General features: G+C 46.1%; 3 protein-coding genes and 1 non-coding gene across 12 annotated transcripts; all 4 read right to left on the bottom strand.

Annotated features, from left to right (window-relative positions):
* Nucleotides 1-4,470: 4,470 nt before the first annotated feature.
* On the bottom strand, nucleotides 4,471-13,760 carry ITPRIPL2 (ITPRIP like 2). Its single transcript, XM_003830566.4, has one exon. The coding sequence runs from the start codon at nucleotides 11,631-11,633 to the stop codon at nucleotides 10,026-10,028; it is 1,608 nt and encodes a 535-aa protein (XP_003830614.1). The 5' UTR covers nucleotides 11,634-13,760; the 3' UTR covers nucleotides 4,471-10,025.
* Nucleotides 13,761-46,749: 32,989 nt separating this feature from the next.
* COQ7 (coenzyme Q7, hydroxylase) lies at nucleotides 46,750-58,468 on the bottom strand. 4 transcript variants are annotated; one of them, XR_008621444.2, is made up of 7 exons: nucleotides 58,313-58,468; nucleotides 53,909-54,087; nucleotides 51,963-52,077; nucleotides 50,145-50,284; nucleotides 48,642-48,710; nucleotides 47,113-47,929; nucleotides 46,750-47,025 (listed from the first exon to the last, which is right to left on the bottom strand). XR_008621444.2 is itself a non-coding variant. In XM_003830567.7 (6 exons), the coding sequence occupies exons 1-6, from the start codon at nucleotides 58,383-58,385 to the stop codon at nucleotides 47,852-47,854; spliced, it is 654 nt and encodes a 217-aa protein (XP_003830615.1). In that variant the 5' UTR covers nucleotides 58,386-58,468; the 3' UTR covers nucleotides 46,750-47,851. The 4 variants fall into 4 exon arrangements, 2 of the variants coding, with proteins under 2 accessions (XP_003830615.1, XP_034795858.1); XR_004666794.3 differs by having other exon boundaries at nucleotides 47,113-47,373; XM_003830567.7 differs by having other exon boundaries at nucleotides 46,750-47,929.
* A 5,583-nt stretch (nucleotides 58,469-64,051) lies between these two features.
* Nucleotides 64,052-143,043, bottom strand: TMC7 (transmembrane channel like 7). Of its 6 annotated transcripts, XM_034939960.3 has the most exons (16): nucleotides 140,651-141,513; nucleotides 116,802-117,045; nucleotides 109,635-109,783; nucleotides 104,451-104,618; nucleotides 103,045-103,127; nucleotides 95,886-96,031; nucleotides 90,062-90,209; nucleotides 87,843-88,016; nucleotides 85,455-85,612; nucleotides 80,894-81,011; nucleotides 80,459-80,556; nucleotides 78,650-78,836; nucleotides 74,076-74,206; nucleotides 69,197-69,352; nucleotides 66,399-66,477; nucleotides 64,052-64,247 (listed from the first exon to the last, which is right to left on the bottom strand). In XM_034939960.3, exons 1-16 carry the CDS (start codon nucleotides 140,715-140,717, stop codon nucleotides 64,182-64,184), a joined length of 2,172 nt encoding a protein of 723 aa, XP_034795851.3. In that variant the 5' UTR covers nucleotides 140,718-141,513; the 3' UTR covers nucleotides 64,052-64,181. The 6 variants fall into 6 exon arrangements, with proteins under 6 accessions (XP_034795851.3, XP_034795852.3, XP_034795853.3 ...); XM_034939961.3 differs by lacking the exon at nucleotides 104,451-104,618 and having other exon boundaries at nucleotides 140,651-141,514; XM_034939962.3 differs by lacking the exon at nucleotides 140,651-141,513 and having other exon boundaries at nucleotides 116,751-117,045.
* On the bottom strand, nucleotides 113,969-114,075 carry LOC112437506 (U6 spliceosomal RNA). The gene has a single exon (XR_003026103.1). It is a non-coding gene; the product is annotated as a U6 spliceosomal RNA (small nuclear RNA).
* Nucleotides 143,044-143,495: the final 452 nt, after the last annotated feature.

Genomic DNA, 143,495 nt, shown 5'->3' with positions numbered 1-143,495 from the left:
GCCCATGAGTTTGAATCTGCAGTGAGCTATAATGGTGCCACTGTACTCCAGCCTGGGCAACAGGGCAAGACCCCATCTCTAAACAAGCAAACAAACAAACAGAAAAATGAACTGCTTCTATTTACTGCAGTGGCAGCCTTTTTATGCCAGATTTTCCTAGGCATCCATATCAGTTAGTTATTGCTGAACAATAAACCACCTCTAACTCAGTGGCTTAAAACATGAAGTATCTGTCTATTATTGCTCAGAGTCTATGGGCCAGCCGGGTGGTTCTGCTGATCTGGGCCAGGCCCTGCTGATCTTGGCTAGTTCACTTGAGTGTTTCCATCAGTCAGTGGTCAGGTCTATTTGGGCACTGGGGAGGAGGTGAGGAGGCTGGTCTAGGATGTCCTCATTCCCATATCTCCCAGTCGGCTGGCTGGCGGCTCTGGGGACAGGGTTGAAGGAACCATGTGATCGCTCATCCCCCAGCAGGTGAGCCGTTCACATGGTAGCAGTGGCCTTCTAAGAGAACAATAAGAAATAGACAAGACCTCTTGAGGCCTAGGCCAGGAACTAGCACCATGTCCCTCTGCCACATTCGATTGATCAAAGAAACTCACAGCTGGGCGCGGTGGCTCACGCCTGTAATCCCAGCACTTTTTGAGGCCAAGGTAGACGGATCACCTGAGGTCAGGAGTTGGAGACCAGCCTGGCCAACATGGCAAAACCCTGTCTCTACTAAAAATACAAAAATTAGCCAGGCGTTATGGTAGGCGCCTGTAATCCCAGCTACTCAGGAGGCTGAGGCAGGAGAATCACTTGAACCTGGAAGAGGTTGCAGTGAGCCGAGATAGTGCCACTACACTCCAGACTGGGCGACAGAGTGAGACTCCATCTCCAATAAATAAATAAATAAATAAATAAATAAACAAACAAACAAACAAACTAACTCACAAAGCCCTTCCAGATGTAAGGGGTAGGCAAAAGGGCAACCCTTCTTGATGGAAAAGATTGCAAAATCACTTTGCAAAGGGCATAGGTGTAAGAAAACTGGAGAACAGAGACTATTGTTGTAACCAGTCTACCATAGTATCCCGAATAAAACCTTTTCATAGTGGAAAATGCCCTGGACATCACGGAAGGAGATGAACAAAAACTGGGTAGCAGAGAGATGATCAGGGGTGGACGACAGGGAAACAGACCCTGCAGAGGAGAAAGAATGAGCTTGAGCAAAGTGAGCAGAAGAAGAGGTTAGAGACACAGATTATGTGAAAATGCCACTCTAGTTTTAATTATTTGTAGAGATGGGGGTCTCGCTATGTGGTGCAGGCTGGCCTCGAACTCCTGCGTTCAAGTGATCCTCCCACCTCAGCGTCCCGAAGTGCTGGGATTATTAGAATGGCATTTTCAGGCCATTCTAATAATTGCTTCTACACTGACGTGTACTGGGCGCTTAATCTGTGCCAAGCACTTTGCGTGCAAAAATCTCACTTAATCCTCAATCACTCCTATGGGCAAGGTTCCATTATTAATCCCATTTTACAGATGAGGGAATCAAGATACAAAGAGGATTAGGTAACTTGTAGAGACACGTACATAAGAAGTACAGAACACAAGATTTGAAGACAAGTCTTTTTTGCTTTTGTTGTTGAGATAGAGTCTCACTCTGTTGCCCAGGCTGGAGTGCGGTGGTGTGATCCCAGCTCACTGTAACCTCTGCCTCCTGGGTTCAAGTGATCCTCCTGCTTCAGCCTCCCGAGTAGCTGGGACTATAGGCATGTATCACCACACCTGTTTTTTTTTTCTTTTCTTTTCTTTTTGTATTTTTGGTAGAGACAGAGTTTCACCTTATTGCCCAGGCTGTTCTCGAACTCCTGACCTCAAGTGATCTGCCTGCTTTGGCCTCCCAAAGTGCTAGGATTACAGGCATGAGCCACCACGCCCTGCCGACAAGTCTTTGCATTAATGCATGCCACTGTCTGTCTCTAACTTGTCTCTCTGTCCCTACCTCTGGCCCCCTGCCCAGGCCTGGACCACTGCAGCATCCAATTCCTTATAGTCTTGCTCCAGAGCTTGGCTAACTTTTTCTACAAAGGGCCATAAAGTAAATATCTTCAGCTTTGTGAGCTATTTGGCCTCTGTCACAGTTACTCAGCTCTGCCCAGGTAGCACGAAAGCAGCCATAAACAGTATGTTAATGGACGTGGTTGTGTACCAATGACACTATTTACAAAAATAAATACTCAGGTGGTAGTTTGCCAACCCCTGTATAATCCACTCTCCACACTAGCCAGAGTGAGCCAAATTCAAACGTGACCTTGCCACTCCTTGTCTAAAGTGATTCAACAGTGCCCTCTGATCAGTTCAAACTCTCTGTGTGGTCTGTAGCTGCGTGTGTGCGTGTGTGTGTGTGTGTGGACTCTGTACCAGTGGCATCACCATTCCCTGGCAGCTTGTTAAAGAGGCCAAATCTCAGGCCCTGACAGTCATGGTGGCTTACGTCTGTATTCCTAGTGCTTTGGGAGGCCAAGGCAGGAGGATGGCTTGAGGCCAGGAGTGTGAGACCAGCCTGGGCAAGAGAACAAGACTCCATCTCTACAAAAAATTTTTTAAGTTAGCTGTGCATTCCTGTAGTCCCAGCTAGTCAGGAGGCTGAGGCAGGGGGATCTCTTGAGCCTGGGAGGTTGAGGTTGCAGTGAGCTATGATCCTGCCATTCCACTCCAGCCTAGGCAACAGAACAAGGCCCTGTCTCAGAAAAATAGATAAATAAAAAAGAAGGCAAGACCTGTGGAATCAGAACTTGGGTTTTTTTGGGGGGTGTTTTTTGGTTTGTTTGTTTTGTTTTTGCTTTTTTGAGACAGAGTGCCGCTCTGTTGCCCAGGCTGGAGTGCAGTGGTACAATCTTAGCTCAATGCAACCTCCGCCTCCCGAGCTCAAGCAATTCTCGGGCCTCAGCGTCCAAAGTAGCTGGGACTACAGGCATGCGCACCATCCCTGGCTAATTTTTGTATTTTTAGTAGAGATGGGGTTTTGCCATGTTGGCCAGGCTGGTCTCAAACTCCTGACTTCAAGTGATCCCCCCGCTGAGGCCTCCCAAAGTGCTGGGATTACAGATGTGAGCTACTGCGCCCAGCTAGAACTTGCATTCTAACAAGGCTCCCAGGTGATCTGCACACTCCAGCCTGAGAAGCTCTGGCTTCAAACTCCCTCCCACCTCATCCTTTCCATTGAATCCTCCTCCCCTCCTCTCCACCTGCCCCTACTTTCCAGCCAAACTGGAATGTTCTTTCATCTCTGCGTTCAATATATTCTTCTCCAGCCCAACTCCCTTCACTTGGCTAATTCCCACCTATCTTTGGATCTCAACTTAGATGTCACTTCTTCCAAGGAGCTTTCCTGAAAACCCTAAAGTGCACGAGGTACCCTTGTTTGGTTTTCAAAAACTTTCTCCTAGCCAGCACCTACCATGCTGTACGGTAATGGGTTCTTTCATTGCCTGTCTGCCTGTCTCTGTGAGCTCATAAGAGAGAAGCCATGTCTGTCTTGGCCACTTCTGTGTGTGTGTCCTTGATGCCGTGGGACAGTATTATTTGTTGAAAACCAAGCAAAACACACCCCACCAACATTCCCCTGGGCAAGTGCCCTACACAACTACTGTTTCTTTTCTTTTTTTTTGAGATGGAGTCTCACTCTGTCGCCAGGCTGGAGTGCAGTGGTGCAATCTCGGCTCACTGCAACCTCTGCCTCCCAGGTTCAAGTGATTCTTCTGCCTCAGCCTCCCAAGTAGCTGGGACTACAGGCACATGCCACCACATTCAGCTAATTTTTGTATTTTTAGTAGACACGGGGGTTTCACCATGTTGGTCAGGATGGTCTCGATCTCTTGACCTCGTGATCTGCCCGCCTCAGCCTCCCAAAGTGCTGGGATTACAGGCGTGAGCCACCGTGCCTGACCACAACTACTGTTTCATCATGGCTGCAGGTTTCCCTGGGCTTCTACCTGGCTCTGGGGCTCTGAACGACCCTTAGTCTCCAAGATTCTATCTCCTGCTAAGCCTGGTGGTTTTTCGTATTAGCAAATGTTTACCATTTCACAAGGGCCTGAGGGCCTAAGAGATTTCTGGACAAAATTCTTGAGCCACAGGCCAAGACGTAAATTGTGTTTGGGTATGTGTGGGGGAGCAGGGGTGGGAGAGTCAGGCAGAGAAGAGAGGTGGGGGCAGAAGGTTCTAGGCCAGGAAGACTTGAAGATTCAGGATTCCAGGGAGCACACCTGTAGCACTGTGAACTAGCATTTTTTCCCACCTGTATACAGAGCTAATTCTACACAAGAATGATCCCCAGCCTTAATGCATGGGAAAAGTTTCCCATACACCCAGATGCTCAAAGCAGTTGAGGCTTGTGCAAGGAACTACAAGCCAGCACAGGCACAGGCTGCCCTCCGGGAAGACGAAAGCCCTCCCCAGATCTGACATTCAGTCCAGAGGTTTCTACAAGTTCCTTTATTAATAAAGCAAAATAGAAAAGAACAAGGTCCCCAAACGACCCACATGATTCAAAGTGCAAATTTACTCCAACCTGCAAGAGAAAATGAATGGCAGGTCTTGACTGTGGGGGCCATGGAAATTTGGGGTGATTAAATTGCCTTTGAATCATACAATTGTAGCAGCTGAACCATATCTGATTAACTCTTTGGTCTCTGTTATTGGAACAAAACCGACGCTATACCTGCAGCCGCCAGACTGCAACCAAAAACACAGTTTGGGGTCAGAAGACATTAAAAATCACAATAAAATAGGATGAATGTTCTAACTCACGCAACTGAATCAAGGCACCTTTTTTTTTCAAAAGCAAAAAGTTGTTTAACAATATTCCAGAATAGTAGATACTTCAAAAACCAGATTACAGTATATATCATTTTGCGCACATTTTAGTCTATTTTCTGTATACATAGTCACACATTCTTTACCCTCTCCCAACTTATACATGCTTTATCCCCCCTAGTCATGTGCTATGTAGGTATAAAAAAAAAAGTTGTATCTAAACAAGTGATTTAAAAAAAAAAAAAAAAACTAACGAATGCCACAATGATAACACTGAACTTGTTTCCCTCTTGAAGGACATTGGAAATGTTACCGAGGTTCATTTTCCCCACCACTGAATCATCTTCCTCCATGTAGACAGGGATGAGAAGTCAAAGTCTTCATCAAGGTCAAAAGCCACATGTTACAGAAAAAGTGACTTACTCCATAGAGGTTACATGAGATGCTCTGGAAGCACTTAGGTTAATTCCTTCACAGTGTTTGCTAGGATGTCAATTTTGGTGGAGCTGCTGAGTCAGAAAATGATAGAGGCCGGCCGCGGTGGCTCACTCACACCTGTAATCCCTGCACTTTGGGAGGCCGAGGCAGGTAGATCACCTGAGGTCAGGAGTTCGAGAACAGCCTGGCCAACATGTTGAAACCCCATCTCTACTAAAAAAAATATATATATATATTAGCTAGGCGTGGTGGCAGGCACCTGTAATCCCAGCTACTCGGGAGGCTGAGGCCCAAGAATCACTTGAACCTGGGAGGAGGAGATTGCAGTGAGCCAAGATCATCCCACCGCACCCCAGCCTGTAAAACAAGAGCAAAACTCTGTCTCGAAAAAAAAAAAAAAAAAAGAAAAGAAAATGATAGAAACATTCAGGGGTGAAGTCTGATCAGAACGACGCTTTTAGGCCAGGTGTGGTGGCTCGCACCTATAATCCCAACACTTTGGGAGGCCGAGGTGGGAGGATGGCTTGAGTCCAGTAGTTCAAGACCAGCCTGGGCAACATAGGGAGACCCTGACTCTACAAATAATTTAAAAATTCGCTGGGTGTAGTGGCACATACCTGTGGTCCCAGCTAGTTGGGAGGCCGAGGCAGGAGGATCGCTTGAGCCCAGGAGGTCAAGGCTGCAATGAGCTGCAATCTTGCCACTGCACTCCAGCCTGGGCAACAGACCGAGACCCTGTCTCAAAAAACAAAAACAAAAACCTGTGTTCTTGGTAGTTGAAATGGTATGAGCCTAAGAAGCTTGCACCCCAAATCTAGCCACCAATCATCCCTGTAAAGGCACGAGCTAGGATACCACTAACCCCCCAAAATTAATTTAAATGTAAGAATAAAATACAAAGAAACAAGTTATTCTGCAATCCTTCCTGATTACTCATCTGCAAACTCCGACAGAGCAAAGAAGTTTACCCCAAATCACCAGGAAGGAAATGCCAAAAACTGGCCCTAAGTGGTTTGATGTAGGATCTGACTCAAAAAGAGCAGCTTCGAGATCAAGTGTCCTCCTGGGAACTGTGAGTTAAGTGTTATCTATGGCTGTGTTAACTTTTTTTTTTTTCTTCTACAATAAAGCTTAACTCTGAGAGATAAAGATGACTTCAAATATCACGCCCCCAAGTATATATAACACTACCATATCCAAAACAAAAAATATGACTGTATACATACTCAGGGTGTTAACTATGTAAGGCAGTGGTCGCAAACTGGTGGCCCCCAGGCTCAAACAAATGTTTGGCCCACATGGTGTTTTGGACATTTTTTTAACTACTTGTTTAAAAATCATCAAGTTTCACTTTAAAAAAAAAAAAAAAAAAAACCTGATTTCCAGCTTGTTGCCCCATTTTTTTCTGCATGGCTGAGCAATGGCCCCCTCTTTAAAGGTGGGCACAGCTTCCCCCCCCACCTCCCACCCGTTTCTACAGGCTGCTGAGTTTGCGACCCCTGGTTGGAAATAGCACTAAAAACATGTTTCCTAACCCAAACCTCTCTCACACCCTCACGCCATTTTCACTTCATTTCCCCTTCCCTCTCTTGCTTCACTTTCATCTTAAGTCCTCCTTCCCCAGGTCTTTGGATTTCTCTTGGTTCACTCGAATTCTCCTTTCTTTCACCTTCAGTTTCATTTTGCAAAAAACATCTCCGCTCAGCCCACGATCATTCCAGGAAGGCTCCCAAGACTGGTCAGTGGGAGTTACCAAAGGGTGTCTCGCCACAAAATGACTGAGTCATCTTCCCCAGAAACATTTTCCTCCAGCACTGGCTGGACAACTAATTTTTTCTTTTTGCTGTTGTTACTGTGGAACTTCTTGCATGAGAATATTTGCATATATGAATCTCCAGTACCAAGCATACACCAAAAATGTGTACATTTCAGATGAAGGACATAACAGAGCCCTAATAAAACACAGAATTGAGCTTAATTTAACTGTCTTGGGCCACCATCATGCCTGGCTAATATGCCATATTATTTCCGTTGTACACAGTACATGTTTTGGTTTACTAAACATTGATCAAAATTGATCGAAATCTCTAAGTTTTGGTTACCATGTACAGAGAACAATTGCTCAGCATGGCATTTAAATAAAACAGTAATATTTTAAAAATTCACAAATACAATGCACAATTTATTTTAAAAAAATAAAATTTAAAAACCTTGAGGATGGATGAGGCTTTGGGTAATTAACCTGAAAAACAAAACTAACAAAAAACTACAAGAACAGTATGTTACCAGATTTATACTTTAAAACACTATTAAAAGAGGAACTCACTGACACTGCTAGAAATATTTCTAAAATTCAGCTTTTTAAAGCTTTTTTTTTTTTTTTTTTTTGAGACGGAGTCTCGCTCGGTCACCCAGGCTGGAGTGCAGTGGTGTGATCTTGGCTCTCTGCAACCTTCACCTCCCGGGTTCAAGTGATTCTCCTGCCTTAGCCTCCCGAGTATCTGGGATTATAGGCGCCCGCCACCACGCCCAGCTAATTTTTGTATTTTTTAGTAGAGACGGAGTTTCACTATGTTGGCTAGGCTGGTCTTGAACTCCTGACCTCAGGTGATCCGCCCACCTCAGCCTCCCAAAGTGCTGGGATTACAGGCGTGAGCCACCACGCCCAGCCTTAAAGCTTTATAATCCTTCCAACCCTTGATGTCCCCCACTGTAGTAAACAATGAGTACAGAGGAAGTTGTGGTTGAGTATGGAAATATATATATATATAAAATATGTATACATATATATATATATAAGATCTACTCTTGGCATTTATTTTAAAAACTAATTTTAAAAAATACCGTGCAGTTTCTATCTTTGCATAAAGTTAGCAGACTGACTTCTTTGCACAGTGCAGTACCTTATGACCCAACATTGACCTCAAAAGCTAGGAATGACCTTTGCGGGGAACTGTCCCCAAGACAACCTCAAAGAGACAGCACAACATTTGCAGCTGTTTCTCTTTCAGCCCAAGGTCGCAAAGGATATAAGAAGCCAATGCAGCTTGGAGGAGAAGGATTCCCTTAAATCACTCACTGTGATTTCCCACAGCGGGCAAGTGGATCCCCTAAAGAAAGAAGGCTTATAGAGTTCCCTCAAAAGAGCTCAGAACTTCAACAATGATTCTATTCACATAGCCATTTCTGTCTTCCAAATTTTAGCTTCAGGAGTCGAGGAAGTACATGTTTTTATTTAGAAAACAAAAAAATCCCAATTTGTAACACTTGGACTGGCTGCATTTCCAATCAGGCAAGCAGATGAGGGGCCATGCTGAACTTAAACTGCAATTGAGGACTGTTATAAATTTGGGAGAACAAGGAAGAATTCCAGGACCGGCTCCTCCCGGCTGCAAAATACACCCAACCTGGTGATACTGACACCTAAAGAGAAAAGAGACAGACTGCCGTCAAGGGCTGTCTCCCTTGCTCTTTTCCTAATTTGTCTCCTCTGCCCACGACCAGGGAGTAACTGATCTTCAAGCACAGAGCCCAAGATACTGAACTATAAGTGAAATGTTTTGCAAGACCTGTGCTGAATCAACAGGTCTCTTGGACCACGTAAGACTGCCTGGACAAGGAAGAACCATCAATGGTTAGAGACCCAGCACAAACCACATGCTAAGCAGCAGGCATTTCCTCTTCATTAGCTCATTAAGCTCAGAAAGAAATCTCTTTGTGAAGGAGTTTGCTAAAAACCTTAAAACAAAAAAGTTTTCTGTCTCCAGCCAGCAGCCAGCCTTGGAGAAACACCTTTACAGGCAAAGCCTAAAACACATCTTTCTCCAAAGCCAACATGTTTTATGCCTTCACCAGTGTTGTCTTGAATATGTATTTGGTTGCTACTTTGGTTCCAGCCATCTCTGGCTGGTAGTAGGTAGTTTAATGAATGGATGTTGACGGACAGGTACATATCCCAGCTTGTGGCCTGCGGCGATGTTAGTTAGGCAAGCATGCTGGCCGCTTTTCAAGGTTGTACATTTAATAATAAATATAACTGGCTTCCCTTTCAGATGCAATGCTTGGTGCTAGCAATTACCACAAAATGAGTGAATTGATCAATATAAAGTGCTATTTTCTCTGGAAGTTTCTCTAACCAACTCTCGACTGCCTTTCCATCTATGTGACTTAACTTTTTGACAATCTTGTCAAACACCTGTGATTGCACCATTTTAAAAATACATTAATATTAATTTGAACAGTGGAAATTATGTTCCTCTGAACATTAGCCCCTAAAATAGAACTTCAATTCCAGTTGCAAATAAAGATTCAGATTTTTCTTTTTAAAGACAATCAGGAACCCAGTACCTAGCAAGTAATTGTGTCAAAAACTTTAGTGTTTTGTTTTTTTTTTTTAATTTGGGCAGAGAGATCTGTGTCTAAAAACCGACAGAAGGAACTTTCCCTGCAGCTAGTTCTTGCTTCTTCTACTGGACTTCTCTAAAAGCCACATCCTTCTACAGAATCCGTCTACACAGAACAATATTTGAACCAATTCTTGGGGCTCCTGTTGGATGTCTTCCCATGGTTTGCCCAGGACACTCTAGTGGGTGTGAAGATGTCATATTATACTGGACTGTGAAGCGAGAAGGTGATATTTAAGCCACTAAAGCTTGTGGCAGCCACCAAATTTTCCAATGCCTTCTGCAATCTTGCATTTAACTGGCTTCACCGCCATTCCCACCCCCACCCAGTGGGAAAGGCTTTAGGAGCATTTGGTCAGGTGGGGGTGCTGTCAGGGTTTACGGTTCACCTTCAAGGAAGCCCTGGGTGCGCTGACTCCGGGGTGGGGGGCACCTGGCAAGGTAGCGGGGACCCCCGTAGGCCCGGAGAAGCTGGGGCAGCCTTTGCCACGTGGACAGCAACCGCGCTGCTGCAAGTTCCCGGGCGTGCCCGTCGAAAGCGGCCAGGAGGTCAACTGGGGCGGCTTCCCTCAGTGCCTTGGGCAGGGGACCCACCTCGGCAGCCGCCCCACCAGGGCCCAGGACGCAGTGGAAGAGCGTATGGCGTCGCAGCAGGCAGTCCCTAAGGAACTGCACCAACTCCTCCAAACACCTTCCCAGGTGCTCCTCGTCCCAGCCTTGCCCAGGGGCCCCCTTGCGCAGCAGCACTGCCAGCAGCACTGTCTTGAGCACATATGAGGATAGGATGCGTCCCCACTGGGTGGCGGCCGCTGAGTCCAGCCCACGGGCCCCCAGATCGCGCAGAGCCTTAAGCAACTGCAGGCACTTGAGGTAGCAGGCACCTGGAGCTGCCCGTTCCTGCAGCCAACTCAGCAGCTTCTGCTCCTGGCGTGCTGTGTTCACACCCCACAGTGCCTCCGCACGCAGGCCCTCAGGGAGCTCCAACAGGGGCGCGCTGGGCAAGGGTGGCGGTGGTGGCGCCACAAGGAAGACCCCATCTCCCAGATGGACAGCGGGGATGAGACGCACAGCCATGGAAAGGCGGCAGCAGCCGTAGTCAGTGCGGCAGGGCAAGATGTGTAAGGTGGGGGGCTGTTCCAGGCCACCTGGGGTCAAGGTGACCCGACAGCGCCCCTCCAGGCTGTAACGCACAGTGGCCAAGGAGCGCTGCAGATGCGACTGGAACCAGCGCAGCACCAGAGTAGCAGAGAGGTGACGCCGCCCGCGCACATCCACGCAGAAGGCATCAGCAAAGGGTTTGCAGTCCCGAAGCCAGTGGCCCCCCGAGGCCCCCGATGGTGAGGGTGGTGCCTTGAGGGCGCACAAGAAGCAGCCGCGGAAGGCCGGGGCCAGCGCTGGCTCCTCGCCCAGGCTCCGTGGCTCCAGCGCCACAAGCGGCGGGAGGCGCAGTGGCACCAGCACGTCGAAGCTGTCGGGTCGGCGGATTTTATGTTGCTCGTAGGCGCTGCCCACCTGGATGAAGTCTCCGCGGAAGGCCAAGGCCAGCGCTCCCCCAGGAATGAGACCGGGGGACCCCCGGGCGCGGCCAGCCCGCACCAGCTCGCCCACGATCCGGCTCACGTGCGCCTTGCTGTGGCCCAACACGTGCGGAGACAGGCGCACCTCATGCTCGTAGTAACTCTCCAGCAGGATGCTGAGGCCCGGCTCTCGGAAGTGTCTCGAGGAGAAGGCGGCGTGACCCTCCAGACGGGGAGACCCGGGCAGGAAGCGCTGCCGGACAGCGTGGCGACAGCGCAGGAGGACATAGCTGAGGAGGAGCAGGACGGCCACCTTGAGCAACGGGAAGCCGCCATCCACGCCGTCGGCGGGCTCGGCCCGGGCGCCCCCGCTTCCCCGCAGGACATGGTAGAGGCACACCAGGGCGGTGCACAGGCCGGTCACCAGGGGCCAGAAGACGCGTAGATTGAGGGTGTAGTGCACCGACATGCCGGGCGCCCGGGGCGGCGGTGGCCGAGCAGCCCAGGGGGCAAGCCCCGGCGGCGACCCCAGCCCAGCATGCGCACAGCGCCCGGGCAGCCCCGCTGTCCCCGTCTCCTCCTCCGCGGCGGCTTCCCGAACGCAGGCCCGAGGGAGGCCGCCCTCCAGCTCGGCCTCCTCTCCCAGCTCAAGTGTTCCTTCCAGCTGCGGCCCGCCCTGCGCTCTCGGGCCCCGGGCCGCGCCCTGCCCCGGCTGCGCGCTGAGTCCGGCCCAGCGGCCCTCCCCGCCCGGCGCCCCCGCGCGCCGCCGTCGGCCAGCTTCTGGCCCGGCCTGGCTCGCCTCCTACCCTGGGCGGCCCTCCTGGCTCTCCCGCCGCTCCTCTCCGCGCCTGACCCTGTTACTCGGACCCCGGGAGTTTCCTCTTCCGAGGGGGAGGCGAGGCCGCGCCAGCTAGCGGGGAGGAAATGCCGGAGTCTGGAGCCGAGCGTGGAGCTGGCGAGCCGGGTCGGCCCCCTCCCGGGCCTCCGCCTTAAAGCGACGCGGGGCGGCGGGAGGGACTTCAGGACGCTCTTGGAACTGGCCTCCCGCGGCCCACCCCCATCCTCCCTCCCCGAAGGCAGAATTGGGAAGGCCCTGATTCCGGGGCGGTGGCTTCGTCCAGGGAGCCTCTGAAGTTGCGCTCCCTTGAAGTTATACTGGCACGTTGAAAAGGAGAAAAGGGCGCACAGCCAGACTGTCCAGTCCTCCCCACCCCCACCGCACAAGCTGCGGTGGCGTGGCAGGCCCTGGCACAGGAGTGGCCCTTGCCGTCTGCCGCAGTCGTCTGTTCAAACCAGTATTCAACGAGCACCTACCATGTTCCAGGTCGGAGCCACAGTGCTGGGGAAATCATAGTTGACAAGATGGACGAGGTTTCTGTCCTTCGTGAAGCTTACGGCCTTGTAAAAATGGGAATCAAAAAAGGAAGGGGCTGGGCGCAGTGTCTCACGCCTGTAATCCCAGCACTTTGAGAGGCCGAAGTGGGCGGATCATTTAAGGTCAGTAGTTCGAGACTAGCCTGGCCAACATGGTGAGACCCCCCCCCGCCCCCCATCTCTACTAAAAATACAAAAATTAGCCAGGCGTAGTGGCACGCGCCTGTAATCCCAGCTGTTCGGGAGGTTCAGGCAGGAGAATCGCTTGAATCCGGGAGGCGGAGGCTGCAGTGAGCCGAGATCGCGCCACTGTACTCCAGCCTGGGTGACAGAGTGAGACTCCGTCTCAAAAAAAAAAAAAAAAAAAAGTGGGGGGAAGGATTCCACAGCGAGAAAACGCTCTAAAATAAACAAAAGTGCCCGAGGGAGTGAGAAGGTGCTGGCTACCCTGTGGAAACCAGAGGATGACAGGGTTGACATTTGGCCTGAGACTTCATTGGAACATGCTGGTTCACCCCTGTAATCCCAGCACTTTGGGAAGCCGAGGCGGCGAGAAGATCGCTTGAGTGAGGCCAGGAATTCGAGGCTGCAGTGAGCTATGATAGCATCATTGCACTCCAGCCTGAGTGACAGAGCAAGACTCTTGTCTCTGAAAAAATAAAATGAAATGAAATTAAAATAAAATTATTTTCCCAGTGGAAGAAAGGGGCACAAACAGGTTCAGCTCAGGCAGGTTCAGCTGCCCCCCTTCCCCCCTCCCCCACAAGGTTACACAGCCTTTGTAGAGCTGGGCAGAAACCAAGGGGCGGAACTCCCAGGAGGGGGCCCAGGGAAGGAAGGTCTCTTCCTCATCTGCTGGGAATTTTGGGGGTCCTTTGTCTGGGTCTACATTGGAACCTCAGTCCTAGGAAGCTTGTTTTGTTTCATAACAGGGAGCACTTCCTGAAATAATCTGATCTATTTAAATAATTGTCTTTCTTTTTTCACACTCATTACACCTTTGCTGGCACTGACCTTTAAAGAGAGCAAGGGTGAATATATTAAAACATGTTAGAACCCAGCTGCCACCTGGGAACCAGGACTCAAAAGATGGCTCCTGGGTTATTCCCAATAAATCCTAAATTGGGCCCCTGAGAGCTAAGCAGATCTGCCTTCAGATCCCATCTACTAATATTAGCTATGAGATCATCATCTACCAGTCAAGATTCTTAGGTTTGCAAGTGACAGAAACACAGCTCCAACTGGCTTAAGTGCACGCACGCATAGACACACACACACACACACACACACAATTGTATCATGTTAACTGAGATCCATGAGGGGATTTCAGGTACAGCTGGATCTAGGTGCCTCAATGCTATGCAGACCTGTTCTCCCTTCACTTCTTAGCTCTCTGCTTTTTAAGTGGGCTGTCCTCCCCACAGGTCCTCCATATGCCCTTGGCTGCTCTAGTCTCACATTGTCTTCAGTGCAGAAGAAAAGAGAGCCTTTCCTGTTTTTGTTTGTTTGTTTGTTTGTTGTTTGTTTGTTTTAAAGACAGAGTCTCACTCTGTTGCCCAGGCTGGAGTGCAGTGGCACGATCTCAGCTCACTGCAACCTCCACCTCCTGGGTTCAAGTGATTCTCATGCCTCAGCCTCCTGAGTAGCTGGGATTACAGGCACGCGCCACCACGCCTGGCTAATTTTTGTATTTTTAGTAGAGATGGGGTTTCACCATGTTGTCCAGGCTGGTCTTGAACTCCTGACCTCAGGTGATCTGCCCACCTCAGCCTCCCAAAGTGCTGGGATTACAGGTGTGAGCCACCGTGCCTGGCCAGAGAGGCTTGCTTTTCTCAAAGTTGTGGTAAATGCCATGACTTGGGATAGTTTTGGGTCATATGCTAAAGTCACCAAGCAAGGGAATGCACTGATTAGCATTGCCCAGGTAGTGCCCCCACCAACTCCAATCCAAATCTATGTTGAAACCTTAACGGCCAGTGTGACTGTATTTGGAGATAGGGCTTTTCGGCAGTAATTTAGGTTAAATGAGGTCAGAAAGATAGGGTCCTAATCTGATAGGACTGGTGACCTTATAAGAGGAAGAAAGAGAGAGGGCTCTCTCTCCATGTGGTTGGACCAAAGAAAGACCATCTGCAAGCTTGGAGAAAAGCCCTCACCAGAAGCGGAATGCTACCAGACCTTGATTTTGGACTTTCTAACCTCCAGAGCTATGAGAAAATAAATTTCTGTTGTTGGAGCCACCCAATCTATGGTATTTGTAGAGGCAGCCTGAGCTGACTAATACAGCTGGGTACCCAACCCTGGAACCAAGAGGTGGAGTCAGCCCTGTTCAAACTGTGGGAACTGTGGGAAGGGGTGTCTCTCCCCCAAGGAAAGTCATGTTGCTGCGGCTGGAAAAAGATGGATGAGATGTTTTGACATGCAGAGATGACAGCTGGCCACCTCTTTTGGATAACTCTCTTAACCTATCTTTGCTTCTATCTCCCGATCTATAAAATGGAGAGCTACCAACAGAGTGGTTTATTTTTCCCCTGGCAGATATAGTGGTATGCTATCTCCAACTATACAAATAATGGCAATGCTCTAGGTCAGAGTTAGGAAACACTATTTTTTTTTTTTTTTAAAGAAATAGGTCTTGCTCTGTTGCCTAGCCTGGAGCACAGTAGCACAATCACAGCTCACTGCAGCCTTGAGCTTCTGGGCTCAAGGGATCCTCCTGCCTCAGCCTTCCAAGTAGCTGGAATTGCAGGCATGCACCACCACACCTAGCTAATTTTTAAATTTTTTGTAGACATGGGGTCTCACTATGTTGCCCAGGCTGGTCTTGAACTCCTGGCCTCAAGCGATCCTCCTGCCTTGGCTTCCCAAAGTGCTGGGATTACAGGCATGAGCCACCGTGCCTGGCCTGGCTCACACTTTTTGTAAAGGGCCACAGAGTAAATATTTTAGGCTTGGGTGTCATAAAATCTCTACTATAACTACTCAGGTCCACTGCTGTAGCCCCAAATAGCTGGGTTTGAGGCTGTTGCTTGGCAAACTTCGGCTTGCATTAGGTTGGTGCAAAAATAATTGTAGTTTTTGCCATGACTTTTGTTACTAATAGCTGCATTCCTCTACCTCTGACTTTTTTTTTTTTTTTTTTTTTTTTGAAACGTAGTTTTGCTCTTGTTGCCCAGGCTGGAGTGCAATGGCATGATCTCGGCTCACCGCAAGCTCCGCCTCCCAAGTTCAAGCGATTCTCCTGCCTCAGCCTCCTGAGTAGCTGGGATTACAGGCATGTGCCACCACGCCCAGCTAATGTTGTATTTTTAGTAGAGATGGGGTTTCTCCAGGTTAGTCAGGCCAGTCTCGAACTCACGACCTCAGGTGATCCACCCGCCTCGGCCTCCCAAAGTGCTGGGATTACAGGAGTAAGCCACTGGACCCGGCTACCTCTGTCTTTATTTGGCCTTCTTCCCTGTGCATATTTCTAGGTCTTTGTATCCAAATCTTCCCCTCCTTTCTCATATAAGGATACTATTCATTGAATTTAGGGCCCACCCTAATCCATCTTAACTTGATGACCTCTACAAAGACCCAAATAAGGTCACCTGCACATGTCCAGAAGTTAGGATTTGAACTTACCTTTTAGGGAGACACGATCAACCCACTACAGCAGCTAGAGATGATCTGTCAATGAGTGGATAGGGCTGTTCCTATCAGATTTATTTATGGATGCTGAAATTTGAATTTTGTAAGATTTTCGTGTGCCATGAAATACACTTCTTTTGATTTTTTTCAACCGTTTAAAAATATAAAAACCTGCTGGGCACAACGGTTCATGCCTGTAATCCCAGCACTTTGGGAGGCCAAGGCAGGAGGACTGCTTGAACCCAGGAGTTCAAGACTAGCCTAGGCAACACAGTGAGACCCTGTCTCTAGAAAAAAACAAAACAAAACAAAAAAACTAGCTGGGTGTGTTGGTGCACACCTGTAGTCCCAGCTACTCAGGAAGCTAAGACAGGAGGATCATTTGAGTCTAAGATGTCGAGGCTGCTGTGAGCTGTGAACTATGATCATGCCACTGCATTCCAGCCTGGACAACAGAACGAGACCCTAACTCTAAAAAAATATAAAAACTAATCTCAACTCGAGGGTCATACAAACACGCTCAATGTACCTTGAGGCTACTGTCACAAAATACCACAAACCAGGTGGTTTAAGCAACAGAAGTGTATTCTCTCAGAGTTCTCAAAAGCAGGAATCTGAAAGGGTGTCTGCAGGGCTGTGCTCCCTTTTGAGGCCCCAGGGGAGAACCCCTCCTTGCCTCTTACAGCTTCCGGTGGCTCCAGGTGCCCCTTGGCTTGTGTCTGTCTGACTCCCATCTCTGCCTACATCTTGCATGGCCTTCTCCTTTTCTGTTTCTTTTCTTTTCTTTTTTTGAAACAGGTTCTCATTCTGTCACCCAGGCTGGGCTGGAGTACAGTGGGTGATCATGGCTCTCCACATCCTTGACCTCACCTCCTGGGCTCAAATGATCCTCCTGCCTTAGCCTCCTTGAATAGCTGTGACTACGGTGTGCACCACCACACCCAGCTAATTTTTTATTTTTTGTAGAGATGGGGTCTCACTCACTGTGTTGCCCAGGCTGCTCTTGAACTCCTGGACTCAAGCAATCCTCCTGTCTCAGCCTCCCAAAGAGCTAGGATTACAAGTGTGAGCCACCGTGCCTGGCCTTCTGTTTCTTATAAGGACACCTGTCATTGGATTTAGAATACACTGGGGTTATCCCATTGATCTCAACCGGAGATCTGTAATTTAAGGATCCTTAATTTAAAGATTCTTAAATGAAATCATGTCTACAAAGACGCTTTTTTTCAAAGAAGGTCACATTCACAGGTTCTAGGGGTTAGGATGAAAACATATATTTGGGAGGACCATAATTCATCCCCGCTACACCGAGTAAATGACGTATTACTATTGCTATTTTTCCTGCCTGTAATCTGTTTCCATAGGTCATTTCCTCTAAAGGGCTCAAGGTGCAGGCCTCAGAATTTTGCACTTGGCAAATCTACTATATGTGTCAGAGCAAATACAAATTTATTCATTCGTTAATTTACTGCTCACATTTGTGGCTTCTTAACATGTGCTAGGCCAAGGGAAATGTGAAGGAAAACACAGGGCTTTGAGCTTACAGACGAAAATGGTACATACACAGTGTGTGGGTGGATTAAGAAAATTGTCACTGTTGGCCAGGCACAGTGGCTCATGCCTGTAATCCTAGCACTTTGGGAAGCCAAGGCAGGCAGATTGTCTGAGCTCAGGAATTCGTGACTAGCCTGGGCAACATGGCGAAACCCCGTCTCTACTAAAAATACCAAAAATTAGCTGGGCATGGTGTCACACACCTGTAATCCCAGCTACTCAGGAGGCTGAGGCACGAGAATTGCTTGAACCTGGGGGGCGGAGGTTGCAATGAGCCGAAATCGTGCCACTGCACTCCAACCTGGTCAACAGAGTGTGACACACACCTGTAGTACCACCTACCCATGAGGCTGAGGTGGGAGGTTCACTTGAGCCCAGGAGGTTGAGGCTGCAGTGAGTCATGATTGCGTCATTGCATTCCAGCCTGGGCCACAGAGCGAGACCCGGTCTCAAAACAAACCAAAAAAAAAAAGGAACCAAAAACCAAAACTCCTTTAGCATTTAATATTTGACAAAGGTCACTCCTATGGCTTTCGTTTTCAATAGCTTAGCAAGTATATATATAGACACTCCTCCCAGAGTTTCTGATGTCTTGGAGGTGTGTCTCACAGAGGATGAATGTGAGCACTGATGAGAGGAAAAGAGGGAGAAGTGATTCATTTCCCACAGTGGGAGCAGGGGGAGCTCATGGACAGGTAACATGTAACCAGGTTTTGAAGGACAGGAAATGATAGCCCATTTGATGCCTGTATCACACGCCTCCTAGATATGGTGATTCCTCAGCAGTATCTCTTGAAATGCTCAGAACAAGCCCAATGAGGCAGGTGCTGTTATTATTGCCATTCACATATGAGAAAAGTGAGGACCAGCCTGGCCAACATAGTGAAACCCTGTCTCTACTAAAAATACAAAAAATTAGCTGGGCGTGGTGGTGCACACCTGTAATCCTAGCTGCTCGGGAGGCTGAGGTAGGAGAATCACTTGAACCCAGGAGGCAGAGGTTGCAGCAGGCCGGGATCGCTCACACCAGCCCGGGTGACAGTGCGAGACTCCGTCTCAAAGAAAAGAAAAAAGAAAAGTGAGGCTGAGAGAGGTTAAGTAACTTATTAGAAAACACTGCGGGGGCCGGGCGCAATGGCTCATGCCTGTAATCCCAGCACTTTGGGAGGCCAAGGTGGGTGGATCACTTGGGGTCATGAGTTCGAGAACAGCCTGGCCAACATGGTGAAACCCTGTCTCTACTAAAGATATAAAAATTAGCTGGGCATGGTGGCACATGCCTGTAATCCCAGCTACTCAGGAGGCTGAGGCGTGAGAATCACTTGAACCCAGGAGGTGGAGGTTGCAGTGAGCCAAGATCGTGCCACTGCACTTTAGCCTGGATGACAGAGCAAGACTCTATCTCAAAATAAATAAATAAAAATAAAAATCACACTCCAGCCTGAGCAACATAGTGAGACCCTGTTATAAAAAAAAAAATTAGCTGGGTGTGGTGGTGTATGCCTATTGTCCCAGCTGCTCAGGAGGCTGAGGCAGGAGGATCACTTGGGCCTGGGAGGTTGAGGCTGCAGTGAGCCTGATGATTGCACCACTGCACTTCAGCCTGGGTGAGAGGGAGAGACCTGTCTCCAAAAAGTCACACAGCTGGCAAGTCTGACTACAGAGCTGGACTCTTCGTCCCTGTACTTCACTCTTTTACATTGTAAAGGGCTTAATAGGACAGAAAGGAAAAGAGCAGTGTAGTTTATGTTCATGTCTATTTCCCTAACCAGATGATGAGGCTCTTGAAGTCAGGGACTTTGCCATATTCATTTTGGTATCCCGAGTAGCCTACGCCATGCCTGGTACTTTACAGAGATTTGTTGAATGAATGAATGAATGAATGAATGAATAGGATTTTGACCAGCAGAAATTCAAGGAGACCATTCCAGGTAATACAAACAAAATGTGCATATGCTTGTGGTCAAGGAGCATGTGACCGCTTGGGGGAACAGGACATCAGTCCTATTGTCACGGAAGTGTAGAATTTTTGAATGGACACCGTGGTTCCACTTACTAGCCATTCATTTCAGCTTTCCTCTAGGGAGCTTCTACAGCAGGAGCTGGGAAGCCAAACACATTCCCACATTTCCTGGCATGAAGACAGGAGCCACCGGAGACACCCGCTTTGCTAGTGTGGCTGGCAGCAGAGGTGGGGTGGTTCTGAAACTCTGCAGCTGGAGCAGGGGCCCTGGTTCTGCAGGCAGCTTCCTGGTGGGGACAGAGGCGGCGGCTTCCTTGGTGGCCCAGTTTGTGCTCTGTGGCTTAAGAGTTATTTCTGGAAGTTCCGCTCAGATTCCTTTACTGCAGCCTTCCCAGTGATTCTCAAACTCTCTGTGATAAATGACCTGTTGCTGGTTTGTTATTTAAAATTTCCTGTTGGTTCTACTCTACGAGACTATTACATAGCTCATGTCATGTGCAATTCACAGACAACTTAGACTTTTGACGATTATTTTATTAAAAATCTGCTTTTGGCCAGGTGAGGTGGCTGGCGCCTGTAATCTCAGGGCTTTGGGAGGCCAAGGTGGGAGTATTGCTTGAGACCAGGAATTCGAGATCAGTCTGGGCAAAAGAGCAAGATCCCATCTCTACACACAAAAAAAATTGTTAATCACCTTGCATGTTCAATATTTGACCAGGCCTATCTTTATTTAGAGATTATCCACACTGACCTGTGCCTAGAAAGATGAGCCTGTCAGTCACACTCTTGTAAATGTCACAGCAATGTCAAGTTGATGCAGATGTTTCTAAACACTCTCAAGGGACTGGACCAGGACCACCAGTAACAAGGGAGCCCAATGCACAACTTTGCCAACAATGCCACCCAGTAATGAATGGCAACCAAGCAACCCATGCCGATCTCTCTTGGGGAGTCTGAATGAATGGGACACAGAAGCCCTGAGGAAGGAGAATTCAGAATTAAGCAGAAGCCGTAAATCAGCAGAAGCTATAGAGTAGGCAAAGGCCAGGGGGCAATGGAAACCTCGGCGGGTCAGGGGAGAGTAGGAAGAAGCAAGGTGACCAAACAGCTGAGTCCAAGAATGTTGGGCTATCGGAGTTTATGTGGGGGCACAAAAGCTGCCGTGGGGCCTGAATGACCTTACAGCTCTTTTTCTGGCTTGAGTAAGTAGTGCTGTCTGGGTTCCCTGTGATCCTTCTAACAATCCCTGCTGGAGTCTGAGATCGTCCGAATGTGTCTCTTCCTTGCCACCCAGACTGGTTGGATGGTGGCAGCATGGGGTGGGGAGGCTCTTCAGCCCAGATCCTCAGAAAACAGAACCTAAGGGTATGGCTTGCCTATGAGTGTTTTATGGGGAGTGGTTCAAGCCCAAGGAAGCTTTGCAGCAAACACAGCTGGTTCCTCCAACCCCTTCAAAGAGGCTGCACAGAGCCTCTTAATCTCTAAACAGTTGGGGAGAAAAAAGGGCAAACAATTGAGCTGATGATTCTTCCCATCTCCTGTCTCTTGTTGGTCAAAGGATACCCACAGGATATTTACTGCCCCCACTCCGGGCCTTGTCATCGGCTGATGCAGAAGCCAGCGTCCCTGAAAGTCCCTGCCTGTACATGTGGGTGGTCTCTCCTTATCGGTCAGCACCACACAAAGAAGTCCTTAGTCTGTGGCAGGAGTGGCAGCAGCCAGTTCTTTCCAGCTGTGAAAATAGAATGATCCCTTGCTAGAGCTGCGCTTGTTAAGAAACAAGGCAGGCCAGGTACGATGGTTCACACCTGGAATCCCAACACTTTGGGAGACAGAGGCGGGAAGATCACTTGAATCCAGGAATTTGAGGCTAGCCTGGACAACATAGTGAGACCCTGTCTCTACAAAAAATTATTTTAAAAAAATTAGCCAGGCGAGGTGGTGTACACTTGTAGTCCCAGCTACTCAGGTGGCTGAGATGGGAGGATTGCTTGAGCCCTGGGAGGCTGCGGCTGCAGTGAGCCCTGATCATGCCACTGCACACCAGCCTAGGCAACAGAACAAGACCCTGCCTCAAAACACACACACACAGAGACACACACACACACACACACACACGAAACAAGGCAAGTGGCTGAGGCCCAGGAGTGCAGATGGGGCCAAATGGATCTGGGGTGACCCAGAAGCTGGGTCTGGTACAAAAGGCTTCCTGGAAGAGATGTCTGCTAAGCTGATTTTGGAGGATGAATTGATCATTGTTAGATAAAGAGATGGAGAAGGACATCCTGGGCAGAAGTCACGTCATGCATGGAATCCTGGAGAAATGAAAGACCATGGTTTGAAATGCAGTGGTTCTGAAGTTTGGGACTGGAGAAAGCAATACTGAGATATGAGACTGGAGAGTGTGCCACAAGGCAGGCCACGATGGACTCTGTGTACCATGCTGTTTGGTTAGGATGCTCTTGTCTGCAAGTAACAGAAGGCCCTCACTCTTCTAATTTAAACAACAAAGACAGGTTACAACCTTACCTAACTGGACATCTGGAGGTGGAGTGGCTCCAGGCTTGCTTATTAAATGGCTCAACCATGATATCAAGTTCCTTCCATCTTTCTGCTCTGATATCTTCAGACTAACTTTCCTCCTGGTTACACAGTGACAGCCATGGATCTAGGCACATCCAGACATAGCAACATCCATCAGAAAATGGACCTAGCACCATGCCTGGTACTTTACTGAGTTGACTCTCTTTTTTTAGTGGGATCTCTATTTTACAGCAAGGAAATCTTTTGCAGAAATCTCGTAACTTAGACACATGACCACATATAACAGCAAAGGAGGCTGGGAAATATACTCATTATCCTAGATTCTATGTATCTTGCTAAACATAAGTGTTTCATTACTGTAAGAAAGAAAGAGAATAAATATTGGGGGACACTCATCACCCTTTGCCATAGTAGGCAACCAACAGTATCTGCTCCATGAGCCACTGTTGGATCAGTCCCATGCTAATTGTGATTTCTAATTAAGTGTATTTTCAAATATATTATAAGTTGCTTTGAGAGCAGGGTCCATGTCTGTCTTATAGATGCTCAATTACCTATAAGACCAACAGAACAAAAGAAGGAATGAATCTTATTTCAGTAGTCCAGCAAAGTAGCCCTGGATTGCTAAAGAACCTTTCATTAGAAAAATGCTCTTCCGGCCAGGCACGGTGCCTCACACCTATAATCCCAGCACTTTGGGAGGCCAAGGTGGGCGGATCACCTGAAGTCGGGAGTTTGAGACCAGCCTGACCAACTTGGAGAAATCCCATATCTACTAAAAATACAAAATTAGCTGGACGCAGTGGTGCATGTCTGTAATCCCAGCCACTTGGGATGCTGAGGCAGGAGAATCACTTGAACCCAGGAGGGAGAGGTTGCAGTGAGTGGAGATTGTGCCATTGCACTCCAGCCTGGTCAATGAGAGTTAAACTTACTGTCTGAAAAAAAAAAATGAAAAGAAAGAAAGAAAAATGCTCTTCCCTGGTCTCTATTTTAGAGGCCACTGTCTCTATAAGAGTCATGAATAATGAAACCAACATCAGTCAAAGGAAAGCTTTGGTGTGGCAGAGATGAAGGGCCATGAGAGAGCTAATGAGTCTGTAATGCAATTTGGTGCCAATAAACTGGTACGATATTAACTCCAAGGCCATGAGATTTACACTATAAAGCCAACACAATTAAAGACTGAGAACCCGATCCCCCACCTGGTCCAGTTCTTCTAGTTAGAGTCATTTTATGGACGCCGACTTCCCGCTGACTTTGTCTGGTGATGTCATGGTGAGAATTTTGACAGTCATTAAATTTCTGCCTGGAGGGCCAACAGGACCAAAGAAACTCAGATGTGAGTGGGACATAAAGCTACCAAGGGCAGAAAGCCGTTGTCTACAAAGTTAACATGTCAAACATAAGACCCCCTCTTCCTGGTCTCCTGCTAGCATTGTGGTGATGAGAGCCAGCTGTCTTGAACATTTACTAGGGGACAGGCAGTGTTCTAATTAGGCACTTGATTTAACTCATTCAGCCCTCCCGGAAAAGAACAACGTTATGGGCCAGGTGCGGTGGCTCACACCTGTAATCCCAGCACTTTGGGAGGCCTAGGCGGGCAGATCACGAGGCCGGGAGTTCAAGACCAGCCTGACTAACATGGTGAAACCCCATCTCTACTAAAAATACAAAAATTAGCCAGGCATTGTGGCGTGTGCCTGTAATCCCAGCTATTCAGGAGACTGAGGCAAGAGAATCACTTGAACTGGGAGGTGCAGGTTGCAGTGAGCTGACATCACGCCACTGCACTCCACCCTGGGCAACAGAGCGAGACTCTATCTCAAAAAAAAAAAAAAAGAACAACTTTATGGACATGCACCACCACTCCCCACTAATTTTTTAATTTTTTAAAGAGACGAGGCCTCACGCTGTTGCTCAGACTGGTCTCAAACTCCTGAACTCAAGTGATCCTCCTACCTTGCCTCTCAAAGTGCTGGGATTATAGGCATGAGCCACCTTGCTGGCCGTAGGTTCTATCTTTATCCCCATTTTGCAGACAGGGAAACTAAGGCATAGCCAGGATACATACGTTGTATGAGATCAGGCAGCCAGATTCAAACCTATGCTTCCTACATTATACCTTTAATCACCCTAAACACTGCTTCAAGTAAGTTTTTCCAAATAAATGTCTGATGCTTTTTTTCCATGGTTTGAGGCAAGAGGAACAAAATAAGACATATGATGGGATTTTTTTTTTTGTAAAGCTCAATTTACAGTGGAGTCTCATCTTACAGGTCAGGGACATTTCTAAGTCAGCACATAGAAAATAAAATGTGTATTTACTTCAAATTACCTTTGTTCTATCAGTGTAGGAGTTTGAATTACAATTTGTCAAAACTTATTGAATGGTCCACTTTAGACTTGTGCGTTTCATGGTATCTAGATTTGATCTCAAAAAATCATAAACACATATTGGATTCTAGCGAGTGATGTGCATGCTGAAGGGGTTAGGGGTGAAGTATACTGACCTCAACAATTGCTTTTAACATGCATCAAAAAATAAGATGAATTGATGAGTGGAGAGGGGGTGGATAAGGGAATCGACATGAGATAAGGCCAGTTGAGTTCAACGTTAATGGTAGAATCTAGGTTGTGGGTATATGGGTGTTCACTACACAGTTCCTTCCATTTCTCTCTATTTGGGGAAAAATGTAAATATAATGTTAAGGGAGAATGATCAGTTGAGCATTTGATGAAGAAGTTGGTTTGAGTTTAGGAGCCAAGTTGTGTGAATAATATATACCTTTAAACACTCAGCAAAGTGTGATGCTGACAATGTAAGATAATGTCAGACCAGCAATGCAGACTGGGAAATGTAGTCTATCCTGGATTCCATGTGTCCTGCTAAATGTAAGTGTTTCATTAGCATAAAAAAGAAAAAAAAAACAAATATTGAGGGACATGATCCCTTTACATCAGTAAAAAGATGAGGGAGATTGCCAACACTATTCAAAGCGTTTGCGGCTGAGTGTGGTGGCTCACGCCTGTAATCCCATCACTTTGGGAGGCCAAGGCAGGAAGATCACTTGAGCTCAGGAGTTTGAGACCAACCTAAGCAACATGGCGGAACCTGTCTCTACAAAAAAATACAAAAATTAGCTGGGTGCAGTGGTGTGTGCCTGGAATCCCAGCTACTCAGGAGGCTGAGGTGGGAGGATCCCTTGAGCCCAGGAGGTTGAGGCTGCAGTGAGCTGTGATTGCACCACTGCACTCAAGCCTGGATGACAGAGTGAGAATCTATCTATCTATACATACATACATACATACATACATACATACATACACACACACATACATAAAATAAAGCATTCTCTTCCTACCCCAGAGCATTTTTGTTTGGGTAGCTGAATCCCAATAATTTAAATCTGTATGGGATGTGGTTTCAGTATAGTTATTTCAAAAATCTGTTCTTTTTGGATAATTTGCTCCAGAAGAAGACAGCTGTCCTGTTGTGAGGGCACTCAAGGACCCCTGTGAGGAGGCCCACATGCTGAAAAACTGAAGCTGCCTGCCAACAATCAGCACTAACGTGCTAGGTGTGTGCTGAGCCATACTGGAATCACTTCTGCCAGCCTCAGTCAAGCCTTCAGATAATGCAGCCTCAGTTGAGATCTTGACTGCAACTTCATGAGAGATCTTGAGCTAGAGCCACTCAGTGAAGCTGCTTCTAGGCTTCTGACCCACAAAAACTGCGTGAGATAATAAATGTTTATTGTTTTAAGCCACTAAAAAAAATACTCTAAGAATATACACTTCCACTCTGTTGGACATGAAAATAACCATTTTCTTCTAGGGGAAAACTGATACTAATGACAGTCAAAGCAGCTTCTCTTCTCTCCTTAAGTCCTAACTTAGTAAAATGAAAAGTTGGCAATTCTAGGTTAATCCCTCAAATACTTTACCTTCTGCCACTCAAAAATGTGGACAGGGCTTTTGTCTGCTTTGTTCCTTGTTACCTATCCAGTGCCTGGCATAGATAGTCACTCAATACATAAATAATTGTTGAATTAATTTTAATGCTTCATGAAATCTAAAACATTGAGGGAAAGAAAAACCTGCATCAACACACCAGAAGTCACTCAGTCATTACTAAATACATGGATGGTTAGACAGATGTCCCTAAACTATAGCCCAGCCACACACAACCTGTGACTATGTGTCCATAGACATAGTTGTCACGGCCTCCCAACCAGCAGGAACAGAACCATGTCCCGTCCAGGATTCCCTTTATTGCAAGTAATCCCCCATCAGTTTCATCCTAAGGAGAAAAAGAATGACTCTTTTATATTCCCAAAGCCAAGAGGACCCTGTGTGTTTTGATGCCTAAAAAAAGGATCACTTGACGTTTGCGTATTTCTGGTGGAGAAGGAAGAAAAGACTCTGCAGCAGTGGGTGGAGACACAGCAGAGAAGCCCTGAACCATCATATTTCCTGCTCTCTAGATAGGCACAGTGGCAAATTCTGCCACCTACTTACTGAGACCTGATTTCTTGGCACATGGGTGCATCCACAGTTCATGATTCAACTCATGCTTAACAGTTGTCCACATTCTCAAGCCCTTGCTATGTGTCAAGCGCTGTGCTTTGCATATGCATTATTACTAAAACTCATAGCCAGTTTTTTTTGTTGTTGTTGTTTTGTTTTTTTGTTTTGAGACAGTCTTGCTCAGTCACCCAGGCTGGAGTGCAGTGGCACAAACACAGCTAACTGCAGCTTCGACCTCCTGGGCTCAAGTGATACTTCCACCTCAGGTTCCCAACTAGTTGGGACTGCAGGTGCATGCCATCATGTCCAGCTAATTTTTTAACATTCTGTAGACACAGGGGTCTCACCATGTTGCCCAGGCTGGTCTTGAACTCCTTGACTCATGCGATCCTCCTGCCTTGGCCCCCCAAAGTGTCATGGCCAATTTTTAAGGTCAGTATTAACATCATCACCCATTTTACAGATGAGGAAACTGAAATTCAGAAGGATTCTAAAATGTGTCTGTGTGCATCCAAATATGGGCAGATGGAACCAAAACTTGAACTCAGTTCCACCTGACTCCCACACCTGTGCCCTTACTTCTACATCATGAGGATTCTTTGAATTGAATATCAAAGTGGGTGGCACTGTCTTTAGGTCTATTTTACAAATGAGAACTAGAATTGAGACCATAAATTCAAACTTTCATCAATTACTATTATGGGGTTAGAATACTCCAGTGGATGTCTCTTGTTTCATTCTCTTTGGCATTCTTTCTCCCTTTTTCTGGTGACAGCACCCTGATTTTTCTCCACTCCTCCCCAGTTCTCAGTTCATTGATCTGGCCCCAATGGCCAACTCCAGGAAAAAACACATGACCTAGGCCTGTCCACTACCCCTCTGCTCACTGTGTGTTTCAGAGTGGGAAAGTGATCCAAGCTGACCCAATAAGAGAGTATCAGTTAGCTTCTGCTGCATAACAAACATCCCCAAGCTTGAAGTCTTCACTAACAAATATTTATTATTTTTAGTAATTCTGTGGGTTGGCAGAGTGGTTCGTCTGGCCTAGGCCAATTCAACTGATCTGTGTGGTCTCTTGGTGGCTTGGCTGGAGCTGAGTGATCTAGGATGGTCTCACTCTCATGTCTGGTGGTTGGTAAGCTGGCTGGTCTAGGGGTTCCACACCTGGGACTGCTTGTCTCTGCTCCATGTAATTTCCCATCCTCTAGTAGGCTATTTCAGTCTTGTTTATGCGACAGCAGCATTCAAAGAAATCCAGAGCAAAGGCTGAAAAGCATGTTGTCTTAGGCTTGAAACTCATATATTGTCACTGTCACTTTTACCACATTCTATTGTTCAAAACAAGTCACAAATCCAGCCCAGATGCAGGGACTGGAGTAATACATGCCACCTCATAGTGGAAGGAGCTGCAAAGAATTTGAGGCCATGTGCAATTTACTCCAGAGTCAATCTTGAGGCTTTTGCTGGAAAATTAAGAAAGAAAAGCCCTTTTCCCATCAAGGGTACTGGTTGAGTAAGCCTGGAGATGCTGCCAGGTGTCCTGTCATTGCAAGGAAATACCTTGCTGGAGATGAAAGGATCACAAAGACTAGAGATAGAAATCGGCTTCACTGGAACTTCTGGATCCAGTCAGACCTGAAATTGACACACACCTGTAAATCTCAGTACTTTGGGAGACCTAGGTGGGAGGATCGCTTGAGCCCAGGAGTTTGAGACCAGCCTGGGCAAATTTTTGTCTCTTCACAAAAATTTAAAAATTAGCTGGATGTGAGGTGGGAGGATCACTTGAGCCCAAGAGGTTGAGGCTGCAGTGAGCTGTGATCACATCACTGCACTCCAGCCTGGGCAACAGAGCAAGACTCTGTCTTAAGAGAAAAAAAAAAAAGAAGATGGTGCTGAAGTTGGGTTTCACAGAAGATGGTGCTTAAGTTGAGTTTCACACAAGTGTCTGCTTTTGCCTTCAGCAGATATGGGATAAGACTGCAGGAATTTTCAGAAAAGATGCAAGAAGAGTTGTCACATACTCATTTTTGTTTGTTTGTTTGTTTTTTGAGATAGAGTCTCACTCTGTTGCCCACGCTGGAGTGCCGTGGCTTGATCTCAGCTCACTGCAACCTCCACCTCCCAGGTTCAAGGGATTCTCCTGCCTCAGCCTCCTGAGTAGCTGGGATTATAGGCATGTGCCACCACACCCAGCTAATTTTTGTACTTTTAGGAGAGATAGGGTTCCGCCATGTTGGCCAGGCTGGTCTCGAACTCCTGACCTCAAGTGATCAACCCGCCTCGGCCTCCCAAAGTACTGGGATTAGAGAGGTGAGCCACCCCCTGGCCTTGTAGCATACTAATTTAATGATGAGCAGGTTAACTGGAACCTTCTGATCTGGAAAAGGTGGCTGGTTTGGAATATCGGTCACTTTTTTTCGTGCTATGTTAATGCCTCCATGGGTAACCAAATGGCTTCCAGTTTTTCCCTTAGGGTGAAACAGAGAAGCCTCATCACAAAATCCAATGACACCTAAACACAATGCTCTTTGTTTTTTGTTTTCTTAGAGATGGGGTCTTGCTATGTTGCCCAAGCTGGTCTCGAACTCCTGGACTCAAGAAATCCTCCCACCTCAATTTATTTTATTTTATTTTTTGTAGAGATTAGGTCTTGGCTATGTTGCGCAGGCTGGTCTCTAACTCTGGGCTTCAAGTAACACCCCCACATCCCCCCAACGGCCTTACCCTCCCAAAGTACTGGGATTATAGGCAGAAGCCACCACGCCCAGCCCACAATGTTTACAATTTGGTAATTTGTACCTCTAAGACTCTTCAGAAGAAAATACTTAGAAATGAAAATGGAACATATGGAAATGGACGGACATTGTCGATGTCTGGAATATAGTAAAGTCAAATTAGGGACACTTTTAATTTATGTGAATTCAGCTATAAGTATATGGCAGAAAGAGGACAGAGCGAGAAAGGAGTGGGAGGCTGGGCGCGGTGACTCACACCTGTAATCCCAGCACTTTGGGAGGCTGAGGTGAGTAAATCACTTGAGGTCAGGAGTTCGAGACCAGCCTGGCCCACATGGTGAAACCCTGTCTCTACTAAAAATACAAAAATTAGCCAGGCGTGGTGGTGGGCGCCTGTAATTCCAGCTACTCAGGAGGCTGAGGCGGGAGAATTGCTTGAACTTGGGAGGCAGAGGTTGCAGTGAGCCGAGATCACACCACTGCATTCCAGCCTGGGTGACAGAGCAAGACTCTATCTCACAAAAAAAAAAAAAAAAAAGAGGGAGAGAGAGAGAGAGGGAGAATATGGAAGAATGTGAAAGTCACAAACATTGCCGGGGAGCCCATCTACCTGTGAATCTTTGAAAGGCCTGTGAGAAGGGAACTGAAATTGGCTGTTGGCCCCTCAGGCTAGGCCAGTTTCCCCACCTGCTGGGTATGACTCACGTTTAAAGATTTCTATTTTCCTTCAACGTCATCCCTAGAAGCAAATGTCTTACAGAACTATTAAATTAAGTTTAGCCTAAAGCCACTTTGGGAGGCCAAGGTGGGCAGATCACTTGAGGTCAGGAGTTCAAGACTAGCTGGCCGACATGCTAAAACCTCGTCTCTACTGAAAATACAAAAATTAGCCAGGCATGGTGGTGCGTGCCTGTAATCCCAGCTACTTGGGAGGCTGAGGCAGGAGAATCGCTTGAACCCAGGAGGTGGAGGTTATAGTGAGCCGAGATCGCGCCACTGCACTCCAGCCTGAGCAATAAAGTGAGACTTCGTCTCAAAAACAAAACAAAAAATAATAATAATAAAGATTTCTATTTTCCTTCAACATCATCCCTAGAAACAATGTCTTACAGAGCTGTTAAATTAAGCTTAACCTAAAGCTGCCTCCTAACATATTTTTAGTTCTGTGTAAAGGTTTCTCCATCCATAATGGACTGTAACCTAACTGGAGGTATAAACAGACCGTAAACTACTCATGTGCCAATCACCGAGTTTTGCCCAATCACAGACGGCCAACTGTTCAAGCCGTATCAAATAAAGCAAACACTGAGCTGTAACCAATCCAGCTGTTTCTGTACCTCACTTCCGTTTTCACTTTCCTTTCTCTGTCCATACATCTTCTTTGACCACGTGGCTGCACCAGAGTCTCCCTGAACCTATTCTGTTTCAAGGGCTGCCCAATTCATGCATCTTTCTTTGCTCAATTCAACTCTGTTAAATTTAATTTGTCTAAGGTTTTACTTTTGATAGAGCTCAACTGAAGAAATGCAGTGATGTGTTCCGGCCCTGGGAAAAAATAAACTATGTGTATGGAGTTCTTGGGAGACTCAAGGGCGTCTTTGACAGTAGTGATTTTCACCATCCTGGCTGACCTTGGAACCTCCCCCGACCTCAGCTCCACATGGAAAGAGATGGAGAGAATGAACAGGTCTTTTACTCTGAAACCTTCAATAACTCTCGCTTTGAAATACTGGAGTCCATTGCAGTTTCAAATACTCTTGCTAGAGGGCATAATATCCTTCAACCTACCCCAACCCATTGAATTCATGGAAATGTGGATGTGATTTCTAAATCCTCAGAAGCTAACTAACCTCGGGCTGGGCATGGTGGCTCTCACCTGTAATCCCAGAACTTTGGGAGGCTGAGATAGCAGGATCACTTGAGCCCAGGAGTTTGAGACCAGCCTGGGCAACATAGTGAGACCCTGTCTACAAAAAAAAAAAAAAATAGCTAGGCATGGTGGTGCCCACCAGTAGTCCCAGCCATTCGAGAGGCTGAGGCAGGAAAAATTACTCGAGCCCAGGAGGTTGAGGATGCAGTGAGCCATGATCACGCCACTACACTCCAGCCTCTGGGATGCAGCGAGACCCTGTCTCAAAAAAAAAAAAAAAAAAATTAAAAAAGCTAACTTCCCAGTGATCTGGGACTCCTTGCTCCAGAACCTCTTGAGCAGCTTTTCTAAACCACCTCCCTGCTCACCTGATTGTGCTGCAAGATTGGCACTAACAAGATGCTCCTCTCTGCTGACAGTCGCACTGGCAGCTTCTCACCTAGACACATAAGGCTCCCCCAAGCCTAGCCACCTTCTTTGTCACTTCATGCCCTGACCATCAGCTTGACAAAATGCCGAGTCGCCTTTGTGTACCTGGCACTTGGACACAGAGGTCCTTCATTTTTCCTCCTTTGTTGAGGGCACTTTGTGAGCAAAGAAGGAGTGAATTTGGCTCTCTTTTTATAGCCCTATCTAAAGGTCAGCCTTTTTTTCCTGCAGCTGGAGGTGATCTACGCCACACCGTGTGCTTAAAAGGGATGGATCGTCAGCCCTGCCCTCGTGTCAGGGCTGTGCGGAGCACATAATCTACCTTCCATTTCCTCTGCAAAGCCACCTGAGGTTTAATTTGATGCGTTTCATTTCTGACCCTGCATGAAGGACCACCTCAACACCTGCATGTTTTAGGAGGTTTTGAACAATATCCACTTTGTCAATCACCTGGGATCTCCAGTCCACACCGTGCCCAGTAGGAAGCCAGTGTTCACTTTGCATGAGTAAAAACTCAAAGCCCAAACTAGGCACAGCTTATCTTAACCACACAGAGGGATGGAAAAGGCAGGCAGCTATGTTTACTCAGAGTTATTTTAACAGAATGATCCTTGTCCTACTCTGTGACTTTTGTTCACCTAACAGGTATTTGTGTTTATTATAGATAATTCATTCAATATTCATTGATTCAAAAAATAGTGATTGTCCATTTTCTGTTGCTTATTACAGAATACCTGAAACTGGGTAATTTACAAGGAAAATAATTTATTACTTACAGTTATGGAGGCTGGGAAGTCCAGGGTTAAGGGGCCACTCTGGTGAAGGCCTTGTTGCTGGTGGGGACTCTCTGCAGAGTCCCAAGATGGCACAGGGCATCACAGAGCAAGGGGGTTGAGTGTGCTAGCTCAGATCTCTCCTTCTCTTCTTATAAAGCCGCCAGTTCTAAAGCCTGTAGTCCCAGCTACTCAGGAGGCTGGGGGAGGAGAATTGCTTGAACCCAGGAGGCAGAGGTTGCAGTGAGCTAAACTCCAGCCTAGGCGACAGGAGAGAGAGAGAGACAGAGACAGAGAGAGACAGAGAGAAGAAATGAAAGCAGGAAGGAAAGAGAAAGAAAAAGAAAGGAAAGAAAAGAAAGAAAGAAAGAGAGAAGGAAGGAAGGAAGGAAAGAGAAAGAAAGAAAGGAAGGAAGGGAGGGAGGGAGGGAGGGAGGGAAAATAAATGAGAAAAGAAAAGAGGGAGGGAGGAGGGAAGGAAGGAAAGAAAGAAAGAGGGAGGGAGGGAAAAGAAAAGAAATGAGAAAAGAAAGGGAGGGAGGAGGGAAGGAAGGAAGGGAGGAAGGAAAGAAGGAAGGAAGGGAAAAGAAAATTGCAGATCATTTTTCTTTGGACACTATCAGATCCCTCAACAAACAATATCATCAGCCACACCCTTCTTCATCACCTTAAGAAGTATGGAGATGTGAAGTATATTTTATGTTCATGTGCTTTGATCAATCCCAATAACTTTCAATTTCCTAATTTCACATATGATAAATCTCCAAATGCCTCAAATAGGTCCATGGTCCTTCTGACCTATAAGTGAAATCATTACAAACTGTTGTGGATCTGAAAGGGAGACACAGTGACTCCAACGAGTTGAGGATCATCCTTCAAAACCTCTCTACCTGTCAAGGAAATAGATTTGAAAGCAATGCAAGCAGGTGAAATTACAGGTTTTAAGATTATTTAGATGTTGAGGGTGAGGCTGAAGAAAGAGTCAGGAATACATGTTGGCCTCTAGTTTAGGCAACTGTGTGGAACTTTCAATCCCCAGTGGCTGGAATTCTATCTGGCACAGGGCACATGCCAAATAAATGTTTGTGAATGAAAAAATAAACAAAAAAACTTCCCCTGAAATGAATCACTTCCCTTGACTTCCTTATTTTTGTCCTATATTTTGATCGTTTTCCTAGTCATTCAGCCTTAAACTCATCACTGACTCATCTTGAGGTCTTGTAATTGTTGGGGTTCTCTGGAGAAACAGAATCACAGAACCAATCAAATGCACACACACACACACACACAGAAAGAGAGAGAGAGAGAGAGAGAGATTTATTATAAAGAATTTGCTCAGAGCAATTATGAAACCTGAGAAGTCTCAAGATCTGCAGTTGGCTAGCTGGAGACCCAAGAGAGCTGATAGTGTTGTTCCAGCCCAAACGTCACTGACTTGAGCCAGGCATAGTGGCTCACGCCTGTAATCCCAGCACTTTGGGAGGCCAAGGCAGGGTTGGATTGCTTAAGTCCCTGTATTAGTCTGTTCTCATGCTGCTAATACATATTGGAGACTGGGTAATTTATAAAGAAAAGAGGTTTAATTGACTCACAGTTTTGCATGGCTGGGGAGGCCTCAAGAAATTTACAATCATGGTGGATGGGGAAGCAAACACGTACTTCTTCACATAGCAGCAGGGGAGAGAAGAATGAGTGCCCAGCAAGAGGGGAAGCCCCTTATAAAAACATCAGATTTCATGAGAACTAATTCACTATCACAAGAACAGGATGGGGAAAACCACTGCCATGATTCAATTATCTCCACCTGGGGGAACTACAATTCAAGATAAGATTTCGGTGGGACCACAGCCAAACTGTATCAGTCCAGGAGTTCAAGACTAACCTGGGCAACATAGTGAAACCCCATCACTACAAAAAAAAAAAAAAAAAAAAAAAAAAAAAATATATATATATATATATATATATATATACACACAAAAAAAAAAATTAGCTAGGCATGGTGGCACGTACCTGTAGTCCCAGCTACTCAGAGGGCTGAGGTGGGAGAATTGCTTGAGCCTGGGAGGCAGAGGTTGCAGTGACACAAGATCACACCAAGATCACTGAACTCTAGCCTGGGTGACAGAGTGATACCCTATCTCAAGAAAACCATCAGCAACAACAGCAAAAGTCACTGACTTGAGACCCAAGAAAGACCAATGTTTCAATTCAAGTCTGAAGGCCAGAAAGAAAATGATGTCCCGGCTTGCAGGCTGTCAAACAGGAGGCGCTCCCTCTTACTCAGCCTTTTTGTTCCATTCAAACCTTCAACTGATTGGACAGGGCTCATCCACATTATGAAGGGCAGTCGGCCTTACTCAATCTATTGACTATAATGTTCATCGGACCCAGAAACACCCTCACAGACACACCCGGAATAATGTTTGAGCAAATGTCTGGGCACCCTGTGGCCCAGTCAAGTGGACACACAAAATTAACCATCCCAGGTCCTTCCCAATTAGTCACCAACATCTGTTCTTTTCTGGAGAGTTGATTTCTATCCTGGCAGGAAAGAGAGGCACATGGAAAAGAGGCTTATTGAAGGGAACTGAATGAGGGGACTGGTCAGAAAGGTCAGCACAGGATGAAGGGAACTTAAGATTGAAGGCTGGTGATGCTTCCAAGGACCTGCATCTGTAAGAGGATGCTATGACCTGTGGATTGAGAAGGCATGCAGAGGGGGTGGACTAGGCACTCACTGTCCAAAGCACTTAATACATTAACCTTCAAATAAAGTTGTATTGAGATATAATTACATACCATACAATTCACCAATTTAAGGTGTACATTCAGAGTCATGCAACCATCATCACAGTCTATTTTAGAGCATTTTCATTGCTCCAAAGGTAAATCCTGCACCCTTTGCCATTAGCCTCTGATGCCCCAGTTCCCCCTAGCCCTAGGCACTCACTGATCTACTTTCTTTTCTTTCTTTTTTTTTTTTTTTTTTTTTGAGACAGAGTCTCACTCTGTCACCCAGGCTGGAGTGCAGTGTCGCGATCTCAGCTCACTGCAACCTCCGCCTCCCGGGTTCAAGCGATTCTCGTGCCTCAGCCTCCCAAGTAGCTGGGATTACAGGTATATGCCACCACACCTGGCTCATTTTTATATTTTTAGTAGAGATGAGGCTTCTCCATGTTGGCCAGGCTGGTCTTGAACTCCTGACCTCAGTTGATCTGTCATCTCGGCCTCCCAAATGCTAAGATTACAGGCGTGAGCCGCCATGCCCAGCCTACTTTCTGTCTCTACAGATTTGCCTATGCCGGGCATTCTAGGTAAATGGAATCATGCAATAGGTGGTGTTTTGTGACTGGCTTCCTTCACTTAGCATATTGTTTTCAAGGTTCAGCCATGACAACCCAGGTGTTCTCATTTTACAAGTAAGAACATTAGAAGTTGGGTAACACTTGGTAAGTGGTAAGCAAGGATACCTCTCCCATCCCCGCCACTGGTGGTGTAGCCCATTACACTATGCTGCCTCTGGGTCCCCATAGAGCTCTCACCCAGGTCTTCACCCACCCTCAAGGCCAGCACTACCTAAATGTCCCCCACTGGGTTCCGTCTTCCTGTCTCCAGGCCATCCTGACCCCACTGCCTAATTGATATCCACTCTCAAGTCCTGACTACATCTTGACCTCCTGGGCTCAGGGGACATCAGGCCTTTTGATCTGCCCACCATCTGTTCTCTCTTCTGGGACACGACTCTGGCTTCCTCTGTGGGAACCACCCCTACCCAACTCTCAGCCCACCGGGCTTGGGTGGAGTTTTTCCCACTCCACCTGCTGCAGGAGCAGCCATGTGGCCAGGCCTGGCCAATGAGAGCTCCACAGGCCTCCCCAGTCCACAGTGATTGGTGGAGGGTCAGGAATGTAACCTGATTGGGGAAAAGTAAGGCTAGAGATGGGGAAGGGGTGTGTGTTGTGGATTCTAGCAGCTTCCCTGTGTTCTGCAGAAGCAAGAGGAAGAGACTGTCATCTTTCTTGTGGATGGAGGAGTGTTAGGATGTCCTATATAGAAGTGCTATGGCCATTTTGCTGCCATAGGTGAGGAGGACCACGGTGGGGGGAGGTGGGGGAGAGAGTCACTGTGAGCCTAATATCAACACTGTGGAAAGCAGTGAAATGAGAGAAAGAGAAAGAAAAGTCGAATGTTTGGTTTCAGTTCCTGGATCAAGCAATACCTGAAGAAAGAGCCCTCTGGATCCCTGATTTAGCAGAGCTAATAACTTCCTATTAGAAGCAAAGGTGGCTCACGTCTGTAATCCCAGCCCTTTGGGAGGCTGAGGCGAGCAGATCACTTTGGGCCAGGAGTTCAAGACCAGCCTGGGCAACATGGCGAAACCTCATCTCTACTAAAATACAAAGATTAGCCAGGCATGGTGGTGCACGCCTGTAATACCAGCTACTTGGGAGGCTGTGGCAGGAGAATCGCTTGAACCTGGAAGGCCAAGGTTGCAGTGAGCTATGATGGTGCCGCTGTCCTCCAAAGAAGCAAAAGTGAAATGTTTTGTGTTGCTTTTAAGTGATATAAGGGGAAAATATGAATTTCATGTTCTAAAATTCTTTTATTCCTCAGCACTTAGAATAATGTGTGCCCTTAAAGCGGTCAAATGAATAACTCCAATAATTATTCTTTAAATGCCCATGTGGTCTTATTTAAACATACACACATACACAGAGCATCAACAAGTAAGTGCAACAGGTGTCATTCCCGTGCAGGTTTTTTTTTTTTTTAATTGTTGCAGTAAAGCCACTTAGAAATTAGGCATGGAAAATACCATAGAGAGGCTGCCGCCCCAGCAGAATGGGAAGCATGGGTGTTTGCCATTGTTTCCACCTGGCAAAGACAGCTTGGTCTGAAACATGTTTCCAGCTGTCACAGCACTGAATAAGTTACAGAAAATTGGAACAACAGGTCATATCTTAGCAGAAAATAGTGCAGGAAAAGCGGGACAGAATGGACATCCTGAATCAGCCCAGGCAAGTAGGATGTAAAGTGGGGAAAGTACATCCAAGCAGAAGCAGATTTAGGATGAATGCTTTTGTGGAATTAAACTATTGCTTCTTCTTTTTAAAAAATTATTATTAATATTATGATTATTATTATTATTCATACGGAGTCTCGCTCTGTCACTCAGGCTGGAGTTCAGTGGAACCATCTTAGCTCACTACAACCTCCACCTCCCAGGTTCAAGCGATTCTCCTGCCTCAGCCTCCTGAGTAGCTGAAATTACAGGCACCTGCCACCGCACCTGGCTAATTTTTGTATTTTTAGTAGAGACAGGGTTTCTCCAAGTTGGTGAGGCTGGTCTTGAACTCCTGACTTCAAGTGATCCACCCGCCTTGGCCTCCCAAAGTGCTGGGATTACAGGCGTGAGTCACCGTGCCCGGCCAAATTTATTGAGACAGGGTCTCCCTGTGTTGCACAGCCTGGTCTCAAACTTCTGAGCTCTAGTGATCTGCCTGCCTCGGCCTCCCAAAGTGCTGGAAACTGCACCCGGCTTAAACCATTGCTTCTTAACCAGGGCTACACATCAGAGGTCCTGTGGGAGTTTTTATAATATGTTCATCCCTTAGGCCCAGCCCCATAGCTGCTGCTTCAGTAGGACTGGATAGAGCAGGAGCATCCATAAATTTTTTTTTTTTTTTTTAAATCTAGGGTTTATTCTGACTGGCATGCCCAGTTAAAAATCCAGGGTTAAACATTGGGAAATTCTAATTTTGGAAATATAATTGGATTTTTTTTAAGTGGAGGGAAGAAAGTATCATAAAGAGAAATTCTCAAAAGAAAGAAAGAAAGAAACACTTTGGGAGGCTGAGGCAGGATCGCTTAAAGCCAGGAGTTCGAGACCAGCCTGGACAAAATAGTGAGACCTGGTCATTAAAAATAAAAATAAAAATGAGATGGGCGCCGGGCGTGGTGGCTCACGCCTGTAATCCCAGCACTCTGGGAGGCCGAGACAGGTGGATCACCTGAGGTCAGGAGTTCGAGACCAGCCTGGCCAACATGGTGAAACCCCGTCTCTACTTAAAATAAAATTTAAGAAATCAGCTGGGTGTGGTGGTACACACCTGTAATCCCAGGTACTCGGGAGGCTGAGGCAGGAGAATCGCTTGAACCTGGGTGGCGGAGGTTGCAGTGAGCCGAGATCGTGCCATTGCACTCCAGCCTAGGGGACAAGAGCGAGACTTCGTCTCAAAAAAAAAAAAAAAAAAAATTAGATGGGCATGGTGGTTCACACCTGTAACCCCAGCACTTTGGGTGGCTGAGGAAGGAGAATCGCTTGAACCTAGGAGTTCGAGGCTGCAGTGAGCTATGGTTAGCCTGGGCGACATAGCAAGACCCTGTCTCTTACAAAAAAAAAAAAAAATCAGTGCAGCCCCTTGGATGTTGTCTGATACCTGAAGCTGGTTTTTCCACGTGGCTCCCCTAGATAGAGACTAATCGTCCCCCTGTTTTCCTGTTTCCCTTTTCTGAAAAAGAAAAATGTATCCTCCGGGATAGGACACCCGAGACGCATGGACGGCGCAGACTGGAGCAGCCAGCCGAGCCCTCCGCCTCTGGCCGTGCACACACGTGACATCAGTTCCCGTTCAACAAAGTCGAGATCGCGGGACGGGAGGACTGTGGCCAGGTTATCACATGTATCATATATAACGCGCAGCAATGACCCGGCTCTCCTGCCGGGCGTTGTCCCGCCGGCCTTGCAGCAGAGCCTCGCAGGGTTCGCAGCGTGGGGCGCGAGCGCCCTCTGCCGGACACAGGCGGGCGCCGTGGGCCCGAGACCTTCTTTGCCCTTGGCGCGCCCGGGAGCCGATCTCTACGCGATCCAGGATGAAAGAACCTGCAGTGTTCGGGCTCAGCCCCTCAGGGTTGCCGTTTCAGAGGCAGAAGTGGGAGGACGCACGTCCTGGGGGCGAGAGGCGCCTTTTCAAGCTCTGAACACATGAGGTGGGAAAGTGCTCTGCGCTCCGGGATGTTTCTCGGAACCCGCAGAAGCCAGACATGAGCGGTGTTGAGGCTGAATCTCCACTTTGAAAGGTGTCTTTGGTTTCCCTGAGTTGGGAAAGGTTTGTTTTCTTGGCCTCAAATCACCTGGATCAAGGGATCTTAAGGAGGACCTTAATGAGGGTCTGGTGTTTTTATCAAATTATCAGAGGTATGGGATCTTCCCAAGGGTTAAAACCTTCAGCTCGTCCTTCCTTCCCTGGGGTCCCTCCTTCTGAAAGATGGTCCTTCTAAGCGTTAGGGGGCCCCCAAAAGCCTGTGTTAGAAGTAACCCAGGCCGGGCGTGGTGTGGCTCACGCCCATAATCCCAACTACCTGGGAAGCTGAGGCAGGAAGATCGCTTGAGCCTGGGAATTTGAGGCTGCAGTGAGCTATGATCACCCCACTGCCCTCCAGCCTGGACGATAGGAGACCCTGTCTCAGGAAAAAAAAAAAAGGCAACCCAGATGTCCACCAAGAGGCAAAAAGAGAAGATAAGCGGAGGAAGAATGGCTTAGTGGTTAAGTTTACAGCCTCTGGAACCAGGCCAAGGAGGTTCAACCACAGGCCTGGGCTGTGGTAGGAGCTGGGTCGGGTCAGCAGTGGTTCATAGAAGAGTATGGCAGCCAATTAAAGGAACGAGATGGAGCTCTATGAACTGACTTGGGAAGATGGCCAGTGTGGGTCACCGAGTGAAATGCACAGATTGCAGATCCAATGCATAATATTATTCCATTTGGGGAACAATACAAACTCAAACATGTATGTGGATAAAAGATTTCTAAAAACCATCCAGAAAGATACACATTGAATTATTAATAGTAGTTGCTTCTAGGGAACATTTGGAAGAAGAGCCTATTTTTCTCTTTCCTTTTTCTACTTATATGCAGTTTATATTTGATTTTGAGGCAAGTATTACTTTTGGAGGTGGAAAAAAAGAGAAAAATGCACTTAGTGGTAGGTTGCTACTAGCTTATCTCGAAGGAAATTGGTAACAGAGATTTACCAATTTACTGTTAATCAACAGTCTACAGGGAGATTTACTTGTCACTGTAAATACCCTTTAGCACTGTTGGAATATTTTCCTATGTGCATACATGCATTTTTATTACAAAAAAAGCTTTAATGTTTTAAAAACAGGGCAATTTAACCTTGTCTTTAGTCCAACAAAAATGTACTGCATGTCAGGTACTCCGCTAAGCCTTGAAGACATGGAAACGACCAAATTGGTGTCTGCCTTGCAGGAGTTTATGGTCTGGCTCAGTGCGCCTCACAGTTTTAATGTGCTTCGACATCACCTGGAGCTGGTGTATTGGTTACCTATTGCTGCATAACAAATGACCCCAACACTCAGCAGCTGGAAACAACATTTATCATCTAAAATAGTTGCTGAGGGTCTATCTAATCACTCCTGAGTGATTCAGGAGTGACTTAGCTGGTTGATTCTGGCTTGGGGCCGCTCATGAGGTTGGAGTCAACATGTTGGGGGCTGCAGTCATCTGAAGGCTGAATTGGAGCCAAAGGATTCACTTGCAAGATGGTTTACTCCCATGGCTATTGGCAGGAGGCCTCAGTTCTTGGCCATGTGAGCGTCTCCACAGATTAAGTACTTGAGTATCCTCATGACATGACAGCTAGCTTCCCCAAGAGTAAGTAATCCCAGGGGGAAAGATGGAAGCTGCAGTGTCTTTTTTTTTAAAACAGAATCTGGCTCTGTCATCCCGGCTAGAGTGCAGTGATATGATCATAGCTTAGTGCAGCCTCTAACTCCCGGGCTCGAGTGATCTTCCTCCCTCAGCCTCCCAAGTAGCTAAGACTGCAGATACCTGCCACCATGCCCAGCTAATTTTTTATTTTTATTTTTATTTTTTGTAGAGACAGGGTTTTGTTATATCGCCCATGCTGGTCTTGAACTCCTGGCCTCAAGCAAACCTCCTGCCTTGGCCTCCTGAAGTGCTGTGATTACAGGTGTAAGCCACACACGCCCAATCTTTACAGTGTCTTTTATGACCTAACTTTGGATGTCACACTTCATTTCCACCGTGTTCTGTTTGTTAGAAACAAGTCACTGAATACAGCCCACACGCAAGGCAAGGGGAAGCAAGCTCCACCGAACATAGGTGTATCAAGGAATTTGTGGACATACTTTAAAACCACCACATCTTTCTAAAATGCAAATTCTGTTTGAGTAGGTCTGGAGAGATTCCCAAATTCTGCATTTCTAACATGCTCCCATGTGATACCACTGCCTTTGGTCCATGGACCACACTTTGAATAATGAGAGAATCAAAGACTTGCAAAGAACTATAGTTCAGATCGCCTCCTTGGAACTACAGTGCTTGCAAGAATAATATCCTTTCTCATCCTGCCATCATCTTTGGATAGTGTCCAATTTTAAAATCACATTTTCCCTAAAAGGTCAGATCAGGAAAGTAAGAGAAATACAAGATTACCTTGTTAATACACAAGGACAAGCTGTAATGGAATTAAAAACAATCAAAGGGAGATTCAAAAAATCTCTCTGGCCTTGTTCTGGAAGCTCTCAGAAGCATAAAACATCAGCCATCAATTCTGAAGGGGAGGCTAAACAAACAGCCTGGGTTTTTAATAAGAATTGTACAAACTGCTTTATGGGACTAAGACTCCCGGCTGCAGTACTTATAAAATTAGCTTTGATATGGGAGGGCAAGAAATAGCACCCGAGTCTCAGAAGATGAAAGTTTCTTCATGCTCTGCTGGCTTGAAGGGTAGTAAATGTACAAAATCGCTTTCCCATTTAACAGCCAGAATTAAAATTTGCATAAAACTAGCCTAAAACAAAGAAACAAACAAACAAACAACTAAACTAAATCACCTGTATTTTTCCTATTGCTTTGCTCTGTGCTACAGTTTCGATGTGGTTTGTCCCAACCAAAACTCATGTTGAAATTTGATCGCCAATGTGGCAGTGTTGGGAGGTGTTTGGATGATCGAGGCGGATCCCTCACGAATAGATGAATGTCCTCCTGCTGGAAGAGCGAGTTCTCGCTTTCTTGGGAATGGCTTAATTCCCAAGAGAGTGCATTGTTAAAAGGTGTCTGGCTTCCTCAGTTTGACTCTTTTGCATCCTGTCTCAATCTCTTTGACATGCCCACTACCCTTCCTCTTTCCACCATGGGTGGAAGCAGTGCGAGGCCTTCACCAGACACAGTTGCCCAATCCTGGACCTTCCAGCCACCAGAATTGTGAGATAAATAAATCTCTTTTCTTTATAAATTACCCAGTCTTGGGTATTTTGTTATAGCAACACAAAACAGACTAAGACAATTTACATGCCATACAATTCACAATTTTAACATGTATGATCCAGTAAATTTAAGTATAGGTTGTGCAACTATCACCGATTCTAGAACATTTTTATCACCCAAAAACACACTCTGTATCCATTAGCAGTTACACCCTATTTCTCCGCATCCCCGCCCCTCCAGCCCTAGATGACCACTAATCTACCTTCTGTTTCTATGGATTTGCCTATTCTGGACATTTCATGTAGGTGGAATAATACAATACGTGACCTTTCATGTCTGGCTTCTTTCACTTAGCATGATTTTTTTAAATTGTGGTAAAATATACATAAAAGTTGCCATTTTAACTTTTTTTTTTTTTTTTTTTAGACAGAGTCTCACTCTGTTGCCCAGGCTGGAATGCAGTGGTGTGATCTCAGCTCACTGAAATCTCTGCCACCTGGGTTCAAGCGATTCTCCTGCCTCAGCTCCTGAGTAGCTGGGACTACGCCCGGCTAATTTTTGTAGTTTTAGTAGAGACGGGGTTTCACCATCTTGGCCAGGCTGGTCTTGAACTCCTGACCTCGTGATCCGCCTGCCTCAGCCTCCCAAAGTGCTGGGATTACAGGCGTGAGCCACTGCAACTGGCCTAAACTTTTTTTTTTTTCTTCTCAAAGTCACCCAGGCTAGAGTGTTCTGGTGCTCTCATAGCTCACTGCAACCTCAAACTCCTGGACTCAAGCGATCCTTCCACCTTGGCCTCCCAAAGTGCTGAGATGACAGGCATGAGCCACTGTGCCTGGCCCCATTTTAACCATTAAGAATACATTCCATTGACATTAAGTACATTCACATTGTTGTTCAATAATCAACGTCATACATTTCCAGAACTATTTTCATCTTCCCATACTGAAACTCTGGACCCAAGCATAATGTTTTTAAGGTTCATCCATGTTGTATCATGTATCACTACTTTATTCCTTTTTATAGCTGAGTAAGATTGCCTTGTTTGGGTATATTGCCATTTTGTTCATCAGTTGATGGACATGGGTTGTTTCCACTTTTAGTTATTATAAGCATTCATGTACAAGGATTGGTTTGAACATGTTTTCTTTTTTTCTTTTTTTTTGGGATGGAGTTTCACTCTTGTTGCCCAGGCTGGAGTACAATGGCGTGATCTCAACTCACGGCAACCTCCGCCTCCTCTAGAACATTGATCCAGATCCAGATTTCTATATTAACCATCCCTTGTTTCTTCTGAGCTTCAGCCAGAGATCACTGGTTGGTTCACAGAATAAGTAGGGTTAGTCTAAAATACAGACAAAAACTTAAAAACAACTAATAAAACTAGAATTTAATGACAAGTGTGATAAGTTTTGAAACTCTCCAGTCTTCATTTCTGTTAAAAACAAATCATAATAGGATTGTTTGCAAAATAAACTTTAGTCTTATACTTGGCCTGATTATTTGCATAAAGTACAGCAGGAATAATTATTTTTCACATATGCTTTTAAAATTGGCCCTGATGGAATTCTGTTCCATAAGGAATATCAGAAAAGACTTTTTAAAGTCAAGCCCAGCAATGGGTTTGTACCCTCAAATACCTATGAGTTGGGTAAATTCCTCTCTTCTTGAGGTCCCAAGATAACTTGGGGCTCCTGGACCTGTTAGAAAGTGACATTCTTTACTCATCACAGGTTAGGAGCCCTGTACAAGGACTGTGTAGACAAGGTATGAGGCCAGTTTCTCCTTTTTTTTGGCTCTGCAAGTCAAGCTTGATTCCTTAAAGGGAAGCACACCCTTCTATCAGAAACTGGTAAAACCACCAGTTTCTCCAATTGTGTCCTGTTGCAAAAGAAAATGGATTCTTGTTGCACTTATGCAAATAACTACATTGCCATAAGAATACTCACAAATCGTTTCTGAATTCTAGAGAAACCAGCAGAGGAACAAATACACTCCAAATTTTGTTCACAGGAGTATACCTTACTCAATTGTTAAAAGCTGTAAATAGCTCAAAATAAAAGTTTTCTTGACTCTGAAAAACAAAACATCAGCAAAGTTTTAAGCAAAAAGTTAAACAGATTACATGTCTTCTATTAGTTCAGCCCATTCAGTTAACTCTTGCTCTGCTTGATATTCATGAATATTTCAGCTCTTCATGAGTCCTGAATGTTTTTCCTTTATTCTAATATCACAATCTAAAGATATTGGAAATATGCATTTAAGAGCACCTAAGTTCTACAGCTGATTATAAACCACCTTTTGAAGAGGATCAAAACAAGACTACGATTGTCTGTGAATCACAAGATGTCTTTAGAGTCTAGTCACAGTCAAAAACACAATTGACAAAGAAATTTCGTTATTTCTGTGGTTTACAATAACTTAACATAATAACCCTAATTATAATTGATATCATATACTCAGATATTAGAATTTTAGAAATCTTATACAATTTTGGAACATATATTAATATATATATTAATGTTATTCACTAAAATGTAACCTGAATAAGATTAAACATTATTTTTATTTTGGCAATCCCATGTAATTAAACATGTCAAATAATCCAGGGGCCCTCTATGGCATCCAAAAGTTAGGGGTCAAAAAAGACAATCTTGAAGCTAAAGTTCGATTTGGGGAAGCCTACTGAACATGTTAAAGGTTTAAAACACTTGATATTATAAAATAGAATTCCAGGTTATCATTAGCCAAAATGATGACTCAAAAACTTTTTTAGAAAGCACAAAACCTTTACTCATTAAAAGGGAAGACAACTTTCCAAACAATTTGTCTCTTGCCTTTCCCTTCTTTTTTTGGTAGTTTATTTGCAAGGCAAACAAAAATCTTTCATTATCCTTTACTATTACATAAAAATCTTGTTCAAGACAGAGTCAAATTTCATCCTTGCATCAGTCTACTACTAATGTCATCCCCAATTTTTAATAATACCTTATAGATAAATCTATCCAATCTTAACTAGTTTGACCATGAGGTGAGATTCTTGTAAATCTTTTATAACCCTTTACAAATTCTTGTTAAACAGCAGATCAGTACCTTAAGAAAACCTTGTTGTGCTTTTATTTCAAGGCTCAATTTACAGAAAAACCAAATAATACCCTTTTGAATTTAATCAACGTGTTCACACAGAGCATTTATTTTGTAAGATTAATTTTTACAAACCATCCACAACTTGTTCAAACCTTTGGCTTTATCCTATCTAATTTCAAACAAATGCCCAGCCTTAATTTATTACAATTATGATTCATAGACTTTCACTCAATTACATAAATTCACTCTCGGTTGAGGAAAAGAGAGAGGTGGCAGAGGATTAATCCAAAGGATCCTGGTGTCCACTACCCTTCAAAGCCAGACCCTGGTGGGGCAAGTCCTGCCAAGTCATCAGGTGCTGATTAAATGCAGGGCACTGGGTGGGAAGCAAATTCCTAAAATGTGGTTCTTTCCCAGAAGCATCTTATAATCTAGCTCAGGGGCTTGCAGCTCCAACTCACTCCAGAATCACCTGGGAGCTTCTGAAACCATTCTGATCCTGAACTCCACCCTAAATAAATCAAAACTCTTGGTCCATAAACTGAAAAAAAAAAGTTTAATCTCCACAGGACATTCTAATGGGCAGCCAGAGAGGAGATCCACTGATCTAGGTTTTTCATAAATTACTTAAAAATTTGCAAAGTATAAAATATTTCATTAAAGTATGAAAATCTGAATCAGTTTTGGGGGATTTTTTTGCGGGGGAGGTGGTAAAAGACCTTAAGGAAAAGATTGTAATTCAATTTCACAAATAATCCACAACTTAGTACATCCTTTGATGGAAGCAACACCCCCGTCTCAGTCTGTTCAGGCTGCTAAAACAAAATACCAGAGTCTGGGTGGCTTATAAACATCAAACATTTATTGCTCACAGTCCTAGAGGCTGGGAAGTCCGTGATCAAAGTGCTGGTTGATTTTGCTTGTGAAGGGTCTGCTTCCTCAGAGAAGTCTCACACTTCCCCTTGAAGTCTCACACTGTGGAGAGGATGAGGTATCTCTCTAGGGCCTTTCATAAGGCACTGATCCCATTCATGAGGGCTCCACTCTCATGACCTCACACTTCCCAAGGGCCCCACCTTCTATCAACTTGAGAGTGAAGATTTCATCGTATGAATTCTAGGGAGACACAGACATACAGACTGTAGCACTCTCCCACCCATTATCACCCACAATTCAAAACAGAAACGATGATCTTTGACTTACTTGATGGACTTCATAGTTCTGCTTGGCCAATCTCAAATACTCTCATGTTTCCAATTATCTTTTGTTATCAGTAAACCAAATTGTTTTTTCTCCTAAAGATTCCTGTTACATTATTAATGATTTGTCCTTGATGTTTTAGGAGAAAATGGGCCTGGTGAAGTGGCTCACACCTGTAATCCCAGCACTTTGGGAAGTCGAAACGGGAGGATCACTGAGCCCAGGAGTTAGAGACCAGCCTGGCGACATAGTGAGACTTCGCCTCTATAAAAAAATAGAATTAGCCAGCTGTGGTGGTGCACACCTGTAGTCCCAGCTACTTGGAAGGCTGAGGTGGGTGGATTGCTTGAGGCTACGAGGTCCAGGCTGCAGTGAGTTGTGACCTGGCCTGGACAAAAGAGCGAGGCCCTGTCTCCAAAAAAAATAAAATAAAATAAAAAATATATATATGCATGTAAAAGAAAAACATGTATATAAAAGAAAATTAAATATGAGACCAAACAAGGCCCAGCTTCGTTTGCTGTAACTTGAACAAGGCTGGTGACCTGTTGGTCTCATGGCAGAAAAAACAACCCAGAGAAAAATCAACACTGCAGAGTTTAAAAAAAAAAAAAAACCTTATAATTTATTAACAAAATTCACATTGTACAAAAGTACAATGATAACTGTACACCTGTTTCTCTGCAAATGTCACTTGGTAAATTACTATCATCTTTTATAGACAGGCAAAACTGGACACACTTTATAATCTTTCTGATAAATATATCGCCACTCTGCATCCAGCCTGGATAATGCTCTTCAGGACGGCATAGGCTGGAGCCTGTTAAAAACAATAAGCAAACAAAGAAACATGTTATGTGCTCATTTTTGGTTGTAAGATTCAGGGCTGGCAGGGCAGGCTTTGGATTTCTCTGGATAAGAAATAGATCTAAGGAACAATTTATTTTAGTTTCGAAGAAAGCTATTCAAAAGGTCGGAATGCCTCTGCTACTACTGCCAAAGCATTGGAGTCATCCAGATTCTCACAGGAAAGGAAATGAAGCTCCTGGGAGGCCAAGGCAGGCAGCTCACCTGAGGTCAGGAGTTCGAGACCAGCCTGGTCAACATAGTGAAAACTCGGTCTCTACTAAAAATAAAAAATACAAAAATTAGCCGGGCATGGTGGCACGCACCTGTCATCCCAGCTACTCGGGAGGCTGAGGCAGAATTGCTTGAACCTGGAAGGAGGAGGCTGCAGTGAGCTAAGACTGCACCACTGCACTCCAGCATGGGAGACAGAGTGAGACTGTCTGAAAAAAAAAAAAAAAAAAAAAAAAGCTTCTGGGGAAAAGGAGAAGGGATAAAGCAAGAAAGGAGATTCCCAATCTGGAGCAATAATGCGTTTGCTTGCTTTTTGTCAAAGCAACGTCATTGGTTTTCTCTCCCTTTCGCTGTCACTTTAAAATGTATTTTTCTGGCAATAGAAACCTCCTGCCCCTTCAGCCTCCCAAATAAGGAGTCCCAAAGCAGAACAGGTAACAGTAGGGCCCTACCAATTCTGCATCATGGTCGAGGCCTATGTCATGGTGCTCAAGCTCTTCATCCCGAAATTTCTTTATCAGCTGGTTAAATAAAAAGACACCAAAGCAAGTTAGCCTTCCAACTCTCCTGCTGTTCCATTTCATTTTGGAGGCTAAAGCCTCTTATTATGGCCTAAGACAGGGAGGCCAGCTTTTCCTCTAAAGGGCCAAAGAGTAAATACTTTGTTGCAACTACCCAACTCTGCCACTGTAACCAGAAAAGCAGCCGGAGACATGCAAACAAATGGACGTGCTTGTGTTCCAATAAAAGTTTATTTAAAGAAACAGGTGGCTGGCCACAGGCCATAGTTTGCCAACCTCAGATTTAGACTCTAAAAAACTAAACAGTTCCCTTATTTGCTGTGGAAAATTATCTCAGGATATCTATTCATTTATTCAATCTAAAGGGTTCCTGCTCACAGCATCTGCTCAGAATCTGCCAATGATAAAGAAGTGGGCTGGGCGCGGGGGCTCACGCCTGCAATCCCAGCACTTTAGGAGGCCAAGGCAGGAGGATCACCTGAGGTCAGGAGTTCCAGACCAGCCTGGCCAACATGGTGAAACCCCGTCTCTACTAAAAATACAAAAATTAGCTGGGCGTGGTGGTGCATGTCTGTAATCCCAGCTACCTGGGACGCCGAGGCAGGAGAATCGCTGGAACCCAGGAGGCGGAGGCTGCAGTGCAGGCGGAGACCACTGCACTCCAGCCTCGGGGACAGAGTGAGACTCCATCTCAAAAAAAAAAAAAAAAAAAAGTGAACAGCACCAGGTGGTGTGGCTCACACCTGTAATCTCAGCACTTTGGGAGGCCGAGGCAGGAGAATCACTTGAGCCCAGGAGCTCAAGACCAATCTGGACAACACAGAGAGAGACTGTCTCTACAAAAAATTTTGAAAATTAAAAATAAAATAAGTGAACAGGACAGGGCTCAAGAGACAAGGGTTCTGGCCGGATGTGGTGGCTCATGCCTATGATTCTAGCACTTTGGGAAGCTGAGGAGAGAGGACTACTGGAGCTCAGAAATTCAAGACCAGCCTGGAAAACATAGTGAGACCCCATCTCTTAAAAAAAAAAAAAAAAAATTAGCTGTGAGTGGTGGCTATGTATGTAGTCCCATAGCTACTCGGGAGGCTGAGGCAGGAGGATCACTTGAAGCCAAGAGTTTGAAGATGCAGTGAGCTATGACTGTGCCACTGTACTCCGGCCTGGGCAACGGAGCAAGACCTCATCTCTAAATAGAAAGAAAAAAGACAAAGGAGACAAGGGTTCTAGTCCCAGCTCTGTGTGTGCTGTATGGCCAGGGCAGATGGGTTCACCTCTCTGTTCCTCAGTTTGCTCACCTTTAAACTGAGGCACTGACCTGAGCCTCTAAACCCCCATCATCCCCTAACAATCTCTAATATGTTTTCCTCTTACCCAATTGCTATCTGCCCTTTTCCTCCTTGAGCAGCCCCGTTCTAGAGCACGGATAAATACCTGAAGAAGTTCCTCGTATTTTTCAGGGTCCTCCTCCATCAGCGTCCTGATCTGGTTGTTGTAGTGATGTGCTATGCTCTCTTCCACCGCCACGGTGCAGGCCATGGCACCTTCCTTCCCGAGCAAGGCGGTCCCCGCCCCTGGGATTGTTAAACCCAGACCAGAAAAGTAAGAGACAGATATGACCGGTAATGGAGACCATCTGTGGCCAGGCTTCTCAACCTCTGCACCAGACATCGGGCCGGGTCATTCTTTGTGACAGGGGCTGTCCCATGCATGGTGGGATATTTAACTGCATCTCTGACCTCTACCAACTAGATGCCAGCAGTGCCAACTAAGTTTTGACAACCAAAACTGTCCCGAGGGCTGGGCACAATGGATCACGCCTATAGTCCCAGCACTTTGGGAGGCCAAGGCAGGCGGATCACCTGAGGTCAGGAGTTCGAGACCAACCTGGCTAACATGGTGAAACCGTCTCTACTAAAAATACAAAAATTAGTCAGTGTGGTGGTGGGCGCCTGTAATCCCAGCTACTTGGGAGGCTGAGGCAGGAAAATCGCTTGAAGCCGGGAGGCGGAGGTTGCAGTGAGCCAAGATCACGCCACTGCACTCCAGCGTGGGTGACAGAACAAGACTCCATCTCAAAAAAAAAAAAAAAAAAATGTCCCTAGGTATTGCCACATGTCCTTATCAGGAGGACAAACTCACCCTGAGGGAGAACCACTGTTTTAGGAGACACTGGATCCCAGTGTTAAACCTGGAATTACACAGTAAGAAAAACCATTCTCTTTTCAATGCTGTTTTATCCTGACCATGGCCAAGAGAAGTCAGCATTTGGGGTGAGTATATCTTTGATCTTTTATACCATTTATTCTTCTCCGTTTTTTAAAAGAGTGAACAGATCTCAGGTTGAGAATCGTTGTCAGGGAACAGTATTTGGCTGCAACTGAATTCTACTAGCTTTTTTTCTCTGTTGTTTATTTTTACTGTATTTTCTATTTATAATACTGACATTAGGCCAGGTGCAGTGCCTCATGCCTGTAATCCTAGCACTTCGGGGAGGCCAGAGAGGGAAGGTGGCTTGAGGCCAGCAGTTTGAGACCAGCCTAGGTAACATAACGAGACCCCATCTCTACAAAAAAAATAGAGCTGTGCGTGGTGGCATGCGCCAGTAGTCCAAGCTACTCAGGCTCAGAGGCTTAGGTGGGAGGATCACTTGAACCCAAGAGTTTGAGGTTTCAGTGAGCTACGACTATACCACTGTACTCCAGCCTGGGCAACAGAGTGAGACCCTGGCTCTGGTTTGTTTTTTTTTGTTTGTTTTTTTTGAGACAGACTGTCGCTCTGTCACCCATGCTGGAGTGCAGTGGGCCAATCTTGGCTCACTGCAACCTCCAGCTCCCAGGTTCAAGCGATTCTCTGGCCTCAGCCTCCCAAGTAGCTGGGATTACAGGCACGCACCACCATGCCCGGCTAATTTTTGTATTTTTAATAGAGTCGGGGGTTTCACCATGTTGTTCAGGCTGGTCTCGAACTCCTGACCTCATGATCTGCCCGCCTCGGCCTCCCAAAGTGCTGGGATTACAGGTGTGAGCCATCGCACCTGGCCTTTTTTTTTAAAGTACTGACATTAAGATTCTATCTTAAATAAATTTAAGCCACACACAAAAAAAGGCAGTCAATTTAACCTCGGAAAAATATGAAGTAAACAGAATGAGGTCATAAGAGGACACAGCAAGAATTGTGAACATGATACCTGAAGGATTTAATCATCCTAGATCCCCAAGCTTGCATAAGCTCTTCTAGAGAGACACGTACCCAGTGCAAACCCCAGCACGTTCCACAAGGGCATCAGAACTGTCGGCCGGACCCTGAACGTAACCATCAACTCATTGAACTTTTTCAAATGGTCCTTTTCTTGATCCCACATTTTCTGCAAGAAACATAAAAATAAAGACATGCAAGCATTCCATAGAGGCCTCCCACTCATCCAAGCGGCATACAGGGAGCAAAGCAGAAACGGAGAAAATGATGGAACTGCTGTCTCCCCCATTCCCCTCAAAACGTCAATGGAAACAGTAAAACATCAGACTAAAGGAATCTGTGACAAAGAGAAGAGAGCACCAAGAATACAAAACAGTCTATTATCTCAATTCCAGGTAAGACTGCCACGAGCCATGGTTGCAGCAGAAGTCTCTCAGGCCCACAATGTGCCCAGTAAATGACAAGGGTCTACACACATAAGAAATGACATGTTTAACCCATTTCAGAATCAGGAAGGCAGAACATTGGCTGTTGTGTAATTTCCTTCCAGATTACTAGAATAGCATCATCTTGTTGTTGTTGTGGTTTGTTTGTTTCCAGACAGGGTCTCACTCTGTCACCCTGACTGTAGTGCAGTAGCAAGCTCATGGCTCACCGCAGCCTCAACCTCCAGGCTCAAGCGATCCTCCCACCTCGGCCTCTCAAATTAGCTGGGATTACAGTCACATGCCACTACACCTGGCTAATTTTGTGGTGTGTGTGCATTTTTTTTTTTTTTTTTTTTTTTTTTTTTTTTGAGACGGAGTCTCACTCTGTTGCCCAGGCTGGAGTGCAGTGGTGCGATCTCAGCTCGCTGCAACCTCTGCCTCCCAGGTTCAAGTGATTCTCTTGCCTCAGCCTCCCAAGCAGCTGGGACTACAGGCATGCACCACCATGCCTGGCTGATTTGTTTTGTATTTTTAGTAGAGACAGGGTTTTGCCTTGTTGGCCAGGCTGATCTCAAACTCCTAACCTCAGGCGATCCACCCGCCACAGCTTCCCAAAGTGCTGGGATTACAGGTGTGAGCCACTGCACCCAGCTAATTTTTGTATTTTTTGTAGAGACGGGGTCTCATCACATTGCCCAAGCTGGTCTCAAACTCCTGGGCTCAAGCGATCCATTGGCCTCGGCCTCCCAAAGTGCTGGGATTACGGGCGTGAGCCACCACACCCGGCCCTGAATATTATTTACATCAGAGGAAAAAGGGAGAATGCTAGCTGCAGCTAACACTTAGATGGCACGTCCTAAGTGCCAGGGGCCGTCAAATAGCTTCATGCAAGCAATTCATTCAATCCACACAATCCCTGTGAAGGACACACTATGACTGCCCCAGTATACACAACAAACTGAAGCACAGAGAGGCTAAGTAGCTTGCCCAAGGGTTCAGGGCAGGCCATTTAACTTGTACTAACTTGACCTTTATGGGCCAGACCCGGTTCCTTACCCAAACCCAGGCCATTATGAGGCCATTTTGCAGATACAGAAATGGAAACCCAGAGAAGTCCTGTGCCATCCTCAAGGTCGCACAGGTAGGAGGTGGGAGAGAGCCAAAATGTGAACCAGGTCTGTGTAACTACAAATTCCAGGTCCTCCCATAGCCTCTTGGGATACAATGCCTCTCTGGCACGGTGTGGGGGAGGGCTGCAACATTTCAGCACAGTTGACTGCTGTGCTGAGCGATTCTTAACCTTTTTTCATTACTGCCTGCCCCCGCCATGGAGTACTGATACCAAAGATATACCGCATACCTGTCTATGTACTAGATGTCTCTCTGTGCTTTATCCATAAAAAGAACAATATGTTTTTTGCTCCCCATCTCTCCACCAAGAACCAACCTTCGCTCTCCTGGAGACAATGGCATCTCCCTAGGGAACGCTTGACCTCCCATGATTCATTACTTGAAGGCCTTTGGATCTGCCCATTCAGTAGACCAGGGTGAGGGAGATGAAGAAGCACCCACCTGAATGACTGGCCCGACGCTGGTCCGACTCAGGACGGCCATCTGCCCGGCATAGATGCGGTTTGCTCCATATTCGCCTGCATGATCCACCCGGATTATTCGATCCACAGCTGCCCGATTGATATTGTCTAAAGTCATTCCTGAACTGCGAAATCTGACACTGATTCTTCTTCCATAAGCTGAAATGCAAGTGTTTATTCTTCGTTACGCTCAGGTAAAATCCAGATGTTCCTTTTACAGACAGAAGAAAGGGCACTTTGGGATGGAGGTCACAAATCAGCTCCCCATGGGCCAGGCGTGCCCATAAATGGACTCTGTTTAACCTACAGTGTTAAAACAGAGGATTTTACCTAAAGATCTGGATTTCTGGTTTCACTTTAAGTGTATGAAGATCTGTAAATGCTGAGCCTACCTTCTTACCAGGCAGTTAACATGGCAACCGCTTCTAGATGAGCATGGTTCTCCAGTTCACCAACCCTCTGGCCCGCTTCGCCCCAGCCCAGGCTGTACAGGAGAGGCCCATACAGAGCTTTCAAAAACACCGTGCTCTTCCCCAGTCAACCTCTGGGAGGGGGCTCTCTGAACTGATATTGTTTAGAAGCTCTGTGCATAAGTCTTCTCTTCAGCCAAGGCTGAGAACCACAGACTAAGTTCTCTTAAAATCCACACCTGTCCGGGCGCGGTGGCTCACGCCTGTAATCCTAACACTTTGGGAAGCTAAGGAGAATGGATCACCTGAGGTCAGGAGTTTGAGAGCAGCCTCGCCAACATGGTGAAACCCCATCTCTACCAAAAATACAAAAATTAGCTGGGTGTGTTGGCATGTGCCTTTAATTCCAGCTCCTTGGGAGGCTGAGGCAGGAGAATAGCTTGAAACCGGGAGGCAGAGATTGCAGTGAGCCAAGATCGTGCCACTGCACTCCAGCCTGGGCAACAGAGTGAGACTCTGTCTAAAAACAAAAACAAACAAACAAACAACAACAACAAAAAAAAAACAGAAAAAAAAATTAAAAACCCCACACCGTTGGGCGTTCGATTTTGAGACTAGCCTTGGAGCCTAGATTTCACTTCATTATGCTCCAAAATCAATTCAAATGAACTCTCATCTTCAAAATGTAAATTCTTCATGACAGATTATATTTTATCTTTAAAAATAAATCTCCTAATCTTAACACCTTAATTATATTCTCTGAGCCTTATATTAGAGTAACTCAAAAGGTTTTTTTCCCTGCCAGAGAGGAGTTTTGCAGCATTCTTAGGTGTGTAAGGTGTATTCACCTCATTTTGCAGATACGGAAAATAGAGACCTAAGGGTCATTTAGTTTGTAATGGTAGCTTCGATCTGCACTGGTATCACTTTTTTTTTTTTTTTTTTTTTTGAGACAGACTCTGACTGTATCGCCCAGGCTGGAGACAGAGGTGCGATCTTGGCTCACCGCAAACTCCACCTTTCAGACTCAGGCAATTCTCCTGTTTCAGCCTCTAGAGCAGCTAGGACTCCAGAGTAGCTAGGACTACAGGCAGGTGCCACCATGTCCAGCTACATTTTTATATTTTTAGTAGAGACGGGGTTTCACCATGTTGCCCAGGCTGGTCTCGAACTCCTGAGCTCAAGCAATCCTCCCACCTTGGCTTCCCAAAGTGCTGGGATTACAGGCGTGAGCCACCATGCCCAGCCAGCATTGGTATCACTTTGTAATGTTTTAGGGCTCTTAGCCGTGACTACCATGTCTTTTATGCAAACTTCTTTTCACTTAGGCTAACTTCAACAGCCAGCGAATATGTGGAAAAAATTCATTTTGGATACATCTGTGGTTCTTTCATGACAAAGCCTTGAGTGCTTTGGACACAAGGTAGTGAGGTGGGTTGGTGAAATTTGGGGTGGCTCTGAACTTGAAATATTCTACCAGATGGGGTTGTAAATGTCACACTTTTAACAAAGAAGCGTGGACCTAAGTTCTGAAGCATAGTGACCCAGCTTTGGTCTACTCCTCGCCATGATCCCCTCCATCTCACTGAGCATATCTGACTAAAGAGACTGCATAGGCCGGGTGTGGTGGCTCATGCCTGTAATCCCAGCACTTTGGGAAGCTGAGGCAGGTGGATTGCTTGAGACCAGGAGTTCAAGACCAGCCTGGCCAAAATGGTGAAACCCCATCTCTACCAAAAATATAAAAATTAGCCAGGCATCGTGGCACGCGCCTGTAGTCCCAGCTACTCAGGAGGCTGAGGCAGAACAATCACTTGAACCCAGTAGGCAAAGGCTGCAGTGAGCTGAGATCATACCATTACACTCCAGCCTGGGTGACAGAGTGAGACTCTGTCTCAAAAAAAGAAAAAAAGAAACATAAAACATGTGTCCCATCTCTAACACTAGCCTTGGGAAAATCAGGATCGACATTTCTTACATATAAAATTGGCAGTAATCATTGGCTGGGTGCGGCGACTCGCGCCTGTAATCCCAGCACTTTGGGAAGCCAAGGAGGGAGAATCACTTGAGGTCAGGAGTTCGAGACCAGCCTGGTCATCATGGCGAAACCCCGTCTCCACCAAAAATTCAAAAATTAGCCAGGCGTGGTGGTGCATGCATGCAGCCTCAGCTACTCGGGAGTCTGAGGCAGGAGAATCACTTGAACCCAGGAGGCGGAGGTTGCAGTGAGCTGAGATCGCACCACTGCACTCCAGCCTGGGCGATAAAGCAAGACTCTGCCTCAAAAAAAAAAAAAAAAAAAAAAAAGGCAATAATCAGGCTCTTTCCTTTTTAAGGGAAAACATACAATAATAAAATTTTCTTACTGAGTTATGAGGATAAAATAAGATATAAGAAGCAAAGTAACTTTATAAACAGAAATGAGTCTTATTCTGTTATGCTCACTGGCTGAACAGAGCAGCATTAAAATTCACATTCAACAACCCTCGGAGTTTTGCCTGCATTACCATATACTTTAAAATTGAGGCTCGGTGCTAGCTCTCAAATGCATCACTTTATGTCCATATTTTCCCAAAGTGTGAAACATGCCAGTGTGGTACCTACAAAATATTAAGTGGCTTATGGATATGCAGCAAATAACCCCATGTAGTAAGGGGTACTCTTTCAAATTCTCTTGCAATCTCTTTCATTAAGGAAGATAACTCCATTTACAGCTGGTATAGCCTTAACACTTTCCCAACACTTGCTAATTTCCCCTTTGTAACAGAAAGACAGTATTTAATACAATTTCATAACTTTTTAATTTCAGTTTGTTTTTTTTTAATGATTACTCATCCATTTGTGGCAAGTGGCACTGGCTTCCCATTCACCATAAGGATTTTGTTTCAAGGAAATTAATTTAATTTTTAAATGGGACATAGCTATACAAAAAAAACACATCTAGATCAAAAGTTCAAGCAGTACTGCCATTAGGCAAAAATCCCGAAAGTGGTACACGGTAATTTAACGTTGAGAAAACGACTTCATGAAATTTCTTTTTTTTTTTTTTTTTGCGCGGGGGAGACAAAGTCTCGCTCTGACGCCCAGGTGGCAGTGCAGTGGTGCAATCTCGCCTCAAAGCAATCTCTGCCTCCCGGGTTCAAGCGATTCTCCTGTCTCAGCCTCCTGAGTAGCTAGGATTACAGGCACCTGCCATCACGCCTGGCAAATTTTTGTATTTTTAGTAGAGGCGGGGTTTCACCATGTTGGCCAGGCTGGTCTCAAACTCCTGACCTCAGGGGATCCTCCAGCCTCGGCCTCCCAAAGTGCTGAGATTATAGGCCGGAGCCACCGCGCCCGGGCTCATGACAATTTTCTAAGGCAGCACAGATGAAACAAGGAAAGCAGGAACCAGGGTCCAAAACCATGTCTCTCTATTCTAAATTCGATGCTCCTTCTACTACACCGATGGCTTTCACAGTTTACAGTGCATGCAAATCACCTAAAGGTCCTGTTCACAGATCACAGATACCGACCAAGTAGGTCGGGGTGGGGCCCGAGAATCTGTATTTCTAGCGAGCGCCCAGAAGTAGCGGAGGCTGCTGGTCGTCGGGCTACCCTTTGCCTGGCAAGGCCCTGGGCAAAGACTACAAAGAGAGAGACTCCCGGAGACGCTGAATTTTCAGTGTCGCCAACTGTCCTCGACTCGGAACGCTGGCCGCACCTGCCGTGACATCACTGCACAGGTGGGCAATTGCGTCACTCCCCAGGCGCCACTGCCGAAACCACCCCTGTCCTCCAGTCACTCTCTCCGCTAACTACAGGCCCCGCCCCGCCCGCCAGCGCCCCGGAGGCCGAAGTCACGCAGTCGCGCTCCGTCGCAGGCCTGTGACGTTACGAGCCTCTCCCCCGTGACCTCTTCGACCCAAACCTCAAGCGAAAATTCCCTAGCTCGCTAGCCCGGCGCAGGACTGTGACTGCGCGCCTCCTTTTACCTGAGAGGGACCGCCGGGCCCCCGGGCGCAGCCGCCAAAGGCAGGGAGCCGCCGCCGCCCCGGCGCAACTCATTGCCGGAACTAAAAAAGCAACCACTTCGTTGAACGGAACTGGCCAATAGTGCCCTTGGCTCGGACTGATGACGCACAGCAGACGTAAGGAAGGCTCAGCTCGCCCGCGCACCGGTGGGAACGCCCCCTAGCTCTGCGCTAGGGGTTAGATTGGTTAGATACGACAAATAAAAAGATTATATTGGGTGATGTCACTGTCAATCACTCGGAAGACCAAGGAAGCCAAGGCGCCTTGGGTTGCCAGGGAGATGAAAATGCTAAATTGCTGTTTAAAAAGATCAGGACAAGGTTATGATTTCTCACCCAAGTTCCTGGGAAAAAGGATCATGAGGGAATTACTTATTAACAAGGCACGGTATTTCCTGCTTTACCTACGTGGAAGGAGATTTCTTTTTATTTGTATCCTACATCTACTTTAAAATAGTAAGCCTGGGCAACATAGCGAGACCCCGCCTCTACAAATAATTTTAAAAATTAGCCGGGTCTGGTGGAGCACACCTGTAGTCCCAGCTACTCGGGAGGCTGAGGTGAGGGGATAGCTTGAGCCCGGTAGCTCGAGGCTGCAGTCAGCCGTGATTCTGCCACTGCACTCTAGCCTGGGCCCTGTCTGAAAAATAAATAAATAAATAAAATTATATGTATATATAAATTACATGCACCACATGGTTAATCGTGTTATATAGTGTTATCTCTATTGGTGGGCTGAAAGCCAACTTTAAACTTCTTCCCGGTCTTTTCTCTATTTTCAGATTTTTCTACAGAGAACATGTTTTATCCTTGGTATCCACCTTAATGTATTGTGTGCATGTATGCATGTATATTTGTGCAAATTGGAATTTTTTGAGAAGGGAGGGGAAATTTAGCAACATACTTTAAAAAGATCATATAATACAGCAGTCTTACTTTTAGGAATCTACTCAACGAAATAATTTTTAAATGAGTAATGTACATGAGGGCAAAAATCAAAGATGCATGTCTGCAAGGATATACAACGTTTAATATTGGCAACATCAGGGGGCTGGAACTGGGAGAAGGGAGCTTTCACTTTCTACTTTACACCCTTGGATTATTTATATACTTTATCCAAGTTTGCCATAAAATATTTTAAGATGGAATACAATTGTAAAATTATTGAATTCAAGTTTTTAGTTATCACTCTAGTGTTCAAATTGACACACCAAAATAATTAAAAATTATGATGAACCCAAATACTACTTAGTGAGGATGTTGTAGCACTCTCACGTAAAACTACTGAGTGTCTGAATCTGGCGCTCAAAAACCTTAAAATGTGCAAAACCTTTGCTGTAATACCACTTCTAGGTCTCTGTTTCCTTTTTGGTTTGTTTTTTGTTTTTGTTCTTTTTAAATGGAGTTTCACTCTGTCGCACAGGCTGGATTGCAGTGGGGAGACCTTGGCTCACTGGAACCTCTGCCTCCCGGGTTCAAGCGATTCTCCTGCCTCAGCCTCCCAAGTAGATGGGATTACAGGTACACACACCACCACGCCCAGCTGAGACTGGGTTTCGCTGTGATGGCCAGGCTGGTCTCAAATTCCTGACCTCAAGTGATCCTCCCACCTTGTCCTCCCAAAGTGCTGGGATTATAGGCGTGAGCCGCCACGGCTGGCCTAGGTCTCTGTTTCTAAGGAGAAAAAATGTTGACAAAGATTTATAGATGTGCCCATTATTTATTACTGGGAAAATTTGGAAACAAAATGTTAAGCAACAACTGAATATCAAAACATTATGTCTGAGTGCAGTGGCTCACGCCTGTAATCCCAACACTTTGGGAGACTGAGGCGAGAGGATCACTTGAGCCCAGGAGTTCAAGACCAGCCTGGGCAACACAGTGAGATTCCATCTCTACAAAAAATTTTAAAAATTAGTCAGGCATGGTGGTGTGTGCCTCTGATCCCACCTACTTGTGAGGCTAAAAGGATCACTTGAGCCCAGGAGGTTGAGGCTGCACTGAGCCATGATCACACCACTGCACTCCAGACTGGGTGATAGACCTAGACTCTGGCTCAAAAAAAAAAAAAATTCCAACTGTATGATGTTATGTAGCCCATTGAAATGTTTGTAAAGAGCTTTTAATAACAGGAGAAAACACTATCTTTAGATTCTTCAAGAAAACACATATTAAGTGAAAAAGAAATTAGAATACCAAAGTTCTTTCCTTCTTTTTCCGTCCTACTTCCCTCCCTCTGTACTTTCTATCTTAAAAGGAATTTTGCCAAGATTAACAGTGGGTGCCCATAAATGGTGCTTTTTAAGTTTTTTTCTCTGTTGCTTTTGATGTTCTCTGTATTTGCTATAAAAAACAAGTATTTTTATAATGGCAAAACAAAATTTAAAAAACAAAAATGCATGCTATTCCCTAATTCCATCCCCCTACCCACCAAATTATCCATTAAAAAAATTAGTTTCAGCCAGGCACGGAGGCTCACCCCTGTAATCCCAGACTTTGGGAGGCCGAAGTGGAAGGATCACTTGAGGTCAGCAGTTCAAGACCAGCCTGGCCAACAGGGGAAAACCCCATCTCTACTAAAAGTACAAAAATTAGCTGGGCATGGTGGCGCACACCTGTAGTCCCAGCTTCTTGGGAGGCTGAGGCAGGAGAATCACTTGAACCCAGGTTGCAGTGAGCCGAGATCGCACTACTGCACTCCAGCCTGGGCAATAGAGTGAGACTACATCTCAAAAAAAAAAAAAAAAACACGGCCGGGCGCAGTGGCTCACGCCTGTAATCCCAGCACTTTGGGAGGCCGAGGCAGGCAGATCACGAGGTCAGGAGATCGAGACCATCCTGATGAAACCCCGTCTCTATTAAAAATACAAAAAATTAGCCGGGCGTGGTGGTGGGCGCCTGTAGTCCCAGCTACTCGGGAGGCTGAGGCAGGAGAATGGTGAACCCGGGAGGCAGAGCTTGCAGTGAGCCGAGATCGCACTACTGCACTCCAGCCTGGGCAATAGAGACTACATATTAAAAAAAAAAAAAAAAAAAAACACGGCCGGGCACGGTGGCTCACGCCTGTAATCCCAGCACTTTGGGAGGCCGAGGCAGGCAGACCACCTGAGGTCAGGAGTTTGAGACCAGCCTGACCAACATGGAGAAACCCTGTCTCTACTAAAAATACAAAATTAGCTGGGTGTAGTGGCGCATGCCTGTAATCCCAGCTACTCGGGAGCCCGAGGCAGGAAAATCGCTTGCACCTGGGAGGTGTAGGTTGCGGTGAGCCAATATCACCCCACTGCGCTCCAGCCTAGGCAACAAGAGCAAGACTTCGTCTCAAACACACACACACACAGAGAAAACACACACACAGGAAAACCCAGTTTCCAAAATTTCAGGGAGACTGATTTGAGTAATAATAATATTCTGGTCTCCTGTTTAGCCAGCTCTGCATGTATCAAACGCTTTCTCTGTTGCAATTCCTCTGCTGCAATTCCTCTGTCTTGATGAATGGGCTGTATCCAGGCAGCGGGCAAAATGAACCAGTTGGGCAGTTACACACATACACCCTCCTTGGCTTCAACAGAGCCAAGGAGCTTTAAAAGCACTCATCTGAGGACTACATTAAACACTTCTTTCTTCTCTCTCATTTTAGGAAAAAGCAAAGAGGAACTTTACAAACTGTTACAGTTTTCCATCATCACTTGACTGCTGACAAGAAACCTCTTTGAATTCCAGTATACACGATCACATTTTAAAACCTTCAAGACGCCGTTTAATCAGGAGTTGTAAGGCACATTTGTTAGAGAGAGCTGCACTTTAAAAATTATACAGACATCACCTGAAGTTATTAAAGTTATCAAAACATATTAAAAACCTTCAAGAAAGAGGTATGCATATTAGCAGCATTTAACTAAAATTAATATATTAATTAGCATATTTCAGTATCACTTTTAATAGGAAAAAAACGCAGTACGTTTTCGTTGTGTTCATCACACACACACACACACACACACACACAGAAAACTTGAATATCATCAAGCCTGGTCACAGTGAAAATGTTATATAAATATAAAGGCACTGGGCAGAAATGTTTACAATTACAACTTTTTTTTTCTTTTCACCTTTTTTTTTTGAGATGGGGTCTCCCTCTGTCACCTAGGCTGGAGTACAGTGGCACGATCTTGCTCACTGCAGCCTTCACCTCCCAGGTTCAAGTGATTCTCATGCCTCAGCCTCCCAAGTAGCTGGGATTACAGGCACACGCCACCATGCCCAGCTAATTTTTGTACTTTTAGTAGAGACGGGGTCTTGCCACATTGACCAGGCTGGTCTCAAACTTCTGACTTCAAGTGATCTGCCCGCCTTGAACTCCCAAAGTGCTGGGATTGCAGGCATGAGCCACTGTGCCCAGCAGTATTTATTTTTTTAAGTGAGACTGGAATGAATCTTTGGTTACTCAAAATTCCATGACACCAGTTATTAGATTTAGATGAGATCAGGCATTTTCAGGGTGGTATGGCTGTAGTTATTAGATTTAGAAACCCATAAACCTTAACAAGTCAGGAAAAGACCGAAAAGCTCATTGGTATCCCAGTTACAAAAATATTCCACTTTAAATAATATCTTTGTGGAAAAGCAAGAAAATGGCTGTAAGAAAGGGACGAGAAGATATCTTTGCTCCTCTGAGCAAGGAGTCAGGCATTTTTGAGTAGTGGAGTGGAGATGGCCAGGAGAATTATTGTTAACAGCAACAGCTTTCTAAAACCTGCACCCAACTTTAAATTCCAGGCTACTCCCCAGGAAACGTGTGGAGCCAGTGAACAGAAGAAAAACAATGGAAGGAAGGCTTGAAAAGTCCATTACAAAACTACAGTCCTTTGAAAAAGATTTCAAAGATATTAAAATGAAAACTGATTACATTAAACAATAACTTAAGCTTCTGTTCTTCTGTTAAAAGGTTGACATCTATCAATTTTGGGTAAGCTTACAATGAGGTATTTATTGCATATGGTTTTTACCATAACGGAAATCTTAAGAGATATTCTACTTTTTTTTTTTTTAGGCAGAGTTTTGCTCTTTTTGCCCAGGCTGGAGTGCAATGGTGCAATCTCAGCTCACTGCAAACTCCACCTCCTGGGTTCAAGCAATTCTCCTGCCTCAGCCTCCTGAGTAGCTGATATTACAGGCATGTGCCACCACACCCAGCTAATTTTGTATTTTAGTGGAGACGGAGTTTCTCCACGTTGGTCAGGCTGGTCTTGAACTCCCCAACTTAGGTGATCCGCCTGCCTCGGCCTCCCAAAGTGTTGGGATAACAGGCGTGAGCCACTGCGCCCAGCCACATGTTTTGTGAAATAAAGGCACATGCATTAAAAATTGTAAGCACAGGAAAACAACCCTAAAAAATGTGGACGTGTGTGTTTAAGAAACCAGCCTCCAATTCTGTTTGTTATACACTCATGGGCTGGTCTGATTAACAGGCTGAGCTTCAGTCCACATCCCAAAACACTTGTGCACATAAACTCGTGGCTCAGATACTAAACTACCGTCTCCGCTCTTTCATTCTTGTAAAAGCTTGAATGGCTTGTTGGTTTTTGGTAGAGTTGTCACAGAATGGCCGGTCTGCAGGCAAAGGCTTGGGTTTCCCCTGCTTTTCTAAGTCACTGAAGCCCTAATTAAGGGCTGGGTTAGATAAACACAGCTGCACATATGGAAAAGCCTAAACTCAAGAAAAATATATTTTTAAATGTCCACTCAAAACCCAGGTAGACGCTGTAGGCTCAGCAGAATCACTAGGTCAGCTTAGAAGCAACAGGCAGCACCATCTTCACGCTCAGTCTAGTTAGTTCCTCATGTCCCTTTGGGCTTCTGTTAGTTTCTGGATTAGGTAGCGCTTGTCACGACTTTCCTAAAAAATAATAAGTTCACATGTACATTTAATATATTTGGAAACAAATACCATCATTACCTACCAGAATGAGGGCTGAGGATTCTAACCACTAGACTATTGTAATGGCCTCTCATCTGGTCTGTCATTGTGTCTGCTCCACAGCCCCTTGTCCACAAAGCAGCCGATCCTTTTTTTAAAAAATGCACAGTACAGCCGGACACGGTGGCTCATGCCTGTAATCCCAGCACTTTGGGAGGCCGAGGCAGGTGGATCACCTGAGGTCAGAAGTTTGAGACCAGCCTGACCAATATGGTAAAACCCCATCTCTACTAAAAATACAAAAATTAGGCCGGGTGAGGTGGCTCACGCCTGTAATCCCAGCACTTTGGGAGGCCAAGGCAGGTGGATCACCTGAGGTCAGGAGTTCGAGACCAGCCTGGCCAACATGGTGAAACCCCAAAACCCCGTCTCTACTAAAAATACAAAAAATTAGCCGGGCGTGGTGGCGGGTGCCTGTAATCCCAGCTATTTGGGATGCTGAGGCAGGAGAATTGCTTGAACCCAGGAGGTGGAGGTTGCAGTGAACTGAGATCACACCACTGCACTCCAGCCTGGGCGACAGAGTGAGACCCTGTCTCAAACGAAAAAAAAAAAACAAAAAAGACTGGCCATCATGGTGAAACCCCTTCTCTACTAAAAATACAAAAGTTAGCCGGTTGTGATGGTGGGTGCCTGTAATCCCAGCTACTTGGGAGGCTGAGGCAGGAGAATCAATTGAACCCGGGAGGTGGAGGTTGCAGTGAGCTGAAATTGCGGCACTGCACTCCAGACTGGGTGACAGAGCAAGACTCTGTCTCAAAAAAAAAAAAAAAAAAGCACAGTAGACTCTTACAAACCCTTCAGCAGCTTCCCATCCCACTCAGAATAAAACTCTAAACAGAGCCCTCAAGGCACTGTGACTTGATGACTCTGGCTGCTATTACAATATCACCTTGCCTCTTCCCATCACTCACCACCCTGTGGCCACACTGTCCCCTCCCTCCTGTCCGCCTGAAGTGCCTGGCTCATTTCCTTACCGTGCTCTTTGCCTCTTACTTTCATCCTTAAATAGGACCTCAGATAATGGGCTCCTCTCTCTATTATTCAAGTCTCAGCTAGGGTCCAGGCATAGTGGCTCATGCCTGTAATCCCAGCACTTTGGGGAACTGAGAGGGGACGATCACTTGAGCCCAGGAGTTCAAGACCAGCCTGGGCAACATAGGGAGACCTCATGTCTATAAAAAATTTAAAAATTAGCCAGGCATGGTGATGCACGCCTGTAGTCCCAGCTACTTGGGAGGCTAAGGTGGGAGGATGGCTTGAGCCCAAGAGTTTGAGGCTGCTGTGAGCTATGACCACAAAATCACACTCCAGCCTGGGCGAGAGAGTGAGACCCCGTCCTGAATAAAAAAATAAAAATAAATCACCTCCTCAAAGAAGCCTTCTACAGCCGCATCTGCAGTAACTGATAGCCCGCTTGTCACTCTACCTTGTTTTTATTGTCTTCATAGAAGCTATAATTAATCAGCATTTATCTTATTAACTACCCAGCAGCTTTGTCTCTTGTTCACCAAAGCGTCCCAGCACCCAGCATAGTACAAGGCACAGAGTAGGTACTTAATACACATCTTTTTTTATTTTTATTTTTGAGATGGAGTCTCACTCTGTCACCCAGGCTGGAGTGCAATAGCGCAATCTCAGCTCACTGCGACTTCCACCTCCTGAGTTCAAGGGATTCTCCTGCCTCAGCCTCCCAAGTAGCTGGGATTATAGGTGCCCACCACCACGCCCAACTACTTTTTGTATTTTTAGTAGAGACGGGGTTTCACCATGTTGGCCAGGCTGGTCTTGAACTCCTGAGCTCAAGTAATCTGCCTGCCTCAGCCTCCCAAAAGTGCTGGGATTACAGGCATGAGCCACCACATCCCCCTTAATACACATCTTGAAGGAATGGATGAATCAGTGAATTAATGAAGCTGGACGCGGCTAGGCCTCAAGGCAGAGTTTTGGGGAGGTGGTGGTGAGAGAAGGCTGCAGTAATTTCACTCCCTCCCAGGAAAACAGCACTTTCCTTGCAGTGTCCTGGGTAAATGTCCCCAGCCATGACCCTCTGGGGCTATGCTTCCTTACCAGGGATAGCTGCTCTCGGAGCTGGATGACCACCCGTTTGTGTGCTCCAGCTAAGGCAATGAAGTAAAACATGATGAGGCTGCAACACAAGACAGACAGGTCACAAGGGAGTCTGGATCATCTGAAGGCCACTAGAAAAATAACCCAACATATTTTTCCTTGGAACAGTTTTACTCTTGTTAGAAAATAAGGCTGGGCATGATGGCTCATTTTATAATCCCAGTGCTTTGCCCAGGCAGAAGGATCACTTAAGGCCAGGAGTTTGAGACCAGCCCAGGCAACACAGGGAGAGCCCCACCTCTAGAAAAATAAAATATGGCCGGGCGCAGTGGCTCACGCCTGTAATCCCAGCACTTTGGGAGGCCGAGGCAGGCAGATCACCTGAGGTCAGGAATTTGAGACCAGCCTGACCAACATGGTGAAACCCCGTCTCTACTAAAAATACAAAAGTTAGCTGGGCGTGGTGGTGGACGCCTATAATCCCAGCTACTCAGGAGGCTGAGACAGGAGAATCCCTTGAACCCAAGAGGCAGAGGTTGCAGTGAGCCGAGATCGCATCACTGCACTCCAGCCTGGGCGGCAGAGCAAGCCTCCGTCTAAAAAAAAAGGAAAAGAAAATGTAAAATTAGCCAGACATGGTGGTGTGAGCCTGTAGTCCCCAGCTACTCAGGAGGCTAAGGCGGGAGAATTTGAGCCCAGAAGTTCAAGGCTGCAGTGAGCTATGATCACATTACCATACTCCAGACTGGGCAACACAGCCAGACCCTGTCTCTACAAAAAATAAAGAAAACCCTCATCTCTTCCAAGCAGAGGGTATAAGAAACAGCCACTGAAGTTTTTATTTGGCAGTGGCAGCAGAATATGACTTATGCCTTGCTTTTTACTTTTAATATTACAATTTGCGGATGTTCGCCTTGTACATACAGAATGACAGAAAGAGAGAGAATGACATGGTTGAGAAAGTCAGCTGAGCATGTAATTAACACGTGGATGATCACTGTGGAGGCTCTCTAGCCCATTTCCTCATTTGTAAAATAGGGAAAACATAATAAAACCCGGTGATTGCAAGCTTGGGATAAAATTATTTTATTTATTTTATTTATTTATTTATTTTTGAGACGGAGTTTCACTCTTGTTGCCCAGGCTTGAGTGCAATGGCGTGATCTCAGCTCACTGCAACCTCTGCCTCTCAGGTTCAAGGAATTCTCCTGCCTCAGCCTCCTGAGTAGCTAGGATTACATGCCTGGCTAATTTTATATATTTTTTAGTAGAGACGGTGTTTCACCATGTTGGTCAGGCTGGTCTCGAACTCCTGACCTCAAGTGATCCACCCGCCTCGGCCTCCCAAAGTGCTGGGATTACAGGCGTGAGCCACTATGCCTGGCTGATAATATCATTTTAATTAAAAGCAATCAAATCCAGGTGTAGTAGAAGGTGCCTGGTGCCTGGTGTCCCAGCTACTCAGGAGGCTAAGGAGGGAGGACCACTTAAGCTCAAGACCCACCTGGGCAACATAGCAAGACACTGTCTCCTAAAAAAAAAAAAAAAAATCAACTGCTGGCTTCTGTCTTCTGTGCAGCTCTAGATCTGAAATGGGGGTGGTAAAAGTTATTATCTTTGGGGAGAGGGGCAAATGGAATGGAGGGCAAGCCCTCATAAAAACAGAAGGCAACCTCACTGAATGAAGGAAAGGTGGTTTCCTATCCAGTCTCCCCAGATAAGGCTGATGAAATGAGGGCCAAGTAACCAGGAGATCCTGAAATCAGTGACGTCCACAGTATTCCCCTGGAAGTCCCTGAGATACTTAAGTCAGATCAGATAAGTGCTACCAGGTGGCACCAGCCAAAGCACTGCTGGGGTGAACCCATTAGGGTGAAGCGGCTGGAGCCCTGGATCCTACGAATTTGAGGCTGGCTAGCTGCACAGCTCCCCCAAGTCATTGTATTAATCTCATCAAAGGTATCCTGCCTTTTTACAGGTACATTTATTTGGGCTCACTTCTTGTATTATGGTGGGGTTTTACTGTAAGAATATCTGCATCACAGAGTAATTGTGATGATTTCATGAGTTAGTACATGCAAGGTACAATTAATGCCAGTTATTCATGGCTTATAAGTGGTAGAGCCAGGGTTCAAGGGCATGCTTCTAATCTGATGTTCATCTCTCTGCTCAGAAATCTGTTCCTTGTCAAAGAGCAAGAGATTCTGTAAATAAACAGTAATGTTAATAATAGGCAATATATATTAGCTTTTTATAAGCCAGGCATTGGGCTAAGTGTGATCTTTCTTAATTTGCCCAATGAGCCTCTGAAAGTGACTATTATTATGCCTAGTTTATTTATTTATTTATTTGTTTTTGAGACAGGGTCTTATTCTGTCACCCAGGCTGGAGTGCAGTGGTATGATCTTGGCTCACTGCAACCTCAACCTCCCAGGTTCAAGCGATTCTCGTGCCTCAGCCACCTGAGTAGCTGGCATTACAGGCATGCACCACCATGCCCAGCTAATTTTTGTTACTTATTTATTTATTTTTTTGTAGAGTCGGGGTGTCCCTGTGCTGTCCAGGCTGGTCTCGAACTCCTGGCCTCAAGTGATCTGCCCGCCTCAGCCACCCAAAGTGTTGGGATTACAGGCATGAGCCACCACGCCCGGCCTATTATGCCCATTTTAGAGATGGGAAAGTGCAGTTCAAAGAAGCTCAGTAACTTGTCAAGTCTAGGGTGACCCCGCCCCGACCGCCGCCATTTCCCAATGGGAGGAGCCCACGTGCCTCAGTGGGTCCTGGTGGTTCTCACTCACCAAATAATCATGAAGAAAGGAACTGCAAAGGCTTCGGATGTGACACCATGGATGAAGGACTGCAGCGAGCTGGGGAAGGTGCTCACCGTCTTGGGGATGACCTCCCAGGTGGTGTTGAAGTTGGTGAACGGCCCACAGGCTTTCGAGGAAGGGATGCTGCCACGACACAGACCAACGGGCTCAGAAGGAGCGTGCAGCACAGATTTGAGTGTCCCGCCCCTGTACACCCAGAATGTTTTGTTAACAATGGCCTACAGGGAGCCGCCTGACCTCCTGGGCCTTCTGGAATGTTTGAGTCGAAAACGCTTACCCTGGCCGGGCGCGGTGGCTCACGAATGTCATCCCAGCACTTTGGGAGGCCGAGGCGGGTGGATCACCTGAGGTCAGGAGTTCAAGACCAGGCTGACCAACGTGGTGAAACCCCATCTCTACTAAAAATACAAAAATTAGCCGGGTATGGTGGTGCATGCCCACCCAGCTACTTGGGAGGCTGAGGCAGGAGAATCACTTGAACCTGGGAGGCGGAGGTTGCAGCGAGCAGAGATTGCACCACTGCACTCCAGCCTGGGCAACAAGAGCAAAACTCCGTCTCAAAAAAAAAAAAAAGAAAGAAAGAAAGAAAGAAAATGCTTACCCTGAAATTTCATCAAGTCTCTAGACCTAACTTCCAGTTTACAGGAAATTCAGGACAGAAGAGCAAGTTAAATGACAGTGTAAGAAAATAACAAGACAAATCCAAAATGTGGGCATTCTATTCTCCGGTCTCTTAATTTAGAAGTGAGGAAACTGGCCTGGACTCTTCAAAGAATCAGGGATTAAAAGAGACTAAGGAAGGAGAGCATTAGGAAAAATAGCTAATGTATGCTGGGCTTAATACCTAGGTGATGGGGGTAGGTATAGCAAACCACCATGGCACACATTTACCTAGGTAACAAACCTGAACGTCCTGCACATGTACCCCAGAACTTAAAATTTAAATTTAAATTTAAAAAAAGAGAGACTAAGGAGATAGAAGAAACAGAAGCAATGGGTCAAACTTGAAAGATCACTATTTTAAAAACAAATCTGTAATCCCAGCACTTTGGGAGGCCAAGGCGGGTGTATCACATGAGGTCAGGAGATGGAGGCCAACCTGGCCAACGTGGTGAAACCACGTCTCTACTAAAAATACAATAATTAGCTGGGCATGGTGGTGGGCGCCTGCAATCCCAGCTACTCGGGAGGCTGAGGCACGAGAGTTGCTTGAACCCAGGAAGTAGAGATTGCAGTGAGCCGAGATCGGGCCACTGTACTCCAGCCTGGGCGACAGAGCGACATGCCATCTCCAAAAAAAAAGCTATACTAAAGACTTTTTAGGGGACAATTGGAGAAATTTAAAATGACAGAAACATGGTATTAGTATTAATCTTCTTAAGTGCGATATATTATTGTGGAAACACATAAAAGAGAGTGCCATTAGTCTTAGGAGCTGCACACTGAAGTATTTAGCAGTGAAATATTATGATGTCTATAAGTTAATTTCAAATTATTTCCTATCCAAAAAAAAGTATGCATAGAGAAAACAAATCCAGTTGGCCCCCCATATCCAAAGGTTCTTCATCAAATTCAGCCAACCTTAGATAAAAATATTTGAAAAATAAAAAATAACAATATGGCCAGGTGCGGTGGCTTGTGCCTATAATCCCAGCACTTTGGGAGGCCGAGGCAGATGGATCACTTGAGGTCGGGAGTTCAAGAGCAGCCTGCCCAATATGGCGAAACCCCGTCTCTACTAAAAATACAAAAATTAGCCAGGCGTAGTGGCAGCATGTGCCTGTAATCCCAGCTACTTGGGAGGATGAGACAGGGGAATCGCTTGAACCTGGGAGACGGAGGTTGCAATGAGCCAAGATGGTGACACTGCACTCCAGCCTGGGTGACAGAGTGAGACTCCCTCTCAAAAAAAAAAAAAAAAAAAAAAAAAGCAAATCTCATGCTTTTTTTTTTTGAGACAGAGTTACACTCTTGTTGCCCAGGCTAGAGTGGCATTGGTGCAATCTCGGCTCACTGCAACCTCTGCCTCCCAGGTTCAAGTGATTCTCGTGCCTCAGCCTCTGGAATAGCTGGGATTACAGGCGCCCGCCACCACACCCAGCTAATTTTGTATTTTTAGTAGAGACAGGGTTTCTCCATGTTGGTCAGGCTGGTCTCGAACTCCTGACCTCAGGTGATCCGCCCTCCTTGGCCTCCCAAAGTGCTGGGATTACAGGAGTGAGCCACCGCGCCCAGCCTACCATGCCATTTTATAGCAAGGACTTGAGCATCTGAAGATTTTAATGTGGTTGGAGGGGAAGATCATGGAACCAGTTCCCCAAAGGTCCTGAGGGAGACTGCATAGTAAAATGTTAACAATTGGGACATCCAGTTGAAGGGCATATGCGTTTTACTGCTGCTAGTTTTTCAGCTTTTCTGTAGATTTAAACTTTTTCAAAATGAAAAGGAGAGAAAAAAATAAAATAAAATTACAATAGGAAAGCACTAAAATTAAGACCCGGAAAGAACTGACTAAATTCACATCACAAAGGTCTGTGTATAAGACTTTCCATTGCAGCCCTTTATGTAGCGATAAAAATAAATTCCTAGAAACAACCTAAATGTTGTTTAAGGAAATGGATGAACAATTTATGGCCCATTCATATGATTGAATACTGAAGAACCATTGAGAGAAAAAGAGAGAAAAGTGGCCAGTCACGGTGGCTCACGCCTGTAATCCCAGTGCTTTGAGAGATGGAGGTGGGAGGATCACTTGGGCTCAGGAGTTCAAGACTAGCCTGGGCAACATAGCAAGATCGCATCTTTAAAAAAAAAAAGAAAGAAAAGACACAGATATGAGGAGATGACCATCACTCAGGAAAATTAAGTACTTGAGAAGGAATGAGAAAATGAATTTTCACCATTTTTTAAAATATCTTTTGAATTTTGTGCTATGTGAATGCATTTCCTATTTTAAAAAATCAGGCCGAGCACAGTGGCTCACGCCTGTAATCCCAGCACTTTGGGAGACCGAGGCAGTCAGATTACCTGAGATCGGGAGTTTGATACCAGCCTGACCAACATGGAGAAACCCCGTCTTTACTAAAAATACAAAACTAGCCAGGCATGGTGGCACATGCCTGTAATCCCAGCTACTCTGGAGGCTGAGGCAGGAGAATCGCTTGAACCTGGGAGGCAGAGGTTGCGGTGAGCCGAGATCGCGCCACTGCACTCCAGCCTGGGCAACAAGAGCGAAACTCTGTCTCAAAAAGAAAAAAAAATCAAAGCTAAAAATATTTTTGAAAGAAGAGTTTAGTATGTCCATGGACATGGGAAAGGATACAATATAAAACTAACTGGAAAAAAAAGAAAAAAAAAAGAATATTAAATGAAAAAATAATTACCAAGCAGGATTATACTATTATCTCACATTTTCTTAAAAAATAAATAATTGCTTTTCATAAAGAATTTCTGGAAGTATTCATAAGAAAATGTTAACAGTTGTTATGTAACCTATGGAGAGTGAGAATAAGAGGTGAAGATAAGGAGCAATTTTTTTCTCTTCAATTTACACCCTTCTGTACTGCTTGAATTTTTTATATAATGTATATTATCATAACAATAAAGAGCAACAAAACACATACAGAATCAAAGTGTTAAAAAAGAATAAAATCTGGTCAAGCATGGTAGCTCATGTCTGTAATCCAAGCACTTTGGGAGGCCGACATGGGTGGATCATTTGAGATCAGGAGTTCGAGACCAGCCTGGCCAACATGGCGATACCCTGTCTCTACTAAAAATACAAAAATTAGCTGGGTGTGGTGGCAGGTCCCTGTAATCCCAGCTACTTGGGAGGCTGAGGCCATAGAATTGCTTGAACCTGGGAGGCACAGGTTGCAGGGAGCCAAGATCACACCACTGCACTCTATCCTGAGCAACAGAGTGAGACCGCGTCTCATAAAAAAAAAAGAACAAAATTTGAGAGAGGGACTCAAAGTTCCAGGCTTTTCCTATTTTTTTGTTTGTTTTTTGTTTTTAATTTGAGACAAGGTCTTGCTATGTTGCCAATGCTGGTCTCGAACTCCTTGGCTCAACCGGTACCCCCACCTGGGCCTCCCAAAGTGTTGGATTACAGGTGTGAGCCACCGCACCCAGTACAGGCTTTTAATTTAAAGATGAAGAAACAAAATTTGGCCTGGTGTGGTGGTTCATGCCTGTAATCCCAATACTTCAGGAGGCTGAAGCAAGAGGATCATGAGCTCAGGAGTTTGAGATCAGCCTGGGCAACATAGTGAGCCCTCGTCTCTACAGAAAAATAAAAAAGTTTAAATAATTAGCCAGGCGTGGTGGTGCACACCTGTAGTATCAAGTTAGGAGGCTGAGGGAAGAAGATCGCTTGAGTCTTGGAAGTCTTGTCAGCCTCTGTGGGTAGAACACCATGAGAAAAGCCAATAAAGGCACAGTGCATCACGCCTGTAATCCGAGTACTTTGGGAGGCCGAGGCGGGCTGATCACCTGAGGTCAGGAGTTTGAGACCAGCCTGGCCAACATGGCGAAACCCTGTCACTACTAATAAATATAAAAATCAGCTGGGCATAATGGAACACACCTGTAGTCCCAGCTACTCAGGAGCCTGTTTGAACCTGGGGAGATGGAGTTTGTAGTCCCAGCTACTCAGGAGAATCATTTGAACCTGGGAGACGGAGGTTGCAGTGAGCCAAGACTGCGCCACCACACTCCAGCCTAGGTAACAGAGCAAGACTTCATCTCAAAAAAAAAAAAAAATGTGATATGACGGACCATTTTACATAAAAGAGGAACAGGTCAAGAAGCAATGAAATGTTCTAGAAAACAAAGTCACATTTACCGTGATATGCTGATTGTCAGAGGTATTATTGCCAAACACAGCCCGATCAACAACACCAACAGGAAGAAGAAATTAGAATTGGATGCTCTGAACGGCCTGGGGGAGGGTCTGCAGGTGTAAAGCAGACTCCACTACAAGGAGAAAAAGAAAGAAAAATTAAGATCAATAAGTACAGCTTCTGTGAAGATAAATAAGTGCATTCCTGCATTACAGTGGGAATGTTAATCACTCTAACCTTTCCAGAGGGTAGTCCAGCAATACAGATCAAAATGAAAAAGGTTTCATCCAAACTATCACAAGGACAAAAAACCAAATACCGCATGTTCTCACTCATAGGTGGGAGTTGAACAATGAGAACACATGGACACAGGAAGGGGAACATCACACACCGGGGACTGTTGTGGTGTGGGGGGAGAGGGGAGGGATAGCATTAGGAGATATACCTAATGCTAAATGACAAGTTAATGGGTGCAGCACACCAACATGGCACATGTATACATATGTAACAAACCTGCACGTTGTGCACATGTACCCTAAAACTTAAAGTATAATAATAATAAAATTTAAAAAAACAAAAAAGATTTTGGTGGAGAAAACATCCAAAAAAAAAAAAAGGTTTCATCCAGACTCCAAACTTTGGAGAATTCATGCTGATGAAATAGAAGGGGAAATGGGCCAAAACACAGGTATGTGGATGTTTAACGCTACAGTCATTGATAACACGGAATAACTGCAAGCAACCTAAATAGCTATCAGTGGGGGTTCGTGGCTGCGTGAGACATCTCATGTCTGTAATTCCAGCACTTTGGGAGGTCAGAACGGAAGGATCACTTGAGGCCAGGACTTTGAGGCTGCAGTGAGCTATGATCATGCCATTGCATTCCAGCTTGGGCAACAGAGAGAGACCCTGTCTCAAAAAGAAAAGTGAAGGTGGGGAGCAGGAGTTCATTAGGCTATAGTTAAAGGTTAAAGTACATCTATATAGAATGAAATACCATACAGTCCTAAAGAAGGATGAGGCCGGGCGTGGTGGCTCACGCCTGTAATCCCAGCACTTCGGGAGGCCTAGGTGGGTGTATCACTTGAGGCCAGGAGTTCGAGACCAGCCTGGCCAACATGGTGAAACCCCATCTCTATTCAAAAAACCCTGTCTCTACAAAAATTAGCCAGCCATGGTGGTGTGCACCTGTATTCCCAGCTACTTGGGAGGCTGAGGTGGGAGGATGGATTGAGCCCAGGAGGTTAAGGCTGTAGTGAGCTGTATCATGCTACTGTGCCACTGCCCTAAGTCTGGGTGAGACCCCGTCTCAAAAAAGAAAAAAGAAGGATGAGAGACAGCTTTACATCCCCATGTGGCACTGTGAAAATGGTAGATTTCAAAACTCCGTACAAGATGAATTCATTTAAGTTTTTTGTTTTTTTTGGTTTTTTTTTTTTTTTTTTTTTTGAGACGGAATCTCGCTCTGTCTCCCAGGCTGGAGTGTAGTAGCGCGATCTCGGCTCACTGCAAGCTCCGCCTCCCGGATTCATGCCATCCTGCTCAGCCTCCCGAGTGAGTAGCTGGGACTACAGGCACCCGCCACCAAGCCCGGCTAATTTTTTGTATTTTTAGTAGAGATGGGGTTTCACCGTGTTAGCCAGGATGGTCTCGATCTCCTGACCTCGTGATCCACCGGCCTCGGCCTCCCAAAGTGCTGGGATTACAGGCATGAGCCACCGTGCCCGGCCATTTAAGTTTTTTTTAAGTATGTATTCCTTATAGGGATTTAAACATGTATAACTGTATCTACAATAATATACACCAAATTAGGAGTTCCTTTATTTGAAGTTTTTTACAAGCACATATATTTTCTCCTACATGTTAAAAATAAGTATTTCCATTGAGGGAAGAAAGACTTGAAGGAAATATCAAATGGGGAGTAAGAAAGGATATAACGGTAACAGGCATGAAATTTCTCAATAGTTTAAAAAGCTGTGTTACTGCGCAGGGACATAAGTTCTTCTGAATTCAGGAGGAGCCGGAACATCTTGTGAGCCAGAGGACACTGAGTACCGAAGATACTTGGTGCCCAGCCTCGGGGCAGCCGGCGGGACATGCCTGGTGTGAGTGACGGAAGTGAGGCCAGGTGCCCACCATGACCCAACCCATCACCCCACAGTGTCTGTACTATGCTACACACTGCAAAGCCACGGGCTAATCAGTATTTCCTGGAAAGGGAAAAAAAAGTTCCTGTGAGCTTTCTCACGTCCATCTCTCCTTTGATGATTTCAGCCAACTTGTGTTTTCAAGTGAAAGCATCAGAACATTCCTCAAAAGCCAAAACATCCAGGTAGAACGGTTGGCCCAATTCAGGGCCTTGCTTACTGGGTTAAGAGCTTAGGCTCTGGAGTGAAATAAACCTGGGTTCAAATCCAAGGGGTCACTTAAAAGCTGTGTGACCTTGGACCAGTTTCTCTGAACTTCAGCTTCCTAATTTATAAAATATGACACTTTGGCCGGGCGCAGTGGCTCACACCTGTAATCCCAGCACTTTGGGAGGCCAAGGCAGGCAGATCACTTGAGGCCAGGAGTTGGAGACCAGCCTGGCCAACATGGTGAAACCCTGTCTCTACTAAAAATACAAAAATTAGCTGGGCACGGTGGCGCATGCCTGTAATCCCAGCTGCTCAAGAGGCTGAGGCACGAGAATCGCTTGAACCCTGGAGGCAGAGGCTGCAGTGAGCTGAGATCGCGCCACAGCACTCCAACTTGGAGTGAGGCCTTGTCTCAAAAAAAAATTTCTTAACTAAAATATAATCTAGTACTTTGTCAAAGGGTGGGTGTAATCAGTGCATGATAATTTGTGTAAAGTAATGGCAGAGTGGGGACACATGGCATTATTATCTGCTATTATTACTAACACCATTATTATTATTATTAACACTATTATTATGATTTTCAATTTTGAATCCTCAGGGCCTGGCATAACAGGTAATCAATAAACGTTGGGCCTGTTAACAGACAGTACCTCTGGAAGAAGGGACAGAAATTACTGTATACATATGTGCATTATTTAAATGTTTAATATTGTATTGCCTCTATAATAAAGAAAAAAGAGGCTGGGCGCAGTGGCTCATGCCTATAATCCCAGCACTTTGGGAGGCTGAGGCGGGCAGATCACCTGAGGTCGGGAGTTCGAGACCAGCCTGACCAACATGGAGAAACTCTCTCTCTAATAAAAATACAAAATTAACCGGGCGTGGTGGCACATGCCTGTAATCCCAGCTACTCAGGAGGCTGAGGCAGGAGAGTCACTTGAACCCGGGAGGTGGAGGTTGCCGTGAGTCAAGATCATGCCATTGCACTACAACCTGGGCAACAAGAGCAAAACTCCGTCTCAAAAAATAAAATAAAATAAAGAAAGAAAAAAGAGGTTAATATGCCCAGATGAGCCAGTCATCTGCAAGGCTACATCCCTCATTAGCACTTAGATCTGGTGCAATGGACTGTGAACCGCCCAGGGTCTTACACAAATCATTGAAACCCAAAAATAAATGCACTGGTCCAGGCGGGGTGGCTCACACCTGCAATTCCAGCACTTTGGGGGGCTGAAGCGGAAGGATTACTTGAGCCCTGGAGTACAAGACCAGCCTGGGCAACATGGCAAGACCTCCATCTCTAATTAAAAAAAAAAAAAAATTCAAAAAAACCAAACAAATAAAAAAAATGCATTGGCTCCAAAATACAACAGAAAATTACAAAATACATCCAGCCTTAATAAAAAAAATTCTTAACAAAACTCTCAAAATTATAAAAACATAAAAATTCATCAAGAGTAGGCCGGGTGCAGTGGCTCACGCCTGTAATCCCAGCACTTTGGGAGGCCGAGGCGGGTGGGTCACAAGGTCAGGAGTTCAAGACCAGTTTGGCCAAGATGGTGAAACCCCGTCTCTACTAAAAGTACAAAAATCACAGTGCACCTGTAATCCCAGCTACTCAGGATGCTGAGGCAGGAGAATCGCTCGAAGCTGGGGGGCAGAGGTTGCAGTGAGCCGAGATCGTGCCACTGCACTCCAGCCTGGATGACAGAGCGAGACTCTATCTCAAAAAAAAAAAAAAAAAAAAAAATCCATCAAGAGTCTTTTTCGGCCGGGCACGGTGGCTCACGCCTGTAATCCCAACACTTTAGGAGGCCGAGGCGGGTGGATCACGAGGTCACAAGTTCAAGACCAGCCTGGCCAAGATGGTGAAACCCTGTCTCTACTAAAAACACAAAAATTAGCCAGGCGCAGTGGCAGGCTCCTGTAGTCCCAGCTACTCGGGAGGCTGGGGCAGGAGATCACTTGAACTTAGGAGGGGGAGGTTGCAGTGAGCCGAGATCACGCCACTGCACTCCAGCCTGGGTGACAGAGTGAGACTCCATCTCAAAAAAAAAAAAAAAAAGCAATATTTTTCTAGAATAAACATATATTTTAAATAAAGGATGTAATTTTGATACGTCTCATGGGATGTGAGGTGAGCTCCACACATATTGGTGCCCTGGAAGGTCGAAAATGGCCCAGCATATGAGCCCCCATTCCCACCGGCTCCTTACCTCTTTCACATAGAAGATGATAATGAATTTCAGGGTTGCAATTGCAGGGAGAAGGGGTGAGAAAAAGGCTCCGATCCAGCAGATGGTTTGCCCGTAAACTATCCCCAGGACGTTATCAGGAATGGCAAACTCCTGCTGCCCCCAGCACTGAATCAGCTTGCAAGAGGAACAGTAGGTCACCAGGAGCCTGGAAACAGACAATTCTCATTTGGGCTACTGGTGTCTGCCAAGGCCACAGAACCATATCTCAAAGATCAGGACTATTTCCATGCATATTTCTCATGGACACCGGTTAGTCAAATGTCTTAAAGATGCAGAATATAATGAACTCTGGAATCATTAAGATCAGGTTCCAAGTCTCAGATCTATAGTTCAGCACTGAAATTGATACAATCCTTGACTTTTTTTTTTTTTTTTTTTTGAGACAAGGTCTCACTCTGTTACTCAGTATGGAGTGTAGTGGTGCAATCATAGCTCACTGCACCCTCGACCTCCAAGGCTCAAGTGATCCTCCTGCCTCAGCCTCCCAAGTGGCTGAGACTACATGTGCATGCTTGGCCAATTGGCTAATTTTTGTGTTTTGTAGGGACAGGGTCTCGCTATTTTGCCCAGGCTGGTCTCAACCTCCTGGCCTCAAGTGATCCTCCTACCTTGGCCTCCCCAGTGCTAGGATTATGGGTGTGAGCCACTGTGCCCAGGCTTCCATATTTATTTTTAAGGGCTCACTGGACCTCTGGCCTCTGCCTAGATTATCTGCATACGTGGGTAAACAGTGGTTAAGTGAACAGAGAATGATAACAGAAATGACAACACAGTTTAGATAATCATGCTGGTGATAGCTAATGTTTTGTTGAGTTCTGTACTGTGGAGTGTTCTCAGTGCTTTTATCTGCATTAATTATCCCAGTTACTCCTCACCACAAAGTTACTGGGTGGGTACTACTACTATCCCCATTTTACAGATGAGAAAATAGGCACAGAGCTTAAATAACTTGCCCAAGGTCACATGACTAGCAAGGGGCAGGGAGGGACTTTGAACCCAGATCGGGAGACAGGTGTCCACTGCAGCCTGGAAGGTCTGCACCTTTTGTGCTGATGGCAGAAGGTCATCCCCAGCAAAACCTCATGGAAAGTGACCCCATTTCTGCTCTTCATGCTGCCTTTAGATGGGCAATTAATGAATGCTGAGGTCAACAGCCTAGAGCTGCTTGAAAGTTTCCAGTTGTGAACAGACACAATGGTTCAAACCTGTAATCCCAGCACTTTGGAAGGCTGAGGCAGGAGGATCGTTTGAAGCCAGTTCAAGACCAGCCTGGGCAACATAGCAAGAGCCCCTCTCTACAAAAAATTAAAAACTTGGCCAGGCGCTGTGGCTCATGCCTGTAATCCCAGCACTTTGGAAGCCCGAGTCAGGTGGATCACGAGGTCAGGATATCCAGACCATCCTGGCTAACATGGTGAAACCCCATCTCTACTAAAAATACAAAACATTAGCCAGGCGTGGTGGCACACACCTGTAGTCCCAGCTACTCGGGAGGCTGAGGCAGGAGAATCGCTTGAACCTGGGAGGCGGAGGTTGCAGTGAGCCAAGATCGCGCCACTGCACTCCAGCCTGGGTGACAGAGCAAGACCCTGCCTCAAAAAAAAAAAAAAAAGAAAGTTACCAGTTGTCAGATTTCCAGGGCTGTAGAGTCATCCAGCAGCTTCTGGAATGCAGCTGCAATGGGACCCTCCAGTTGTGTGTGTGTGTGTATGTGTGTGTGTGCATGTGTGTAGTGGCAGGGATAATATGGGCACCCCTCACACTTACTTTCTAGGAAAATCCACGAAGAGTGTCACAGCCAAGATGATGATGAAGTCGAAGATCATCAGCTTGTACATTTCCTGCCCAACTTGGGTCTCCCAGCACTGAAATCAAAGAGAGTGAAGGAAACTGAAAGACCCTAGCTGAGGCAGAGAAAACCATGCTCCCAAGACACCCTCTAATTCCCTTTCCAACTCCAGATCCTGTGGCTCCAGTGAGGCCATCAGCTGATGCAAACTCAGCCTCAGCACAGACCTTGGTTTCCAAGCCCTCAGAAGTGCCTGGGGTTAGACTCCATGGGGCCAGACTCTGTCTCATCACTAGAACAAGAAAGCGAAGCAAATGCAGTTCAAACCCATGGCTTCAACCGCTGTTCTCTTGACCATGACACTGTATTCCAGAAGGACCCACCCAGCCGAATGCCCCCGCCCCGCAACTCACCGGGTAGAGTTTCTGGTTGTAGCCGCAAAGGTCACATGTGTCATCATCACAGGATGTGATCTTGGAGCCCAGCGTGAACACCAGGACACATATGGTGGCCAGCCGCATAAAGACACACCTTTGGGGAGAGAAGGAGAGAGGATGGGAAGACGAGGCCCTCAGGGTGGCTGGTCCCTTGGAACTGGGGCTGGGGAATGTAGAAGCTGCCTTTTTTTTTTTTTTTTTTTTTTTTTTTTGAGATGGAGTGTTTGCTCTGTTGCCCAGGCTGGAGTGCAGTGGTGTGATCTCAGTTCTCCTGCCTCAGCCTCCCAAGTAGCGGGGATTACAGGTGTCTGCCACCATACACAGCTAATTTTTTTTCTATTTTTAGTAGATCTGAGGTTTCACCATATTGCCCAGGTGGTCTCGAACTCCTGGCCCCAAGCAATCCGCCTGTCTTGGGCTCCCAAAGTGCTGGGATTATAGGTGTGAGCCACCGTGCCCAGCCCAAAGCTGCCTTTCTTAAAACCCCAGCCAGGCATAGTGGCTCACGCCTGTAATCCCAGCACTTTGGGAGGTAGAGACCAGAGGATCACGTGAGCCCTTAAGTTTGAGAACAACCTGGGCAGTAAAGTAAGACCACCACCCCCTGGCCGTCTCTACAAAAAAATAAAAATAAAAATGAGCAAGGTGTGGTGGTGACCCAGCTACACAGGAGGCTGAGTCAAGAGGATTGTTTGAGCCCAGGAGATCAAGACTGCAGTGAGCCCAGATTCAGCCACTGTACTCTAGCCTCAGGGACAGAGTGAGAAAAAACAAACAAACAAACAAAAAAACCAATGTCGGGCGTGGTGGCTCATGCCTGTAATCCCAGCACTTTGGGAGGCCGAGGCAGAGGGATCACCTGAGGTCAGGAATTCAAGACTGGCCTAGTCAACATGGTGAAACTGTCTCTACCAAAAATAGAAAAATTAGCTGGGTGTGGTGGCACACGCCTGTAGTCCCAGCTAGTTCAGAGGCTGTGGCAGGAGAATCGCTTGAATCTGGGGCGCAGAGGTTGCAGTAAGCCGAGATCACACCACTACACTCCAGCCTGGGCGACAGAGCAAGACTCCACCTCAAAGAAAAAAAAAGCAGGCCAGGCGCAGTCGCTCACGCCTGTAATCCTAGTACTTTGGGAGGTAGAGGCAGGCAGATCATCTGAGGTCAGAAGTTCAAAACCAGCCTGACCAACATGGAGAAACCCCGTCTCCACTACAAATACAAAATTAGCTGGGCATGGTGGCACACATCCCTGCAATCTCAGCTACTCAGGAGGCTGAGGTGGGAGAATCTCTTGAACCTGGGAGGCGAAGGTTGCGGTGAGATAAGATCACGCCATTGCACTCCAGCCTGGACAACAAGAGCGAAACTCCATCTCAGAAATAAATAAATAAATAAATAAATAAATAATAAGCAAATGCCTAAATGGGTACAGAATTTCTGTTGGGGCTGATGAAAAGGTTCTGGAGATGGATGCTGGTGATGACTGCATAACATTGGGGCTGTACTTAACGCCACCAAATTGTACTCTGACAATTGTTAAAATGGCAACTTCTATGTTACATATATGTTACTACAATTTTTTTAAAAGATCAGAAAGCTGGGACCTCCTAATTCTGTGATGACGTAGTGACACTACAGGACATGACACAGTCCTGAAAAGAACCAATGGAATCTTTTCTGTATCAGCATCGCGGGATGTCTGGCATGCTGAAAAGTGAAAAAAAGTATGTTGCAGAGATATCACATAAATATGATCCTATTTTTGGAAGAAAAAACATGTGAGTTTTGGCACAAACATAAGGAACTGTGCAGACAAAAACACACTGGATTCAAGGGAGGTGGGTGGAGACGGTGAGTTTTTGTTCTTGTTTTTTTTTTTTTAAGACAATTTTCCATTGTTTGGTTTGTAATACAAAAATAAATTAAATAGCCGGGCGCGGTGGCTCACGCCTGTAATCCCAACACTTTGGGAGGCCGAGGTGGGCGGATCACGAGGTCAGGAGATCGAGACCATCCCGGCTAACACGGTAAAACCCCGTCTCTACTAAAAGTACAAAAAATTAGCCGGGCGTGGTGGCGGGGGCCTGTAGTCCCGGCTACTTGGGAGGCTGAGGCAGGAGAATGGCGTGAACCCGGGGGGCGGAGCTTGCGGTGAGCCAAGATCGAGCCACTGCATTCCAGCCTGGGCAACAGAGTGAGACTCCGTCTCAAAAAAATAATAATAATAAATAAAAAAATTAATTAAATAGAAACATTTGGCTAACATGGTGAAAGCCCATCTCTACTAAAAAATACAAAAAATTAGCCGGGCGTGGTGCCGGGCATCTGTAGTCCCAACTACTCGGGAGGCTGAGGCAGAAGAATGGCGTGAACCCGGGAGGCGGAGCTTGCAGTGAGCCAAGATCGAGCCACTGCATTCCAGCCTGGGCGACAGAGCGAGACTCCGTCTCAAAAAAAAAAAAAAAAAAAAAAAAAAAAGAAGGAATAATTTAAAGAATAAGGGAGACTGGGCATGGTGGCTCATAAGCCTGTAATCCCAACACTTTGGGAGGCTGAGGTGGGAGAATTGCTTGAGCCCAGGAGTTTGAGAACAGCCTGGGCAACATGAGGAGATCCTGTCTCTACAAAAAATTTAAAAATTGGCTTGGCATGGTGGTGTGCACCTGTAGTCCCAGCTACTCGAGAGACTGAGGCAGGAGGGTCACTTGGGCCCAGGTGGTCAAGGCTGCAGTGACCTACTATCGTGCCACTGCACTCCAGCCTGGACCCAGTCTCACAAAAAAAAAAAAAAAAAAAAAAGGAAAGAAAAGAATGGGGGAAAGAGCGAACCCACGCCCTCTGCTCACTGTTCTCATTACTAACACCACCTTCTGTGCCTCTGCTGGGATACAACAGGAAGGACATGGCACCCCTGATGAGGTTTCCTTAACTAAAAACTGACACAGAATCTACCAAAAACTCTGAATCTCCACAGTCATTTATAGCAACTATGGGCATAGAAAAACAAATTAAACACACCAGGAAGAAACAATGGACGAAATCCAGAATAGGAGCTATTCTACAGGAAAATGATCCAGTTTCTTCCACAAATCAAAGGCCTAACAAAAGGGGAGGGGAAACTCTGAAAAGAATAAAAGAGATTTAGGACACATGACGACCAAACAGCATGTGGGCCTTGTTTGGATTCGGCTTTGAACAAATCAAACATGGAAAACCATCTGCAACCCCACTGGGGAGACCGCCTCGATTTTATTAGGTGTGATGATGGTTATATATTTAAAGCTCCCATCACTTAGAGATATAATGAAGTTGGCTGGGCACGGTGGCTCATGCCTGTAATCCCAGCACTTTGGGAGGCTAAGGTGGGTGGATCATCTGAGGTCAGGAGTTCGAGACCAGCCTGGCCAACATGGTGAAACCCCATCTCTACTAAAAATATATTTTAAAAAATTAGCCAGGCATGGTGGCCCGTACCTGTAGTCCCAGCTATTTGAGAGGCTGAGGCAGGAGAATCGCTTGAACCCGGGAGGTGGAGGTTGCAGTGAGCCAAGATCACGCCACTGCACTCCAGCCTGAGCAACACAGCAAGTCCCCGTCTCAAAAAAAAAAAGGTATAATGAAGTGTTTACAGATGAAATGGCATGTTGCCTGAGATTTGCTTAAAATAATCTAGCAAATTAGGAGGGAATGGATGGAAATGAGATTAGCAAAATGTTGGGAATGACTGAAATGTAAGTGAAAGGCATATGGGGATCATTACACTATGCATTCTGTTTGAAAACTTTGAGACCGGGCATGGTGGCTCTAGCCTGTAATCCCAGGATTTGGGAGCTGGAGGTGGGAGGGTCACTGAAGCCCAGGAATTCAAGACCAGCCTGGGAAACATAACAAAACCCTGTCTCTACAAAAAAAAAAATTTTTTTTTAATTAGCTGGGCATGGTTGTGCATGTCTGTAGTCCCAGCTATGTGGGAGGCTGAGGTGGGAGGATTGTTTGAGATCAGGGATTTGAGACTGCAGTGAATTATGATCACATCACTGCACTACAGCCTGGGGGACAGAGTAAGACCCCATCTCAAAAAAAAAAAAAAAGAATCAAAGAAAATTTTCAAAATAAAAAATGCTTGAAATAAGATGCAAATGCAATCTAAGGCATTTGAGAAACAGAAAGAAAACTCTCAAGTCCTGCACAGTCCCACCTGGTCCTCTCCACTCATTTGTGTTAACTCCCTGGACTCTGCCTTATAGCTGTCATTTCTGACAGCTTTAGAGCAACCCCTCCTCTCAGGGTCCCAGCCTGTGCCCTGTGCTATTATATGAAGCAAAAATATAATACCAAGGAGTAGACTTTCAAATCAAAGACATTTCACCATATATACAAATTCTGATTCATTCATGGGGGCTGTCTGAAGGTTGAGGAGGACTCTTGGCTCAGCAGGAAAATGCACTACAATTGATTAGCGATGTCTGCCATGGGCAAGAGAGTGGGCAGGTAGTGACTGGCTTGACATGCCTCCCATCTTCATGTTAGGCATTACCTAAGGATTGTCAGACGGATCTCAAAGCCTGGAGAATAATCCTCATAGCGGATGATCTTGGCAAAGATCATTGGGGTGATAAAATTGGCCAGCGTGATCACAATAGATGGTAGATACAATATGAAGAGGTTCTCTCCAAAAACCATCTTGTCGATTTCCTAGGAGGATAACAAAACTTATTAGTCAGGAGTATATGAGGAAGTTACACCACAAATAGATAGAACAAAAAAGAACTCAACTATGTGTGTTGGGCAAACAAAACGTATTTGTCATTCAACATGGCCTGTAAGCATAAGTCATCTCGTTCCTTTTTTTTTTTTTTTTTTTTTTTTTGAGATGGAGTCTCCCTCTGTCACCCAGGCTGGAGTGCAGAGACATAATCTCGGCTCACTGCAAGCTCCGTCTCCCAGGTTCAAGCGATTCTCCTGCCTCAGCCTCCCGAGTAGCTGGGACTACAGGCACCCCCCACCATGCCAGGCTAATTTTTGTATTTTTAGTAGAGACAGGGTGTCACCATGTTGGTCAGGCTGGTCTCAAACTCCTGACCTCAGGTGATCCACCCACTTTGGCTTCCCAAAGTGCTAGGATTACAGGCATGAGCCACCTCGCCCGGCCGCCATCTCCTTCTTCAGATATTCAAAAAGAGGTATCTAGTACTGTGCTGGAAGAAAACCAGGATCTACTGGATTTATTAAAGGGATGTATAAGAAGACCCATGTATTCTGTATAAACGGGCAATTTAAAGTATCTTCAAGGGTGTAGAATTGATTTGATTTGAAATTGAAATAGCAATTCCCTGCTTTCACAGTAACAGACTACCTGGACAATATATAGCCATCCGCAATAAAAAGTAAATTTCCTAGCCTCCCTTGTAGCTAGGTACTACCATGTGACTAAATTCTGGCCAAGGGGATATAAGTGGAAGTTTTTAGTGTAACCCACAGGTTATGCCCTTTAAAGGAAGAAATGTGCCCTCCTTAGCCCCTTCATCTCCTTCCCCTTGGCTAGAATGTGGCCATGGTGGTGAGCTATCTTGTACCATACAGAAGACCATACCCAGCCAGGTGTGGTGGCTCATGCCTGTAATCCCAGCACTTTGGGATGCTGAGACAGGTGGATCACTTGAGGTCAGAAGTTCGAGACCAGCCTGGCCAAACTGGTGAAACCCTGTCTCTACCAAAAATACAAAAATTAGCCAGGTGTGGTGGCGGGTGCCTGTAATCCCAGCTACTCGGGAGGCTGAGACAGGAGAATGACTTGAACCCGGGAGGTGGAGGTTGCAGTGAGCCGGGATCGTGCCACTGCACTCCAGCCTGGGTGACAGAGTGAGACTCTGTCTCAAAAAGAAAAAAGAAAGAAGAAAAGAAAACCATATCCTAGGGAGGGCAGAGCCACAAGATGAACGGAACCTGGACCCCTGATGATTGATTTCATAAAACAGAGCCACTAGACAAACTTGGAATTTTAAAACCACTGCTATTTTAGGTAAACCAAGGCCTTAGTTCAAAAATAACAGTCAGGGATAAAACCCTAGTCCAGCCTAGTTTTGAATATTGCAAATTCCAGGAGCAGTAAGGATCTCAAACACTACACTTTAGATGCTTTTAAAAATTTCTCTAAGGCCAGGTGCGGTGGCTAACACCTGCAATCCCAGCACTTTGGGAGGCCAAGGTGGGTGGATCTCTTGAGGTCAGGAGTTCGAGACCAGCCTGGCCAACATGGTGAAACCCCCGTCTCTGCTAAAAATACAAAAATTAGCTGGGTGTGGTGGCACATCCCTGTAATGCCAGCTACTAGGGAGGCTGAGGCACGAGAATCACTTGAACCTGGGAGGTGGAGGTTACAATGAACTGAGATCACACCACCACACTTCAGCCTGAGCGACAAAGTGAGACTGTCTCAACAACAAAAACAAAAAAGTTCTCTTAAAAGTGAAAACTGGGCAGGGCACAATGGCTCACACCTGTAATCCCAGCACTTTGGGAGGTGGAGGCGGGCAGATCACCTGAGGTCAGAAGTTCAAAACCAGCCTGACCAACATGGAGAAACCCAGTCTCTACTAAAAACACAAAATTAGCCGGGCGTGGTGGCACATGCCTGTAATCCCAGCTACTCGGGAGGCTGAGGCAGGAGAATCATTTGAACCTGGGAGGCAGAGGCTGCAGTGAGCCAAGACAATGCCATTGCACTCCAGTCTGGGCAAGAAGAGCGAAACTCCGTCTCAAAAAAAAATAAAAAAGTGGAAACTGATCACCTCTGATTTACAGGTCTTGATCATATCAGCCAAACTTGTATCTCCATATGTAAAACAGAAATGACGATGGTATCTACCTCACAGATTTTCAGTGCACTAGGCATAATGTCCAGCCAGAGTACAAGTTAATTTACCTTTTTCATGTGCTCTTGCGAGAAGACAGTTGCTACGTATATTGCATAAAAGCATGCCCCTAAAACAGCCAGAACAATACAGTTCAAAAACAGTCTCAAGGAGTAAATGCGTATTGTTTCTTCTGAGGTCCTTTCTGCTATTTTCTGCCGCATTCTTTCTTCCTCCAGATCTGCCTGAAGATAAAAGAAAATTCACTTGTGAGCAGTGGGATGAAGGGATACTCAGGGATAGAAATTCATTCATCATTCTCTCCCCATCCATCTTTAAGAGTTCTAGCCAGGCATGGTGGCTCACTCCTGTAACCGTAGCACCGTGGGAGGCCAAGGGTAGGAGGATCACTTGAGCCCAGGAGTTCAAGACCAACCCTGGCAACATAGTGAGACCCCATCTCTACAAGAAAACCCAGAAGAATTAGCTGGGTGTGGTGATGAGTGCCCGTAGTCGCTGCTACTCGGGAGGCTGATGTGGAAGATTGCTTGAGCCCGGGAGTTCGAGTCTGCAGTGATGTATGATCACGTCACTGTACTCCAGCCTGGGTGACAGAGTAAAATGCTATCTCAGAAAAAAAAAAAAAAAAAAGACATCTTTTAAATATTCATCTCCCCCAAGAAACCATCCTAGACTTAGCCCAACTACTTTTTTTCTTTTTTTTTTTGAGACGGAGTCTCGCTCTGTTGCCAGGCTGGAGTGCAGTGGTCCAATCTCGGCTCACTGCAACCTCTGACTCCCTGGTTCAAGTCATTCTCCTGCCTCAGCCTCCCGAGTAGCTAGGATTACAGGCATGCACCACCATGCCCAGCTAATTTTTGTAATTTTAGTAGAGACGGGGTTTCACCATATTGGCCAGGATGGTCTCAATCTCCTGACCCTGACCTGCCTCGGCCTCCCAAAGTGCTGGATTACAGGCATGAGCCACTGCACCTGGCCTAGCCCAACTATTTTTTACGTCTACTAAAGACCTAAGTAAAGGCAGAACCTCCTATTTAAGACTGCAATTGGGCTTTGCAATAAATGTGAAAACAGAACTATAAACTATTCATATTACTTAAATATAGTATGTGTCATTTCTTCAAACACAATACAGGTGAGGTGTTGTTATTTTTTCTTTTACACAATGTAGTAGTCTCTGCTTTTATTAGGAGAATTTAATCAGTTCATATTTAGTGTAAGAAAGAATAGATTTGATTTGATTCCTTCCATTTTATTATGCTTTTGATTTATTTGTCCCCTCCTCCTTTTCTTTGATGGGTTTATTTTTATTAACATGCTATTCTTTACTCCTTTCTCTCCTTATTCATTTGGAAACTCTCATGTACTTTTTTTTTTTTGAGATGGAGCCTAGCTCTGTCACCCAGGCTGGAATGCAGTGGCACAATCTTGGCTCACTGCAACCTCTGCCTCCTGGTTCAATTGATTCTCTTGCCTCAGACTCCCAAGTAGCTGGGACAACAGGCATGTGCCACCATGCCCAGGTAATTTTTTGTATTTTTAGTAGAGATGGTTGGAAACTCTCTTGTACTTTTTTTTTCTTTTTTGAGACGGAGTCTCGCTCTGTCACCCAGGTTGGAATGCAGTGGCGCAACCTTGGCTCACTGCAACCTCTGCCTCCCGGTTCAAGCGATTCTCTTGCCTCAGACTCCCAAGTAGCTGGGACTACAGGCATGTGCCACAATGCCCGGCTAATTTTTTGTATTTTTAGTAGAGATGGGGTTTCACCGTGTTAGCCAGGATGGTCTCGATCTCCTGACCTTGTGATCTGCCTGCCTCAGCCTCCCAAAGTGCTGGGATTACAGGCATAAACCACCACACCTGGTCTGTACTTTTTCATATACTCTCCATCCCACACTATTGTCATAACATTCCTCCTTACTCCCATTTCTCCTGGTATAAGTAGTGTTTATGACAGGTCCTCCTCAGGTGGAAAAATAACAGTGTAAAGTAGCAAGGTGTGGGGAAAGACATCACCTTCTTCCAGCCACTGCATCCCCACCCCACTTCCCAGTCCCAGTTCACCAGTGCTCCTGTTCAGGTCTAGGGTAATCAACCCCAGTAACGTGTTCGCTGTGAAAAGTTCTTGAAAGCTACAGAGGAGTAACTTGCTAAGCACCAGGGACAACCTGTCCCCCACCCTTGATGCTCTGCAAGCTGAAAACTCAGGCTCCAAAGGCAGGACCTTGCTGGTGAGGACCCCACCACGGGCAAACTCAGGAGCACTCACTCGGAGCTCGTACCGCAAGCTGCTGTGCTTCAGATCTGCCATGCTGCGGTTAGTGATGCAGAAGTCCCAGCCGGCAAATATCTTGTTGCAGTAACTCTGAAAGTGCTCCTCACTCCGAATCAGGTTGATTTTGAATCCTTCCACCGACCTGACCCCAAAACACAATCATCCTTCTTATAGAAACAACAGCAAAAGAGAGTCCCCTGAATTGGCTGTGTCTGAAACTTAAAAAGTTAGACATAGCTGCATTTTCAGCCCATTGTGACATGGTCAAGTTTGGGGCCATTCTAAATATATGTGGCAGCTAACAAGGTATCTCATTGTTGATCCTTTCCTTTTACCCATCTAATCGCTTCAATTACAGCTAGAATAAAATCCAAATTTTCTTCCCCAACTTTTATTTTAGATTCAGGAGTACATGTGCAGGTTTGTAACCTTGGTAATATTGCATGATGCTGAGATTTGGGATAGAAATGATTCCATCATCCAGGTACTGAGCACAGTATCCAATAGTTCTTCAATCCTTGCCTCCCTCTCTCCCTCTCCACTCTAGGATTCCTCAGTTTCTTTTGTTGCCATCTTTATGTCCATGAGTACCCAATGTTTAACTCCCACTAATAAGTGAGAACATGCGGTATTTGGTTTTCTGTTCCTGCATTAATTTGCTTTGGATAATGGCCTCTAGCTGCAACCATGTTGCTGCAAAGGACATGATTTCATTCTTTTTTATGGCTGTGTAGTATTCCATGGTGTATGTGTACCACATTTTCTTTATCCAGTCCTCCGTTGATGGGCACCTAGGTTGATTCCATTTCTTTGCTATTGTGAATAGCACTGTGATGAATATACGAGTGCATATGTCTTTTTGGTAGAACGATTCATTTTCTTTTAAAATCCAAACTCCTTAATACAGCCTAGATATCCTATATGATCCAGCTCTGCTGTCGTCTCTCCTCCCATGTAACTATACTTGCTTTCTCTCCTTTCTATAAACACAGAAATTCCTGTTCCTGCCTCTGGGACTCTACCCTTGGGAATTCCCACTACCATCCCCAAGGATGGTGCTCCTCTGACCCTCCCTATGGCTGGTCTCCTTCCCATCCTTCCGGTTTTGGCTCAAATAACCCCTTTATAATCCCTCACCTCCCCATCTAAGGCTATAATCCCTCACCTCCCCATCTAAGGCTATAACCCCCACTTCAAGTCAGTCCCTTTTATTTATTTATGTATTTATTTATTTACTTACTTACTTACTTATTTATTTTTGAGACGGAGTCTCACTCTGTTGCCCAGTCTGGAGTGCAGTGGTGCAGTCTCAGCTCACTGCAACCTCCACCTCCCGGGTTCAAGCGATTCTCCTGCCTGAGCCTTCTGAGTAGCTGGGATTACAGGCGCCTGCCACCACGCCCAGCTAATTTTCTGTATTTTTAGTAGAGACAGGATTTCACCAGGTTGGCCAGGCTGGTCTCGATCTCCTGACTTCATCATCCATCCGCCTCGGCCTCCCAAAGCGCTGGGATTACAGGCATGAGCCACCGCACCTAGCCCAATCCCTTTTATTTAATTCATAGGAATGACACTAACCTGCAATTATCTTATTCATCTGTTTACTGCTTGTAACTCCTTACTCTAACTAAATTTTAAATTCCTTGAGAGCAGGTACCCTGGCTATCTTGCCACCTTTATATGGACTATATACTTTGGTTAACATGCAACTGATGGATAAAGCAATGAATAAATGACTTAAATTAACTATTTAGTGAGCACCTGTTTAGGTCAGATACAATTCTGTTGCATATTTTTATTCATTCAAATGCTTTCATGGAAAAAATACACCTGGCACTTGGTGTAAAACACCAGATGCCATGCACAGTCCTCTGTAGATGAAAGAGGTTATTTTTAGGATTTGCCAGTGAGGCATGAAGACAATAGAAATGGAAGGAATTGTTATGATCAGTCATTCTGCCAAAGGATTACAGCAAAGAATTTATGTCAGAACAACATGGAGTGCTTTCCCCAAATCCAGGTTCCCAAATGGTTTCTTACCTGAGATTTTCAATTCGATAGGTCTCATGTGGGCTCCAGAAATATGCCATGTTATAAAGCTCATGCTGACCCATCTCAGTTGCAAGCCTCAGATTCAGACCAGACCTACATTTTATTTTATTTTTTACTTTTTGAGATGGGGTCTCACTCTGTCACCCAGGGTGGAGTGCAGCAGTGTGATCGTGGCTCACTGCAGCCTCAGCCTCACCAAGTTCAGGTGATCCTCCCACCTCAGCCTCCCGCATAGCTCAAACTACAAGCACACACTACCACACCTAGCTAATTATTTGTATTTTTTGTAGAAATAGGGTTTTGCCATGTTGCCCAGAGTTGGTCTTGAACTCCTGGGCTCAAGTGATCCACCCACCTTGTACTCCCAAAGTGCTAGGATTACAGGTGTGAGCCACCGGGCCTGACCCAGAACTACATTTTACAGATGAGAAAACTAAGATCCAGAGGAAGGAAAATTATTTCCCTATATCCAGAAAGTTAGGTGGCAGAACTGGTGCTACTTTGATGATAATGATGATGATGATGATAATTTTAACTTCATAAATGTCTATAAGGTGCCAGGCAGAGTGCTAAGATTTCATTCACCTGCCTAGTTTATGTTAATCCTCCCAGCAACTCTTCCAGGATGCACATTTCACAGATGAAGAAAATGAGGCTCAAAGAGGTGAACTGGCATTCCAGCCATGGTCTGTGGCCTACAAAGTCCATACTCTTTGTCACTCTGTGGCACATCCACTTTCTGGGCCACAGCAGGCCTTTCTCCCATTACATCACACCCAGCCCTCCCTCCATGACCTTCCCCAGAAAGCAATCAAGCCCTTGAGCTTGAACGAGATTCATAGGTAGATTCGCTGTGCAACTAACAAACCTTATTCATTCGGCTGAGCGTGGTGGCTCATGCCTGTAATCCCAGCACTGTGGGAGGCCGAGGTGGGTGGATCACGAGGTCAGAAGTTCGAGACCAGCCTGGCCAACGTGGTGAAACCCCATCTCTACTAAAAATACAAAAATTAAGCCAGTCGTGGTGGCGTGCAACTGTAATCTCAGCTACTTGGGAGGCTGAGGCAGAAGAATTGCTTGAACCCGGAAGGCAGAGGTTGCAGTGAACCAAGATCACGCCACTGCCCTCCAGCCTAGGTGACAGAGCAAGACTCGTCTTGAAAAAAAAAACAAAAACAAAAAACCTTATTCATTCTTCAGGGCCCCTTCCAAGGCTTTGGAAGACTCTAGCAATGTGTCCCTATGGTCTTTTTTTTTTTTTTTATCATTTACAAAACATATTTTCATACTCTTTGTCTTAAAGATGGCACTTCCAAATTGTCTACCCTGTAGGTCCGTAAAACTTGGATCTCCCCTGGCACAATCACGGAACCCCAATCAACCAATATTTCTTTACCAAGCATCTCTTTGCCCCTCAAAAGCAGCCTGAGGCTGCTTCTCATTTGTACATAGTACACTTGGGTGGGGGATGGACGCTTACTAGTTCACGTTCATCTCACAGATTCTAACTCAGGATACAAATGCCCAGCTGGGCATTGGGGTTTTCTTTGCAATGGTGAATCCTGGTCCTTATGGAGGGCCAGATCAATCCGCAGCACCCTGGTCTCTTCTGCACCTGTGATAAGGAGCTTCGCAGCTACATGGCTTACAACACTGTGCATGCTCTCACAGGGACAGTCAAGTGGGCAAGAAAGAGGCCCATCCATGATACTGTCTGCCAAGCAACCCCCCTGGCACAGAGATGGCAAGCTGTCCATCAAAAATTTGTGGTCCATCTTCTATAATACAGTGTCACTGCTGGGTAATAGCTGCCCAGCCAGGAGCAATGTTTCCTGGCCTCCCTTGCAGTTGGCTGTAGTCATATGACTGAGCTGTAGCCAATGGGATGTGAGTGATGTACACCACTTCCAGGTCTGGCCTATAAATACCATCCGCATGGTTCTCCTCCATGAGTTTTCCTTTCCCATCCCTTGGCAGGACCTTCGAAGCCACATGCTGAAGATGGCTGAACTTTGGTCAACTTTAGTCCTAGAATACTATAAGATGAATTCTAACACACTAACCTGTGCCCCCACCCAGGACTGTCATGTAAAAGAGAAATACAGGTTTTGTTTTTGTTTTGTTTGTTTGTTTGTTTGTTTTTGAGACAGAGTCTCGCTCTGTCGCCCAGGCTGGAGTGCAGTGGTACGATCTTGGCTCACTGCAACCTCCGCCTCCCAGGTTCAAGTGATTCTCCTGTCTCCGCCTCCCAAGTAGCTGAGACCACCGGTGTGTGCCACCACGCCCAGCTAATAAAGAAGAAATAAAATTTCTATTGTGTTTGGGTCATTGTGCCTTTTGTACCTGTTGTTTGTTAAGGGAATTAATACTCTTCTCTTTTCTTGGGAATTGCTCTCTCTCCCTAAACCACTTGTCTCCCACAGGAAAAGTCATGTTGTCATAGGACCCTAGCCCCTGGCCACAGCTGAAGGAGCACAGTGCTGGGCACTTGAACCACCAGGGGCTCATCGCAGACACACTGCTCCCCATGGCAACGGTGGAAGGGTCGGGGCTGGGAACTTGAATGAAGCAGATACAACAAGTCTTTTCTTTTTTTTTTTTTTTTTTTTTTGAGACGGAGTCTCGCTCTGTCGCCCAGGCTGGAGTGCCGTGGCGCGATCTCGGCTCACTGCAAGCTCCGCCTCCCGGGTTCACGCCATTCTCCTGCCTCAGCCTCCCGAGAAGCTGGGATTACAGGCGCCCGCTACCACGCCCGGCTAATTTTTTGTATTTTTTTTTAGTAGAGACGGGGTTTCACCGTGTTAGCCAGGATGGTCTCGATCTCCTGACCTCGTGATCCGCCCGCCTCGGCCTCCCAAAGTGCTGGGATTACAGGCGTGAGCCACCGCGCCCGGCCACAACAAGTCTTTTCTAAGGATTTCTGCACCTGTGACCCAGGAGGTCAAGGCTGATGCAAACTATAAGATGCCCTATTTCCCACCACTTAAGAAAGCCACCACTACACCAAAGAATTGAAGATGAGGGATTCTTACTTTTGATGTTGTTCCTAAGCCATGGCTCCATCTTTGTCCTTCCTGTAATTTGAGTTTCCTCCCTTCCTTGGATCTGTGAGCCACTCAATAACCCTCAGAGCTAGGTTTCTGCTACTTACAACCCAGTAGAGACCTAGTTAACATACACACCTAAGCAAAGGAAGGGGTATGTGTGCAGTGGGGTGGGATTGCCAGATGTGTTCAGTAATGATTGAGTGGAGAACCCCAGGCTAGGTGCGGTGGCTCACACCTGTAATCCCAGAACTTTGGGAGGCCAGGGTAGGCAGATCACCTGAGGTCAGGAGTTCAAGACCAGCCTGGCCAACATGGTGAAACTCTACTAAAAATACAAAAATTAGCTAGGCGTGGTGGCACGTTCCTGTAGTCCTAGCTACCCAGGAGGCTGAGGCACAAGAATCACTTGAACCTGAGGGGCAGAGGTTGCAGTGAGCCGAGATCCCGCCACCGCACTCCAGTCTGTGTGACAGAGAAAGACTCTGTCTGGAAAAAAAAAAAAAAAAAAAAGAAGAACCTCAGTCTGCTACTCCATCCCAAATCCTGACTTTTATTTCTCCCAGGTCTCTTCAGCTGCCAATGTACTCACAAACCCTTCCCCACAAAACCCATCATTGGACTCCACTCATCCTTTAGGCAATGGCTTCCAGAGCTCCCATATCTCCAATAGCCTCCAGCCATCAGGGGTAATTCAGAGAGAATGCAAAGGCAGACTTTACCTTTTCACTATCCAAAGAAGGCTCAGGGCCAGGGAGGCGATTGTGCTTAACAAATACGCCAGGGGCAGATCATAGGTGAAGTTCTGAAATTTCACCCCATCAATGGTGTAATGTCCGTAAAAGAGGCTAGTTTCCTCCAGGAAACCCTGAAACGAAGCCAAGAGCATGAGGTCAGACTGGTCAGCTTACTGCAGGGAACTGGAAGAGTAGTCCCTGCCTCAAGGAACACAAGTTCCAGTGTCCCCTTTCCTCTCTGTATCCCCAGAGACTGGAACAGCCCCAGAGGCACAGGGAGTATTCAGTGTTTGGTAAATAAAGCACTGATAAAACCCTGGCATTAAAAATGCACAGGTGGGCCGGGCAAGGTGGCTCACGCCTATAATCCCAGCCCTTTGGGAGGCCAAAGCGGGCAGATCACCTGAGGTCTTGAGTTCAAGACCAGCCTGGCCAACATGGCAAAACCCCCGTCTCCACTAAAAATACAAAAAAATTAGCTGGGCCTGGTGTTGTGCGCCTGTAACCCCAGCTACTCGGGAGGCTGAGGCAGGAGAATCACTTGAACTCGGGAGGCTGAGGCAGGAGAATCACTTGAACCCGGGAGGCAGAGGTTGCTGTGAGCTGAGATCATACCACTGAACTCCAGCCTGGGCAACAGAATGAGACTCCATCTCAAAAAAAAAAAAAAAAAATGCACAGATGGCCAGGCGTGGTGGCTCACACCTGTAATCCCAGCACCTTGGAAGGCCGAGGCAGGAGGATTACTTGAGCCCAGGAGTTTGAGACAAGCCTGGGCAACACAGAGAGATCCCTATCTCTACAAATTTTTTTTTAAAAAATTAGCTAGGCATAGAGGTGCATGGCTATGGTCCCAGCTGCTCAGGAGGCTGGAATAAGCCGTGATTGTGCTACCGCACTCTAGACTGGGTAACAGAGCAAGACCCTGTCTCTGAAAGAAAAAAAGCAAATATAACAAGCCAAAACTGAAATTAAGAATAAAATTCCATGTGCCATAGCATCGAAAATCATAAAACATTAGGACTAAGTTTAACTAAAGAAGTGCAAATCTCGTGCCGGGCACGGTGGCTCATGCCTGTAATCCCAGCACTTTGGGAGGCCGAGGCGGGTGGATCACAAGGTCAGGAGATCAAAACCATCCTGGCTAACACAGTGAAACCCCGTCTCTACTAAAAATACAAAAAATTAGCCGGGTGTGGTGGCAGGAGCCTGTAGTCCCAGCTACTCGGGAGGCCGAAGCAGGAGAACGGTGTGAACCTGGGAGGCGGATCTTGTAGTGAGCCGAGATTGCGCCACTGCACTCCAGCCTGGGTGACAGAGCAAGACTCTGTCTCAAAATAAATAAATAAATAAAATAAAATAAAACAATTAAAAATTTTTCTTAAAAAAGTACAAATCTCGGCCGGGCACAGTGGCTCATGCCTGTAATCCCAGAACCTTGGGAGGCCGAGGCGGGTGGATCATGAGATCAGGAGCTCGAGATCAGCCTGGCCAACACAGTGAAACCCTATCTCTACTAAAAATACAAAAATTAGCCAGGCATGGTGGCATGTGCCTGTAGTCCCAGCTACTCGGGAGGCTAAGGCAGGAGAATCACTTGAACCCGAGAGGTAGAGGTTGTGGTGAGCCGAGATCACACCACTGCATTCCAGCCTGGGCAACAGAGCGAGATTCTGTCTCAAAATAATAATAATAATAATAATAATTAAAGAAGCTCTAAAGAAACGGACAACATCCCATGTTTATGGATCAGAAGATCTATGGCCAAATTCCTCAAATTGATTTACAGATTCAACATCATCCTTGTTAGAATCCTAGCTGGCTTCCTTATAGAAAAACTGACAAGCTGATCCTAAAATTCATATGGAATCGCAACGCACCCAGAAGAAGAGCCAAAACAACTTTGAAGAAGAAGAACAGTAAGGCCTGGTGGCTCAGAACACTCTCTGACTTCTCCCTCTTTTTTTTTTTAAATAAAAAAGTAGAGATATGGTCTCGCCATGTTGCCCAGGCTGGTCTCCAACTCCTGGGCTCAAATGATCCTCCAGCCTCAGCTTCCCAGAGTGCTGGGATTACAGGTTTTGAGCCACTGTGCCCGGCTGACTGACTTCTTATGGTGGGAATGATTGAACACCTCAAACACCTCCTTGGATGGCAGGAAAACTCCAGGAGAGTGAAGAAGAGAACAGATATAGCAGAAACATTGTAGGTAGATAATACATAGAGGTTCCCTACAGCATTGTTTATAAAGGAAGGAAATGAGAGGAAATCTGAATGTCCATACAGGGATTGGGCTAGAACACTAAAAATCCATATTATGAAATATCAAGCAAGACCCTGTAAGTGCACAGAGAAAGGTCAGCGGTCAAGTAGGCTGTAAACCATGGGGTTAAATGTTCAGTGACCTCTGGGGAGGGATATTTTCATTTTTTACTCTATAAATTCTGTATTTTTCATGACAACTGTGCATTCTTGTGTGTGTGTGTGTGTGTCTTCTTAAAACAAATTTATTGAAGCTGAGCATATTTACATTATACAATTGTGCATATCTGTATTTTAAAATTATACAAGACAACCGTGCATTCTTATATTATCTGGGTAATTAAGTCATGTGTTAACTGGAAAAGAAAAAGTAGAAGCAGAAGACTCCATTCTCCTTTCAACTCTCCCAAAGGCCATAAAAACGTGTCCAACCAGAAGAAACCTGTTTATACTGCCAAGGACTGATATCAGGGCTATCACCAACCTCTCCCTAAAAATAATGTAACAATTACAGGGGAAAGGTCGGCTGGGCCTGGAAAATATTTTCTGATTTGATAATGAGCTTTGTTCAATTGTTTTCAAGAAAAACAAGCCCCTGTTTGATCTCTCTGGCCCTCTTTCACTTGTACCTATTTACATTTAGATTATTAACAATAACATTAAATGAAAATCCAGTTTCCCAGCCACACTAGACATATTTCAAGTGCTCAGGAGTTAGTGGTTCTGGGCCGGGCACAGTGGCTCACACCTGTAATCCCAGCACTTTCGGAGGCTGAGGCAGGCAGATCACTTGAGGTCACGGGTTCAAGACCAGCCTGGCCAACATGATGAAACCCTGTCTCTACTAAAAACAAAATTTAGCCGGGCGTCATCGCACACACCTGTAATCCCAGCTACTTGGGAGGCTGAGGCACAAGAATTGCTTGAAACCAGGAGGCAGAGGTTGCAGTGAGCCAAGATTGCACCACTGCACTCCAGCCTGGTGACAGAGCGAGACTCTGTCTTAAAAAAAAAAAAAAAGGTCAGGTGTGGTGGCTCATGCCTGTAATCCCAGCACTTTGGGAGGCCGAGGTGGGTGGATCACCTGAGGTCAGGAGTTCAAGACCAGCCTGGCCAACATGGTGAAACCCTGTCTCTACTAAAAATACAAAAATTAGCTGGGTGTGGTGGTGGGCGCCTGTAACCCCAGCTACTTGGGAGGCTGAGGCAGGAGAATCGCTTGAACCCAGGGGGCAGAGGTTGCAGTGGGCCGAGATCACACCAATGCACTCCAGCCTGGGTGACAGAGCAAGACTCTGTCTCAAAAAACAAACAAAAAAGAGTTAGTGGTTCCATTGTTATACAGCACAGGTCCACATTCTCCAGATCATTGCAGAAAGTTCTCTTTCAGACAGGCTGTTATCATGCTTACTTTATTGAACATCTATAATTAAGCGCAGCTAACTCTCCTATAAAATTTTTCCTATCAGGAAGAAGGTTACAGTGTGAGAAGAAACTTTTTTTTTTTCACAAACAGAAACTTTTCTTGTGGGATGTAATCTAAAGAAATGGGGTTAACAGCAGCTCTGGGATTTGATCCTAAGTTTGCTTTCTTTTTTTTTTTTTTGAGACGGAGTCTCACTCTGTCGCCCAGGCTGGAGTGCAGTGGCGTGATCTCGGCTCGCTGCAAGCTCCACCTCCCGGGTTCACGCCATTCTCCTGCCTCAGCCTCCCAAGTAGCTGGGACTACAGGTGCCTGCCACCACGCCTGGCTAATTTTTTTCTATTTTTAGTAGAGACAAGTTTTCACTGTGTTAGCCAGGATGCTCTCGATCTCCTGACCTCGTGATCCACCTGCCTCGGCCTCCCAAAGAGCTGGGATTACAGGCGTGAGCCACTGTGCCCAGCCATCTATTTTTTTTTTTAACTTTTTTTGCATAATAGACATTTGAACACCCACCCAACAATTCCTCTGGGTTGTTTTTAGGAAAACGTGAGATCAGAGATGTAAAAGGGTTTTTTCAAAATCAGGCGGGGCATAGTGGCTCACACCTGTAATCCCAGCACTTTGGGAAGCCGAGACAGATGGATTGCTTGAGCTCAGGGGCTCGAGACCAGCCTAGGCAACATGGCAAAACTCTGTCTCTACAAAACACACACACACGCATACACACACACACAAATTAGCTGGGCATGGGGGTATGCACCTGTAGTCCCAGCTACTTCGGAGGCTTGAGGTGGGAGGATGGCTTGAGCCTAGGAGGCAGAGGTTGCAATGAGCCAAGATCGTGCCACTGCACTCTCTGAGCAACAGAGCCAGATCTTGTCTCAAAAAGAAAAAAAAAAAAAAAAGGGTGGGGGGCTTTTTCAAAATCAAATGCAGTGGACAAATTCAAGGCTTTCTACCAATTTATTCAGAAAAGTAGAAGCTCAATGGTATGGCATTTGTTTATTTGTTTTTTTGTTTTTTGTTTTGTTTTGAGACGAACTCTCCCTCTCATTGCCCAGGCTGGAATGCAGTTGCGCGATCTCAGCTCACTGCACTTCGGCCTCCCGGGTTCAAGCAATTCTCCTGCCTTAGCCTCCTAAGTAGCTGGGATTACAGGCACCTGCCACCATGCCTGGATAATTTTTGCATTTTTAGTAGAGATGGGGTTTCACCATGTTGGCCAAGCTGGTCTTGAACTCCTGACCTCAGGTGATCTGCCCGCCTTGGCCTCTCTGAAGTGCTGGGGTTACAGGCATGAGCCACCGCACCCAGCCGGTATGGTATTTTGATACCAGTAATTTTCAGAAAGTATTTCTGAAAAAATAAAAATACTTATTTGTATTTCTTAAACACCTAGAGCAGTGGTTCTCATCTGGGGGTAATTTTGTCCACTAGGGAACATTTGGCAATCTCTGGAAACATTTTTGGTTGTCAGAGTTGGAAGAGGACAGTGCTGCTGGCATCCAGCGGGTAGAGACCAGGGATACAGCTCAGCGTGCTACTGTGCACCAGATAGCCCTACACAACACAGAGTTATCTAATCCACTGGGCACGGTGGCTCATGCCTGTTACCCCAGTACTTAAAATCTCATTGCTTTTTTTCTGAGACAGCGTCTCACTCTGTTGCCCAGGCTGGAGTGCAGTGGCGCAATCTCGGCTCACTGCAAGCTCCGCCTCCCAGGTTCACATCATTCTCCTGCCTCAGCCTCCCGAGTAGCTGGGACTACAGGCGCCTGCCACCACGCCTGGCTAATTTTTTGTATTTTTAGTAGAGACGGGGTTTCACCATGTTAGCCAGGATGGTCTCGATCTCCTGACCTTGTGACCCACCCACCTCGGCCTCCCAAAGTGCTGGGATTACAGGTGTGAGCCACCACACTGAGCCAAAATCTCATTGCTTTTAGCCAAGTGTAGTGCACGCCTGTAGTCCTAGCTACTTGGGAAAATCGTTTAAGCCCAGGAGTTTGAGATTACAGTGAGCTACAATTGCACCACTACACTCTAACCTGGGCAACAGAGCATGATCCTATCTCTAAAAAAATTTAAAAAAATAAAAAAAAGAATATCAATAGTGCCAAGTTTGAGAAACCCTGGTCTAAAGGGCAAAGATGGCCACTTTTCATAGCTGCAATCTTATTTGATGAAAAACGTGAAATAAAAAAATGAAAAACCACAAAATCTGTTTTTTTAAGATGGGGTCTTGCTCTGTTGCCCAGGCTGAAGTGCAGTGGTTCAGTCTTGGCTCACTGCAGCCTCAACCTTCTGGGCTCATGTGATTCCCCTACCTCAGCCTCCAGAGTAACTGGGACTACAGGTGCACGCCACCACGCCCAGCTAATTATGTTTATTTTGTGTAGAGAGATGTTGCCCAGGCTGGTTTCAAACTCCTGGCCTCAAGCAATCCTCCTGCCTCGGCCTCTCAAAGTGTTGGGGTTACAGGTGTGAGCCACTGCACCTGGCCAAAATCATTTCTTTAGAAGGCGATAATAAAAACCTTTTACAACTACCATAAAAGCAAAGAGATTAAGTCCATTTTAGAGTTGGGGTGGTGGGGGGGGATGTTAACCTGGGATTGACTTATAAGGGATTTCAGAGAATCTTCATATGCCCATGTACATGATATGCAGGTATATGTGCATATCACCTGAAAGTGTGAGGTTGTGCATCGCACATGTCCCTGTGTGTAATTTCTGGAAAGAAGAGCTACATCTTTCATCCATCCAGTCTGGGACTCCAAAATGTTGGGGTTTATCGGTGTCAGAGAAAATTGTAAACATTCTATCTGGGTTCATTTTCACTGAAGCTTCTTTCTGTGGGGGACCTTGGTATTGTGTTGCAGATCAATACAAAGATGGAAGGACTAGAGGCCGGTATGGTGGCTCACGCCTATAATCCCAGTACTTTGGGAGGCCAAGGAGGGTGGACAACCTGAGGTCAGGAGTTCCAGACCAGCCTGGCCAACATGGTGAAACCCCGTCTCTACTAAAAATACAAAAATTAGCTGGCGTGGTGGCACACACGTGTAATTCCAGCTACTCGAGAGGCTGAGACAGGAGAATCACTTGAACCTGGGAAGCAGAGATTGCAGTGAGCCAAGATTGCACCACTGCACTCCAGCCTGGGTGACAGAGCGAGACTCCATCTCAAAAAAATAATAATAATAAATAAAAAGAAAGGACTAGAAAAAGGCCAATGGCCGAAAGCGATAAAGCATATTTCCTGACATTCTAGCAGGAGATGGTGAACATTGTTCCTTCTGATGAGGTAACTGCAAATCCTGTTTCATTTACTGGTACATATGTCAACCAACACTTGTGTTTAGCTCTCACTGCAGAAATTTGGGAAACTGATCTTTACATCAATCAATTTTTAGTAGATTGAGGAGCTAAACAAAGGATTATGTTAAATACTTACAGTGCCAGAAAGCAAGTCTATGATATAACTGTAAAAGTAAATGAGTCCAGAACTGCTTACTGGATAGACTGTACATTGTATATCTGTAAGAAACAAAAACCAGAATGTCAGTGGAAACAGTTTTACAGTCTCTATAACCTGCCTGGTTTTTTTGTTTGTTTGTTTGTTTGTTCTGAGATGGAGTCTCGCTCTGTCATCCAGGCTGGAGTGCAATGGCGTGATCTTGGCTCACTGAAGCCTCCGCCTCCTGGGTTCAAGCGATTCTCCTGCCTCAACCTCCCAAGTAGCTGGGATCATAGGCATTCACCACCACACCTGGCTCATTTTTGTATTTTTAGTAGAGATGGGGTTTCGCCATGTTGGCCAGGCTGGTCTTGAACTCCTGACCTCAGGTGATCCACCCACCTCAGCCTCCCAAAGTGCTGGGATTACAGGTGTGAGCCCCCGGACCCGGCCACAGCCTGCCTGTTTTTCACTATTTGTGTGTATAAGCATGTACAGTCATGCATGGCTTAACGAGGAGGATACAGTCTGATAAATATGTCCTTAGGCAATTTTGTCATGCGAACATCACGGAGTGGACTTACGCAAACCTAGATGGGATGGCCTACTACACACCTAGGCTGTATGGTATGGCCTATGCTCCTAGGTTACAAACGTGGACAGCACATTACTGCACTGAATACTGTAGGTAACTGCAACACAATGTTAAGTATTTGTGTATCTAAACATATCTAAACAAAGAAAAAGTACAGTAAAAATCCAGTATTATAATCTTAGGGGACCACCATTGCATATGTGGTCCATTGTTAATTGAAACATTGACATGGGGTACATGACTGTATATGTATATTACATTTAGAAATGTCATATATATTTGCATATTTGCACATAGATATGTTTGTGTATTTGTGATTTGCCATTTTCAGTCCAAACCCCAATGTGTCCAATACAGTAACATTTCTTTCTCCTTCTACTTCTAATGTTTCCTTCACTATTCTCCCCACACATCTGGGGATATGTCTTTTTTATATATTTTGTATGTAAGTCCGCATGTAGAGCTTCTGTTTTGCTTGTATGTGTGACTATCAATGCTCCAGATAGAGGCTGCTCCATCAGCTTGGGCTCCAGAGCGCACAGTGGACATGGACTGTGAGTGAGAAATGAACCTTTGTGGTTATTTCTCACTCACAGTCTCATACTGTTATGCTGTCATGCCTGCATGCTGTTATTCCACAGCAGCATGAGCATTATGGGGTCACTTGTTTCTGCAGCATAACCTAGACCATCCTGACTAATACAGTCGCCCAAGAATTAGAATAAAGATTCTTAGCAAAGGAAGCATTGTAGCAAGGTACATGGTGAAAAACAAACACACTTCGTAGTAAACCAGGCCTTACACTCACCCATGTCTTTGAAAGGAATGAGCATGAAGCTGCTGTTGGTGATCTCGTATTTCGTGAGTAAGACTGGGAGCAAAACCAGCATAAAGATGATCAGAAATATCACCAAATTCAGCAACACCAGGAATCTCAAGAAGGAGAAATAGGACTGAATCCCAGTGCCAAATTTCCCTGGAAAAAACAAACCCGGACATCACTGACCAGGGATATTGATACACTACACATCATAGATTCAATCAGCCACAAAAGCTGAAGCTGGAGGAATCAGTAGCTGGAAGGAGGAAGAAACATTTTATTTTTTTCTTAATTGTTAGCTTTAAGACTTGATCTTCTAGTGTTTTAACTTTTCACCTGTAGATCTACAATCAATCTTGAATTAATCACTTGAGAATCGTATGAGGGAGGGCTCAATATTTATCTTTTCCTTATATGAATCTCTAGTTGACTCAGCACCATTTATTGGCTGTCTTTTTTGGAAATAATCACCTGAACATATATGTATGAATCTGTTTCTAAACTCTATCCTGTTCCATGGGTCTACATGTCTATCCTTACACCAGTGCTAGACTGTCTTAATTATTGCAGATTTGTAAGACTTGTCACATGGTATCTTTCAGCTTTGTTACTCCTCAAGATTGTCTTAGATATCTTTGGTCTTTTGCATTTATGTACAAATGTTAGAATTAGTGTTTTAATTTTCACATGCAATCTGCTAAGATTCTGATTGGGATTACATAAAATATACAGGTCAATTTGAGGAGAAGTGACATATTTATAATATTGTCTTCTGATCCATCAACATGGTATATTTAGGTCTTCCTTAGTTTTTCTCAATAATACTTTATAGTTTTCTGTGCATAATTATTGCATATGATTCTTTAGATATATTCCTAGATATCTGGCTTTTATTTATTTATTTATTTATTTTTGACACCAAGTCTCACTCTGTTGCCCAGGGTGGAGTGCAGTGGCGTGATCTCAGCTCACTGCAACCTCTGCCTCCTGGGTTCAAGGAATTCTCACGCCTCAGCTTCCCTAGGCTGAGCCACCACGCCCAGCTAATTTTTATGTTTTTAGTACAGACGAGGTTTCACCATGTTGGCCAAGCTGGTCTCGAACTCCTGACCTCAGGTGATCCACCTGCCTCAGCCTCCCAAAGTGCTGGGATTATAGGCGTGAGCCACCACGCCCAGCCCTGACATTTTTGATACTATTGTAAATTGTATCATTAAAAAAATTTCACTTTCTAAATGTTTGTTGTTGGTACATGGAAATACAATTCATTTTATACAGAGACACTAACATTAACAATAAACCTTGTTACATTAACATTAATAGTTCTTTTTAATTATCTACATGCATATCATTGTCATCTGCAAAAAAAAATGACATTTTATTTCTTCCTTTCCAATTATTATCCTTCCCCTCGCCCATCCTACTACATTGGCTAGAACTTCCAGGATGATTTTGAATAGAATCTGTGATAATCGGCACCTTTTTCTCATTCTCAATCTCAGGGAAAGAGCTTTCAATATTTCATCATTAAGTATGTTGTTTGCTGTATAATGTTTATAGGTTTTTAAAATCAAAATTAAGAAAGGTCTTATCTACTTCTTATTTGCTAAAAATGAGAACTGAAGTTTATCAGAGCTTTTTCTGCATCTGTTGGGATGATCATATAATTTTTTTCTTTTATTCTGTTTTGTGGTGAATTACATCAATTGATTTGCAAATAGAAAACCAACCTTCCGCTAGATAATGATTAAATTGCTGAGGATAGAAAGCATTCTGAAGAGCAAGGATGGCTTCTTGTTCTTGGTAGGGGCAAAGAACTTATTACTGGAGACCGAAGATATAAGATACCCACAGTTTTTTGCCACTGTCTAATACTTAGCAATCTGCCAGAGGCAAGAAATTTAATTATCACACCTGCACTTCATGTCAGATGAGCACCTACCCAGCCAAGAAATCACAGGGGCAGAGTAACTGCACAGAAAATCAAAATCCCGGTTCCCGGGGAGAACCTACCGTCTACCACACAAGCCACTTTCTGAATGAAAATCTGAAGAAAGCCTACCACTTCGCAAGAGAGGAAGCTAGACATAGTGGCTAAAACCTTGGACTCTACATCTTGAATGCCTGGGTTCAAACCCTGCTTCTGCCTCACCCTGTCTGAGTGAACCTGGACAAGATCTCAAACTCTCTGAGCCAGGCAAATGACAAGTACCTAAATGAAAGTTTCCTTTGAAGATTAACTGAGGTAATGAGTAAAGTGCTTAACACAATGCCTGGTTTATAGTAAATGTTCAATAACAGCTTTTATTATTTTGCTCCAAACATAATGTTAAACTTAAATCTCAAGAAAAAAGTATGAGTGCATGGTCAAAGTCTTAAGTGAGCCAAGAAGCCTTTTAGAAATATGTTATATTCTCTAAATAAAACAACAATAAAAAGGTAGTTCATTGGATAGATTGCCAATTGTATTTTTTAGGTCTTAAAATAGTAATAATGGAGACAATCATTTCCTTTGTTTATCCTACTACATTCCTTACAAACCTCACAAAGTTTCCATTTTAGCAGTTTTGGGGAGATGTTTGAAAAATGTTTTGCTGTAAAATAGATAATCCTGGCCGGGCGTGGTGGCTCACGCCTGTAATCCCAGCATTTTGGGAGGCCAAGGCAGGCAGATCACCTGAGGTCAGGAATTCAAGACCAGCCTGTCCAACATGGTGAAACCCTGTCTCTACTAAAAATACAAAAATTAGCCGGCCTGGTGGCACGTGCCTGTAGTCTCAGCTACGTGGGAGGCTGAAGCAGGAGAATCACTTGAACTTGTGAGGCGGAGCTTGCAGTGAGCCAAGACTGCACCATTGCACTCCGGCCTGGGCAACAAGAGCGAAACTTTGTCTCAAAAAATAAAATAAAATAGATAATCAAAAAAATGTTTAATGTTTCTAATTTTGTATTTTGGGTTTTTTTATTTTCATTTTTATTTTTAGATTAAATAGAGACAGGATCTTACTATGTTACCCAGGCTGGTCACAAACTCCTGAACTCAAGTGATCCTCCTGCCTCAGCCTCCCAAAGCACTAGGATGGGGGCATGAGCCACTGTGCCCGGCTAATTTTGTATTTTGGCACAACTTCCCATTTTTGCATACTTGCTACGGACTGAATTGTGTCCCCACCCTCAAATTCGTATGGTGAAGCCCTAACCCCCAGTGTCATGGTATTTGGAGATGAGCCTTTGGGAGGTGATTAGGTTTCAATGAGGTCTTGAGAGTGGGGTCCCATGATGGGATTAGTGTCCTTATAAAAAGAGACACCAGAGAGTTTGCACTCTTTCTCAGAGCACACTCAAAGCAAAGGTTACGTGAACACAGCAAGAAGGCCTGTTCAAGCCTCCAAAACTATGAGAAAAAAAAGTTTCTGTTTTTTAAGCCATCCAGTCTGCGGTATTTTGTTATGGCAGCCCAAGCCAACTAATGACAATATTTTAATCCCAAATTCTCACCATTATAGGAAAGTAGGGGTTCACAGTATTTTCAGGGCCATAGGAACTCTTTGCAGTTTGGTAAAAGTGATGAACCTCGACTCAGGATCATAAGGCTTTCTGTTTGTTTATTTATGTTTTTGTTTTGAGACAGGGTCTGGCTCTGTTACCCAGGCTGGAGTGCAATAGCACAATCATAGCTTACTGCAGCCTCAAACTCCTGGGCTCAGGTGATCCTCCTGCCTAAGCTTCCCCAGAAGCTGGGACTATGGGCGTATAGCACCACATCCAGCTAATTTTTAAAACATTTTTTGGAGCCGGGCGTGGTGGCTCACGCCTGTAATCCCAGCACTTTGGGAGGCCGAGAAGGGTGGATCACGAGGTCAGGAGATCGAGACCATCCTGGCTAACACGGTGAAACCCCGTCTCTACTAAAAATACAAAAAATTAGCCGGGCGTGGTGGCGTGGTGGCGGGCGCCTGTAGTCCCAGCTACTCGGGAGGCTGAGGCAGGAGAATGATGTGAACTCAGGAGGCGGAGCTTGCAGTGAGCCAAGATTGCGCCACTGTACTCCAGCCTGGGCGACAGAGCAAGATTCAGTCTCAAAAAAAAAAAAAAAAAAACAACTTTTTTTTGTAGAGACAAGGTCTTAAACTTTGTTACCCAGGCTGGTCTCAAACTCCTGGGCTCAGATGATATTCCTGCCTCAGTCTCCCAAAATGCTAGGATTACAGGCATGAACCACCGCCTGGCTGGGATAATGTTTTTAATAATATGATAACTATATGTCTGTTTTTATTTTATGCATTGAAATTAAAAGTATAACATTTTAAAATAATATATTTATGCATAATAATATTCTAATGCATGAAATAAGTTTACTAATATTAAAATATTATAATTTAATATTATTTTTAAATAATACTATTTTATGCATTTAATTTAAATTAAATTATTAAATAATTTAATATTATTTTAAAATAATACTATTTATGCATTTAATTTAAATGCATAAGATAAAAAGATATACAGTTATCATATTATTTTAAAAATATGTGTGACAGAATGACCTATGTGAGCATCATGAGCACCCTTACTGGCACTTCTTTTGAGACAGAGTCTCACTCTGTTACCCAGGCTGGAGTGCAATAGTGCGGTCTCGGCTCGCTGCAACGTCCACCTCCCGGGTTCAAGTGATTCTCATGCCTCAGCCTCCCAGATAGCTGGGATTACAGGCATGCACTACCATGCCCAGCTAATTTTTTGTAGTTTTAGTAGAGACGGGATTTCACCATGTTGTCCAGGCTGGTCTCAAACTCCTGAACTCATGATTCACCCACCTTGGCCTCCCAAAGTGCTGGATTACAGGAGTGAGCCACTGTGCCTGGTCTTCACTAGCACATTAAATAACAAGATCTAGTGGCAAGTCTAATAACGACTGAAATTTCCAAGTATTCATGGGTATTAACGGTATTCCAAGATAAATACAACAACTGGAAGGGACAGGAAAATATCCACGATTTTTCCTGGTGACAAAGTCACAGGTTCTGCTAAACCTTGCTGTGGTTTGTTGCTCACATTCATCATGGAAAGAAATGCTCAATTTCAGCTAGACCCTAGTGGAAATGAAGCTGTACTTGCTCCCCAGACACAGACTTCTGCGGAGGAGCCTGCAGAGAGGTGAGGACAGCATACCTTCTATGCTGCGAATGTCCTCCCGCCACAGCTCCAGGTGGGTCGTCATCTCTCGAGCCTTCTCTAGGAACCTCTTCCAAGACTTGCTGCTATACCGCTTCCACTGGTCCCATTCGGAGAGATACTTCATTTGTGTCTCCTGAATGTCCCTGCATGATCATGGAAAACATGATCATGACAATGACAACAACAGCAGCATCAAGACTCAGCATCCCAGCCTGGCACAGTAGCTCACGCCTGTAATCCCAGCACTCTGGGAGGCCGAGGCAGGTGGATCACCTGAGGTCAGGAGTTCAAGACCAGCCTGGCCAACATGGTGAAACGCCATCTCTACTAAAAATACAAAATTAGCCAGGTGTGGTGGCGGGCACCTGTAATCCCAGCTATTCCACGAGGCTGAGGCAGAAGAACCTCTGGGAGGTGGAGGTTGCGGTGAGCCGAGACGATGCCATTGCACTCCAGCCTGGGCAACAAGAGTGAAACTTCATCTCAAAAAAAAAAAGAAAAGAAAAGAAAGACTCAGCATCTCATAAAACCCCAGCTGAAAGGACAGAGAAATATGTGAGCGCTGATACATTGCCACAAGGAATATAAAATGCCGCCACTATGGAAAAAAGTTTGGCAGTCCGTCAAAATGTCAAACAGAATAACCATGTGCCATGCAGTTCCACTCCTAGGTACATACAAAGAACTGAAAACAGGGCTCTCAAACAAAAACTTGTCATGAGGCTGGGCGCGGTGGCTCATGACTGTAATCCAAGCACTTTGGGAGGCTGAGGCAGGTGGATCACCTGAGGTCAGGAATTCGAGACCAGCCTGGCCAACATAGTGAAACTCCATCTCTACTAAAAACAAAAATTAGCCAGGCATGGTGGTGGGCGTCTGTAATTCCAGCTACTTGGGAGGCCGAGGCAGAAGAATTTCTTGAACCCGGGAGGCGGAGTTTGCAGTGAGCCGAGATCATGCCACTGCACTATGTTGGCCAGTCTGGGCAACAAGAGCGAAACTCGGTCTCAAAAAAAAAAAAAAAAAACTTGTCTTGAGTGTTCGTAGCAGCATTGTTGCTAACAATCAAAAGGTAGAAACCATCCAAATGTCCACTGACGGATAAGTGGATTTTTTAAAATGTGGTCTATCCACACAATAGGATATTATTCAACCTCAAAAAGGAATGACGGGCCAGGCACAGTGGCTCATGCCTGTAATCTCTGAACTTTGGGAGGCTGAGGCAGGAGGATTGCTTGAGCCTGGGGGATCAGGCTGCAGTGAGCTGAGATCTCACCATTGCACTCCAGCCTGGGAGACAGAGCAAGGCCCTGTCTCAAAAAAAAAAACAAGGAGGCCAGGCGCAGTGGCTCACACTTGTAATCCCATCACTTTGGGAGGCCAAGGCAGGCAGATCACATGAAGCCAGGAGTTCAAGACCAGCCTGACCAACATGGCGAAACCCCGTCTCTACTGAAAATACCAAAATTAGGTGGGCATGGTGGCAGGCACCTGTAATCCCAGCTACTAGGGAGGCTGAGGCAGGAGAATCACTTGAACCTGGAAGGCGGAGGTTGCAGTGAGCCGAGATATTGCCATTGCACTCCAGCCTGGGTGACAGAGCGAGACTCCATATCAAAAAAAAAAAAAAACAATTAAATAAAAATAATAAAAATAAAAGCCAAAAGAAAAATAATATTTTGTGACACATGAAAATCACATGAAATTCGAATTTCAGTGTCCATAAATATTCCCAGAACACAGCCATGCCAATTCATTTATGAACCATCTGCAACAGCAGAATTAAGTAGTTGCAACAGAGACTGCATGGCCCACAAAGCTGATCCTGAGTCTGGAGGGAAGGCAAACATGCTGACGTCCAACAACGACAGCTCCCTGGGAGAAGTGCTACAAAAGGGGATGTGGTCAGAGCTCTGGAAACCTGGAGGAGGCGCCCCAAGTCCAAGTTGGTGTTGGAGCAGGGAGTAAGGAGAGCAGGGGAAAGAGAAGGTGCTGGGGCCTGAAGGCGAGAGAGGAAACATGAGGAATTTGCCAGCCATCCATGGCACACGGCACACGCCTCCACCCTCCCACCAGTCTGTCCTCCATCAGACAGAAAGCTCCTATTAAAGAAAAGGACTTGAACCTTCCATCCAAACAAGCCTCGCAGTGCTGTGCATTGGGTTCCTTATCTGTAACTTGGAGTTAGTAAAGTACCCACCCTTAGATCAGTGGTTCTCAAGTGGGGGCGATTTTGCACACCCCCCAAGGAACATCAGGCAATGGTCTGGGGACATCTTTGATTGTCACAACTTGGGGGAGGGGGACATGCTTCTGTCATCTAGTGGGTAGAGACCAGGGATGCTGCTAAACATCCTCCAATCCACAGACAGCCCTCCACAACAGAGAACTATCTGGCCCCAAATCTCGATAAGCAAGAGTGCGGCCAGGTGTGGTGGCTCACGCCTGTAATCCCAGCACTTTGGGAGGCCGAGGCAGGCAGATCACAAGGTCAGAAGATCGAGACCATCCTGGCTAACACGGCGAAACCCCATCTCTACTAAAAACAAAATAAAAAATACAAAAAAATTAGCTGGGTACGGTGGCGGGCACCTGTAGTCCCAGCTACTTGGGAGGCTGAGGGAGGAGAATGGCGTGAACCCGGGAGGCAGAGCTTGCAGTGACCCAAGATGGTGCCAGTGCACTCCAGCCTGGGCAATAGAGCAAGACCCCGTCTCAAAAAAAACCAAGAGTGCTAAGGTTAAAAAAACCCTCCCTCGGCCGGGCGCAGTGGCTCATGCTTGTAATCCCAGCAATTTGGGAGGCCAAGGCAGATAGATCACCTGAGGCTAGGAATTCCAGACGAGCCTGACCAACACGGTGAAACCCCATCTCTACCAAAAATAAAAAAAATTAGCCAGGCAAGGTGGCAGGTGCCTGTAATCCTAGCTACTCAGGAGGCTGAGGTGGGACAGTCGCTGAAACCCGCAAGGCAGAGGTTGCAGTGAGGCGAGATGGCGCCACTGCATTCCAGCCTGGGTGACAGAGTGAGATTCCATCTCAAAATAAATAAATAAAATAGGCCAGGCACGGTGGCTCATGCCTGTAATCCCAGGACTTTGGGAGGCCGAGGCAGACGGATCAACTGAGGTCCGGAGTTTGAGACCAGCCTGACCAACATGGAGAAACCCTGTCTCTACTAAAATACAAAATTAGCCAGGCGTGGTGGTGCATACCTCAGCTACTCAGGAGGCTGAGGCAGGAGAATCGCTTGAACCCGGGAGGCAGAGGTTGTGGTGAGCCGAGATGGCGCCATTGCACTCCAGCCTGGGCAACAAGAGCGAAACTCCGTCTAAAAATAAATAAATAAAATAATAATAATAATTTGAAAACCTTGCCTCAGAGGGTGGAGAGGGGATTAAAGGAAATAAAGAGCTTAGAATAACAACTATTAGCAATTAGAATTATCCTTCCTGGCCCGGTGCGGTGGCTAAGCCTGTAATCCCAGCACTTTGGGAGGCCAAGGCAGGCGGATCACCTGAGGTCAGGAGTTCAAAACCAGCCTGACCAACATGGTGAAACCCTGTCTGTACTAAAAATTACAAAATTAGCCAGGCATGCTGGTGGGTGCCTGTAATCCCAGCTACTCAGGAGGCTGAGGCAGGAGAATTGCTTGAACCTGGGGCAGAGAGGTTGCAGTGAGCCGAGATCGTGCCATTGTACTCCAGCCTGAGCGACAGAGCAAGACTCAGTCTCAAAAAAAAAGAATGATCCTTCCTGTGTCCTTTTCTTTGCCACTTTCTTTTTTTTTTTTTTTTTTTTTTGAGATGGAGTCTCACTCTGTCGCCCAGGCTGGAGTGCAGTGGCACGATTTCAGCTCACTGCAACCTCCGCCTCCTGGGTTCAAGTGATTCTCCTGCCTCAGCCTCACGAGTAGCTGGGATAACAGGCACCCACCACCACACCTGGCTAATTTTTGTATTTTTAGTAGAGATGAGGTTTCACCATGTTGGCCAGGCTGTTCTCGAACTCCTGACGTCAGGTGATCCACCCACCTTGGCCTCTCAAAATACTGGGATTACAGGCGTGAGCCACCGCACCCAGCCTTCTTTGCCACTTTCTAGGGATTCACTGGTAAACCAGATAGACATGGGCCCTGCTCTCATGAGTCTGTTAGTTTCATTTTTCCAGTGAGCCTGGAAGTCCCTTGATGGAAGAAAATATGTCTCTCTCTTAGGTGTGGCAGAGTTTGGTATAGAGCAGTAATAGTTTATAAGAATTCAAAATCTGTGAATCTGAAAGAGTGGGAAATAAAATATATTATTTATTTATTTGGTTTTTAAATAAATTTATATATGGAACGCTTCATGAATTTGTGTGTCATTCTTGCTCAGAGGCCATGCTAATTTTCTCTGTATTGCTCCAATTTTAGTATATGTGCTGCCAAAGGGAGCACTAAAATACTTTTTTTTTTTTTTTTGAGACAACATCTCACTTTGTCACCCAGACTGAAGTGCAGTGGCGCCATCTTGGCTTGCTGCAGCCTCAACCTCCTGGGCTCAGGTGATCTTCCCTGAGTAGCTGAGACTACAGGAGTGCACCACCATGCCCAGCTAAATTTTGTAATTTTAGTAGAAACAGGGTTTCACTACATTACCCAGGCTGGTCGCGAACTCCTGAGCTCAAGTGATCCACCTGCCTCAGCCTCCCAAAGTGCTGGGACTACAGATATAAGCCACTGTGCCAGCTAAAATACATTTATAAAGTCTCAATATTTTTTGAGAATACAAGACCACCCAAATTAAAAATAAAACCAAAGATAATGTATTCTCAAACCTACAAGGTACAGTGTATCATCCAATGTGTTATTTTGTTTTGCTATTTTCTTCATAGAGACAGGGTCTTACTCTGTCACCCAGGGTGGAGGGTAGTGGCAGAATCATAGCTCACTGCAGCCCTCCTAGCCCTGGGCTTGAGTGATACACCTACCTCAGCCTTCTGAGCAGCTGGGACTATAGGCACACATCACCACACCCAGCTAATTTTTCTATTATTATTATTTTATTTATTTATTTATTTATTTATTTTGTAAAGACAGGGTCTTGCTATGCTGTCCAGGCTGGTCTAGAACTCCTGCTGTCAAGCAATCCTCCTGACTCAGCCTCTCAAGTTGCTGTGATTACAGGCATGAGCCACTTTGCCCGACCTTTCTAATGCATTTATGCTACTGACCCTGTGGGGGGCAGTAATTCGAGAGTTAAGCAGAAATAACCACCTCTGTCATTACACCAGGTCAATGGGAAAATTATGTTTTAAATTCTTCAAGAATGGGGGAGATGGCAAGCTACCACCCAAATCCATTCTCCCCTTCTCTGGCACTAGCTGGAGACACTTCCCAGCCTTCCTGGCAGTTAGGTATGACCATGTGGCTAAATTCTCTCTGGTAGAAATGTAAAGAAAAGCAATATGTGCACCTTTCAGACTTGGCTCTTAACCCACTCCCAAAACTCCCGATTACTCAATGAATGTGTGAATGCCTCGTGGCCATGTGACTTTACAGCTCTTCTCATTAGCGGGAGGAATCTTTTCCCACCCATTGAATCTGGACTGTGATCTTGTTAGACCACAGACTGCAGTAGGAGGGAAGCTGAGCTGCTTTTAAGCCTAGTCCCAAGAGGTTCTGCAGGCTTCTGATCCTCTCTTGGGCTCCAGATGTTGCCATGCAAACAAACCCGAGCTATCCTGATGATACCATGTGATCATCCCAGCTGAAGCCACCCCAGACCAGCTTACAGCCAGCTGATCCCCAGCCTAGATCAGCAGAGACACCTCCCCAACCACAGCCGACTATGGATAAAGATTCAGCCCAACTCAAACTAGAAGGATTTGTCCAGCTGACTGGTAGACTTGAGAAACTATTGTTTTAGGCTACTCAGTTGTGGGGTGATTTATTCTGCTGCATAGCTGACTGGTATACTCATACTGCAAACTCTTTCTTTTTGTACTGCTTGGTTGCAGTCAAAAATGAGGCTTTAGGGGTATGCAGAGCCACAAGATGGAAAGAGCCTGGGTCCCTGAATGGCTGCAAAGTCCCCCATTGACCTGAACCTAGTACTTTATGCTAGCAAGAAATAAACTTCTGCCAGGCACAGTAGCTCATGCCTGTAATCCCAGCACTTTGGGAGGCCAAGGCAGGCGGATCACCTGAGGTCAGGAGGTCGAGACCAGCCTGGCCAACATGGTGAAAACCTGTCTCTACTAAAAATACAAAATTAGCTGGGCATGGTGGCACATGCCTGTAATCCCAGCTACTGGGGAGACTGAGGCAGGAGAATCGCTTGAATCCAGGAGGTGGAGGTTGCAGTGAGCTGAGATCATGCCATTGCACTCCAGCCTGGGCAACAAGAGTGAAACTGTGTCTCAAAAAAGGAAAGGAAAGGAAAGAAGGAAAGGAAAGGAAAGGAAACGAAAGGAAAGGAAAGGAAAGGAAAGGAAAGGAAAGGAAAGGAAAGGAAAGGGGAAAGGGGAAAGGAAAAAGGAAAGGAAGAAGAAGAAAGAAAGAAAAAGAAAGAAAGAAAGGAGGAAGGGAGGAATGAAGGAAGGAAGGAAAGAAAGAAAGAGAAAGAAAGAAACTTCTTTTTTTTTTTTTTTTTTGAGCTGGAGTCTCACTCTGTTCCCCAGGCTGGAGTGCAGTGGCGCAATCTCGGCTCACTGCAAGCTCCGCCTCCCGGGTTCACGCCATTCCCCTGCCTCAGCCTCCAGAGTAGCTGGGACTACAGGCGCCCGCCACCATGCCCGGCTAATTTTTTGTATTTTTAGTAGAGACAAGGTTTCACCATGTTGGCCAGGCTGGTCTCGAACTCCTGACCTCAGGTGATCCACCCGCCTCAGCCTCCCAAAGTGCTGGGATTACAGGCGTGAGCCACCACGCCCGGCCTGGAAAGAAACTTCTAATATGTTGAGTATGTTTGGGTGTCTTTCTTTTTTTCTTTTTTAAGGCTAGTCAAGTGAAGCAGTAGGAGTGGAGAAGAAAATTCAGGTATCTTTGTCAAAGAGGCTTAGCTTACCCTAAGGAATAAAATTTTAATTATATGAGCTCTTCAGGAAATGCATTTCATGCACAAAACGTACCTCTGGGCCATAACATACACAATGCAGGTTCCAGGTGGCTAGTGAACAAACCTTAGTCTCCGCTTCTCAGAGATGTTCAGTGCATAATTTCGAAGAGATTGGCTGCTGAGGTTTTCAGCGATTCTGTCCTCCAGCTGGGAGCTGTAAGAGTCGGTTGGCTTTAGCAAAGTTCCGCTTTGCTTGTCCCGGGAATGGACAGTCGTTCTCCTACGTGCAATGGACCGGTAGCTTGGCAATTCTTGGAGGAAGTTCACAGGTGGAGAAGAGAAGCAACTGGAGTCTAGAGAGAGGTTCTCTATGTAAAAGAAAAGAAAGTCATCATTCACTCCAGTGAGCTCGGAAGCCAAGCAGGAAACTTGGATCTTGGACATCATCACTGAACCTTGCAGATAGTTACTAGCCTGGGTCGGTGACGACAGCATTTTGATCTTATTTTATTTACCACAGTGGTGCTCAGGACAATGAAATCATCTGCAGATGGGCTCACTTTCTGCAGATGTGTTTGCAGACATGCTTTAAATTGCACAATATCTGATTTCCAGTGTTTGGCTGCAGACACTAGCTAAAAGCATGGCCTTGGGCAAGTTATCTAAACTTGCCCAAAGTTTTAAATATTTTAAATATTTGTCAAATGGGGCTAGTAATATTTGCTCCAACTTCCTCCCACAGTGTAGGGTATAGTAACGTATTCAATAAAACTCTAAAAAGCATAAAGTATACTATGCAAATGCATGGCAACAACATCAACAACAATAATAATAGCATTTCCCGTGTGTCAGGCATGGTGTTAAGAGCTTCACACATACTCATGGGATCTGGGCTGGCCTCCTGATCTGCTTGGACCAACAGAACACAGCAGAAGTGATGCTGGGCCAGTTCTAAGCCCAGCCTTAGGAGGTCTTGCAGACTTCTGCTTCTCTCTGGAGCCCAGCCAGAACAAGCCTGAGCTAGCCTGCTGGAAGATGAGACTATGTGGGATGACCGCCCCAGCTGAGGCCACTCCAGACCAGTCTTCAGCCAGCTTGACCACCCTGCTAACCACAGACACTCAGAATGAATGACATTCCTAATTTGCTTGCATTTAGAGAGCTGGTGATTGGGAGCACTGCAGACAAAGCCAGGGTTGACTCCAAAACCCTTATCGTTTCTATATCAGGCCAGAGCTAGAAGCCAGGCTTTGCTGTGTCTTGGGCAGCAGGCTAAGGCAGGCGGGCTTTCTGCTGAAGGGGAGGGAAGCTACCTTCAAGATGGGTTTTATCCCTGATCAGATTTTAGTTGCAGGAAGATCACTCTGAGTGGAGACAGACAGGACTCAGGGAGAAGAGGGGGCAGGCAGCCATAATTACCTAAGCAATTACCCCTATGCAGCAAAGCTTCTATGCAGCAAAGCTTCATGATCGATGCCAAATGCTTGAGTTTGGATCCCCACTCTGTCACTTATTAGCTGTGTGTCTTTGTGAAAGTTACTTAACCTTTCTAAGACTCAGTTTCCTCATCTCAAATACTCATTCAACAACTCTATCTACCATGTGTCATATCTGGAGCTAAGGGAACTGCAGTGAACAAGGCAAGTGCCCTACTCACGTGGCAGTTATATTCTGAGATGGGGGAGAGGGATATCAAATAATAAACAGGCAGTAAATATTATGCCAGGAAGTGATAAGTGTAATGAAAAAAAAAAAAAAGAACAGAGTGGTGTCAGGGGACAGAGGTGATATGAGGGGGGTGAACTGTTTTTGATAAGGTGGGGTCAGGTATTGTCTCTCTTTATTTTATATATTTATTTTATTTTTTTTTTTTTGAGACGGAGTCTCGCTCTGTCACCCAGGCTGGAGTGCAGTGGCACGCGATCTCGGTCTCTCTTTAAAGGTGACATTTAGCTAAGGCTGAATGAAGGGAAGGGGTGAGACCCCTGGATATTTGGGGAAAAGCACCCCAGGCAGACGGAACCCATAAGTGGAAAGGCCCAGTGGCAGGAGAGTGTGTGACAGGTTGGAGGAAGAGTGAATGAGCAAGAACCTGGTAGGCGGTTTCGCTGGTGGCCTCCAATGAGCCACACTGGCCTGGCCCTCTGCGTGGTCCCCTCCTTGAATCTGCACAGGACCTGTGCTTGCTTTAACCAAAGGACTCAATGGAAGTAATGCTCTGCCATTTCCAGCCCAAAGTCATAAGAGGGCCTTGCAGTAGCCACTTCTGCGTTCTTGGGCCAGGGTTGCCTGGTAGGAAGTCCAACTGCCTAGGACAATGAGGTGGAGAGGAAGAGCCCCTAAGCCTACAAAAAGAACCAACAACCTGGGTGACTGCAAGAACCAAGGCCCCAGGCTCGTGTCTTCAAACCCCTGGGACAGCCAGGCACGGTGGCTCACACCTGTAATCCCAGCATTTTGGGAGGCCGAGGCAGGCGGATCACCTGACGTGGGGAGTTCAAGACCAGCCTGGCCAACATGGTGAAATCCCATCTCTACTAAAAATACAAAAAAAAAAAAAAAAAACTAGCTGCGCGTGGTGGCACGCGCCTATAATCCCAGCTACTCAGGAGGCTGAGGTAGAAGAATAGCTTGAACCTGGGAGGCAGAGGTTGCAGTGAGCCGAAATTGGACCACTGCACTCCAGCCTAAGCGACAGAGCAAGACTTTGTCTCAAAAAAGCAAAACAAAAGAAAACAAAAAAAACCCCTGGGGCATCCTCACCAGGCATCGCCATGATGAGGCCATCTTGGGTGGTCCAGCCCCAGCAGACATCCCAGGCAGCAGTGCAAGCGGGCTTCCCCGTGCCCTGCATCGTCCCTGATGCACAGAATCAGCAGAAATAATAACATGGCTTAAGCCAGCACATTTGGAGCAGTGTGTTGAGCAACAATAGGTATTTAGGACAGGGAGAATGGAAACGTTAAAGTCAGAGGGGTGGCTGGGGTCGAACCAAGTCGGGCTTTGTAGACTGTGGCAGGACCTTGGGATGTTGTGCTTTGACTGCATTTTAAAAGGTCACCCTGGGCCGGGCACGGTGGCTCACGCCTGTAATTCCAGCACTTTGGGAGGCCAAGGCAAGGGGATCACCTGAGGTCGGGAGTCCAAGACCAGCCTGACCAACATGGAGAAACGCTGTCTCTACTAAAAATAGCTGGGCACGCTGGCGCGTGCCTGTAATCCCAGCTATTTAGGATCGCTTGAACCCAGGAGGCGGAGGTTGCAGTGAGCCGAGATCGTGCCACTGCACTCCAGCCTGGGCAACAAGAGCGAAACTCCGTCTCAAAAAAAAAAAAAAAAAAGGTCACCCTGGAGGCTGCAAGGGCAAGGCTGGGGTCAGGACTTGCTACACAGCCTGTTTATGAACATTAAAGGGGATCACATGGGTAGAAGGTCCCAGGCAGTGCTCGGCACACACAGAGCTCCATAAAGGCACCAACCGGATGAGGATGGGCAGGGGCAGGGCCAGGTGGGGACCGGTCAAGGCCTGGCTCTTACACTGTAATCTTTGCCTTTCTCGGATAGGCAAGTTCAGACACAATGGAGCAGCTGTCCCACTGTAGATGACACACGGACACGTGGCTGGGGCCCTGCCAATCACCATGTGCAAGTCTACGAGCCTCACCCACCCTTCTACCTCCCTGCCTGGCACACCCTGAGGATATGACACACTTCCATTAGTGGCAGTGGCTCCCTAGAGCCAATATGAGGGTAGGGTGGGTGTGGCCCCTGAAAAGGAAAAGGGTCTAAGCCCTGCATGGAGGCTACCCTCCTGCTAGCAGAAACAAAGAGCTATTATTAACCACAAACAAAGGTCTTTGAATATAGAACAGCATGGACCTACTGAATATTCAACAGCTGTGGGGTCAGGGGCCCCAGGCTGGAGCCTGGGTTGGTTTAAAATACTGGCCTGTCACCCAACAGCCAAGCCACCCCAGGAGAGACCACAGCTGCCTCAGAGTCACATTTTTCTCATCTTGGGAATGGAGTCTCTAATACCATGGGCCTCATCAGCATGATGGTGAGGAAGGAGTTGCAAACAACATGAACAACACTGGCTAAGATTTATTGAGTACTTGCCTACCTTGTACCAGGCTATTTAAAGTATTTAACATGTGGGCCAGGCGTGGTGGCTCACGCCTGTAATCCCAGCACTTTGGGAGGCCGAGGCGGGTGGATCACGAGGTCAGGAGATCAAGACCATCCTGCTAACATGGTGAAACCCCATCTCTACTAAAAATACAAAAAATTAGCCGGGCATGGTGGTGGGTGCCTGTAGTCCCAGCTAACTCGGGAGGCTGAAGCAGAAGAATGGTGTGAACCTGGGAGGCGGAGCTTGCAGTGAGCCAAGATTTTGCCATTGCACTCCAGCCTGGGCGACAGAGCGAGACTCCGTCTCAGAAAATAAATAAATAAATAAAATAAAGTATTTAACATGCATCGTCACACTTAATACTCCAAACTACTCTTTAGAGAGAATTATCCCCATTGTGCTGGTGTGGTCTCAGCTACTTTGGGAGGCTAAAGCAGGAGGATTGCTTGAGCCCAGGAATTCAAGACCAGCTTGGTCAACATAACAAGACTCCAATTCCAAGAAAAAAAAAACCCAAAAGACAAACAAAAGAATTATCTCCATGTTACAGATTAATAACTGAGGCTCAGACAATTAGTAAGTGTTGCTTGCTCACACAGTAAGTGTTGGAACTAGGAACCCATCACAGGTTTATCAGACCCCAAAGCTGTAGTCTTCACCATGAAAAAATTCAGGGGGCCATGGATTTAAAAGTGCTTTGTAAATGTTAAAATACTGTATAAGCTGGGCACGGTGGCTCACGCCTATAATCCCAGCACTTTGGGAGGCTGAGGCAGGTGGATCACTTGAGGTCATGAGTTCAAGACCAGCCTGGCCAACATGGTGAAACCCCGTCTCTACTAAAAATAGAAAAATTAGCCAGGCATGGTGGCGGGTGCCTGTAATCCCAGCTACTCAGGAGGCTGAGGCAGGAGAATTGCTTGAACCCAGGAGGCGGAGGTTGCAGTGAGCCGAGATCACGCCACTGCACTCCAACCTGGGCAACAGAGCAAGACTCCATCCCAAAAAATATATACAAATAAATAAATAAAAATAAAAATAAAATTCCATACAAATCAACTAGGTAATTATCCTGTTTTTCATACACCACCTACCCCCTCCTAGGAAGAACTGTTCTGATTTTTCCTCTTTAGACACTCCAGGGAAGTTCCTCAACTTCAAACAAAAAATGTCACGACCATGTCTTTGAACACAGGCATCATTATTTTTATAACTAGGATCCACCCCCTCGTTTGCATATAGGAACACACACTTTTTCCAGCATGATGTCACCTCATTTCTCACGCCAACCTGCAGAGGTAAGCACAGAGGGGGCTTCACTGACCTGGTATTTTTTATTTTTTTTGAGACAGGGTCTTGTTCTATTGCCCAGGCTGGAGTGTAACCTGAACTCCTGGGCTCAAGCGATCCTCCCACCTCAGCCTCCCAAATAGCTGGGACTACAGATGCACACCACTACACCTGGCTAATTTTTTTCTTTTTCAGTTTTTAGTAGAGACGGGGTCTTGCTTTGTTGCCTAGGCTGGTCTCAAACTCCTGGGCTCAAGTGATCCTCCCGCCTTAGCCTCCCAAAGGGCTGGGATTACAGGCATAAGCCACCACCCTTGGCCTGCTCTGGCTTTCCAACAGGGAAACTGAGGCCCAGGCATGGTGACTTGCCCAAGGCTTGAGTGTCAAGACAGACTCCTGGTTTTACCACAGGTCATTTCACTACTTAGAGCCTTGATGTCCTTCTCATCCTTAAAGAATAAGATCGTCTCGTTACAGTTATTGTCAGACATTCTACTGAATTGGTCCAGCCAAGAGCCTTGCTGTTGGGATGGCCACTGTAGTCCTGTGGTCAGCGTGGGCTGCTGTTGACCATCTGCACAGGAGCGGGTAGCATATTTCAGATATTGGGGTGCCTCTATCTAAGAACGCCTAGAACTTCTTGGTCACTGGAGCCAGATTTCAGCAATTAGGAGATTATTACTTAGGTAGGAGGATGACTGGGTAATTCCAGGAGACATGAGGGAGCAGGGCCAGGCATAGCCAATTTTTCTGCCATATACTATTCTTCCAGGTTAAGGACAAAGTCTCTCTGAGGCTTAAAAGCGGTGTCTTGCTCACAGAAGGCCCTCCATCTGGGCTGGGCACTGTGGCTCATGCCTGTAATCCCAGCACTTTGGGAGGCCAAGGCGGGTGGATTACCTGAGGTCAGGAGTTCAAGACCAGCCTGACCAACATGGTGAAACCCCGTCTCTACTAAAAAAATACAAAATTAGCCGGGCGTGGTGATGCATGCCTGTAATCCCACTACTTGGGAGGCTGAGGCAGGAGAATCACTTGAACCCAGGAGGCGGGGGTTGCAGTGAGCCGAGATCACTCCATCACACTCCAGTCTGGACAACAACAGCGAAACTCCATCTTAAAAAAAAAAAAAAAAAGCGGCCCTCCATCTGAAGAATGAATGAATGAATGAATGAGCAGTGGCAGAGGCAGGTACATCTGGTGAGCATCCTGGGGTCCTTTCTTGGCAACTTTTCCCACAGGACACCACATCCTACCAACAGGCATGAACCTCCCAGGATGTGGGCACCAGCCAAGTATGATCTAAATGGCACTAAAACCACCACCAGCTTCCCCCGCGTTCTAGCCAAGAAACTTGCCCAACCGTATTTGGTGCTGAGTTCACAGCAGGGGTTTGTTTCCCACACAAAGTATCATGGAAACTCTGGGTAAAAAGGGACCTTGTAGGTCACTGGATCCAGGCCTCTCACCAGCTACTATGGGAATTAGTTCTGTTTGACAACTTGCGTGGATCCTGTCTCTGGGCCAGACTCCAGACTGGAGGTTGGGACTCTGGAGAAGATGAAGACTTGCTCTGTGCTTTGATGAGCTTTTGCTCACTCCTTCAAACACCACATAGCTCCTAAGTGCCCACTCCACCACACTCACTCACCCCTGTTACTACTCCATCCTTTTTGTGTTGTTTGTTTAAGACAAGGTTTTGCTCTGTTGCCCAGGCTGGAGTGCAGTGGTACCATCATAGCTCACTGCAGCCTTGATCTCCCAGGCTCAGGCAATACTCCTCGCCTCAGGCTCCTGAGTAGCTGGGACCACAGGTGTGCACCACTACACCCAGTTAATATGCATATATTTTAGTAGAGATGAGGTCTCGTTATGTTGCCCAGGCTAGTCTCGAACTTCTGGGCTCAAGTGATCCTCCCACCTCAGCCTCCCAAAGTGCTGGGACTATAGGTGTGAACCACCACACTCAGCCTACTCTGTCCTTTTTAATTTTTTACTTGTGTGTTGTCTCTGACTCTATAACCTCTATGAAGGCAGGGACCTTGTCTCTTTCTGTCACTGCTGAATTACCAGGGTCTAGCACAGAGCCTGGTACAGGACAGATGCTTAATAAATACCTCCTAAGTTGAATGAATGAATAATTCAGGAATGAATGAATTTGATGCTGAGGATACAAGATAGGTTAGATCACCCACCACGCCAACCAAAGTACTTTACATACCAGGAAAGAAAGGGTGTCAAAAAAATGAGTAAAAGATTTTAGGAATTTAACCCTTGAATATTATTCTTTTCTATATGAATGATGTATTTTTTTCACAATACAAAACATTTTGTTGTTTTGTTTTGTGTTTTGTTTTTGAGACAGGATCTCACTCTGTCACCCACGCTAGAGTGCAGTGGTGCCATTTCCACTCACTCTGCCTCCCAGGCTCAAGCAATCCTCCGGCCTCAGCCTCCCAAGTAGCTGGGACTACAGGTGTGTGCCACCACACCCAGTTAATTTGTTGTATTTTTTGTAGAGATGGGGTTTTACCATATTGCCCAGACTGGTCTCAAACTCCTGGACCCAAGCAATGCACCTGCTTCCACCTCCCAAAGTATTGAAATTACAGGGGCGAGCCACCGCACCTGGAACAAAAATAATTTACAGGGTAAAAAAAGCTGGCAAAAAATATTGACTGAGATGTTGACCATATATCACATTCTTCCTATTTCAGGTACTCTACACAAACCAGCCCTATTAGAAATGTGCTTTGCTTTTTCTTCTCATGAAATGATAAAATGTCATGCATGCACACACAATTTGATATTACCGATAAGTCGATGTAGATATCAATCTCAGATTATGGACTTCTTTTCACTTGAATTGTTTTTATTTTTTGTTTTTGCTTTTGAGACAGAGTCTTGCTCTGTCACCCAGGCTGGAGTGCAGTGGTGCAGTGGCGCAATCTCAGCTCACTGCAACCTCTGCCTCCCGGGTTCAAGCGATTCTCCTGCCTCAGCCTCCCAAGTAGCTGGGATTACAGGCGTGTACCACCACGCCCGGCTAATTTTTTGTATTTTTGGTAGAGACAAGATTTCACCATGCTGGCCAGGCTGCCCTCGAACTCTTGGCCTCAAATGATCCACTTGCCTCAGCCTCCCAAAGTGCTGGGATTACAGGCATGAGCCACCATGCCTGGCTGAATTGTTTTTATTTTGGATGTTAAGTGGAGGGAGGGTGTCCAGATAATCTGTGCTTACAGCTACTAAAGGGTCTTAACCCAAGAACTCATAAAGCCCGGACTCGGCCGGGCGTCGTGGCTCGCAGCCTTCGCGATTACACGCCTGTAATCCCAGCACTTTGGGAGGCTGAAGCGGGTGGATCACGAGGTCAGGAGATCGAGACCATCCTGGCTAACATGGTGAAACCCCGTCTCTACTAAAAATACAAATAATTAGCTGGGCGTGGTGGCGGGCGCCTGTAGTCCCAGCTACTTGGGAGGCTGAGGCAGAAGAATGGCATGAACTCGGGAGGCAGAGCTTGCAGTGAGCCGAGATCGCGCCACTGCACTCCAGCCTGGGCAACAGGGCGAGACTCCATCTCAAAAAAACAAAAACAAAAACAAAAAAAGTCCCTAGACTCTAGTTGAAGCTGCTATGACATGTCAATCAATTGCAAGAAGCCCTCCAAAGCCAGTGGCTGATCACTGCCCTGCTCCTGGAAAGACCACCCACCCATCCATCTATTCACTTATTCACCCACCACTCAGTCACTCAGAAACATTTACTGAGCAACTATCACCACTCAAGCACTGTTCTAGGATTACAACATAGCCTTGAACGCCACACACCATTTCCCTGCTTTTATGAAACTTAATTCTATTTGGAGGAGACAGACATTGAACAAGTAAAAACAATGTATTTCAGATGTTGATAAGTGCATGGAGAAAAATAAGTCAGGGGTCCGGGCATGGTGGCTCACCCTTTTTTGGGGTTCGGCAATGAAGGGCATGTTCTATATCTGCACTGTCCAATACAGTGGCCACTGGCCACATGGGACTATTAAGCAATTGAAATATGACTGGCTGGATGCAGTGGCTCATGCCTATAATCCCAACACTTTGAGAGGATGAGGCGGGAGGATTGCTTGAACCCAGGAGTTCAAGACCAACCTGGGCACCATAGTGAGACCCTGTCTCTACAGAAAAATAAAACATTTTTTTGGCCGAGGTGGGAGGATCGCTTGAGCCTGGAAGGTTGAGGCTGCAGTGAGCTGTGATGGAAGCAATGCACTCCATCCTAGGTGACAGAGAGAGACACTGTCTCAAAATAAATAAATACAGCATAGAGGGGCCTCATTCACAGCAGCCCAGAGCTTAGTCTGAGAGGGGAGGAGCCAGAGGCCCTGGTAGCCTCCTGGATCTGCTAGACTTTGTAACAGTAGTGTCAGGAGAAACTGCATGACTCACGCCAACTAGCACCTGGGTGGGGCCGGTGACTGGCTGGGTCTAAGGCTTTACAAACAGATGAGCAAACAGCCTTCAGGAGCAGTGACTAACTCCATCATAAGAGCTGCTGCTGGGCCTGGAACTCAAGCCCTCAAGCCCCTGCTTTTCTTTTTTTTTTTTGAGACAGAGTCTCACTCTGTCACCCAGGCTGGAGTGCAGAGGCTTGATTTCAGCTCACTGCAAGCTCCGCCTCCTGGGTTCACGCCATTCTCCTGCCTCAGCCTCCCAAGTGGCTGGGACTACGGGTGCCCGCCACCACGCCCGGCTAATTTTTTGTATTTTTAGTAGAGACGGGGTTTCACCATGTTGGCCAGGATCGTCTCGATCTCCTGACCTCATGATCCACCACCTCAGCCTCCCAAAGTGCTGGGATTACAGGCGTGAGCCACCGCGTCCAGCCAAGCCCCTGCTTTTCATGCCCGTGGAGCATCTGGTCAGGGGTCTGTGGGGCAGTTACTGAAATTCTGTCTGTCCGAGAAGGTGGCAAGGCCTGGCAGTTAAGAGCACAGTTTCCCAACCCACCCTGCCTGGATTTGGACACCAGCCTCACTTGCTGCCTGCATAACCTGGCAAGTTTCTTGACCATTCCATGCCTTGGTTTTCCCACCTATAAAATGTAGACAGCAGTTCCTACCTCCTATAGCTGTCCTGAGGATTAGATGGCAATCACATGTAATGTGCTTAGAACAGAGGTCAGCAAACGTTTTCTGTAAAGAGGTAAGAATTCACTATTTGCAATTACTCAGCTTTGTCCTTGTAGCAGGAAAGCAGCCACAGATAATCCATAAACGAATGAGCATGGCTGTGTTCTACTAAAGGTTGAATTACAAAAAAAAAGGTTGGCCAGGCTTGGTGGCTCACGCCTGTAATCCCAGCATTTTGGGAGGCTGAGGCGGGCGGATCACGAGATCAGCAGATCGAGACCATCCTGGCTAACATGGTGAAACCCCGTCTCTACTAAAATACAAAAAAAAAATTAGCCGGGCATGGTGGTGGGTGCCTGTAGTCCCAGCTACTTGGGAGGCTGAGGCAGGAGAATGGTGTGAACCCGGGAGGCAGAGCTTGCAGTGAGCCGAGATCGTACCACTGCACTCCAGCCTGGGCGACAGAGCAAGACTCCATCTCAAAAAAAAAAAAAAAAGGCTGGATTTGGCACAGGAGTTGTTTGCAAATCCTTGGTTCAAAACAGTGCCTGAGGCCGGGTGCGGTGGCTGGGTGCGGTGGCTCAATCCCAGCACTTTGGAGGCCAGAGGCGGCTGGATCACCTGAGGTCAGGAGTTGGAGACCAGTCTGGCCAACATGGCGAAACCCTGTCTCTACTAAAAATACAAAAATTAGCTGGGTGTGGTGGTGGGCGCCTGTAATCCCAGCTACTTGGGGGGCTAAGGCAGGAGAATCGCTTGAATCCAGGAGTCAGAGGTTGCAGTGAGCCGAGATCACACCACTGCACTCCAGTCTGGGTGACAGAGTGAGACCCTGTCTCAAAAAATAAAAAGGCCGGGCACGGTGGCTCACACCTGTAATCCCAGCACTTTGAGAGGCCAAGGCAGGCTGATCACTTGAGGTCAGTGTCAGGCCTCTGAGCCCAAGCTAAGGCATCGTATCCCCAGTGACCTGCACATATACATCCAGATGGCCTGTTTGGTGGTCTCTTCACATAGACATGTGAGACATTTGATGCCAAAACCCGGGATGGGAGGACTCCTTCGGGAGACCAGTCCCCTGTCCTCGCCCTCACTCCGTGAGGAGATCCACCTATGACCTCGGGTCCTCAGACCAACCAGCCCAAGGAACATCTCACCAATTTCAAATCAGGTAAGCAGTCTTTTCACTCTTCTCTGGCCTCTCTCGCTACCCTTCAATCTCCCTGTCATTCCAATTCCAGTTCTTTTTCCTCTCTAATAGAGATAAAAGAGACACATTTTATCCGTGGACCCAAAACTCCGGCGCCAGTCATGGACTTGGGAAGACAGCCTTCCCTTGATGTTTAATCACTGCGGGGACACCTGCCTGATTATTCACCCACATGTCATTGGTGTGTGATCACTGCAGGGATGCCTGCCTTGGTCATTCACCCACATTCCCTTGGTGGCAAGTCAATTGCGGAGACGCCTGCTTTGGCTGCTCCCCACCCCCTTCTCTGTGTCTCCACCTTTCTCTTTAAACTAACGTCCTTCACTATGGGCAACCTTCCGCCCTCCATTCCCCCTTCTTCTCCCTTAGCCTGTGTTCTCAAGAACTTAAAACCTCTTCAACTCGCACCTGACCTAAAACTTAAATGCCTTATTTTCTTCTGCAATACTGCTTGGCCCCAATACAAACTCAACAGTAGTTCCAAGTGGCCAGAGAATGGCACTTTCGATCTGTCTATCCTATAACATCTAGATAATTTTTGCCGAAAAATGGGCAAATTCCTACAAGATCTAGATAATTTTTGTTGAAAAATGGGAAATGGTCTGAGGTGCCTGACATCCAGGCATTCTTTTACACATTGCTCCCTCCCTAGTCTCTGCTCCCAATGCGACTCGTCCCAAATCTTTCTTCTTTCTCCTGTCTGTTCCTTCAGTCACCACCCCAAGCTCTGAGTCCTTTGAATCCTTCTTTTCTACAGACTCATCTGACCTCTCCCCTTCTCCCCAGGCTGCTCCTCGCCAGGCCAAGCCAGGTCCCAATTCTTCCTCAGCCACTGCTCCCCAACCCTAGGATCTTTCTGTCACCTCCCTCCTCACACCCAGTCTGGCTTACAGATTCGTTCTGCAACTAGCCCTCCCCCACCTGCCCAACAATTTCCTCTTAAAAAGGTGGCTGGAGCTAAAGGCAAGTCAAGGTTTCTTTATCTGACCACTCCCAAATCAGTTAGCATTTAGGCTTTTCTTCATCAAATATAAAAACCCAGCCCGGTTCATGGCATGCTTGGCAACAACCCTTAGACACTTTACTGTCCTAGATCCAGGAGGAAGGCTGTCTTATTCTCAATATGCACTTTATTACCCAATCCACTCCTGACATTAGAAAAAGCTCCAAAAATTAGATTCCGGCCCTCAAACCCCAGAAGAGGACCTTATTAACCTCGCTTTCAAGGTGTACAATAATAGAGTAGATGCAGCCAAGTAGCAACGTATTTCTGAGTTGCAATTACTTGCCTCCACTGTGAGAGAAACCCCAGCCACATCTCTAGCACACAAGAACTTCAAAAAGTCTGAACCGCAGCGGCCAGGCGTTCCTCCAGGACCGCCTCCCCCAGGATCTTGCTCTAAGTGCTGGAACTCTGGCCACTGGGCCAAGGAATGCCCGCAGCCCAGGATTCCTCCTAAGCCGTGTCCCATCTGTGTGGGACCCCATTGGAAATTGGACTGTCCAACTCGCCCGGCAGCCACTCCCAGAGCCCTTGGAACTCTGGCCCAAGGCTCGCTGACTGACTCCTTCCCAGATCTTCTCAGCTTAGTGGCTGAAGACTGACGCTGCCTGATCGCCTCAGAAGCCTTCCGGACCATCACGGATGCTTTGGGTAACTCTTACAGTGGAGGGTAAGTCCGTCCCCTTCTTAATCAATACGGAGGCTACCCACTCCACATTACCCTCTTTTCAAGGGCCTGTTTCCCTTGCCTCCATAACCATTGTAGGTATTGACAGCCAGGCTGCTAAACCTCTTAAAACTCCCCAACTCTGGTGCCAACTTGGACAACATTCTTTAATGTACTCCTTTTATTTATCCCCACCTGCCCAGCTCTTATTAGGATGAGACATTTTAACTAAATTATCTGCTTCTCTGACTATTCCTGGGCTATAGCCACACCTCATTGCCGCCTTTTCCCCCAGTTCAAAGCCTCCCTCACATCCTTTCCTTGTATCTCCCCACCTTAATCCACAAGTATAGGACACCTCTACTCCCACCTTGGCAACGGATCATGCACCCCTTACCATCCCATTAAAACCGAATCACCCTTACCCCGCTCAATGCCAATATCCCATCTCACAGCACGCTTTAAAAGGATTAAAGCCTGTTATCACTTGCCTGTTACAGCATGGCCTTTTAAAGCCTATAAACTCTCCTTACAATTCCCCCATTTTACCTGTCCAAAAACTGGACAAGTCTTACAGGTTAGTTCAGGATCTGAGCCTTATCAACCAAATTATCTTCCCTATCCACCCCGTGGTGCCAAACCCATATACTCTCCTATCCTCAATACCTCCCTCCAAAACCCATTCTGTTCTAGATAAACCTAGCTGACCCCATAAATCCTAACTCCTTTCCCCACTCCCTTTTCCATTCCTTAAGAAGCAGCCCTAAAAGCTGCTCCCACACTAGCTCTCCCTAACTCATCCCCACCCTTTTCATTACACACAGCCAAAGTACAGGGCTGTGCGGTCAGAATTCTTTTTTTTTTTTTTTTTGAGACGAGTCTCGCTGTGTCACCCAGGCTGGAGTGCAGTGGCACGATAGTCAGAATTCTTACACGAGAGCCAGGAGTGCGCCCTGTAGCCTTTCCGTCCAAACAACTTGACCTTACTGTTTTCGCATAGCCCTCATGTCTGCATGTGGCGGCTGCTGCTGCTGCTTTAATACTTTTAGAGGCCCTCAAAATCACAAACTATGCTCCACTTACTCTCTACAATTCTCATTACTTTCAAAATCTATTTTCCTCCTCACACTTGATGTATATACTTTCTGCCCCCAGCTCCTTCAGGTATACTCAGTCTTTGTTGAGTCTCCCACAATTACCATTGTTCCTGGCCTGGACTTCAATCCGGCCTCCCACATTATTCCAGATACCACACCTGACCCCCATGACTGTATCTCTCTGATCCACCTGACATTCACTTCATTTCCCCATATTTCTTTCTTTCCTGTTCCTTACCCTGATCACACTTGGTTTACTGATGGCAGCTCCACCAGGCCTAATCACCACTCACCAGCAAAGGCAGGCTATGCTACAGTATCTTCCACATCTATCATTGAGGCTACCGCTCTGCCCCCCTCCACTACCTCTCAGCAAGCTGAACTCATTGCCTTAACTTGGGCCCTCACTCTTGCAAAGGGACTACGCGTCAATATTTATACTGACTCTAAATATGCGTTCCATATCCTGCACCACCATGCTGTTATATGGGCAGAAACAATGTCCTCACTATGCAAGGGTCCTCCATCATTAATGCCTCTTTAATAAAAACTCTTCTCAAAGCTGCTTTACTTCCAAAGGAAGCTGGAGTCATTCACTGCAAGGGCCATCAAAAGGCATCAGATCCCATCACTCAGGGCAACACTTATGCTGATAAGGTAGTTAAAGAAGCAGCTAGCGTTTCAACTTCTGTCCCTCATGGCCCGTTTTTCTCCTTCTCATTGGTCACTCCTATTTACTCTTCTGCTGAAGTTTCCACCTATCAATCTCTTCCCACACAAGGCAAATGGTTCTTGGATCAAGGAAAATATCTCCTTCCAGCCTCACAGGCCCATTCTATTCTGTCATCATTTCATAACTTCTTCCATGTAGGTTACAAGCTGTTAGCCCACCTCTTAAAACTTCTCATTTCCTTTCCATCGTGAATATCTATCCCCAATCCTCCACTCTTGACTCCCTCTTGGAGTGGATAGATGATCTTTGCTGACAGGACACACTCCAACACTTTCACCCTGATGAAGTCCTATTCTTTACTTTTGTACTCACTCTTGTTCTTATTCCCATTCTTATGCCACCCTCTACCTCTCCCCAGCTATCTCCACCACACTATCAATCTCACTCACTCTCTTCTAGCCATCTCTAATCCTTCTTTAAGAAACAATTGCTGGCTTTCAAAAGAACAAAGGTGGAGGCATCACGCTGCCTGACTTCAAACTATACTACAAGGCTACAGTAACCAAAACAGCATGGTACTGGTACCAAAACAGAGATATAGACCAATAGAACAGAACAGAGCCCTCAGAAATAATATCACACATCTACAACCATCTGATCTTTGACAAACCTAACAATAACAAGAAATGGGGAAAGGATTCCCTATTTAATAAATAGTTCTGGGAAAACTGGCTAGCTATATGTAGAAAGCTGAAACTGGATCCCTTCCTTACACCTTCTACAAAAAGTAATTCAAAATGGATTAAAGACTTAACTGTTAGACCTAAAACCATAAAAACCCTAGAAGAAAACCTAGGCAATACCATTCAGGACATAGGCATGGGCAAGGACTTCATGTCTAAAACACCAAAAGCAATGGCAACAGAAGCCAAAATTGACAAAACGGATCTAATTAAACTAAAGAGCTTCTGCACAGCAAAAGAACTACCATCAGAGTGAACAGGCAACCTACAGAATGGGAGAAAATTTTTGCAATCTACTCATCTGACAAAAGGCTAATATCCGGAATCTACAAAGAACTCAGACAAATTTACAAGAAAAAAACAAACAACCCCATCAAAAAGTGGGCAAAGGATATGAACAGACACTTCTCAAAAGAAGACATTTAAGCAGCCAACAGACACATGAAAAAATGTTCATCATCACTGGCTATCAGAGAAATGCAAATCAAAACCACAATGAGATACCATCTCACACCAGTTAGAATGGCCATCATTAAAAAGTCAGGAAACAACAGGCGCTGGAGAGGATGTGGAGAAATAGGAACAGTTTTACACTGTTGGTGGGACTGTAAACTGGTTCAAACATTATGGAAGACAGTGTGGCAATTCCTCAGGGATCTAGAACTAGAAATTATCATTTGACCCAGCCATCCCATTACTGGGTATATACCCAAAGGATTATAAATCATGCTGCTATAAAGACACATGCACACGTATGTTTATCGTGGCACTATTCACGATAGCAAAGACTTGGAACCAACCCAAATGTCCATCAATGATAGACCAGATGAAGAAAATGTGGCACATATACACCATGGAATACTATGCAGCCGTAAAAAAGGATGAGTTCATGTCCTTTGTAGCAACAAGGATGAAGCTGGAAACCAGCATTCTCAGCAAACTATCACAAGGACAAAAAACCAAACACCGCATGTTCTCACTCATAGGTGGGAATTGAACAATGAGAACACTTGGACACAGAAAGGGGAACATCACACACCAGGGCCTCTTGTGCGGTGCGGGGAGTGGGGAGGGATAGCATTAGGAGATACACCTAATGTAAATGATGAGTTAATGGGTGCAGCACACCAACATGGCACATGTATACATATGTAACAAACCTGCACATTGTGCACATGTACCCTATAACTTAAAGTATAATTTTAAAAAATAAGTAAATAAATAAATAAAAAAGAAGCAGTTGCTGGCTTTGCAATTCTCTTTCCTCCAAAATCGCCGAGGCCTCAATTTACTCATTGCTGAAAAAGGAGGACTCTGTATATTTTTAAAGGAAGAGTGTTGTTTTTACCTAAATTAGTCTGGCCTGGTATATGACAACATAAAAAACTCAAGGATAGAGCCCAAAAACTTGCCAACCAAGCAAATAATTATGCTGAACCCTCTTGGGCACTCTCTTAATTGGATGTCCTGGGTCCTCCCAATTCTTAGTCCTTTAATACCTGTTTTTCTCCTTCTCTTATTCAGACCTTGCATCTTCTGTTTAGTTTCTCAATTCATACAAAACCGTATCCAGGCCATCACCAATAATTCTATATGACAAATGCTCCTTCTAACAACCCCACAATATCAGCCCTTACCCCAAAATCTTCAGCTGAATCTCTCCCACTGTAGGTTCCTATGCTGCCCCTAATCCCGCTCGAAGCAGCCCTGAGAAACATCACCCATTATCTCTCCATACCACCCCCAAAAATTTTCACCACCCCGACACTTTACCACTATTTTGTTTTATTTTTCTTATTAACATAAGAAGACAGGAATGTCAGGCCTCTGAGTCCAAGCTAAGCCATCATATCCCAGTGACCTGCACGTATACATCCAGATGGCCTGAAGCAACTGAAGACCCACAGAACTGAAAACAGCCTTAACTGATGACATTCCACCATTGTGATCTGTTTCTGCCCCACCCTAACTGATCAATGTACTTTGTAATCTGCCCCACTCTTAAGAAGGTTCTTTATAATCTCCCCCACCCTTAAGAAGTTTCTTTGTAATTCTTCTCACCCTTGAGAATGTACTTTGTGAGATCCACCTCCTGCCCCCAAAACATTGCTCTTAACTCCACCGCCTATACTAAAACCTGTAAGAACAAATGATAATCCACCACCCTTTGCTGACTCTCTTTTCGGACTCAGCCCGCCTGCACCCAGGTGAAATAAACAGCCATGTTGCTCACACAAAGCCTGTTTGGTGGTCTCTTCACATGGACACGCATGAAACACACAACTGCACTTCAGGCTGGGCGACAGAGCTAAATTCCATCTCAAAAAAATAAAAATAAAAAGGAGTCACCTCCCCCGAGAGGCCTCTGGACCACCCCATCTGAGCAGGCCACTCTTCCTTCTCTATCTTACCATCTTGTTTCTGTCCCAGTAGTTAGGGCTACCTCCAGTAATCCTATTTGTCCCTTTACTGTTTAGTGCGTCTCGCTTGACTAGAAGCTCCATGAAAGCAGAGACCCTACCTGCCTCCTTCGCCACTAGACCCCCAGGGCCTGGTATGTGGTGATCGCTCAGGGCCCATTTTCTTCCCTTCCTCCTCCTCCGAGGGTGGGGACAGAGCATCAGAAGGTCTAGGCGGCCCCAGACCCAAACAATGCTCCTTTAAAAGGAAACCAGATTGTTACAAAGATCAGAGGCCGAAAAGTTATTTCCGCCTTTTATCCCTCTAAATTCTTCACTTCCTGAAAAAACAAAAAAAAGCCACTGAGGGCCCTTGGACTAAATCCAGGCCTGAGTTGCTGGGCAGAGGTCAGTCTTGTCCAGACATGGGAAAAAAATAACTCGAGTCAGACGGGTGGGTCACCAGAGAACGAATCCAGCCTGCAAATGGCCTGTGCAATCTTCAGCTCTGTCCAGACCTGCCTCCCTCTGGGGATGCCTTTAAAGGCGATGAATGACCTGGACGAATGGGCTTAGAAGATAAGAGGGAAAAACAAATATCACAGGTCAAATGGTTATTTGTCTTCAAGTTTAACACCGTCTACTGGACTGAAAGACGCCCAAAGAATAGTTGTTCAACTATGTAAATTCCTTTTTTTTTTTTTTTTTTGAGACAGAGTCTAGCTCTGTTGCCCAGGCTGGAGTGCAATGGTATGATCTTGGCTCACTGCAAGCAACCTCTGCTCCTGGGATCAAGCCATTCTCCTGCCTCAGCTTCCCAAGTAGCTGGGACTACAGGCATGTGCCACCACACTCAGCTAATTTTTGTATTGTTAGTAGAGACGGGGTTTCACCATGTTGGCCAGGCTGGTCTCGAACTCCTGACCTCAGGTGATCCACCCGCCTCAGCCTCCCAGAGTGCTGGGATTACAGGCGCGAGGCACCGTGCCCGGTCAACTACATAAATTCCTAACAACGTATCTCCAGAAAGTATAGGCACAACGGCACATGCAGTCATGCCCATAATCAAGTGCTCCGGGAGGCCAAGGCGAGAAGATCCCTTGAGCCCAGGAGTTTGAGACCAGCCTGGACAACATAGCAAGACTCTGTCTCTACAAAATATACAAAAATTGGACTGGGTATGGTGGCTCACGCCTGTAGGCCCAGCACTTTGGGAGACCAAGGCAGGAAGATCGATTGAACTCAGGAGTTCGGGACCAGCCTGGACAACATAACCAGACCCAGTCTCTACTAAAACTCAAGAAAATTAGCCAGACGTGGTTGCATGCGCCTGTAGTCCCAGCACTTTGGGAGGCCAAGGTGGGTGGATCACCTGAGGTCAGGAGTTCGAGACCAGCCTGGCCAACAATGGTGAAGTTTAATCTCTACCAAAAATACAAAAATTAGCCAGGCTTGGTGGCACACACCTGTAGTCCCAGCTACTTGGGAGGCTGAGGCAGGAGAATGGATTGAACCCAGGAGGCAGAGGTTGCAGTGAGCCGAGATCACACCATTGCACTCCAGCCTGGGCAACAGAACAAGACTCCATCAAAAAAAAAAAAGAAAGAGAGAAGACAAGAAAATTAACCAGGTGTGGCTGCATGCACCTGTAGTCCCAGCACTTTGGGAGGCCAAGGCAGAAGGATCAATCAAGGCTAGGAGTTTGAGACTGCAGAAGGAAACCCTGTCTCTAAAAAAAAGGTCCAGCTAAAATCAGGGTCCAGCTCCACCACAAGCGCAGCTCCAGGGGCTGTTGAGTTTTGCCTCTACCATTCCAAGTAGTCCCTGCTCCAGACCAAGTCCCACCATCTGGCAGTCAGGTCAGTCCAACCACAGTCATATCAGGGCCCTTCCAGGTTCTTTCATTGAGTGTCCCTTGAGGCGGCTGGAGGAGAGGCCAATGACATTTGCACTTGAGACTCCAGAGTCTAGCTTTATAACCACTATGTTATGGCTGCCAGTGTGGCTGCAAGGACACTTCTTTCATTCATTCATTTATTCATTCACAATAGATGTAGCATCTGCTGTGTGCCAGATGCCATTCTAGGTTCTAGGGAAACAAGGCAAAGCCCCTGTTTTCCAAGGCATCCACATTCTAGGAAAGACTGCTACCAACCTGGCGTGGTGGCTCATGCCTGTAATCCCCGTACTTTGGGAGGCCGAGGTGGGCGGATCACTTGATGTCAGGAGTTCGAGACCAGCCAACATAGTGAAACCCCGTTTCTACTAAAAGTACAAAAATCAGCTGGGCATGGTGGCACGTGCCTGTAGTCCCAGCTACTCAGGAGGCTAAGGCAGGAGAATCACTTGAACCTGGGAGGCAGAGGTTGTGGTGAGCCGAGATCATGCTACTGCACTCCAGCCTGGGCAACAGAGTGAGATTCCATCAAAAAATACTAATAATAAAATAAAGACTGCTACTAAACAAGAAAATAACCAAACCAGATAGATGACTTCAGGTGGTGGTAAGAGCTTTGAAAGAATAAGCAAGGTAACTAACTGGTCAGAGGAAGTGAGATGGGTGCATTCCCTCAGATAGACCGCCCCAGAGGTCTGCCTCTCTGACATGACATTTGAGCAGAGACCCAACAGGAAAAGGAAGAGGCTGCTCTATGGCCGGGTACGGTGGCTCACATCTGTAATCCCAGCACTTTGGGAGGCCCAGGCGGGCGGATCACGAGGTTAGGAAATTGAGACCATCCTGGCTAAGACGGTGAAACCCTGTCTCTACTAAAAATACAAAAAAATTAGCCGGGCGTGGTGGCGGATGCCTGTAGTCCCAGCTACTCGGGAGGCTGAGGCAGGAGAATGGCATGAACCTGGGAGACGGAGCTTACAGTGAGCCGAGATCGCGCCACTGCACTTCAGCCTGGGCGACAGAGTGAGACTCCATCTCAAAGGAAAAAAAAAGAACCAAGAGGAGTCCAGGCGAAGAGAACAGCAGATGCAAAGGCCCTGAGGCAGAAACAATCTTGGTATGCTGGAGGAATAGGAAGGCAGCCAGTGCAGCTGGAGCAGGATGGGTTAAGGGAGGATCGAGGTGATGAGGGCCTGGAAAGAGGGGCTGGGGTCGAATCACCAGATCCTGTTGGTTGCGATGGAAGAGCCTGGAGTTTATTCTCAGAGCAGTGAGAAGCCACTGGAAAGTTGTTTTTTGTTTTTCTGTTTTTGAGACAGAGTCTAGCTCTGTCACCCAGGCAGACTGCAGTGGTGCAACCTCGGCTCACTGTAACCTCTGCCTCCCAGGTTCAAGCGATTCTCCTGCCTCAGGCTCCCCAGTAGCTGGGATTACAGGCACATGCCACCACACCCATCTAATTTTTTTTTTTTTTTTTTGAGACAGAGTCTCTGTCACTCAGGCTGGAGTGCAGTGGCGCAATCTTGGCTCACTGCAACCTCCATCTCCCGGGTTCAAGCGATTCTCCTGCCTCAGCCTCCCGAGTAGCTGGGACTACAGGTGCATGCCACCACACCTGGCTAATTTTTTGTGTTTTTAGTAGAGACAGGATTTCACCACGTTAGCCAGGATGGTCTCGATTTCCTGACCTCGTGATCTGCCCACCACGGCCTCCCAAAGTGCTGGGATTACAGGTGTGAGCCACCGTGCCTGGCCAGCCACCGGAAAGTTTTATGTAAGCAGGGGAGTGATCTGTTTTATCATTTAGAAGGATACACACCTCTTCTTTTTTTTTTAGAGACAGGGTCTAGTTCTGTCACCCAGGCTGGAGCCCAGTGTCACAATCATAGCTTACTGTAACCTCAAACTCCTGGGCTCAAGTGATCCTCCTGCCTCAGCATCCCAAAGTGCTGGATTACAGGCATGAGTCACCATGCCTGGTCACACTTCTCATTCTTTAAACCAGACCTCATTTGTCGCCTCCCCCATCCCCCGCCCCACCCCACGGACTGTCCTATAATGCCCATACAACAGGTCACTGTTTAGAAAGTGCTACAAAGTTACAAACACAGTCCCTTCTGAGCCTCCCACCAATGTTGGTGGGTACAAGATCAAAAAAAAAAAAAAAACTCATCTATCTAAGGGGCATAGAAGACTTTTTAGTTAGAGGGCCCAATTATAGTCCTCCTGAAAAGATGCCAAAAGTCCCCTCAAACACTTAGCAAAGATTCAAGAAAGATGAATCTCACATTCTTTGTATGGGAAATGAGGAACTTGACATCTTCAATATAATGGATTCCACTAAAATAAGATGACGATCAATAGGAACCAACTAAAAAAATACTTGACTAGCTGTTATTGAAAGGCTGAAATTCAGCTGACATAAGCAGTATTAATATTGAGCTAGAAAATAATTCGAATTGAATCCACCCCAACTTTTGTTTTCTGATTTGGGTCTCTTCTAAATTTTTTTTTCTTCTGGACATTGGGAACAATCCAATTTGAAGCCCTCAATGCCCAAATCTACACTCATGTTTTATTCTATATCCTTGGTTTCTTTTTTGAGACAGTCTTGGTCTGTCGCCCAGGCTGGAGTGCAGTGGCGCAATCTCGGCTCACTGCAACCTCCGCCTCCCAGGTTCAAGCTATTCTCTGCCTCAGCCTCCCAAGTAGCTGGGATTACAAGCACCCACCACCACTCCCGGCTAATTTTTGTATCTTTAGTAGAGATGGGGTTTCACCATCTTGGCCAGGCTGGTCTTGAACTCCTGACCTCGTGATCCACCCGCCTCGGCCTCCCAAAGTGCTGGGATTACAGGCGTGAGCCACCACGCCCGGCCCTACATCCTTGGTTTCAGTAAATCTCTATTCTAAAATTGAAAAAGAGAAAACATTGCGGATAAAACTTTACAGTAGGGTCTTGTGTTTTGTTCAGGACAAGATTTGTAAGCTCCAAATGCTACAAGGAACCCTGCCTGAGTGCTGGCAACTTTTTTATCCTGACTGGGCAGCGGTTGTACATATTTCTGTAGAAATTCATGGAGCTGTATACTTTACTGTAATTCTACCCAATACAAAAGATTATAATACTTGGCTGGCTACCATTTATTGTGACTGTCTAGCCACAATGCCAGGCACTGTGCTAGACACATCACACGATTCTCAGCTAATCCCCGCCCCATTCTATTCCCATTTTACTGCTGAAGGATCTGAGGCTCAGAGAAGGCAAGCCACTTACCAAAGGTCCCACAGCAATAAACAGACAAGGCAGAATTCGGTTTCAAGTTGGTCTAACTGTATGTGAAGGCTGAAATGTCCGGGAGGCAGGCACCTCGTACCAGAATGTTAGGCGTGGAGGGGGTGCTCAAATCCTTTCATTTAACAGCAGATGAGGCTATTGAAAGACTGTCTCGGTCAACAGCTGGAAGACAAACCCACCACGGTCCAGACTGCAGTTCTAGTGTCCTTTTGGCCCGGCTGGCTTCCACTGGATTGGATGGGGACGCGTTTGTGGAGGGAGCAGGAATAAGGAAGATCTCCTTCCCACCTGCTGTTCCCCAGAGCCGGGAGCACCCGGCGCCGGGGGTGGGAGGGAACAGCGGCCAGGCCGAGCCTCCAGCACCCGGCTCCCTCCGTGCGCCCTCGGACCCCAGGGGCACCGTCCCCGCGCGCGCTCCCTGCCGCCCTACCTGGATGGACCGCCGGCTGCCGGCTGGGCCTGCCGGGCTGGAGCGCACGGCCGCTGGACTCGCTCATGGCCGCGCCCCGCGCTCCTCAGAGGCTGCCGAGGACCCTCTCCAGCCGCCGCCGCCGCCGCCGCCTCCCCGGCCTTCCCTCGCGGAGCCGGGATTCCAGGTTCCGGCGCTGACATCACAGAAGCCGGAGTGGGGCGCCCCCGCGAGGAGCCGAGCATCAGGGACCGCAGAGGGGCTGCAGAGTCCGGGAGATCCGGCAAGGCTCCATCCAGCGGTGGCGACAAGCAGCGACCTCCCTGATGTCTCACTGAGCTTAAAAAATAACAATAGAATGGGCGCACTGGGAGCCCAGTCTCCACCAGGACCCGGTACACCCATGTAACAAACATGCACATGGACCCCCTGCCTCTAAAATCAAACCTGATCTAATAAAGAAATAAATAACAAAAATAACTGGATGGGAGTGGTGGCTCACGTCTGTAATCCTCGCATTTTGGGAGTCCGAGGCTGGAGGACCGCATGAACTCACAAGTTTGAGACCAACCTGGCCAACACAGTGAGACCCCCATCTTTAAAATTAAAAAATAAAAAGTCCACACGCAAAAAACCCCAAGACTCCAAATCAGTGCATCTAGTAAGTTACCATTTGGGAACAAAAAGGAAACCAAAAAATATATTTGTACATGCTTGTAAATGCCTAAGCTATCTCCCTAGAGGGTGCAAAAAACTGGCTACCTGTGGTAGCCCTGGGTGGGGAGCTAGAGGGCCGAGTGAAGAGAAAACCACGTGCAGTGTTTGTCTTTTACGTTTTGCACTATATCCTCGTTTCATCTCTACCTTTGTTCGTGTGCAGGTTAAAAACATAAAATTGCCAGGCGCAGTGGCTCACGCCTGTAATCTCACCACTTTGAGAGGCCGAGGCGGGAGGATCACCTGAGGTCAGGAGTTCGAGACTAGCCTGGCCAACACGGTGAAACCCTGTTTCTACTAAAAATACAAAATTAGCCTGGCATGGTAGTGCATGCCTGTAGTCCCAGCTACCAGGGAGGCTGAGGCAGGAGAATCGCTGGAACCCAGGAGGCAGAGGTTGCAGTGAGCCGAGATCACGCCACTGTACTCCAGCCTGGGCGACAGAAGGAGACTCCATCTCAGAAAAAAAAAGAAAAAGAAAAGTAATTGCTAAATATAAATAAATGGGGGAAATGGAGAGAAATCTCCTGTGCAGATTTTGAAATCATTTACATAGATACTTCAAGGATTACGTAGATACTTACGTAGATACTCCTTAAGTGTGAGTTGCCCATAGCGACATCCTTCCAAAAGAGTGCAGTATGGAAGTGGTGGTGGAAGAGGGTGAGGGTGGGCTTTATATTAGATAATACCTGACAAACACTGTCTCAGACAGATGATCAAAGTTAACATCAGCCAGGCTCAGTGGCTCACACCTGTAATCCCAGCACTTTGGGAGGCCGAGGCAGGTGGATCACTTGAGGTCAGGAGTTCGAGACCAGCCTGGCCAACATGGCGAAACCCTGTCTCTACCAAAAATACAAAAAAATTAGCTGGGCATGGTGGCGGGTGCCTGTAATCCCAGCTACTAGGGAGGCTGAGGCAGGAGAATCTCTTGAACCCAGGAGGCGGAGGTTGCAGTGAGTCGAGATTGCACTACTGCACTCCAGCCTGGGCAACAGAGTAAGACTCTATCTCAAAAAAAAAAAGGTAAATAAGTAAATAAGTTAACATCAACATTAAGCCATGAGGATAGTGTGCACCCTTCCTACGATGGGATGAGAAGGACACTTTACCTCTGTGGTCATAAGAAAAATATCAGACAAATTCAACTGAGGGGCATTCTACAGAATACCTGATTAGTATTCCTCAAAACTGTCAAGGTCATTTAAAAAAAAAAAAAAAAAGGAGGCTGGAGACTGGGTGTGGTGGCTCATGCCTGTAATCCCAGCACTTTGGGAGGCCAAGGCAGGTGGATCGCAAGGTCAGGAGTTCAAGACCAGCCTGGCCAAGATGGTGAAACCCTGTCTCTACTAAAAAAATACAAAAAAATAGCTGTGTGTGGTGGCGGGCACCTGTAACCCCAGCTACTCAGGAGGCTGAGGCGGAGAATTGCTTGAACCCAGGAGGCGGAGCTTGCAGTGAGCCGAGATTGTGCCACTGCACTCCAGCCTGAGCGACAGAGTGAGACTCCATCTCAAAAAAAAAAAAAAAAAAAGGCTGGATGCAGTGGCTCATGCCTATAATCCCAGCGCACTTTAGAAGGCTGAGGTAGGAGGATGGCTTGAGCCCAGGAGTTGGAGACTAGCCTGAGCAACATAGTGAGACCCCATCTCTCCAAAAAATTTTAAAAATTATCTGAATGTGGTGGTGCACGCCTATAATCTGAGCTACTCAGTTCCTGGAACACAAGTTAAAACACATTAAAAACTATGGAAATCTTAATAAAGTAGAGACTTCAGTTAATAGTCATGTATCACTCTTGGTTCATTAATTGCGAGATGTTGGATATAGGATGTTAATAGTAGGAGAAACTGGGCGTGGGCCATGTGAAAACTCACTATCTTATCCTCAAAGTTTTTCTGTAGATCTAAAAGTATTCCAAAACAGAAAATTATGTGTGTGGGTAAGTAATTTCCTGGCTCAAAATAAAGCTATTTTTTATTTATTTATTTATTTTGAGACAGAGTCTCACTCTGTTGCCCAGGCTGGTGGCAGTGGCACAATCTTGGCTCACTGCAACCTCTGCCTCCCAGGTTCAAGCAATTCTCCTGCCTTAGCCTCCCGAGTAGCTGGGATTACAGGCACCTGCCACCACACCGGCTAATTT

This window comes from Pan paniscus, chromosome 18 (assembly GCF_029289425.2).
Source record: "Pan paniscus chromosome 18, NHGRI_mPanPan1-v2.0_pri, whole genome shotgun sequence".
NCBI classification, from domain to species: Eukaryota; Metazoa; Chordata; class Mammalia; order Primates; family Hominidae; genus Pan; species Pan paniscus.
The sequence above is the reverse complement of the archived record's forward strand: the minus strand, read 5'-3'. Positions and strand labels throughout refer to the sequence as shown.

Coding starts and splice junctions, on each gene's coding strand:
- COQ7 (XM_034939967.3), bottom strand. CDS start 58,385: ATGAGTTGCGCCGGGGCGGCGGCGGCTCCCTGCCTTTGGCGGCTGCGC. Junction 54,088..58,312: donor GGCCCGGCGGTCCCTCTCAG/GTAAAAGGAGGC, acceptor CTTGCATTTCAG/CTTATGGAAGAAGAATCAGT. Junction 50,285..51,962: donor CGTGCTGGGGTTTGCACTGG/GTACGTGTCTCT, acceptor TAACAATCCCAG/GGGCGGGGACCGCCTTGCTC.
- ITPRIPL2 (XM_003830566.4), bottom strand. CDS start 11,633: ATGTCGGTGCACTACACCCTCAATCTACGCGTCTTCTGGCCCCTGGTG.
- TMC7 (XM_034939959.3), bottom strand. CDS start 140,717: ATGAGCGAGTCCAGCGGCCGTGCGCTCCAGCCCGGCAGGCCCAGCCGG. Junction 96,032..103,044: donor TAGACTTGCTTTCTGGCACT/GTAAGTATTTAA, acceptor GCTTCGTTTCAG/GGTTTCCTGGAGGAAACTAG. Junction 74,207..78,649: donor TCATCTTCTATGTGAAAGAG/GTAAGGAGCCGG, acceptor TTCTCCTTGTAG/TGGAGTCTGCTTTACACCTG.